This window comes from Cryptomeria japonica, chromosome 6 (assembly GCF_030272615.1).
Source record: "Cryptomeria japonica chromosome 6, Sugi_1.0, whole genome shotgun sequence".
In the NCBI taxonomy this organism is placed as follows: domain Eukaryota; kingdom Viridiplantae; phylum Streptophyta; class Pinopsida; order Cupressales; family Cupressaceae; genus Cryptomeria; species Cryptomeria japonica.
This window is the reverse complement of record NC_081410.1, coordinates 420,744,749-420,888,927: the sequence shown is the minus strand read 5'-3', so window position 1 is coordinate 420,888,927 and position 144,179 is coordinate 420,744,749. Positions and strand designations below refer to the sequence as shown.

Genomic DNA, 144,179 nt, shown 5'->3' with positions numbered 1-144,179 from the left:
ATGGTAGAACTCTTGTTGAATTTTGCAAGCTTCTCATTAGCTTTTGTAAGCTCTTTAGTAAGATCTTCATTTTGCTTCATAAGAGTATCTCTAAGAGACATTTCCATATCAAGATTTGTTTTGACTTCTTCTTTCTCTTCTTTCTCCTCAAGATAGTGTGCATATAGAATGCCATTTTCCTGATTTACCTTATAGATCTCATGATATTTCTATTTGATCTTGTCTTCAACTGCCCTCCTAGCTTCAAGTTCTTGACTCATACGGATTGTAAGGGCTTCAAGCTCTCTCCTCAAGTTTAGTTTCTCACCATTTAGTTTCTCCAATTTCTCAACCAATGCATCTATGTTTGCTCCATTAGAAGAGCTTCTTTCTTTGATCTTCAATAATTATTGGGTCAGTTCTTTCCTTATAGCTAGTGATGTCTTATACTTGCCTCTTAGGGTTTCTAGCTCTTCCTTGGTTTCTACAAGTTCCTTAGCCATCTCTCGGTAACTCATTCCTTCCCCCATATTTACCTTAGGATTAGAGATCCCTTCCAAATGGTTAAGCCTTAAGAAAGTTAGACTCTGATACCAATTGATGAACTTATAAGGCACTGAGAGGGGGGTTGAATCAATGCAAGTAAAAACAATAAAAATCTGATTATCAATTTCACCAACTTAAAACTTAATAGGCATATAAGAAATACCACCAAGTATGCAATCACCACATAAAGCATAAACCACATGACACAAGAGTTTATACGTGGAAAACCCAAATGGGAAAAAACACGGTGGGAGTGGGTACCTACAAAGATCCACTATCCGCAGTATACAGATCTGACCGGTTAAGGTCTACAACACCCGGTTAGGGGCACACCCTGTTAGAAGTGTCTAAGCCCGATTAAGAGCTTTACAAAAAGGCCTGTGAGGAACAACCCTGTTAGGAGCTGCCCAAGTTACCGGGATTTGCAAACACAAGTTAATGTGTCACCTGGTTAGAGGATTTAATGATCGGACCTATTAGGATCCGACTGCACACTATTAGAAGTGACCTTGTAAGAGGATTTTCTTGTTGCAACTATTAGGGAGACAACAAGTACAAATTATCTTAGTATAAAACCTTTAGTGTCTGAGAAGATCCGCTTCAGAACATTACAACATTGCACATACCTCATCTCTCAACTCCTTTGATCACCGCACTATCAGAAATACAAAATTCGCTAATGATCTCTCACACATTCAAGCTCATTCTCATATATCCTTGCATACCTCATCACACATTTAAAATCATCATAGGTCGGCTAGAACCTTGTTACAATTCCCTAGGTTCAATGCATCTAGACAATCTTGCATTGTACACTTTAGTTATGTCGTCCACTGACATAACAAATCCAATTCTATGCAGTTTACTTATCTGAGTGATTTTCATCACTACCGGTTAAGTCTCAATCAGAATAACATAACTTCATCTACCAGTCTTCATTGTTGCTGTGAAATCACATCATCTCATTCTTCATAGATTTCCTGTACCGATTGTCGGAATATAATATTGTATGTCTTTTACCAGTTAAAGTCCAAAATACCGATTTTGATAAAACTCTTTGCTTACCAGTTAAGCCTTGTCGGTTGACCTATGGGACTTAGATGATTGTAAAAATGTAATAAACATAGTTGACATCAATGACAACATACAACATAGTCATCATACAACAATCTAATCAAACATGTACTGGTTCCATCAAGCAAACAAACAATTACTGGTTTAGATCAAATGATCAAATGCCAACATACTCTTGATGAGATTTCAACAAGAAGTCAAAGTAGCCTACACCTTGGTTGGATGCGAGTTCAACATGACTTAAGAAGATTTTTCTTGGATGATTCATGATGACTTTGATATCTTGGAGGAGAATTCTCATTCCCCACTCATGGTATACTTGGAAATTTATCACTTGAGAGGTATTGCCCATTATTTCTTTCAGGTGCATTATGTTTTATGATTTATCAGTCATAGATATGGGTCTTGAGCTATGGATAGATGGTTGGTTCTAGAGGATTCATTTCGAGGGAAAAATTGCATGGTTATCTCCTTATACATATGAGTTGATATTATGATATCATAAGGAGGATTTTAGGAGATGGCGTATTGGGATTATTTTCTTCTTCAAAAATATTTATTTTTTGGTTTTATCATCCTTGTTTTGGATAAGGTTACATCTATAATGGTATTATTTGATATATATGTTTTGTTTGATCTAATGAGATTGAACATTTGGGTGTTGTTGAGGCTTTTCATTGGGGTTGTGAAGGAGATAATACTTAACATAGCTTAGCACTTTGAGGTGTTCGTAGAAGGAAATGATTGTGATATTATTTACAAGTTTTATTTTTGTTCTATGACTACTTCCTAGAGGTCCATGATCACATGGTTCAAAGTGATGGACTTGGGAAAGTTATGGTGACATGTTATTAGAGATTTTGTAGTAGTTTGTGTTTCATGTGTGGATAATTATGATTATTCTTTATTACTAAATGGATTAATTATTTGCAACGTATCATTTTTTATTTTTATTTTTTTTTCCAGGTTGTGCCCCTAGGTGAATAGGGTGCTCTGCAACTTGTACGGATCCAGGGAGGATGCCCTGTCACCTTCCTCGGATTTTGAACTAGTCTGCTAGAGTTTGCTTGTGAGGTCACAGTGGTGTCCTTTCGTGTGATGCGTGTCCTCTTCCCCATGTGGCTTTATTTATTGAAGAGTTTGATTTTCTTTTTTCACCTCGTGTTTGCCTTTGTCGTTCTTTGTTATCTTCTTTATTTTCCTTTCCCTTCGGCATGTTTGTTTTCTTTTGTGTCAATTTGCCTCTAGACTTAGGTTCGTTCATGCCCTTCCATTGAAGACACTCATGTGAGTTTGATGGGTAGTCTGAGTAATGAATATCCCTCTCAAAGGAATGATGAAAATGGCATCATTAATAATGAAGGAGGTTTGAGAAATGAGACTGTCATTCCATAGAAGGAAGAGCATGAAAAACTCTCGTACAAGGCAGTGGTTTCAAAGAATTTGGCCACCATTTGTCCGCCTTTTGCTTTTTTTAATGGATCCTTTTTCAGGCCCGAGTGCATGGACATGGAGACCATCTCAAGAGGAGCTGCAACCGATGGATATAGACGTGAACCTGGGGATGACAAAGCGGCGGACGATCCCGAAGGAGGAGGAAATGGTAAGTCTCATCCTCTCGGGTTGAAAACCCTCTCTCTGTCGCCTACTGAGGATATGGTTAAGGCTATTAGGGCTGAGCAATCTCGGTTAAGAAATATTGCAATTTTCTTTGTATGCATGGATAGAGATTCGTTGCCTTCGAGGAAGTTTTTTGATGATTGGATTGCTAATGTGTGGGGTAAAAAACTAGGAATTCATGTTAATTTTTGTAATGATTCAAAAGGGATTGTTTGTAATTTTTTTTAAATCTCATAATATGCAAGATAGAGTTTTAAAAAAGAACTTTTGGAATGTTAGGCGTTCTCTATTTAGGGCTTTCCCTTGGTCCCCCAAAGGTAATGCAGAGTAGGTTATTGCTCTATCATCCCCTAATTGGGTTAAAATTGAAAACTTGCAGCCCAAATTTTGGCCTTTCATCTCCCAAATTTTGAAGCCCCTGGGCTCCGTTCTGCAAGTCAAGGGTTCAAGAACTACTCTCCCCCATTTGAATGCTTGGGCACTCATTGCTCTTGACCCCAAAATTGTGTTTCCCGACATAATTTCTATGGAATTTGAAGGGGACAATTATGCTTCGGAAGTGTCCTTGTTGGGTAATTTGGGGGCATGTTTTTTCATTAAAAATAATGGACATGTAAGAAAAGATTGCCCTTCTCTGAAGAAATCTCCTAATGCTAACTTTAATATTGATGATAGTAATAAGGCGAGAAGTGAGAATAATAGAATGCCAAAATTTGTTTCCTCCTCGAAAGAGGGGGTCTCTGTACCAGTGGATACTCACAATGACATAGGCCAAGAGAATATCAATTCTGGCTTAGAATGTCATATTGGTGATAGCAATGGGAATAAATTTGTTAGTCTCTCAAATCCTCTATTTGAGGATGAATATGAGGTTGTTCAATCCCCCTGCATTAATGATCCCTCCAAGGTCCTTGGCGGGTGTCAATCAGTACATTTTGATCCTCCTTCCCCTAACCAAGGAAGGGTTGTGAATCCTTCTTTCCAACCCAGGTTAAATGCCCAACAAATTTCTCTTGCAAGTGTTAAGGAGAAGGTTGACTCTTTAATAAAAGCCACCCTAGTCCCATCTGACTTGAGGGTGAGTAATCCCTTACCTGGTATCATGAACCCCATAGTGGACGGTTTAGTTGATAGGCAAATTGTTCCCTTTGTCAGTAATGATGAGCAGTTCATTGAAGTGGTTAGTAAAAAACTGAGGAAGAAAAGAAAAACACCTGATAGACAATCTCTCTCCAATGATAATAGCAAGAAATTTAATGAGGTCCCTGAATGCTTTAATAGGTTGTACAAGAATCAAAAACCCTCTTCCAAATAAGTTCTTATGATGATGCACATACATAGATAGAATGTCAGGGGCCTGGAGATGTCTGATAGAAAATATATTGTCAAAAAATGGTGTAATAGCATTAAGGAAAAATACATTATATGTCTTCAAGAGATCAAGGTGGTGGGGTTTCAGGCGTATACTATGTTGAGATTTCTATGGGAGCAGGCCATAGGGTTTCATTCCAATCATGAGAGGGGAAAAGGTGGCGTTGCCATTATGGTTGGCCCCAAGTGGGCTGACAAGATCATTACTAATGGAGTCTCTCCCTGTCAAAGAGCCTTGTGGGTTACCTTTAAGGAGAAAGATTGTGTTTTTGGTATTTGTAACATCTATGTTGCTAATGACTACAGAGACAAAGCTAGACTTTAGGACTAGCTAACAACTAGATTACCGAATGCACACTGGAATTTTGTGGGAGATTTTAACATGATTGAACATGGTGATGACAAAAGTGGTGGTATTAAACATTGTTGGAAGGTTAATGAATCATTTTTTTGGTCCAAGTTCAAAAGAAGATTTAACCTGATTGACCCCATGGAGAGGAGGAAAGGATCTTCATGTGGTATTTGGTTCACATGGTGCAACAATCAAAGTGGTAAATAGAGGCTGTATTGCAGATTGGATGGATGTTATGCAAATGCTTCCTTCTTCTCCTTCCACCCTTAGAGGGGGAAAGCCCCCATCTGTGTATCCCCTGCTAGCATCTCAGACTATTCTCCTATCTCCTTCATTGTTAATCTAGACCTTGATCCTTCCTCTATGATTAGACCTAAAAGGGAATCTGGCTTCAAATTGAATGTCCCCTTGCTAAATGATGAGGATAATGCAGATGCTATTTTGATGGTCTCTCAGTTGACTAAATATTGTTCACCCCATCTTAGACCAAGGGAGCAGTGGGAGAAACTTACTACATCCTGGAAGAAAATGTTTCAGATTATTGGAAAGAAGAATGTTATGGACAGGTCTAAGGAGAAATCATTTCTTCAAACTAGGCTTAATGAGATTGAACAAGATTTACAGAATAAGGGGAATGATCTTAGGTTTGAAGGAGAGTTGTCCTTGGTGAAGAACCTCTTAAGGAAATTGCAGAATTTCAAGATTAAAGGGTAGAAGGTTAGAGCTCAGATGAACTGGATCAAAGGGGGAGATAAGGGGTCCAGTTATTTCTTCAATCTTATCAAAGCCAAGAGTAAGAGAGAACTTATTGAAGATATCCAAGTCAATAATGTAATCACTAATGATTCGGTAGCCATCAAAGAGACATTCTTCAGTTTTTACAATAGTCTTTTCTCATCTGAGCATGGGGATAGTAATCAGAGGGCCTTAGAGAAATGTTTAGGGTTAATCCCTAAGCAAATCTCTAGCAAAGATGCCAAGGCTTTGAGCCATAAGATCTCTTTGGAAGAAATCAAAAGTTCGATCAATTCACTAGCCAATGGCAAGTCTCCAGGAATAGATGGTCTACCTGTTGAGTTTTACAAAAAGCACATAGAATGGATAAGCTTGGAATTACTGATACTATACGAGAATGTTTTTGCACAGGGGTCCCTTGGAGATAATATAAATAAGGGTGTTATCAAGCTACTACCAAAAGGTGGTGATAAGACTCTGGTTAAAAATTGGAGACCTATCACCTTACTGAATATCTCATATAAAATCATTGCAAAAATACTAGCAAGGAGAATTGTTGGATTACTAAACAAGTTCATTTCTACCACACAAACTGGATTTATAAAAGGTAGATATATCCTGGAATATTTGGTTACTATTTGGGAGGCTATGCACTGGGCAAAAGCTGATAATCAGAATGTTGCAATGGTCTTATTGGACTTTGAGAAAGCATATGACATAATAGAATGGCCATTTGTTATGGGAATGTTACAAGCATTTGGTTTTCCTTCATACTTCTGTAAATGGATAGATATTATTTTTAAGGACTCATCCACGGTTGTTGAGATTAATGGTGATAATTCTGAAGCCATCCCATTAAGGAGATCTATAAGACAGGGGTGCCCTATTGCCCCAGTCCCATTTGTCATTGCTGCAGATGCTCAGAACTACATTCTAAGGTCCTCAGAACTTGGACCCTCTATCAAAGGTCTTACTCTTCCTAATGATGATGATCGGATTAATGCTCAATTTGCTGATGATATTGTCTTATTCCTAGCCCTGTCTGAGGATAATTTTGAGAATTCCATGGAAAGACTTCAGTTCTTTTGCTTGGCTTCTGGTGCTAAGATAGCCCCTCACAAATCTACTATCCTCGGATGGTCTGAGAGTCCCCCAAATTGAATCACAAGTAAAGGGTGGCAATGGGTAGAACCGAATCATACTGTAAGACACCTTGGTATTCCCTTTGCCATTAATCCGGCTACTCAAGATATGTGGCAATGGTTGTATTCAAAAATTGAAAAGAAGCACTTTAAATGTTAAACCCACATGCTTTCTCTGGCTGGCAGAGTGCAGATTGTTCAAAAGGTTCTCTCTTCCCATCATATTTACTATGCCTTTGCATGAGTGTTTTCTAATTACCAAACTAATAAGCTTGAAAAGATTATGAGGGATTTCCTATGGTCTGATGGGATGGGGCACAAGAAGAGACACTGTGTGAAGTGGAATTGGTGTTGCAGACCTAGATGTATGGGGGGTCTCGGTATTAAGGATATCAGGGCTCATGGCATTTCCCTAGCCTCCAAATGGATTGTAAAAGCCCTATATGGCAATGAACCTTGGAAGGTGTTGATAAGAAATAATATTGAAAGGTTGGTTGTTAAGAAAGGTAAAACATGGAGGAATATCCCTCTATGTGATATTGTACTTGGGGACTATAGCATGAAAGTGTTTGGATCCAGTGTTTTTGCATCACTTTGGAAGGCATGGTCACAGGTAAGGAGGTTACTACCCTCCAAGGATGCAATAGGAAGTTCTCCAGCCTATGCTGTTGTGGATAGATCTATTTGGTGGGGGGTGAACCTAAATAAAAAAACCTCTTGCTTTGACCCAAAGTTGTTCTGCTAAGATCTGGAATGAGAAAGGTATATCCCTGATTAGTAATGTATTGATTGATAACCGGTTTGGCTCTTGGATAGAGATCAAATCTAAATATGAGATATCGGCCTCACAAAAGAAAACATACTCTCTCATTGGTAAGGCTACATGGTGCTTTTTTCTTGGTAAGATCTTGGATACTGATTCTTTTTTGAAACAGCTTAAGTGGCTGGATGGTTCTTCGTTCTTGGAAATCTCTACTAAAAATATTTATCTAATGCTAAAAGAAGATTACTCAATCTTCTATAGAGTTAATCAAGATTGGGGTTGTCAATGGCCTAAGTCCAGATGGCAATTTGTTTTTGACTTCTTTTGGCATTTTCTCATTGAACCTAAAAAGTCTTGCTTTAGATGGCTCCTTTTGTTAATAAAACTTGATATTGGCTCCTTTTTATCCGTTGAGGGTCTCATGTCTATTAGGTGTGTTGTGTGTGATATGCAGGAGTCCTTTGAGCATTTATTTTTTGAGTGTGAATATGCTCAGGGTGTGGGTCCATTTTTCTTGGTCCTTCTCTTGCTTGGAATCACAGGCCTGGTCTTTCTTGGAGTGAGGTCCTTGCTGGCTTTGTAGAGTCATTTGACTTTAACATGAACCGGTTCTGGTTTGTCTAGTCTTGTGAGGTGTTATGGTTTTTGTGGAAGGAAAGACATGGAGAGGTTTTTCAAAACAAGAAGAGGAGGCTTACTGAGTTTAATAATAAACTCACACGTTTCTTTATCATGTCACAGGTTTCTGTTGTCATGGACATATCTAAAGACATATTTGTGGCATTGATTTGTGAGGGTACCTTACAGATTTATAAGGAAAATATCCAGTCTGTTCGCTACTTCAGGAAGCATATGGATATGTTGCAGCTGAAGGAGATCAAGGCCTTGACTCAGTACATGAGAAAGCTCAATCTTGAAGATTTGGATGTGCTTCCTCCTAGATACGAGGAGCATGGCACATGATAGCATTTTGTGAACAGGGTGGCTCTTTTTGTTACTTGTTATATGGCCAATGAGGCATTTTTGTATTAACTCCTCTTATATGATGTTTTTACTGTAGTACTCACTCAGTTGACTCAGGGCTACGACCTATTTTGTTATAAATGTAAAAAGGATATTGTATAAAAGAGGGAAACAGAGGATAAGCAATGTAAAATAGATGTAAACAGGACATTTGATATTATATTATATATATTTTAAACTATTTTAATATAAAAAAATTATTTGCAACATATCTGGTATAAGTGTTGATTAGTAGACTTGGTGTGCCATAATTTATTTTTAGATTTGACATTACCCATACAATGGGAGCTCCTAAATGTGTGCATTCTTCATTCACAAGTTTTTAAAGGGAGCTCATGATTGTATTTTATGGTTTGATATGTTATTGAAATTATTTCTATTGATGTTTTAGATACATTTGAGCTATGGATGATTGGATGGATAAGCATATGGGTTTTTTAGTTGTATGTTAAGAATTGGTTGTGGTTGTTGTTCTAACTAATCTTCAAACAATCATATTTGATCTTGTTTTGGGAGAAATACTTTGCACTTTAGAGTTATGTTCAAATAATGGGTTTTAATTTGGATATATTGATGCTCCTATAAGGCTTGTGAGCATATTGGGGTTATGACAATACTTTGTACCCCTTGTTATCGATTGGATTTGATGCTTGTATTCTTTGGATTGGTGCATCTTCACCTTGTTTTGCTCCTTTTCTTCCATTGGTGGTATGTTGGTAGATGAGAGGATTTCTTGCTTGATATGGTGGACATCTTCAATAATTACTATAGATATCTTGTTGGAGCACAAGAAATCTCTTGTTGGAGCATGAGAGCATGTTGGAGATTCATGTGGTTTCATGGATGGCTATTATGTAGTATCTCTTTGTTTGACCCTTTGTAAATTCTATTTATATTGATCATGGTGAGGCGTTTGACAAATGGGACAATGTTGGGAATCAAGGTGTATAAGCCTTAGCCATTCCTAACATTGTATTTATTCATTTAATGTCTAAATTGTAATTCCTTGCTCATCATATTTTGTCATCTAGTATGACATGGCACAATAAATTGTCTTCATGTTAGGAGATGACATGAAAGATGAAAAGGATTTATTTTGTCCCTACAAAGGAAAGTAGATGTCCCACTTTGGTAGAGATGTTTTACCATGTGTCAACATCTTAAAAACTTGTGTAAGTCATTATTGTATAACAAATCATTATGATAGGTTGGACAAGTGTTAGAAAAAATGTTGCATGGAGAAAATGGGCACCTAAGTTTGGGGGCATGTAAGCAAGATTAAAAAATAATGCAAACTCCATGTAAAGGCTTAGAGCTTGCAAGTGTATTGTAAAGTTTGTTGTAGATTAATACATTGGTTAAATGCTTTGAAGTGTGGAGTTTTTTACACAAAAGGGTTTTCCCTATGTATATCAATGATTCTTCTCTTCTATCTATCTTTCTTCAATTCTTCTTTCTGTAGACACCTAAAATGATGCAATATTAACATGCTAATTATTCATCTTTATTAATTAAATAATTATTTAATTAATCTAATTTGTATTCTTTTGAATTATTTCAATCATCACATTTCTTCATTTCTAATTATTCAATTTCTTCTAATTTCCCTCCATTCATTTAATCATGCAACCTTCCTTTTTTTAAAATGAATTAAATGATTTCTATTATTTAATTAATTTTGAATTTACAATGTTAATTAAATAATCTTAATTATTTAATTAAATTCAATTTCTATTTCCCTGTGATTAAATTATTTAATTAGCTGACTATGTCTTCCATATTAAATAAATTTCTTAAATTTATTTAACCTAATATTTCTCTTAGTTCTAAATTTTAAATTCTCAATTTCCTAATTTTGCTTCATGTACATGATTTTGGATATTTTTTAAAATCAATTCTATTTTAAATTCAAATATAGATTAAAAGCAATCTCATGCTAATTCTTATTGCACATGCTAGTTTCTAACTAGCACTCACCCCTAAGTTCCACCTCTTCTAACTAATTGATTAATTCAGTTAACTTCTTCAATCACCTCTCTAACTATTAATCAACATTTTACCTCACTTCAATTCCACCTATCAATCGATTTCTCTCCAATTTCTATAAGTTTGTCATCAATCCCTCTTTTTCATCAACCACTATCTTTGAAATCTTTGTCTCTTAATGCAGGTTTTCAAGCGCGACTTTGAGAGCCATTTAACCAAGAGATTGAGAAGAGCAATGGAAGCCAACGATTAAATCAGCAAGGGAGCTTGAGAAATTGATTGATCTTTATTGTTGTGTTGATTTCAATTCTACTTTTCATTGTTATTGTGGATTAGGCTAATTGGATTAGAGTTTTGGTGGTTAACTCGTTAAGTTTGATTGTTGATGCCAATTTTACCCGTGATACACTTTCATATTATTGAAGTGTTGATTTACATGTTGTTAAGTTGCCAAAATTGTATTAGGTCTGTAAACTACATTCTCTTTCCTCTAAGGGTTAATGGACGAGAATTTAACTATGTTTTTTTTCTACTTTAATGGCTTAGTAGTATGTTCTTGTATTGAGTTATTGAAATTTAATTTAAATAAAAATGTAGGATACTAAAGTTGCATACTAGTTCTCGGAGAGCTTTCTGGGTTCATCATTCCCTTTCATTTCTAACTAGGTATTCATGTGCCACATTTTTGGCTTTTTTAGATCATAGTTTTCTTAATTACTATTTGATGGATTTGTGTATTACTATTTGATGGTTTTATGTATTGCTCTCATATTTATTGGGTGCTTGAAATGGAGTTTTTGAATAGTAAATTTTGTAGAGATTGTTATGCTACTATAATTACTCCAAATCTCTAGTTGGTAATACTCATATAAAGGCTTGCTTTGCAAGTGTATTGAAATCATGTTTAGATTGTTGAAGAATATGTTGGGATACTTTAAAGTGTGGTATTTTTTCTCCTGAAAGGGTTTTTGCCATGTACACCTATATTATGGTATAATTTTGTTTATTTTCACAATGACCTCTTCTAAGATTATTTTAGGAATCATTTCTACATACCTTGTTTCCTTTCAATATATATTCTGCTTGATTGGCTCAAGTATGATATTTGCACAATTTCGTATTTTTATGAAGATATACAATAAGATAATGCAAGAATGTGCAAAGTGATTTCCGTGTCCCTTCCTTATGCCATTAGATTCGATTGATGTGGGATTGGATGAAAACTTAATAGAGATCAAAAAATCTAGAGGAGAATACTTTGTAATGGATGAACTTACAAATCTCTCTAAATAGCTTGAAATATTTTTGGATTTGACTATGTAAATTTTTTCATCAACATCCTAGTTCACACATTTCGTGATCCATAATAATGATGCATAGAAAAAGATAAGAAAATTGCAATGGTGAATGTAGACCAAGATAACACTACGTACTGTAGTTTATAGGGGGTGCTATACCTGATTCCTGCAGTCTAAAAAAAAAGTGTAGACCAAGATAGCCAAATAGAAGAGGGGAGTGAGGCATCTACTCTTGTTTTAGCTTCTTGTTTCTTGTGTCTCACTTCTCTCTTCTATAGCAATCTTAGTCTACTATTCACCATTACAATTATGTTCTCTTTCTATCTACGTCATGATGATGGTTTATGGAATGTGACTTGAAATATTGAAGAAGAGTTTATATAGTCAAATCTAGAAATATTTTAGGCTAGTATTATGGATTATAGAAACCTCTCTCCAAATAGGTAAATAGTCAATACAAATTGATCATGTCTTAGAAAGAAAAGAAGTGCAACAAATTATACAGCTAAAGAACCTTATTCAAAAATAAATAGAATCAACTTTGCAATTTCTCAAGAAAATGCACAATATACTTCTAGACATTGTGATTAAAAAATGCCATCTTAATGTTACTAATGTGTCAACTATCAAACAAAATAATGTTGGAGTCCAAAATTTTGTGACATTTACAAGAAAGTGTGGTACAATTTGAGTGTTGTTCCCATGAAAAATGTATTTGATATTGCAGTAGAAATAACAAAAATTATTTAGCAAAGCTGAGTTTGGTATTTTATTTTTAAGTGTTTGGAGTAATAGCACAATTTTCTATTAAATGAATGTTTGATGAAGTGATTCCAATCCTTAGTTTTAGATATTTTATGATCATTTGTAAGATTTAGACAAATAGAAATAAGAACTAATATGCATATTTGTAGAAGGTTATAAATAATAACCATATTTTAGGTACCAATCAATATATAAGTGACATTTATAAGTAAGCACAAGTGACTTGATTGAGCACTGAATTATCTTTATAGGTCCAATACTCTATAATCAAAATAGATGAAGAAGCAAATTGAGTAATAAGAATGAGTAGTTAAGTAATAGATCATCTCAATGTTTAAGTAGTTTGTGTTATATTTTGTTTATCTTTAAGTATTTATATCTCGAAGCTATTTAAGAAGAGAAGAACACACAAATTACGAATATAGTCTTTACTCTTTTTTTTCTTTTTTTCTTTTTTTCTTTTTTTTAGGTTTCATGAACTATATTATATACAACTTTGCTTAAGACTAATTTATGTTGTTTGATAAGATTTAACATTTTAATACATAAGCTCTTAACAAAGGGACTAAACTATTTTTACGTTTCAATTGAGACTTGTGAATAAAAAACTAACATATAGAAGCTTAAAAAATGTCACCCTTAATAGGCTAATAATGAAGACATATAATATGGTTACAATGAAAATAATAAATCTAAATTTAAGATATTATATTTACATATAAACAAGATAAATCTTTTAAAGAAAAAGTTGGAAAGTAAAATAATTCATTGACATGAAACAAATATGAGCTGTAAGATATAATTTTTTTATTCTTTCATCTATTATCTATGATACATAAAATAATAATATTTATGGTATACTTAAAATAATAAATGAATAGTGGGAATCAAAATAGGAGTTAAAAAATTATCACACATAAAGCATGATTTTGTGTATAAAATAATTTTATACTATTTTAACTATAAAACATACCTCTTTGTGATGTGCTTAAACAACTTATAAGTACACGACACAAAATGAAAGTTTGAAAATGATCAAAGGAATTAGGAAGGAGTTAGGAAATAATCACACCCATAGTATGATTTCATATACAATAACATTTTACTCTATTTTCACTTTGAAATATTCTCTTTGTGACATGAATAACTCATGACTAGAGGGAATTGGGTGGGAGTTAGGAGATGATCACACCAATAGCATGATTTCCTATATAATAATATTCTACCCTATTTTCATTATAAGATCTGTCCTTTCATTCCCTTATGATGCCACTACAATCCTACTTTGTATAGAACATTTTTTCTAACATTTCTTCACTTATTGGTTGGTTGTAGGTTATGGCAAAGATAAATCATGCAAGTCTAAGGAAAATGATGGCACTCATCTGGCTAGTAGCCTTGATTCAAATGGGTGCTTTCATGGGCCACCCAACAATCAAAAGAAGAAGCCATGCACCGTGTAATATTAGTATTTCACACAGCCCACCGCTTAGTGTTTCCTATTCTGCTCCTTTTCCACTTGAATCATATCGGAGTCACAATTCTTCATCAAACATACATAAATCTTCTATGTTTTTGAAAATTGATAATGTAATCAATGATTATGCATACCTAATGCAAATTCAATCTTAGTATTTTTACTTTTAATGAATAAAACATAAACTATTATGTTGACCTTACTATTTTTTGTTTAATTAATAATATATTTTTATCAATTCTTGTTTATGTAATCATTATTCTCTTTCTTAAAAATTTTATAGTCATATTATCAACAATTTTCATAAAATAAAACACATAAAAGTTATTAACAATATAGATATCTTAAATAGAGAAGATCCAAAGATATTGGCATGCTTTTAAGGGTTTAAGTTATTTTGAAAAAAAAAGGAAGAAAAGAAAAAAGGGTTCAAGTTAGTCGCAATGTTCAGGCTTCTCAAGAGCTCTTGAAAAGCCTTTTCATGTCTGGAAAGAAACAAAACCAGTTTAAGGAGTCACGCGGAAGACAAAAGGGGTTAAATAATAAACCAGTGATATTCGGAGGTTTTAAAGAATATATGACCTTCTGTAATGGCAGAGCAATTCTGAGAGAAGCATTTGAAGCAACGCAGACTGTTACTGGAAATCGATTTTTTATTCAAAAATGTCAATTCTCAGGGAAGGCCAAAGGGAATGTTGGAGGAAAAGTGTAACATTATGTCTAGTTGTCCGTGGTTTGGTCGAACTTGGTGAGCAATTGCCCGTTTAGGGCCAAAGAGAAGCGCCTGTATGTGTTGGTGGCTTCGCCGCACCAGAATTCAATGCGGGGAAACGGGAGGGTTTGGATGGATTCCAGTGGCTTCATGCAGGTAAAATTTCAGTTGTGCCCACTTTGCGATGATAAAGTTTTTGACCCATCATCTGCCACAATTGTAGCACTTTAAGGTTATGTAATCAGTACTGTATTTTTTAGGGTAGTATAAATTGCAGGAAATCATTTTTTTCCCCTCTAGAAGTACCCACACAATTCAAGAAATGAAATTTGAATAGGAATATGATATGGTGATGTGGGCTTTATACCCATAAGACATATTTACGGCATTAGTTTTATTGATAATGGGACAGAATAGTAAAAATACAATCTTCGACACAAGCCCTGCAAAGAACATCTTCTGGGCTTCATGGTATATATATTAATAGTGATTGAGGCAAGCCAGTCTGTTGTTATATTGTGACAAAAATAAAGCAGAATATTTTCTTATTGTTAGATTGTGAGAACAATGTGAAGGAAATAAAAAATAATTTTTTTTTTTTTTTTTTTTAAATAATTCATAATTTTCTTAATAGAAAAATCTTGGTTTTTCTAAGTTTGGTGGTTATCTTGTGAAAGATATTATATATATCTTTGTAGTCTTTAAAGCATATCAATTTTGTAATGGCAGTAGCTGTGTGAAAATTTTAATTATTTCTTCTGAACAATAAAAATATCAATACTTTGTGGATGTTTCATTGACATATTATCAAGGTTTTACCATATAAATCTGTGTCTTGTTGAATTATTCTCTTATTCTGTTTTATCTTTTCTACATTTTTTTACAACTAATTTATGTTCAAATATTATTTTATTTGATAGATTCACATTTCCACAACATTTGTTGCCTTGCTCGTAGTTCATCAAATACATTGAAAGTATTTTAAATGAAACAAATTGCAATAGTAGGAGTGTTCAATGCAATGCTTTCAAGAGTATTCCTCCTATAAAAGTGCTAGCCTTTCTACATTTTTTGCTTCAAAGTGAAGGAATAGAGAATATATTGCTGCCTGGGTTTAATTGTCAGTGCTTAAATGGCTATTCAGGGTTTGGATAGCCGCTTCCTATTAAATGATTATGTTTTGGATAACCACTTCCTATTAAATGACTATGGTTTGGATAGTCACTTCCTATTAAATGGCTATCCAACCCTTAACATGCACTGATACATAAATTACTTTTATATAATATCATTTATGCATTGATACAACCTAAAGTTTGGATAACCGCTTCAAATGACTATACAAAATACACCAATTTATAACTTTCCTTTATTTGGGATGTGCGTGCAAAGATAATTGGAATCAATCTCCTTACTCAAATCCCCTTGTTTGAAGTGCATTCCTATATATAGGTTTACCCATCAACAAAGCGATCATTCATTTCCTTTTCCATACCTTGGGACATCAAGAGATTGTTTGCAGATATTGCTTACTTTGCTAAAGAAGTAGTGAAAAAACAGTTTGAAGGTTTGGAAGGCAGGCTCACAACTCTTTTGGCTACTTTTAGGTTTAAAATAGGAAAATAAGCAATTTATAAGCTGAACTGTTGCTTGCTATCCTCCTGGATGCAATTTTTTAAGGATGCGAAGAAATTATATTTCTAAGCACTTTTATAGTTGAGAGTTTCAAGAATTATGGCTACATTTTTATAAATTTATGGAGTTCATTTTGTAAGATGCACTCTAAAATTATGTTTCTTCATTATAAGAAAACTAGGATGATTATGTTTTCTAAATTTATAGGATCCAATATACTCGCACTTCGCAGACCGAACTGCACTTTGCCTCTTCTGTTCTAAATTCCCGAAGAGCCTTTTTTTTTTAATAATATTATCTATGCTAATTAGCCTTTGATTATTCCTGAACAACTTTATTCCTGGCAAGCTCAATAATAATACACTGAATTTTTTCATTTGCATGTTCATTTGGAGTATTTAGAAGTAGGAGCTTGATTTGGAGTATTTACAAGTTGTGATTTTCCTTTCAACATATTTGCAATTCCTGTGAGGTTAGTCTGATTATATAATACACAATGCACATATTTGTGCAATTTTGATAATTTTATTCTCCTTTACTATTTGTTGTTATCTAGCTCTCAACATGTTTACATATATTGTGCCATTTGGCTTTAAACTTGTTGTTTGTGGACTTTTTCTGCATTATCATTCAATAAGTTGAGCATTATCTTTGATGTATTTGACATTTCGTTGGAAGTTACTTTTAAACCATCTGCCATTGTTTTATGCTTTCGCAGTCACATTATCAACTTTGAAACTTTCTACACCATTCTTCTTGTTATTTAAAGCACCACTGTTCTATGTAGTTTGATTGGTTTATCTTAATGTCTACATTTCTTAAAATCCTATGAGGTCCCATCTTTATGTACATAAGCAAACTTGGGAAGGATTTGAAGTCTGTTTTTGTTCTATAGGCCACATTGTTGAATCCTTGTTACAAAAGAGTGAAATTGGCATATATACCACATTATTTGTTGGGGGAAACCTACAAGATGTGCCTAAGAGGAATGTCAACTATTGCAGGGCACTGATTCCTGCATCTATCAAGAGTTATGAGATGCATTTGGCACATGGTAATGAATACTGGTATCCCTTCCTTCTATAACCCATCTTGGGAAAATGTCAAGGCATGGTTGTCCTTTACCATTGTAAATACTTTCTTTTTCTTGGTGCAAATTGAAGTTTTGAGGTATTCACTTCAAATGCATTGGCAAAATATTTTATTTATTTATTTTCTTATCACACAAACTTTTTGTTAAGTAAGGACCATGGATAAAATTGAAGTTTTGATGTACTCATTTTGCACTGGAAAATGTTTTGTATTCATTTATTTTCTTATTACACAAACCATTTGTTTAGTACGGACCATGGATATAAATTCACCTTGGACTTTCTAAAAGATTTCATTGGTGCAGATTGAAGGTTCTTATTATGACGGAATGGGATTTACTGTCTTCTCAAATTATCCTTGTTGGCAATTTGGCATTAAGTTGTCATTCATGTCAACCAGTTTGGCAAGGTCACCGGTAAGTAAGAAGGGGTGACCGATATGATGGCAATACACATGAGAGTGAGCAAACAGAAGGAAGGCTACCGGTACACATGACTTGGGGCATCTACCGGTAAAGAAAGCCTACCGGTAAGGCATAAACACCAGTACACATGACTTGGGTCATCTACCGGTAAAGAAGGCTTATCGATAAGGCATAAACTAGGATGAAGGTTGTTTGTGTGTTATGAAGGCACAACAAACAGTGAACAAAACAGAAAGGATGGTTGATGGTCATACCGGTAAGATAAGCTAAACCGGTAGTCAACCTTGGTCAACAAAGTATGTCAAACCGACATAGGAATCCAAGCAAAGGTGGATGTCAACAAGCATGACAACTAGATGCCAGGTGGGGATATTGCACAGGTCGATGGAGTGTGCATCAAGGTAACAAATTTGCTAGCAGATCGGCTTTTATGAGGAACCTGCAAGTCATGGAGGATGCCAGAAGATTGCGACTCGAGGAAGGTGGAAACGCAATTGCACTGATCTTGCAAGAAGATTTGATCTTTGTACCTATTAGGTGTAGGAAATAGCAAATCCATTAATGGCGAGTGATAGAGAAAAGAAAAAAAGCATGGTGCAGATCTCCAGATTTAGAAAACGCATATTGGAATGTGAAGTTTTGATGGTGATTGAACATTGTCATAAAGATCATATCCCTGAAAAGCAGATCGAATCAAAGGAGATTCGGATTGAGTTGGAAAAGGAAAACCTAACACGACAGTGTTTGAATGCATTCTTGGTGAGAATCCATGATTATAGATATACAAGCTCGAAACAGAAAAGTTTTATGCTTGAGGAGGAAAAGAAGATTGAAGAGAGCTTGAGTGCAGAGAAGAAACATCTCCCTTATAATTTATTCTAAGTAAGTTGCAGAGTGAGTCAACAAGCAAACCGGTGAGAGGGTTTACTCGGCAGTGATTGAGTACCAGTATAACTCTAGTAGGTCCAATAGTTGAGCAAACCGATGAGGTGTGGTTGAGCAAGGCGGCATCCAAGAGTGGCACAGTGAGGTGTGTGTGTGTGTGTGTGTGTGTGTGTGTGTGTGTGTGAGAGAGAGAGAGAGAGAGAGAGACTCTCTCATAACTGACAGTGTGAGATCCAGTAAAGAAGAGAAGACTGTCAACCGACAGTAACATATTTGATCAAGAGTTGCAGAACTCATTTGCAACAAGAAGCCATAACTGTATCAAAATAGTATTTCAATATACATCACCAAGTTGGAGCTTGGTTCAAGGGTTGGTGCTCCTTGGGTTGGTGCTCCTCGGTTTGGTGCCCTAAACCTTTGTAATTCAGTGTTTCACTTGTGAGATTGGATTGGAGCAGTAATCTCCAACAGCATTTCTCACCGAGATTTTTCCCATATTGGGTTTTCCTCATACATCTGGTGTTGTGGGTTGCATTTGTGTGATTATCTTCTTTGGTCTCATCATTTTCTTTACTGATTTAATTGTTTAGTACTTAAGATAACAACTGGTATTCTAAAGTAGCCTCAACAGAAGAAAGAGTTTAGGAATCACTGATTCACCCCCCTTTCAGTGGTACTCTGTGTTAAACAATTGGTATCAGAGCCTAGGTTCTCGGTTATCTCTAAACCTTGGGTAGATTTTGGACTTAGAACACAATGGCAAGAAATGAGTTTGCTTCCTCAAAAGCCCCCATGTTTGATGGATCCAACTATGCCTTTTTGGAGCAGAAGAATGGAGACCTATATTTTTTCCCTTGGTTTTGATGTGTGGATGTCTGTCAAGAGTGGGTATGTTGTTCCTAGTGTTCCTCCCACTGATCTGGATGCCAAGAAGGAGTATGAGAACAATGCAAAGGCCAAACATGCTATTTTGAGTGGGTTGTTTGATAATGAGTTTGTCAAGGTCATGCACTGTGCATCTGCCAAGGAAACCTGGGATAAAATGTAGAGGTTATTTGAAGGAGATGCAAAAGTCAAAGAGGCCAAGCTACAAGCACTAAGGGGCCAACTTGAGGGCATCAAGATGAAGGATGATGAAAATATTGCAGACTACCTTCACAGATTTGATGAAACTGTGAATACCATCAAAGGACTTGGAGAAGATATTGCAGATGAGATCTTTGTCAAGAAGGTACTTAGGTCCCTTACACCTAAGTATGATACAAAGGTGTCTGCCATACAAGAAGTCAAAGATCTGAAGATTTTTTCAATGGATGAACTATTTGGCTCTCTAACGGCCTATGAGATGAGAACGGTCAGTGACGCTTCCTTAAGGAAAGAAGCAGCGTTCAATGTTAGGATTCCCAAAGATACTGAGAGGGGGGATGAATCAATATCTGACCGGTAATAATATTTTCTTAACTTATAACATGAAAAGCATATTAAAACTATGTACCGGTAAACTAGAAATAATGCAGCAAATAAGAATAACAACCACAACATGAAAAGAATGCCATAACACAATATTTTAACAAGGAAACCCGGTGTGGGAAAAACCTCGGTGGGATTTGTGACCCACAATACTCACTTATTGGCCAATAAAAGAATATTACTGCTACAATAGGGGTCTACACATGCAAGAAGGCCAAGTGCCTAGAGCTCACTGCTTAATTACAAAAGAAGTCACACTGACTTACAAAAATGGATTATACTAATCCAATGTCTTGTACTGCTTCAGATTAGCATCTGCTATGCCAAATTCAGTACCGGTTTAAGCTTTGCTACATATATAAACCCTTATCCAATAATTCGCATAATAGGTCTGCTACCTTCAATCTTTCGCATCATATCCTATCATGTATATAAAATGATCTACAATGATCTCATACATATATGAGTCATATTAAAATCTGCCATGTCGGCTTACAAAAGATTTTACAATTAATTACAAAATACATTAATACAAAATTGTTGTCAGCCAGGGTGTCGGTAATCTTCCTTTTCGGTGCCGATGTTCCGTATGTCGGTGTAGAGTCTGTCGATGTCTGCCTGCTGGTATCATATGATTTTAAGGTTGCCATCAATGACAATACCTTCAATCACCTACAATATCTCATTGGAGTGTGCATTTGCCAACAATCTCCCCCTTTGGCATTGATGGCAACACTCGTGAGAAAAATTCAAGAATGTATCCAAAAATTGAAGTCCAAAAAATCTTGCCAAAAACTATACCAAATGTGTGCTCCCCCTAAGCAAATGATCTCTACTTTTTTAATTTTTCTCATCTCTACTACTCCCCCTTTGACATCAATGACAAAGGTTGTCATTCGTTGTCAGTGGAGTCCTGCTTGGATTCTTGTAACCGGTGGGTTACAATCTGAATTATATCTGTCAAAATCAGTTTTAGGCTGTAACTGAATCTTGTGCTTTCCTGTAATGCCTCTTGGGTTCTATGAACTATACCGATGAGTATGTGCACTTGCTCTTCTGGTGTCTTAAGTCCGGGAACCAGAGCCTCAGAAATTTCTTTTCTCAAAGAAATGAGGTAATCTAGCTTGGGACCAAGTCTACATTTCAAGTTCTTTGCCTTATCCTTAATCTTTTCTTTGTCCTTCCCTAACTTCTCAATTTTCTCTTCTAGATCTCCAATTTTCTTTCCTATCTCCAAAAATGAATTAGATGTACCTATCAAATTGTCAGCAACATTGTTTATTTCAGTTTGAGTTTTGCTGATCTCTGAATCTATATCTCGTGCCAAGATGTTTGTTTTGCAAGTATCCCTGTATATTTTTTAAAATCCAAAATTATTTTTCCTAGATCCGGTAACAAGGTGTCCATTTTCTCCTTGTTCTTCTTCACAATTTCCTCAAAGAATTTCTCTTTTTCCTTAATCAATCTCTCTTTAAATGTATCCTCATTTATTTGATCAACTATCAAAATGTTGTCAGTAATGAACTTAGACAATGTGTCTAGTTGACCTAAAGAATCTTTGTTATCCACTATGCATTTAGGTGCTACCAGTTTAAGAATAGGGATTGTATCATCAATAGCCTTATAGGCTTGTGCATTACATTATGTGATCTTCTTTATTGAATCCAATAAGACCTTTGTTACATTTGTAGGTCGGAATTCTGCCATAGAAGTACCAAATGTTTGTCCAATTGTCTTCACAATAGCCATACTACTGGTTGTAGTAATCACCTTGCTTGGTTTGACCTCTGGTAGGTCAGTCTGTGTTTGCATTTCTACAAACAAAGGTTTGGGCTTTTCAGTTTTGGCCGGTGGCACTGTCTCTGAAAAACTTGTGTCTCAACTTGCTTCTATTCCGGTTTTTCCATCTGTATCTCAGAAGGTTTCTCTGAGCTCTGAATAGCTGATTTCTCAATCTGTGTCTCTGTATGCACTTTTGGTTTCTCTGTTTGTACCTCTGCACTATCCATTGTCGGTTCTCCTGACTGTTTTTCAGTTGTATCTACCGGTTTCTCTAATGGTTTACCAGTGGTATCCTCTGTTGGTTGCTTTGTCTGAGTAGGTTTTTCCAATGTTTATTTTTTCAGTTTCATTTACCTCAACCTCAGCATCTGCAATCAGTGACTCAGTAGTCACATATGTCTTCTTGTCCTCAGTGGTTTCTCTGTCAACCACAACATTTACTTCTTGAGTATCTATATTCACAGTGTACAAAACTTCAAACTCAGGATTTGTATCCTCTAATGGAGTCTCCATACTCTCAGTAGCCGGTTGACTATCAGTAGTATCTACCGGTGGAGTATCCGAAGGAGGTGAGGGCACATTGTCAGTTATTTTAAGGCTTGGAGGTCCACCTACCTTCCCTTTCCCCTTATCCTTGTCCTTTTGATATACTTTAATAGTCTTTGGTCTGAGTAATTCTTCCTGTTTTTCTTTTTCCACAAAGACTATATCCCATGCATCTGTTGTTTCCTCAGAGACTTCATTTACTCTACCTGCCATTAGTGCTACATGTCGGTGAGCAGTTGAAAATATTGTCCAGTTTGCTTCACTAATTAATTTGTTTATCTCATCAAGTGAGTTAACTGGATGTACTGCAAGTAATTTCTCAATCTTGATTTTCTTGTCCAGCTCAACGATGGCTAACCTTCTAGCTTCTAATCTCCTATACAGATCATTTGGTATTTCATCAAAAATTTCTTATAAATATCTAAGTGTAAAATTACACTGTTCTTTATGCTTTCCTTGTCATCTGTAGATAGTGTGTTGTATATTTTGCTGATGTTTTTCAATTTTCCATCTTCAGTTATTTCACTTAAGAGTTTATCCAGTGGAGCAATATCTTGTTTTACCTTCCTTTTCTTCTTAGGAGTCAACTTCTTTTTCACTGGAGGCCTCACTACTTATTGCTTTTGCCTTGTTTTCCTGGGTGTAGGTGAGGGTACCAGTGAGGGTTTTCTTTTCCTTTCTACCCTTTTAAATACCACTGGCATATCACTCTCAGAGGAGGTTCCAACCGGTGAAAGATGAGCTTCCGGTTGAAGTCCTTCCAACTCACTTTCCTTTATACCAGTTTGCTTCAAAACATCTTCCTTAATTGCTTTAGCGTGTCGGGTTCCTTTTCTTACTATTTCTTCGACCTTCTTAACCCTTTTTCTAGACTGAAATCCACTCTCCATTGTTTCAACATTTTCAAAAACTTTCTCAGTAGGTTCCTTTGGTGCTTCAAGGAGGGCTTTTGCATAAGTTTCAATAATATTGTCATCTGTTTCATAGCCCATTTCAGTTACCCAGATAGTTCTAGGGACAACTGCCTCCATCTAGATTTCATCTTTCTTGATTATAAAACAAATTTCTTTCTGATATTTGTCCACAATAGCCTATGACAGTCTTACTCTAGTTTTCATTCGAGCTTTCAATGCTTGAAAATATTCATTTAAGTTTTTCTCCCTATTTTCTCCCATGTTGTTCAATACATCCAATAGTTGCTTTCCTACCAGAATGTCAAAGCCAAAATCTCTTGCACCGATACCGGGTACTTGTTTAGTTATGTATAGCATTAGACAAACAAGCAAATTTCCAAATCTGAATGTTCCTTTCTTATCTCCCTTAATCTTCCCCAGATTGTCTATCAATTAATCTTTGAGCCATTCACATACATCTATTCTTGCATTTTCATTAACCATGTCATAAGCACTTTTAATACATAGGTTAGAAACTAAGTTCAACCTATTTGCATGTGTAGCTTTGTAGCCTAAGATCATACTGATAAATCTCACATTTATGTCCTTTACATCATTTACCCTTAGAGACCTTTTGTCGAATGTTGCACCGATTAGGTTTATCACTGTGTCATTTGAGACCTTCTTTGTTCTGTCAGGTCTACTACCGGTGGAAGGTAACCTTGTTACTGCCTTAACGGCTTCCTTTGTGATTTTATGAATTGAATCCAACCAGAAGAATTCACCATGAACTCTTCTTAGCACAATCCTTATAATATCCTTGGGAAAATCTGGGACACTAAGGATTTCAATAAAACCTAGGGTTTCCACTATCTTAAGTTCTGGCTTGATATTTCCAGATTCATCACAAATCACAGTCCTATACATATTTTTGATCTCATCATCACCTAATTCCTCTATATGACAATGTATATACATCCTAGGGTCTTCAGCATATACTACTCCCTTAGGAATTTGAGAGAATGCACCTATGCTATCATCTTTCTTCGCTATTTCAAGAACCAGTTTGAATACGGGTCTAGGGCGCTTAACAACCTCAATCACAGTAGGGTTTGCAATTAATTCAAGAGTGGATGAAGAAGCCATAGTTATAAATACTTCAATCTGCCTTTAGGATGAATGCTTTGATGAACTGCTTCACTTTTTCGCTAAGAATGCCTTCACTCGGAAATTTTCACGCTCTCGAAGGTTTGAATGCTCGATGAATGAAAAAGGAGCCAAAATACTTGCTTTATAATGTTATTTTCTCCAACTACCACATTTAATGCTCGCCTGTTAAGTCACAACTTAACTCATCTGTCGGTATAGAAGTAATTTCAACTTCTCACCATCAACCGAGGGAATAATAGCATGTTTTTCATTTTGTTGCTAAACCCCGAAAGGATTTTCCTTCAGTTAGATGAAGAGTCTCCTGCCGGTGGAGGACTATTCCCATCAACATTTTGATCTGACTTTCTGATCCATTGTTTTGAGAATTCTTGCTTTACCTCTTCAACCTTTTTTTTTACCTTTCAAACTAGGACCTTTGTTATTTGCCGGTGGGGACTTGCTTCTACAAAATTTTGCAATATGTCCAATTTTGTTACAAGAATAACAAGTCACATCATTTTTTCTGAATAGCTTTCCCATATCCTATGCTAGTATGTGTTCTGCATTGATTAGATAAGTGTCCAAATCTTCCACAAACATAACACCTTACATTCATTCTGCAATTTTCTGAATTATGACCAACTTTGTTGCATTTAGAACATTGACCGGTGGGTGTATTAGTGTTCTGATAATTTCTAGATCTACATTGATTTTCTCTATGACCATACTTGTTACAGTTAAAGCATTTCCCATTGAATTTGTATGCATTAGGTTGTCTTACCAGTTTGCTATGATCATGATTGTTTGCAATACCGGAGCTTTCACCAGTTTCAAAGCCAAGGCCATTTGTATCACCATTAGGTTTCTGATTCTTCAGCATGTCAACACGTTCTTCTGAACTTTTCTTGAATTTCTCCTTGTGTTGATTTGCAATAGTTAGTTCATTCTCCAAGATTCCTTTCTGTCTCATGAGTTCACTTCTGTCATTTTGTGTGTGCATCAAATCTGTCTTCAACATATCATTTTCATGACTGAGTCTTGTGTTTTCATTTCCAGCATCATTAAATCTTCTAACCAAGTCTTCTTCATTCTTCTTTCTGTCTTCAATTTCTTTACAAAATCTCAAAGTCATATCTTGCATCTCGTTCTTTGTTGTACTGATTTCTTGTCTTAGCTTGTTTACCAAATCATTAAGAGTTTCCTTTTCATCTTCCTCTTTTTGCATCTTCTCACAAAGTTCTCTTCTTTTATTCCTTGCTATAGTGTAATTTTCTTGAAGTGCTTGAATGATATCCTGAGCAGCCTTCAGATCATCCTCAAGTTTGATATTCTTCACCTTTTCTGCATCATAGTCTGAAAGAGTTGTTTCCAATTGCTTTCTCAAATTTTTCATCTCTACTGGTGACAAGATCTTCCTCAAGTTGTTAGGCTTTTGAAAATAGAGGACCAGGCTCTGATACCAATTGTTAGGATTCTCAAAGATACTGAGAGGGGGGGTGAATCAGTATCTGACCCGTAATAATATTTTCTTAACTTATAACATGAAAAGCATATTAAAACTATGTACCGGTAAACTAGAAATAATGCAGCAAATAAGAATAACAACCACAACATGAAAAGAATGCCATAACACAATATTTTAACAAGGAAACCCGGTGTGGGAAAAACCTCGGTGGGATTTGTGACCCACAATATTCACTTACTGGCCAATAAGAGAATATTATTGCTACAATAGGGGCCTGCACATGCAGGAAGGCCATGTGCCTAGAGCTCACTGCTCAATTACAAAAGAAGTCACACTGACTTGCAAAAATGGATTATACTAATCCAATGTCTTGTACTATTTCAGATTAGCATCTGTTATGCCAGATTCAGTACCGGTTTAAGCTCTGCTACATATATAAACCCTTATCTAATAATTCGCATAATAGGTCTGCTACCTTCAATCTTTCACATCATATCCTATCATGTATCTAAAATGATCTACAATGATCTCATATATTTATGAGTCGTATTACAATCTGCCATGTCGGCTTACAAAAGATTTTACAATTAATTACAAAATACATTAATACAAAATTGTTGTCAGCCAGGGTGTCGTAAATCTTTCTTTTCAGTGCCGGTGTTCTATATGTCGGTGTAGAGTCTGTCGATGCTGGTGTCGGTGTCTATGTCTACCTGCCGGTATCATATGATTGTAAGGTTGCCATCAATGACAATACCTTCAATCACCTACAATATCTCATTGGAGTGTGCATTTACCAACATTCAACACCACCCAAAAGGGCAAAGAAGTAGTTGCTCATAAAGAATCCAGTGAAGACTCTGATGCAGAGGTAGCAAACTTTTGTCAGAAAGCTTAAAAGAGGATCCGACAAATATAAAGGAAAGCTACCACTCAAATGTTTCAACTGTGGTAAGGTTAGACACTTTGCTGCAAAATGTCCTTACAATGAAACTGGTGGAGATGGGTCAAGAGAATTTAGCAAATCTGCTGGCAAAGACAGAGAAAGAAATGTCTACCGGCAAGGAAGAAGAGGCTACTGGAAGTAGAACAACCTCTATACTATTGAGGATGATGACACGGATGAAGGAAGTGCATCAGAAGATGACTACCATGAGAATGACAGAAAAGTTAGTCTCTTTATGGCACTTGATGAACTAGTTAGTGAAGATAAGGAAGAAGAGGATATTGAGGCTGAAGTGGATTTAGAAGGAGAGCTTATAAGTGCTCTTGAGGAACTGAGTAAAACAAGAAGAGAACTCAAGAAGGTCAAGCATGCTGCAGTAGATGAATAAGGTCTCTTGAAGCAATCCCTGGATGAGTCCAGTCAAGTCATATTTGACTTGAAATTACAGTTGGAAGAAACCAAGAGGATATGTTAAGTTACATCCTCTGATCTAATGAAGAAGGAAAAAGAGCTTCAAGATCTGGAAGATGAAATAGTGAAGCTCAGAAAGGAGCTTGAAGAAATAAAAGTGAGGAGCAGATATGAAGGCAACACCAAAGCCTTAGACAAGATGTTGAGCAAACAAAAGAAATCCAAAGATACCAGTGGCTTAGGCTTTGAAGAAGGTCAAAGTTCAAACAACAAAGACACATCTAATAAAGAAATAAAGTTCACCTCTTCAAATGAAGGTGAAGAAAAGAAGACATTCACTATAGCCAAGGATACCGGTAAAAAGATATATGCAGATGTTGTTGGAAATCGCCACACAAACCGGTATACACAAGCAATGAACCGATGGTCACACTCATCGTACCGACATGCAGATCCAAGGAGAAATGCAAGAGTTGACCATGAAGGATTCACCAGAGTCAACAACATGAAGGGAAGACCCTTGATGGGGCAGTCCTTTGCAAGACCAAGGCAACCTAACTAGTATGTTTCAAACTTTCATTGTTATTGTTATCAGTGTAACAAATTTGGGCATAGAATAGCTGACTGTAGATTAACCAATAAGCCCTCTATGAGTTATGAAAGTAGAAATCCATTTAATGCACTCTAGGATATGAATGTTGTCTGCTATCAATGCAATGGATATGGTCATAGGAGTTTTGAATTTAGGAAAAATAAACCGGTGCCCTACAATAATTTTAAAGATTTATCTTTAAATGAAAATGTGAAATGCTATAATTGTCAAGACTTTGGACACATAGCAAGGTTGTGTAAAAACAAGAAGATCAAGCAGAAGAAGACAAATCCTGATCAAGAACCGGTAGCTGAACTTGAGCACAATATAGCAGCTGACAAGAGGAAGGAAGCCAAACCGGTATGGGTTGAGAAAGAAAAGGAAAAGGTAGAATCAAGTCTGATAGTGCAGACTGCCTTACATGTTGAAAGGAAAAATCTATGGGTTGTAGATAGTGGTTGCTCCAACCACATGACTGGTGACAAAAAGAAATTCATCAAGCTTGAAGACTGGAATGGTGGTTCGGTAAGATTTGGAGACAACTCATCCATCAAAATAAAGGGAAAAGGTACTCTAAGCATTGATGGAAAACTGAAGGCACATGATGTATATTATGTGGAAGGCCTAAAGCACAATCTACTGAGTGTGAGTCAGATGTGTGACAAAGGTTATAAATTCACCTTTGAATCAATCGATTGCCAAATAAAGAAAGATAGTATCGGTCAGGTTGTGGCAGAAAAAAAGAGAACATATGGCAATGTTTACATTCTGAAGGAATGCTATGAGTCCCAATGCATGTTAGGACAGGTCGATGAAAGTTGGCTGTGGCACCGAAGATTAGGCCACATAAACTTTGATAACCTAGTTGCAGTAAGCAGAAAGGGGTGTGTAAGGAATATTCCATCCATCATCAAACCGGTAAGCACATTTTGTGATGAATGTGAAAAAGGAAAGCAAACTAAGGTGAGTTTCAGGACAAAAGAGCACAACACCTCCAGACCACTTCAAATTGTGCATACAGATTTGTGTGGTCCAACTAGAACAAGAGCACTTGTAGGTGAAAGATGTTTTATGCTCTTTATTGATGACTACTCAAGAATGACATGGGTCACCTTCCTGCAAAATAAGTCATGAGCATTTGACAGATTCAAGATCTTTAGGAAGATGGTGGAGAAAGAAAGTGGGTGCAAGCTAAAATGTCTAAGATCAAACTGGGGTGGAGAGTTCACATCAAATGAATTTGAAGGTTATTGTGAAAAACATGGAATTAGAAGGCAATACTCAGCCCTTAGGACACCACAACAAAATGGTGTGGTGGAAAGAAAGAACAAGACAGTTAAGGAGATGGCCAGAACCATGTTAAATGAGGCCAGTCTGCCAGACACATATTGGAAGGAAGCTATTCATACTGCTGCATATACTTTGAACCAAGTTTAATTAAAAATAAACAACAAAATGACACCTCATGAGTTGTGGTATGACCAGAAGCCATCAGTCAAATACTTCAAAGTATTTGGAAGTAAGTGTTTTATCAAAAGAGATATGGATGGTCTAGGTAGTTTTGAATCCAGGAGTGATGAAGGAATCTTCCTTGGTTACTCATCTAATAACAAGGCCTACAAATGCTACAACAAAAGACTAAGAAGAGTCATTGAGAGTGTACATGTAAAAGTTGATGAGGACAGGTACAAAGGAAGTCAATCACAGGTTAATCGGTATGATGATTCTGGTGATGAAGGTGAGTAAGCTCAGTCAGACAATGAACCAGAAGAAGCATCCAAGAAGGCTCCCAACCGGTAAGTGCAGCTAAATCACCCAGAAGAGAAAATTCTAGGAAATAAGAGTGATGGTGTGCAGACTAGAAGAAGACTTGCTCGAAATGATGAACAAGTCAACTTTTGCCTCATGACTGAAGTAAAACCTAAAACATTCAATGAGGCTAGCAAAAGACAAGAATGGATGGATGCCATGGAAGAAGAACTGCAACAGATTGAGAAGAACAGGGAATTAGTCCCTAGACTAGAAGATAAGAACATCATTGGCACTAAATGGGTCAAAATAAGATGAATGAAGAAGGTAAAATTGTTAGGCATAAAGCTAGACTAGTGTGCAAAGGATACTCTCAGGTAGAGGGAATTGACTTTGAAGAAACATTTTCACCAATAGCTAGATTAGAAGCAATTAGAATGTTTCTAGCCTTCTCTGCCTACAAGGGTTATAAAGTATATCAAATGGATGTAAAATTTGCCTTCCTAAATGGAAATTTGGAAGAAGTGTACATGGAGCAACTGGAAGGGTTTCTGCTGCATAATGATGAAACATTTGTGTGCCACTTGAAGAAGGCCATGTATGGTCTAAAGCAAGCCTATAGAGCATGGTATTCAAGATTAGATCAGTACCTGAAGGAGCAGGGATTCAAAAAGGGGAGTGCTGACAGCAATTTGTACATAAAGAAAGATGAAAACCACATGATCATTGTGGTTGTGTATGTAGATGACATTATCTTTGGAGGCAATAAGGACACCCTCTACAAAGAATTTGCTGATCAGATGCAGTCAGAATTTGAGATGTCCATGGTTGGTGAATTGACATACTTCCTTGGTTTGTGGATATTACAACAAGATAAGGGAATCTTTATCTCACAAATCAAGTATGCAAAGGAAATGTTGAAGAAATTCCAACTGGAGGATTGTAAATCGGTAAGTACCCCCATGGTGACCAGAAGTAAATTGAGCAAGAATGGAGTCAGAATTTGAGATGTCCATGGTTGGTGAATTGACATACTTGGTTTGTAGATATTACAGCAAGATAAGGGAATCTTTATCTCACAAATCAAGTATGCAAAGGAAATGTTGAAGAAATTCCAACTGGAGGATTGTAAACCAGTAAGTACCCCCATGGTGACCGGAAGTAAATTGAGCAAGAATGATGAATCTTCGGTGGTGGATCAGACTTTGTATAGATCCATGATAGGCAGTCCATTGTATCTTACTGCTTCTAGACCAGATATAGTACAAGCAGTATGCATGGTGGCTAGATTCCATGGTGCACCTAAGCAGTCACATATGAATGTTGTAAGCAGGATCTTTAGGTACCTACAAGGGACACTCAGTTATGGATTGTGGTACCCTAAACAAGGGGAATTCATCCTGGAAGCATACAGTGATGTTGATTGGGCAGGTTGCATTGATGATCAGAAGAGCACAAGTGGTGGTGCATTCTTCCTAGGTGACCGATTGGTCTCATGGCACAGCAAGAAGCAGGACTCAGTCTCTCTATCAACTGTTGAAGGAGAATACATTGTTGCTGCTATATGTTGCTCTCAGGTGCTTTAAATGAAGCAGACCCTCAAAGACATACAGGTGGACATCACTGATCCTATTCTCATTCGGTGTGACAATTCGAGTGCAATCAACATAGCAAAGAATCTGGTGATGCATTCCAGAACAAAACACATTGCTATCAAGTATCATTTTCTCAGAGAGAAGGTTGAAGGACAGGAGGTAAGGATGGATTATGTCCCTACCAGAGAACAAGTAGCAGACATTTTCACCAAACCATTATTGGTAAGCACCTTTGAGTACCTTCGACACAAGTTGGGAGTTGTGACATCTGCCTTACGCACTTAAGCAAGGAAGGGGGGTGTCAAAGGGGGAGTGTACAATACCCTTTGCCATTGTGTCAAAGGGGGAGAAATGTACCGATATGAAGTGTCTTGCGATAAGTTGACATTAATGCCAAAGGGGGAGATTGTTGGCAGTTTGGCATTAAGTTGTCATTGATGTCAACCGGTTTGGTAAGGTCACCGGTAAGTAAGAAGGGGTGACCGATATGATGGCAATACACATGAAAGTGAGCAGACAGAAGGAAGGCTACCGGTACACATGACTTGGGTCATCTACCAATAAAGAAGGCTTATCGGTAAGGCATAAACCAGGATGAAGGTTGTTTGTGTGTTATGAAGGCACAACAACTAGTGAACATAACATAAAGGATAGTTGATGGTCATACCGGTAAGATAAGCTAAACTGGTAGTCAACCTTGGTCGACAAAGTATGTCAAACCGACATAGGAATCCAAGCAAAAGTGGATGTCAACAAGCATGACAGCTGGATGCTAGGTGGAGATATTGCACAGGTCGGTGGAGTGTGCATCGAGGTAACAAATCTGCAAGCAGGCAGGCTTTTAGAGGAACCCGCAAGTTACGGAGGATGCCAGAAGATTGCGGCTCGAGGAAGGCAAGATAGAAAAGCAATCGCACTGATCTTGCAAGAAGATTTGATCTTCGTACCTATTAGGTGTAGGAAACAACAAAGCCATTAATGACGAGTGACAGAGAAAAGCAAAAAAGCATGGTGCAAATCTCCAGATTTAGAAAACGCACATTGGAATGCAAGTTCTGCTGGTGATTGAATGTTTTCATAAAGATCATATCCTTAAAAAGCAAATCAAATCAAAGGAGATTCAGATTGAATTGGAAAAGGAAAACCTAACACGATAGTGTTTGAATGCATTCTTGGCGAGAATCCATGATTATAGATATACAAGCTCGAAACAGAAAAGATTTATGCTTGAGGAGGAAAAGAAGATTGAAGAGAGCTTGAGTACAAAGAAGAAACATCTCCCTTAGAATTTATTTTAAGTAAGTTGTAGAGTGAGTCAACAAGCAAACCAGTGAGAGGGTTTACTCGGTAGTGATTGAGTATCGGTATATTTGTAGTAGGTCCAATAGTTGAGCAAACCGGTGAGGTGTGGTTGAGCAAGGCGGAATCCAATAGTGACACAGTGAGGTGCGAGAGAGAGAGAGAGAGAGAGAGAGAGAGAGAGAGAGAGGCCAAGAATCAGAGAGAGTAATCTCATAATCGGCAGTGTGAAATCCAGTAAAGAAGAAAAGACTATCAACCGATAGTAACATATTTGATCAAGAGTTGCAGAACTCATTTGCAACAAAAAGCCATAACTGTATCAAAATAGTATTTCAATATACATCACCAAGTTGGAGCTTGGTGCAAGGGTTGGTGATCCTTGGGTTGGTGCCCTAAATCAGTAGGGGTTGGTGCTCCTTGAGTTGGTGCCCTAAACCTTTGTAATTCAGTGTTTCACTTGTGAGGCTGGATTGGAGCAGTAGTCTCCAACAACATTTCTCACATTTAGGTTTTTCCCATATTGGATTTTCCTCATACATCTAGTGTTGTGGGTTGCATTTGTGTGATTATCTTCTTTGGTCTCATCATTTGTTTTACTGATTTAATTGTTTAGTACTTAAGATAACAACCGATATTCTGAAGTAGCCTCAACAGAAGAAAGAGTGTAGGAACCACTGATTCACCCCCCTCTCAGTGGTACTCTATGTTCAACAATCCTTAGTAAACTTGAAGCATAGGTCTGTGTTCACTTTTCTTGTCTGTTGCGTGAATTCCTGAGTTAAATTGTGTTGTCATTATGATCCATTCTTAAATCAGGGTATAAAGCTGAGGGTAAAAATAAAAAGGGCAATTTATTCTTGATATGAATGATGGTACATAAGAATGCTTTGCTTAGAAATATTTAAGCATCATTTTCTTTGTTTGCTAGTAGCATGTACCTTGCTTGTACTGGTCTTTGTGTGAGGTTGAGATCATTAGTTCATTCCATTTAGGTTGGAACAATCAAATTTCTAGTGTAACCGTACAATGGTTGTTTTTTAGTCCCTCATTTTGTTATTGGACTATAGTATTCACACAAACTTCTTAGTATCTTCTTTATTTGCAAGCAGCGTGTACCTTGCTTGTAGTGGTCTCCTGTGTGAAATTGAGATCATTAGTTTATTCTATTTAGGTTGGAATAATCAAATCTCTGGTGTACTGGGGTTGTGTTATTAGTTCCTGATTTTGGCAGTGGACTATAGTATCAACATAAACCACCTCTTAGCTAGTCTCAGAAATCTATATTTCAGAAAAATAACACTTTCCTAAGGTTTATGATTAAGAAAACAAAATAATTCAATTTAAAATTGTTTATATGTCTATTAATTTGTCCTGCTACTCTTACAAGCCTATTCTCCTCGATAATCTACCTCCTTTTCATAGTGAAAAATGGAAAAGTGATGGTGTAACACGTATGCTTATTGCACCATCTTTTTACCAGCAATGTTATGTGATCACTTTCCCGCAGTTTTGATTTCATATGCATTTGCGCAAGGAACATTCTTTTCACATTCGTTGGAGAATATAAAAAGAACTAACCTGAACAATACACAGAATCATAAGGGTCAAGCCCTTCTTTGTATTGATTTCATTGGGTGCGCGACTTTTCCAATCAAGCACATCACATAATTTTTTATGGGTTTCAATGCTTTCCCGATAATCCTTGATTTGGAGTCTACCTTCAGTTTATTTATTTGAACTTTAAGGAATGACTTAAATCACACACTAAGCTTATACTTATAGGCTTAAAAGTGTTAAATACTTAGAGTTGACTGACATTTTCTAAACTTAATATGTTGCTTAATGTATGTTGCCATACTAAGAATACACTTTTAGACTTAAAAGTGTTAAACACTCAGAGCTGACTAATATCCTCTAGGCTTAATATGTTGCTTTGTGTGTGTGATTTAAGGTTGGCCGAAGTTCAGCTGCCACGATATATATGCATCTATATATAGTTCCATTTGTCTAATTAATGTGCTATTATAGTTTTGCAAAATTTACTAAAACAATTTAGATTTTTGCTAAAGTTTTTGAGAAGCAAACTAGATTTGTTATCTTCTAGGAAATATCTCATTTTTCCTTTTAAATCTTTGGCTAAGAAAATTCGGTATTTTTTTAAACATGTGATATATTATATGCTGAGGCTTTAAATTGGTTGTGTATATATCTGTTTTATATCAGAACTTATCGGTCTTTGCATGGCATGGGGGTATTCACCTCCAACTCACTGTTGGAAGAGGAACTTGCAAGTTTGACCAGATGAATGGGGGTGAAGCTAGTTGGAAAGCTACTCTTATCAGAAGTATCATTAGCTGGGACTTCCATACCACACACATCATCTGACACCGAGACTTGGAATAGAGGTCTTTCACCTTGAAAGCAGCCATCACCTGGAATGGGTGAATTAGTAACTCCAGTCAAAGTCTTATCTTGAGCCTTCAGAATCTCGTTTCCTTTTCAATGCTTTGACAAACCTAGGAAACCGGAAGCATCATCATCATCTTTATTTATGAAGGACCTATTGTGACCTATTTCACACATCACCCCATCATAGATGGGGACCCCCTGTTTTTTCTTTTTAGGGTTTTGTCCTAGCTCTGCAGTTTCATAAATCCATTTTCTTTGAGAGTTTTGAAGTCATCCCGAGCCAAATAGAGAAATCATGCTCAAAATCATGTTTGAATGTTGTCAAAGTGCTTAGAAGGTCTGAAGGGCGAGGATTGCAATTGCTTTGGGTCATTTCTGACAACTTTCTATTTTTAGGAATTTTTGCTTTTTTTCTAAATTTAGAAAGTTTGATTTTTGGCACTTTGGGCACAATTCGGGAAGCAGCTTTTTTGGCTTGCTTTTTGTTTTTTTTTGCTTTTTTGAAAGTAGAACCTTGGTTTTGTTGCTCAGGTCATTTGGTTAGTGCCTGTGTCTTCAGATTCGAAAATTTTTGCCTCTAGCAATTACAGTTTTATTCCAGAAGATCATTCCTCAAGCCATATGATCAGTACCCATGTCCTCAGAATTGAAAATTTATGGCTTTAAGTGCAAAAAGTGAGGTAAAACCCTAATTAGGGTTTTGTTCCAGCTAGTCCAAGTATAAAAACAACAAGTCAGAAATGGACATGGCAGTTTGGATGAGTGTGAAGAAGTGGCATAAAGGTGAAAATTTGCTCATAACAAGGAAATAAGGTTTGATCAACTTGGAATCATGTCCAAGCATAAGCACATTCAAGAATTGTGTGAAGTAAGCCAAGTTCCCCTTGGCATACATGTCCAACAAGCTTCAAAGTCCACCTTGGTATAAGGTCTTCCAAGTTGGCATGGCAAAGAAAAGATGAACTCCGCTCAAGCATTCATGTCCAAGCATCTTCCAACTCCGCCTAGCCAAGGAAAGAAGTTGGAAAGCAATCTTCAAACTCCTACCTTCAGTTAGCTAACTCATGGCAGAGGTCAAGCTAACTCCTACCTTTGGTTAAGGTCAAGCAAACAAAGATGGCATCAAACTTCTAACTTCGTCCTCCTGAAGCACATGTAAAACAACCTCCAAAGTCCACCCATGATAAAGTGGCAAGAGGTTGGCAAAGTTCGCCAAGGTATAAGCAAAGAATGTCCAAGGCATGAGAAAGTACGCCCAAACACAAGGAAGATCCAATGAAGCATGAAGTTGGCTAGGCACAAGAGGTAGATTGAAAAGAGGTCACAAAGTCCGCCTTGGACAAATGGCTAATGAATATCAAAGTCTGCCTAGAAATTAAGTTGAAGATGACAAGACATGAAAGCAAACAAAATAAAACATGTCCAAAGGAGCCTCCAAGTCCGCCTAACCAAGGTGTGGACACATCCAAACAATTGCACTTAAAGTCCGCCCTCTTCTCCTCATGAAAATAAATTAAGTTGAAGTTGGCAAAAGACCTCCAAAGTCTGACAAGAAATAAAGCAACATGGCATAAAACTCATGAACTTCGCCCTTGTCCAAAGGTTGGCAAACTCTACCTAGACATGTGAAGAAGGTGAGGTAGACATGAACTTCGCCCAAGGGGTGTATAAAGCAAAACAAAAATGGCAAGAAGGCTTCCAACTCCACTCTAGCAAGCCATCCATGAAGCTCGCCATGTAGACAAGGTGGCAAGGGAGAAAAGAAAAACAAAGGAATACTGTCCACATTCCTTCCAAGTCCACCATGAGGAAGTGTGTCCAAGAGAGTTCAAAGTCTGCCCAAGTAAAGTAAGGAAGATGGCAAAGACTAAGCCAAGTCCACCTAGACTTGGCATGGCAAAGACCAAGGAAACTATCAAAGTTCATTGTCCAGACAACTTGGACGACATAGCAAGAAGCAAGACATTGGCTAAGCATACTTCGTAGAGGAAATTAAAATTTGCCAAGATAAAAATGTTAGGCCCAATATAGAAAGCTAATGTACTGAGAGGGGAGGGGTGAATCAGTACTCCAAAACTTTTCCTTTATAATAACCTTATTGTTATGCATAAACAGAATAGTGCAGTAACATAAAATAAAACTATAATCAACAGATAACAATCATACATGATTCACTCCATAACACATATATTTTGGTCACGCAGAAACTCTTGGTTAGAGAGAAAAACTGCGGTGGGGATGGCACCCACAACTTCACTACTGCAATAATAAAGAATGCTCGGTTAGAGCTACATTTAGCTATTTATGATAGCTTACCCTATTAGGAGTATTAAGATCAGTTAGATCTACCTTACTAAAGGATTTTTACAACACTATATAAGTGTAGCACCTCATTAAAGGATTTACAATTTATAGACTTGGTTAGAGTCTTTTACCCTGTTAAAGGTTTCTCTTACAACTTCAAATTATTACAATATAATCATTACAAATATCTACAACTTTACATCTGAAATGTTAAAGCAGATTCTATGTGCTTTGAATAAGATTACTTAGCTTGTAGCATACCTCGGTAACCCATAATGAAACTCGGTAAACCCTTATGTTTACTCTATTCTTCGACTGTTCACTGATAACCTTCTTGGTGACCTCTCTGTGTCTCTGTAACAGTCTTCCTTCATGCATACACACTGCTATCTCATTGCATCTCTTATCACATCATATCATGTCATATCATATCATATATCTAACCCTAGAATCATGTTGTATATATAGATCTCTTACAGCGGTGATCTGATTCATTGCTTCGATCTTACAAAAAGATTCTTCGAATGAATAACTAAACAAAATATCTCATAGGTTAGATTGGCCTTGTAATCATACATAATCTCATAGTGCAATTTCCAATGCAAAAATGGTTAGATGTGCCTTGATCTTGTAACACGTTTTCATGTGCATGTCCAAGTTCAATGTATGTAGTAAAACGTTTCACTCGGTGAGTTAACTTTACCACTCAGTAGCCATGAACCTTTACTCGGTAAACAGCTCGGTGAATACTGTGTTCTGTGACTGCTTTCTTCAGTAACTGACTAGACTGTTCATACCGACTTCTCTGTGTGTACCAACTACATGATTCGGTAATACTAACCGACTAGAATATAGTATGACTTTGGATATGAAACTAATGGCAGTTTGATAAGTAGTAACAAAAAACACATTGGCAAGGGTTAGACATTCCAAATTTACCTAGGCATAAATGGAATATTTGAATTTGACTGAATTCTTCTATTATTTTGTCTTATTTCTCTCAAAATTCATCAATTTCTAGACCAAATTCTTCACTTTCAGTTTGCATTTACGCAGAAATTTAGCTTGTTGACAAGCTGAAAGTGAAATTTTCAAGCAAAAGGGTCTGAAATCAGAATTAAGATCAACAAGTTGTCTTGAAAATAATTTTGATTTTTCATGTGTTATGCAGGTTAATGACCACCAAAGGAGCATCTTCCAGAAAATCACCAATGAAGTTTGTCAATAAAGGAGTGCAACCAAAATCAAAGATCAAATCTAAATGGAAGAATGTCATTGACACTAACCTTGGACATGTGGACTTAGAAGAATTCAAACAGAGGATGTATGAGCATGATGGATACCTGTCGACACCCATTGCTTGCCGAATGATGAGAAATGGCATCGTCCAAGCAGTTGTATTTCCTTCGGCTAAGGAATGTGCTAAGTTGATAGTTGAGTGTGTTATACACTACAATGCACAATCAAGAGAGATCATCTAATGGAAGGGTTTTAGCTAATCTTTCAGAGTTAGCCATTCAAGAGACGTTTGGAATTCCAAACTACAATAAAACCTCCTACAAGACCAAAGAAGATACCAAGAGGATCTATGATAACCAGTCTAAACTATGTGTGGCAAACATTAATAAGTCATGGTTGGAAAAGAAAAGACCCCAAGGAAAAGTGTCGAAGAATCTGTTGCACCCATACTTCAAAGAGGAATATAGTGATATCATCCTACTGCTGAATAGGGTAATGGGCAGGCCTTAGGGAGCACCATTTGAGACATGGATGTACTATTTCATTGATGAAATTACCTTAGGAGTCAAGATGTTCAATTGGTCCTGCATAATCAGCAACAATCTTCATGAACAGTTGATAAATTTGGAGAAGACAAAGTCATTCTACATGAGCTCCTACATTATCTACTCATTGGCCATAAATTTTAAATATTCTAGACTGATCTGCAAAGGCATAGTTGGCAATGGAGAAAATGAATTCAAGTCTTATAACTGTTATCCTCAGCTATAACTTAAGGAGAAGAGACATTTTAAGCGAGTCAATGATGCATTCCTAATGTACATCACAAGGACATTACAAGGAGGAATTCACCAGAGGCTATCTCCTGAAGCCAAAAGTCTAATCAGCAAGTATGGATCCTGGTTTATCCAGTTTTTGAAATTTACATACACAAGAGTTTAAGGTTTTGACGGTCATCCTTACCGACTTTCGATCTATCCAACAAACAGGATGATCCTACTTGAAGTTCTCAGACAACTAGAAACATATCTAAGCCTCATAGAATAAGACATGATGCAGCTATATCTTTTCCATTCTTTATTGGAAATATGCAAGAAAGTTGTTTGACAGCATAGGCAGTTGAAAGTGCGAGGCTAGAAATGCAGTGGTATCCCTTTACATTCTACCAATTCAAAGCTAATTATGATCCTTACAACAATATTGGATCAATGAATGGAGAAAGGTTCAAACATAGAGTGGACATAGAGGATTTTTGGGCAAATGTTGTTGATGAGTTTGACATCGGGAAAAGGTTATGGTCCAGACTACCAGTAAGCTTGATCAGAACGACTGAACCTTTCCTTATGCCGGATCAACTGGAAGATAATGCAAAATATACTCAGCCTAGCTTTGATGAGCATGCACCTCTTTCCCCTATCAAATGGTCAAAACCAAAACATGCAAACTTGATCACCTTGATGCGGCCAGTTATGAAATATTCTAGGTGGTGGGTTGATCAGCAAAGTCATAGATTAAGATGAAGAAATATAACCTTGACTTAAGACCTGATGGGTGAAGCAGAAGAATGTTCTTCAAGTGTAGAGGCATCTCAAAGTGTTAGGCTAGTTGAAAGTGCTAAAAAGAAAGGGAAGGCAGTTGTGAATGAAGGATCTGCTCAGAACAAACAAAGGCTAGAACCATCTCGTTCTGCCGCATCAGCAAACATAAATGACATATGGCCATTGATAAGTCATTGGTAGAGATGGAAATTCCTTCTCCGGTTCATGAAGAAAACGTAGAGTCAATCCATCAAGAAGATGAGCAGCCTTTGTCTCCCACTAGCACAAAAGTATTGGAGTCGAACAATGGCATGGATGTTGAGGAAGGTGAATTTCAAGAAGGAATGATTTCCGCCCTTTAGGGTATCACGTGTGAAGAAGGCAATCAGGAAGTGGAAGGCATTGAGCAGCCCGCTGTTCTTGATTGGTTGAAGGAAAGATTGAAAGTAAAGACACAAGAAATATAAGTTCAAGAAGAGGATGATATGACAGATTTCTTGGCCAGATTAGAACAGGTTGCCACAAAGAAGCCAGCCAGAAGGTTTTCCACCATCCAGAGAGATGAAGTCGGTTGTAGGACAGTGCAAATTGTTGTACCAAAAGTGAATGAGGCAAAGGGAGATGGTCCCCATGAATATGAAATCACTACAATCAATTTAGGACCAACTACCAAGAAGAAGGAAGTTGAAGACTTGGACAATTCAATTGCTTCCATGAAGGCAAGAGTGGATAGGAAAGTAGAAAAGAAGAAGGAATATAAGAAAGAAGTTGAGCGCCTAAGGGAATACATTCAGCACTTCATGACTAAGCCACTTAACCAAGCCAATCCATAAGCTCCTCCACTCTTGAATCCACAAGAAACAGCTAGAAGTTCTCAGGAAGAAGTAGTAACGGCTAGAGAGACCAAGGCATGGATGGAAAGCACAAGTAAAGAGGCAACCACATTTGTGAAAAGGTTAGCACTAACATATGGACAAACCTCCTCTTTACTCTCTAGTATTGCAAGCATGGCAGAAGCATGGGCTGATCTCCAGGATATTCAAAATAGAATTGTCCCATGCCTTAGAGAATTGAAAGGAGTTTCAAAGAAAGAACTAATTGATGGAAATATAATTGAAGTAGGAGCTGCATATGACTTCAACAATTGGCACTAGACATTGGTTGCACATAGTGAAGTCTTGGAGAAAGTGAAGGCAGATGTTGACAAAGCTAAAGAGAAGATAAAAGAAATTCAAGACAAGGTTTACCTTGTAGCTACAGAGGTACTTGAAAAGGAAACTATCTGAGAGAAGGATATGAATTTGGAAAATCTAAAGACCAAGACACAGGAAATCTTCTCCACTAGACCAGTCCTAAAGCAGAATCTGGCTAAGGCATCACACCTCCTATCCATCAGAGATGCTTTCCAAAAACAGGAAATAGATTGGGAAATCACTTTTGTTGTATGTACAGATGATTTGGAAGGATTAGAATTTAGAGTTAGCATGCTGCCACATGTCACGATGGAAGAGGTTGATCAAATTGTGACCAAATTCATTAAATTTTCTGTTTTTCAACATGGGGAGGGGTGCAATCCTAAAAAATAGCACCTTGTGCCATTTGTCTTACATGCACTGGATATTAATTTTATTTTGGGAAACTCTAATTAGGGTTAGGTTGTCTTAATCTTGATCGCTGATTGTAGATTGATCTCGGCCTTTCATTTGTTTTTAGAAACTCTATATAAACCCATTCTCTCATTTCATTTCAATGTGGAGAGAGTTATGAAATCATTGTGTAGAGCTACTTGGATAATAAAAAGTTCATTATCAGTATTGTTTTGAAGTCTTATTGTTATCAAGTGGTTGCATGGTGCATATTTTCTTCAACACTTAGAATAGATTTGCTTTAAGTAATTTGCTTTGAAGTTGTTAGATGAATGAAAGATTTATAGTTTAGATTGGTAAAATTTTGCTCATACTTTTTTTGGATGGATGATTTTCATTCAATGTGTAAAGTTAGCCTGAGCTTTTGATGTGGATGCTTAACTTATACTTTGATTAATATTGTTCAATTGTTGGTATTATTCATAAGTGTGAAAATCTCGAGCACAACCTTAGAAGATTGCACATGCTTTTCATAGTTGTCCTAAGTGTGGCGAAGCAAAGTGTTGTTTATTGGTTTTACCCAGTCTACATCATCTCTTGAGTTCTTAGCAATAGTTAGAACTCCTAAACCCTTATCCTTTTTATCTTTTTTTTAAAATCCCAAATCAGAAAATCCAAAAACAAAGAGCATTTATCGATAAATTTGCCTAAGTCCAGCTTGTGAATGATACTAGTTGTCAAGCGTAAGTCCCCCTTGTATATTAGCAGACACTACCCAAGAAGCTATCAACATAAAGTCACATGTTCGCACATATAGACCTTGGAGTCACCTTGTGGTCTTTCTCGCAATCTTGGCACAAGTAGTGATTTTTTTCAAGATAGGATAGAGTATCCTTGGATGTTTTATTCTAATCTTTGATATATGATAAAATGTACACCAACAGAATCCAACAAGAGATTTTGTGCAACATTATTTGTTATGGGCGATCCATCACAATCATATTCCACAATATCTGTTTCATCAACCTGACCCTAAACTTGCTCTTAAACATTGTCAAACCCATGATGATCTCTAGTTGAAGGATGGAGGGAGCCAGATCGCAGGTGGGAGTTAAAGCCTTTCTATAATGGGTTTAACTTCTTCATGGCTCTTTTTAACCCGACTAGAGAACTGCAAAGAAACCATGCGGGTGGTGATTTATCTTCAAAAGCTTGGAAGAATTCATTTAACGTTTTCAAAAATATCTTGTTCCTTGCAATCCAAAAGAATCACAAAATTTAAGTAGATAGTCAACCATAATCTTGCTTAAAGGAATCATAAAACTTAAGTGGATCGAGTCAACCATAATCCTGCTTAAAATTTGGACAATTTCACACATAACCAAAGAGAATATCAAACTAGTCAATCTTATCTTTTTCTTAGGAAAGACTAACTCAAACTAGAAGGAAACATTCTGAAACACATTCTTGATGTTCATTATCATTAGGAAACATAGCAAGCTTTTGGAATAGAAACGACCATCTAAAGAACTTTTTAGGCTCCAAACACGAGGACCAGACAAACTTAAATATTTGAACCCAATAATCAACAGAATCTGATAAACCCTATTTCTAAATCCTTCCACTAAATTTTGTTTTTGGAAAACTGGAACATATAATGATTTTTAGGAGAACCTTCCATGTTTCATCACTTGTCATGGAATTGATGATCCATTTAACAGCCAAAAAACACCACGTAAGAAGAAACTCTTAAGCACCATCGCCAATTTTTATAGGCTTATTGCAATTTTCCCAAGATACAGCATGGCTCTTTTTGGAACCTTTCCCATCAAACCATTAAAAATATTTGAATAACTTGACCAGAACAGACCAACCAACTAGAAGAGTAGTACACAATATATGATGAGGTGGTCTTGCAGAATTGAAACCTCCTGGCAAGAGGAATGAACTGACATTGCCACTTAGAAATTTATTCAAAATCTTGTGCATTACCTCATCTCACATTTCTTTGAGAGCAAAAGGAATGCCCAAGTACCTAATCGATTATCAGGGCCACCTTATGACCACCCTTCACCAATTAATCACTTTGGGGGAGAATCAGACAAGCAAACGATGTTGGATTATTGAACAGAAGTATAGTACAAGGCAAGTCTCTTATCCAATTTGTCAAAGTTCTCTTCTATAAAGATAGGGAGCAAGGAAGTATTATCAGGAAATTGTAATTCAATGAGTTAGGGAAAGTGGACACACTTGCCAAATAGATCTTTCTAATGGTAAGGGGTTGACAAATCCCTATTAATACAAACTTGTATAGAAGCATTCACAAACAATACTTGAACATATCTAAAAATATATATTTCTTCAAATTCAAGGGCCTTCATCATTATCCAATTCCCACTCGATCCTATCACGTGCCTTTTGAAAATCAATGAGGGTCATACCAATATCTTGGTTTGATTCCTTAGCCCACTGCATACCTTCACATACCTTCCCAGCCTTCAATTCAAGTTTTCCAATATAAACCTCCCCTTTACAAAACTAAATTATGGTGGCACAGTTATAGGTAATGTTTGTTCAATATTTTTGGCTAAATCTTATAAGTGGCATGCCTTATCTTTATGCAATTCATGTTGGAAAATAAAGTTCGCATTTTGTAATAAGTCACTAAGGTGACTTAATGATTTTAGCAACTAATAATGAGTGATGGGTAGTTATGTTTTGAAAAGGCTTTATTAAAGCTAACTCAATGTTATTATATTATTAGATGTTATTGGTTATACTATTATGGCTTAGTATCTCTCAACATTATGTTTTTCTTTGTATTTTTGAACATGACAAACCAATATGAAGAGAAGTGCTTGACAAAAGCACAAAGTGGCAGCAGCACAAGGAAACAAAGAGGAGATCTAAAGTGCATCTCAAAGGAGTTAGTGGAAGCTGTGTTAGAAACAATTCAATCATTTATGAGGATTGACATTGAGAACTGCCTAAAGAGGCCCATATTTCTTGTTAGTTCTTTTGCATGAATAGAGTGCATGGACTACATGCTACTTGGAATACATTTGCACCTTCCATTGCTTGTTGGCCACACCTACTTGTTTGTGTTTCAAACTGCCTCCTATTTGTCATGTTTTGTTGCTAATCACAACGTTGACAATTTGTATGGTTGCATTGGAGAATGTGAAATGTTGAGACATTTATATACTGCATATTTGTATTAACATCTTGCCTTTTGTGGTGTAAGCAAGTATTTGAGGAGTTAAATTCTTGTGTGGGAGAGGAGAAAGTAAATGTTGCCAAAGTGACTATAAAATAGCAAGCATTATTGAAAGGGATGAAGTTTTGACAATTTGTTGCTTTATAGAGCATATAAATGGCGTATTCTTGTTAATGCTTATTTGTAAAGTTTTATTCAATTGCAATAAAAGAACAAATTATATATGTGAGAATTTTATATGATTATATTGTCTAATAATCTGATTGTTTTGTTGTGGGCTGAAGGAGAGAGATCATTAATATTTTTATATGTCTTCTCCAAATGATTCATGTTGGGCTTTATATGTTTTAGAAGACCGGTCAATAGATGTCTTGACTAGTCATGTCTTTTAGACATGATCGATCAAGGCACCTATTGACCGGTGTCTTTCCATATTGTACATCCTGATTTCGGTTATGTTTGGTAACTAACATTTAATACTTAAACACTCGGTTGAAACGGTGTTAGTTATGATGCTTTGTTAATGGCCCAATTATAAATGTTTATCAGTATGAACTAAACCCGATAACAAATAGCATTACATATGTTATCGGGTTAATACCTCGATAGCATATTAATGCCGATTCATAAATGAATCGACATTAATATGCTATCGGATTATTAGCCCAATAGCATTTAGATCGACGCTTAACTATGTTAAGCAAGTCATCAATCTAATCCATCTTTATCCAATGCCAATATCATAATCATGATCAATGTTACAATCTGATAAACATATTCAGTTTGGAAAGCATAAATCAGATAATCTAATAGCATAGATGAATAAACCATAACATAATAAAGGAGATTAATGGGTTAGAGAAGTCTTATCTTGCAGAAGCTACTAATGCATTAACACTCCCTCTTAGCTTTGGAAGATAGATAAAGTAACCTGCATCACATTTCTCTTTCATAACTAGAATAATGTCAATCTCCAAGAATATATATCATCTATACATATGATATGAAGTACCATCAGGACACAAGATACAAATATAAAACATCACTCTAAGTATGTGACATAGAGTATCACCTAACCATGTGATATAGAAGATTCATCATTTCATTATGACAAGATATCACTTGAACACGTGATATCAGTATTGCCTAAACATGCAATACTACGGATAAACATATGAGGATGGTTAAATTCTCATCTTATCCAGGTTGTGATATGTGCACAAATATTTTATACAAATGTTTTACCACAACACCATCATGGCACATCCATGACATACCAGAGATCCAACATGATAACTGGTTTAGAGAATCATAAGATCGTCACCTTATGATGTCTGCATACAAGTGTTCATAATCTGAGAGATCGTCACCTCTTAGATATGAACACAGGGGGTGAAACCCAAAATGTCCCAACATGACAAAAGAAGTTTACACATTAAACATCTTGTTTACAAAGCAGATTACCTTTCTATCATACCTAAACCTTTTCTGAAGTGATCAATCTTCACTCTGGAAAGAGGTTTGGTCAGAATGTCTGCAGTTTGATCTCTTGTACAAACATATTCTAATTGAATTGCATTCCTGTCAACCATATCTCGTACATAGTGGTATGGGATCTCAATATGTTTGGACCTGTCATGGAATACTAGATTTACTGAAAGTTTTATGCAGCTCTGATTGTCACAATGAATAATAGTAGGTTTCATAGGTTCTCCAAACAATCCCACAAGCAAATTCCTAAGCCATACTGCCTCTCGGGCAGCCATAGAAGCTGCAATATATTCAGCGTCGGTGGAACTTTGAGCTACAGAAGACTGCTTTCTGCTGATCCAAGATATCATGGTTGAACCTACATTGAAACAACACCCTGAAGTGCTTTTTCTATCAGTCACGCTACCAGCCCAATCTGAATCTGTAAATCCGTGTAGATCTATATCAACTTTCTCATATTTAAGACCAAGGTTTAGGGTACCTTGTAAGTATCTCATAATATGTTTTACTGCCACCAAGTGTATCTCCTTAGGTTCACACATAAACTGACTTAGAACATTAACAACATAATAGATATCTAGCCTTGTATTTAATAGATACATTAGGGACCCAATCATCTGCATGTACTGAGTAGGATCAGTGGACTGTGATTCTGTTGCTGCTTCTTTAAGTTTATGTAAGTTGGTTTCCATAGGAGAGGTCATGGGCCTATTGTTTAGCATTCTGAATCTCGTCAAAATGCCCAAGGTGTACCTTCCTTGGTTTAGTACAATATTATTGGAATTCTACCATACTTCTAGCCCTAGGGAGTAATGAAGTAGTCCCAAGTCCTTCATATCAAATACTATGGATAGATATTTCTTGCATTGATCTATAAGGTGATCGTCTCCTGTGATTAATAGGTCATCAACATATAAAATCAATATTAGCATATCACCTTTATTTCTTTTGTAGTAGAGATTAAGATCTGCATCATTTTTAGTGAAACCTAGTTTTGAGATATAGGTGTCAATTCTTTCATACCAGGCCTTGGGAGCCTGTTTGAGCCCATAGAGAGCTTTCTTAACTCTACATACATGAGACTCTCCATTATGAATTTCAAACCCTTCAGGTTGCTCTAGGTAGACTTCTTCTGAGATCTCACCATTTAAAAATGATGTCTTAACATCCATCTGGTGTACCTTCCATCCCTTTGTTGTTGCAATGGCTAGTACAGCTCTTACCGATGTATATCTGGCAACAAGTGCAAATGTTTCTTCATAATCTATTCCTTTCCTTTGTGAGAACCCTCTAGCTACAAATCTGGCCTTGTGTTTTTCAATACTGCCATCTGCAGCATGTTTGATCTTGAAAAGCCATTTAGATGAAACAACAGATTTCTTACTTGGCCTAGGAACAATCTCTCAGACATCATTCTTCATAATGGATTGATACTCTTTAAATATGGCATCCTTCCATACTTGATGTTCAAGTGCATCTGATACATTGTTTGGTTCAACTTTAGAGAGATCATTCATAAGGGCAACATAGCTAGTGAATTTATTAGGCCTTTTACTTTCCTTGAAGGTTCCTGAAGGAGCAGCAAAGTTCTAAGCTTCTGTTATAGTCTTGGTGGCCCATAGTGGTCTTTTCTTGAGTTTTTCTCTAGGTGGGTTTTGAGTTTCACCTATAGTCTCCTCAAGATTCTTCCTCTGAAGCTCAGGAGTAGGATCTTCTTCTATGTTAGGAGTAGGGATATAGATTTCAGGTTCTATTGTACTTTGGGCTCTTTTGAAGGCTAAGTCTTCTTCAAAGATTACATCCCTACTAAGTTTAATATTTCTTTAACCTTGTATATAAATTCTATAGGCCTTGGATGTTTCACTATATCCGACAAGTATTCCCCTTTTTCCAGAAGGTTCTAGTTTTAGTCTTTTCTCTTTAAGTACATGTATATAGACAGGACACCCAAATATCCTAAGGTGGCTGATATCTGGCTTTATTTTGGTGAAGACTTCCTTAGCAGTTTTATCTTCAAGGTGGGAGTGAGGACATTTGTTTTGTATATATATCATAGTGCTAGTTGCTTCTGCCCAAAGTTTGATATTTAGATTTTGATCAAGGATCATGGCTTTGGCAGCTTCTACAATAGTCCTATTTTTCCTCTCAGCTACCCCATTTTGTTGAGGATTATAAGGCATTGTTAACTCCCTCTTAATCCCTGAATTTTTATAAAAATCTTTAAATAATTCTGAAGTATATTCCCCCCCATTGTCAGTTCTTAGGGTTTTAATTTTATTTCCTGATTAGTTCTCTGTTAGTGATTTGAATTTTTTAAACCTATTGAGGATCTCTTCTGATTCTTTACATTTTAGAAAGTGGATCCAAGTTTTCCTAGAGTAGTCATCAACAAATATTACATAATACAAAAATCCCCCTAGAGAGGGTTCAGACATAGGTCCACATACATCAGAATGAACTAATTCTAATATTTTGCTTGTCTTCCTAGTACTATTTTGGAAGGCACCCTTGGTATTTTTACCTAGGGCACATCCCTTGCATGCCTTTGAATGATATTGCTTCAACTTAGTTAGACTTGTGACAAGATTTCCCATAGATGATAAAGCCCTATAATTCAGGTGGCCTAGTCTTCTATGCCACACCTCATTTGCATTTGTGGCTTCATGAATTAAGGCTAAGTTGGGCTCTGTGCATAGCTCATACAAATAGCCTTGTCTTTGTCCAATGACTTTAGCTTTCTTGATGGTAGAATTTCTTGGCCAAGCCAACACCTTATTTTCCATGAAGGTCACTCTATATCCATTATCCTCTAGTTCTGATATGGAGACTAGATTTCTTTTGATGTCGGGGACATATAGTACTCCTTCAAGTTGCAATGACATGCTTGTCTTTAATTTGATGATGCAGGTTCCAATTCCTCTGACTGGATGTGAGGAATCATCTCCGATGGTCACTTCCTCATCATTCTCCTCTATCATGGAGTCTAACACTTCTCTAAAACTGGTAATGTGTCTGGATGAACCACTGTCGATCACCCATGAGTTAGACTTGTTTGTTGTATGGCTTGTGAGTGCTGAGTAGAGGACATAGTTCTCGAAGTCATCTTCCCTTCTGGATTTTCCTACTTTGACAAATGTGGCTTGTTTGGCTCTCTCCAGATATTTCGCAACATAGTGTCTCAATTTATCGCACCTATAACATTGAATATGTGATAGGTCTTTCTTTGGAGTGTTCTTGCCTTGACGACTTTTTCTTTTCCTAAATCGCTTCTTCTTACTTTTCTTATTTGCGTTAATATTTAGGACTTGAAGGTCTTCGTCTATGTTCTTTTGTTTTATTCCAATTTTGTTCAATCTCGACTCTTCCTGGAGACAATCATCTCTTAACCTTTCAAACTCAGGATATTTGGACCTTGCACTAATGCCTTGGACAAATGTATTCCATCCACTGGGCAACCCATCTAGAGCAATGACTGTTAATTCTTTACTCTGGATCTCATAATCAAGGGTTGCAAGTTCATCTCTTAGGGTTGATATTCGCATGAAGTAGGAGTTGATTGTCTCCCCTTTGTTCATCGTGATATGATTTATCTCTCGTTTCAATGCCAGAGTACGACTTGCATTTGATATCTCAAATGTCCTTTCAAGTGCTTTGAACATTTTGTAAGCCATCTCTTGTTTCTTTATGATGGGCATTATGTTGTTTCTTACCCCATCAACTATTATTTTAATAGCCTTTTCATTTCCCTCAATCCATGTTGTTTTGTCGGGTTCATTCTCAGATGCTGCACTTTCAGTTTGAACATATGAATCAACTTTGTTTTCTCTCAAAATCATTTTGATTCTAAACTTCCAAGCTGAGAAATCATCGCTACCTCCGAGTCTATCTTCGAATCTAATAGCGCTGGCCATTTTGGAAATGTGATGTAATATATAATTTTGTTCTTGAATTATTCAGAAATTGAATAGCCTCATATTCGATTAACCTGGCTCTGATACCATGTAAAGTTTTATTCAATTGCAATAAAAGAACAAATTATATATGTGAGAATTTTATATGATTATATTGTCTAATAATCTAATTGTTTTGTTGCAAGCTAAAGGAGAGAGATCATTAATATTTTTATTTGTCTTCTCCAAATGATTCATGTCGGGCTTTATATGTTTTAGAAGACCGGTCAATAGATGTCTTGACCGGTCATGTCTTTTAGACATGATCGATCAAGGCACCTATTGATCGGTGTCTTTCCATATTGCACATCCCGATTTCGGTTATGTTTGGTAACTAACATTTAATACTTAAACACTCGGTTGAAACGGTGTTAGTTGTGATGCTTTGTTAATGGCCCGATTATAAATGTTTATCGGTATGAACTAAACCCGATAACAAATAGCATTTAGATCGACGCTTAACTATGTTAAGCAAGTCGTCGATCTAATCCATCTTTATCCAATGCCAATATCATAATCATGATCAATGTTACAATCTGATAAATATATTCAGTTTGGAAAGCATAAATCAGATAATCTAATAGCATAGATGAATAAACCATAACAGAATAAAGGAGATTAACGGGTTAGAGAAGTCTTATCTTGCAAAAGCTACTAATGCATTAACATTATTATCATGCTTACCATTGCCAAACTAATTGCTATTATTACACCCATGTAAGAATGGTAAAATAGTTGCACCAATATCTTGCATAAAGTTGAAGCGTTACTCAAACTATTGGTTCCCCTCCTTATAGGTTAATTTTGGTGAATATAAGGTACACATTTTAATGTTTTTTTATCTCTCATTTGTGTGAAAGAGTTTACTTAGACATTAAAGGGAGTGTATAAATCTTTTATTTTGGTTTTTAGGAGAAAGTGAAGTTTGTTTGTTTCATAACAAATATCAATTGGAAGATTTTTGTTGCACCATGAAGGTGGTTGTGCTCAAAAGGTTAGCAATTTAGGAAAATGAGTAAAAATGGACAAACAGTTTAAAAAAATATTGCAATTTATTTAATTAATGAAAAATGAATAGATAATAGATGATGTTAGGGCATGTGTATTTTTTAGGTCTCTACATTTCCCCTTCTATTGAAATGATGTTGCAATTAGGTGAATCAATGTCATTTAAAAGAAGAATAAATCAAATAGTGGATTTGGGAGACATGAGACTAGTGTCAGGGTGTTTTGGTTGTTGGAAGGATGAGAGTGACGATGAGGGAGGTAGGATGCCCCCTCAAGAGGATAGGTGGGTTTGAAGAACAAAAGTGTTCTTGAAATGGATGAGGGGGTTAGAGAATAAAGATAAAAGGATACACAAGGATGGATGGAGAAGGATAAGCAAACAAATTAAGAGATGGATGAAAGATGATATGATAGCCATGTTAATTGGTGTGGCCAACTTGATTTTTGATGTAGCACTTAATGCTATACACCAAGGTAGATGGACCAAACTAATGATGCATACATGCACAAAGGATTGGCATAAAAGAAAATGTTTCATGCAAACATATGTCATATAACACCATGATATGGAAGACCATTATATCATTGTGGAAAGAAGCTCCAAGGAGCATTATAGATGCAAACAAACGATAACACACACAAGCAAACATGAAAACATGCACAAATGATGCAAAGACAAACAAAGAGGTTGAAAGATAGTTGGATGAAAGGATGGGATGATGGCAATATGAGGAAAGCTTGTGGGACCAAGGGGAACAAATATCAATGGTTGCACACATCATGTTGGAGGGTGAAGCTTTGGGTTAGGATGTCATTGTGAACATTGGTGTTTAAATGGAGTAATAAGGATTGCAGATTTTGGGATGTAGGGGGTCAAACTGGATTTAGGATGTTTAGGATGGGGAGTTGGGATTGTGGATTTGGGGAGGTAGGGACCTAAAATAGATGTAGGATGTTTAGGATAGGGATGCTTGGATTTAGATGGAGAAATTTATAATCAAGATGTAGAGTTAGAAGTTCCTTTTGGATGCATTATTTTGTGTTTGGGGATCCACATTGTTTTTATGCTTGGTTTCTTATTAGTGGACCATAGTCACCTTTTTTATCTATTTTGATTTTGGATTGGATTTCACTTATTTGGGGATTTAGGGAAGTATCCTTTGAAAGAATAGATATTGATTTGGAGTAGGATTCTTTTTGTGAGTGCATCACTTTTTGTTAAGGGATCCACATTGTTTTGGCTTACTTTTTTAATTGGCAGGCATTTGTGACCATTTGGATCTATTATAATTTTAGATTAGACTTTACTTTCTTTGTTTATGTCAACACATTGTGACATGGTGATACATCATTTTTTATGGAGTTGTTGCTTTATATGTTTGTACATCCAAATTACTTTCAAAGGTGAATATATGGTTCCATGATGATAAAGTACCTTGACATCTCATGAAGTGGGTGATGGTTTCATCATGTAGTAATAGTCTAATGTTGTGTCTATTTGTTGATCTTGATTGGGAATTTTAGGAGATAGGTGGCTAAGAGAGATGAATGGATTAGTGATGGACATGATGGGATTAATGAAAGGATTGGTGGTTACAATCTTGTGAGAGGATTAATGAGATGCACTTGTTTTGATTTTGGAAGAAGTTTCTTTAGCCTTTACAAAGGTGCGACCAATGTTTATGTCACGAGATATATAGCCAAGGCCTTGAAATCTTAGATTTTCTTTCACTTGAATGGGTTTTAAGATGTCTTTCTCATAAAGGTTGAACTCTTTTCCTTGATAATGCATATTTTGAAAAATTTGATTGCCAATAGGATACTTGATATTTCAGAAACAAGATGTGAACCCATTCCTAGGTTGGTAAGGAGTGGTTGTGGTGGTAGTTTCCTCAGTGCTGAGAAAATTAAATTAGATAAAGATGGAAGAATAAAAATGGTAGAATTATGATTCATAGATGGGTTTAATAGGGATATTTGGATCTTGAGGTGGTAAGACATCATGAAAGGATTAGTTGGGATTCATGGATCTTGAACATGTGGGCATGCTTTCGAACAAGCTTGACATGGTCAAAATTGTTTAGATGATGAAAAGGGTTAGTGTTGTTTTATGTTGTTAACAATTAGTGCATGGAGGGACTCTTTGAGTTGTGAAAATGGATAGGAGAGGGACTTTTTTATGTTTATGGATGGTGGATTTAATGGATTTAGGATTGCCGATCACATGATCAATGAGGCATTTGGATGGCTTGGGAGTAGTAATGTTGTGGGATAGCATATTTTTTTCCTTTGTGGCCTATGATCCTTTCTGAGTAGTCCTTGGAGGAAAGCCATAAAGGTGACATTATTTGATTAGTGTTTGGGTTGGGATGGCTTTGAATGTGAAGGTTTTGAGGATGAAGGATTAACATGTGAGGTGGATGCCATAAGACACATGTAAGGTGTGAATTTGGGATATCGATTGACGATGCATGCCTTGGATTAGAGATGAGTTTCCCATGGTAGTGGAAAGATGACCCATGGATAACCATTAGGATTAGGTTGGAATATGTATTGGTGATGTAGACCTTGGGTTAGGGATGGCTTTTCATTGTCAAAGGTAGCATAAAAATGACTAATGGATATGCATTTATATTTAATGAAATAACTTGTACTAGCGAATTATTGGTCTTGATAATTGATGGCTGAGCAATTGGAGCTTATGTCAAGCTTATATAAGGCAATATCATCTAAGGATCTATGCGGTAATTTTTTGATGCTTGAGGGATTAAAGCTTATGACAATCTTGCTTAAGGTTATATCATTTAAGAATTCATGATGGAATTCCTCTTGGTCTGTGAGACATTATCATCATGGGTATCATAATTGTCTTCATTGACAAATCTATCATCATCATCATCAAAGAAAGGGGTTTTAAAATGAGGGGATTCATCAAAGAAAAATGGAATCATGATTTTGGATTTGGATATTGAGACCGAATTGGATGGGAGTTAGATTAGAGGTGGATATGGATGGTCAAGGTTGATTTTGATTTTGATTGATTGGATTAGAGAATGATTGGTTTGATATTGGATTTGGATCAGAAAATGAATGGATGGTGTATACACCTAAAAATGGTTTGAAGATAATTAATTAAATGCGTAGTTATTTAATTAATAACCATTCCTAATTAATTGAATTCACAAATAATTTGATTAATTTCCCCATTCAGTCTACTTATAAATAAATCTAAGGATTTATTCATTAAGTTCATTTCAATAATTCCCTTTTGATTAATTAATCCTCCCCCCATTTTAATTCACTCTTCTAATCTCATAATTAGTTAAAACAAATCAAATCATGATTTGTTGAAATTAATTATCTTTTCCTAATATTTGAATTTCTAAATTCAAATATGAGCACATGGCTCCTACCTTCTAACCACCTAACCTAAGCACCCTCTAACCTAACCCATTCTATCTAATCTTGGGTTTAACTAACCATTTCCTCTCTGGCACATCCTAGCCTCTTTTATCCTAACCTCTTATGGGTTGGATATTCTCCCCTTGAGACACATGACACTTTTGCCACATGTCTCCTCCCTTGGACACTTGCCCTCTCATGAGCAAGGTTCCTTGACACTTGTCACTGCAGAGATAACAAGTGTCCCTTCCTCCAACCTCTTCTCCAACTTCCCCAATCTTAGCCCTTGGTATCTTCAGATCAAATCTGGACTGTCGATTCCTGCCACCTCAGCATTGGCCTTGGAATTCCTATAAATACCCCTCATTTTGGAGCAATAAAGACCCCTTGCATCCTATATTTTAGCATCATTACTATAGTCATTTTTTATCTCAATCATCTAACATAATTAGCATCTTAGATTAATCATGCATACAATCATGTATCTCATATCATTTAGATTAATCTAGCTTAATTTGTTAATCTTGCATCCATCTAGTTTGCATTCATATAGATTAAATCCTTCGTCTTGTTGTAGTCAAGTCACCGGTATTGCTTAGACAAATCTAAGATAAAATCTATACTCGCATCTTTTAGGAGGCAATAGGTCGATTTGTTATGGTTTTACATTTATTGATTTTGATCAACTAACCATGCATGTAATGATCTATTGAGTGTTTGTGTTGCAGAAGTAGATTCCAGATTTCACGCAAGCAACACTCGAGTCATCTTGGTTCAATTATACCTCGATGCTTGTGCTAACTTGCAATATCAAAACCCAAGAAAGTAGTGCTCAGGTCATCATGGTTCAATTATACCATTGATGTTTGCACTCACTTCCCACATTTTAAAAGCTCAATGATGATAAAAAGCAATGACCAAGTGACTGATCTGATCGCAACGTTGCATCTCATTTGCATTATTTAAAGTAGATTGCATTTCATTTTGCATGTGATCACAAAAGCTCATCTTTTTCCAAGGCCAAACGCTTCAACAAGTGTTATCTCTCTTATTACGTGATTGAGTACATTGGACATTAACAAAAATAATTAGTTCATTCATTCGGCATGATAAGTTAGTTCATTTCATCACATGTCAGCATTGCATAATAAGACATCATTCATATAGATCCATCATCCATATAGATCATTCAATCTTTCACTCATTCATAAATATCAATCATCTCAAAAGACATCATCATTGCATTGTGTTGCATCCATCTCATATCAACATGCATGGGAAAAGTTAGAAAAGCATCATACAAATAGGAAACATTTCATTGCACATGAGTCACATAGTACATATAGCATCATATCGCATCATCATATAAGAGGCATGCATCCATCATCTAGGATCCATAATCATATAGCAAGTAGAATGCATCCATAATCTCATAAACCATATAAGGCAAATAGGATCGATTTCATATCATATCATTAGAAATAATCAAGGTCCAATGTACAATGATATCACAAAAAATGTTAGAATATATCGCAGGAATCATCAATGTCTCATCAATGGTGTATACAAAATCAGATCAACGATCAATCTCTCATATCAATGTCCACTAGAACGATGACCAAAACTTTCTCCAGATGTTGTCGGCCTAAACGAATCTCATGCTACTCCCCCGAATGCACCAACATCAGCACATCTAAATCTTCCTACAATGGGATATCAACAAAATGTCAGTTCTTTATCCAGTCAATCTCCTGCTATCCTATCCGCTCACTAGAGATTTCCATCAATCTCTTTGAGCACCCATCAGTGGTTCTCATTCATCATGAGATCACGCATCTAGTATTTTCAATCTTGAGTTTACATCATTGACACTCATCAATCATGAAGTCAATCAAACTCATCCTCTCAGATCATCAAATCTTGAGTTTATATCATTGACCCTCATCGATCATGAGATCAATCAAACTCTATCAATCATCAATTCAAGTAAAACATCAACGTAATCAAAGAACTGACACTTTCATCAACCAAAGTTGCAAGAATCAAGTAAATTTTATCAAGAAATCAATTTCGCACAAATCCAAACAATTCAATCATCAATTCTCTCAATTGATCTCTCGAGGGGGCATCCTCATATTGTCATCTATCAATCAACGTCTGGCGCATCCTCACATCATAATCTATCAATTAGCATCTGGAGCATCTTATCGAAATCATATCCGCCTCAAATAGAGATTTTTCTTTGAACTAACGCGTCGTCACACATTGCTTCAAAGAGGGGCAAAATGTATACACTTAAAAATGGTCTAAAGATAATTAAATACGTAGTTATTTAATTAATAACCATTCCCAATTAATTGAAATCGCAAATAATTTGATTAATTTCCCCATTCAGTTACTTATAAATAAATCTAAGGATTTATTCATTAAGTTCATTTCAATAATTCCCTTTTGATTAATTAATCCTCCCCCCAGTTTAATTCACTCTTCTAATCTCATAATTAGTTAAAATAAATCAAATCATGATTTGTTGAAATTAATTATTTTTTCCTAACATTTGAATTTCTAATTCCAAATATGAGCACATGGCTCCTAACTTCTAACCACCTAACCTAACCACCCTCTAACCTAACTCATTCTATCTAATCCCAGGTTTAACTAACCCTATCCTATCTTGCACATCCTAACCTCTTATGGGTTGGATATTCTCCCCTTGAGACACATGGCACTTTTGCCACATGTCTCCTACCTTGGACACTTGTCCTCTCATGAGCAAGGTTCCTTGACCCTTGTCACCATAGAGATGACAAGTGTCCCTTCCTCCAACCTCTTCTCCAACTTCCCCAATCTTAGCCCTTGGTATCTTCAGATCAAATCTGGACCATCGATTCCTGCCACCTCATCTTTGGCCTTGAAATTCCTATAAATACCTCTCATTTTGGAGCAATAAAGACCCCTTGCATCCTAGATTTTAGCATCATTACTATAGTCATTTTTTATCTCAATAATCTAGCATAATTAGCATCTTAGATTAATAATGTATGTAATCATGTATCTCATATCATTTAGATTAATCTAACTTAATTTATTAATCTTGCATTCATATAGGTTAAATCCTTCGTCTTTGTGTAGTCAAGTCATTGGTATTGCTTAGACAAATATGAGAGCAAATCTATACTCGCATCTTTTAGGAGGCAATAGGTCGATTTGTTATGGTTTTACATTTATTGATTTTGATCAACTAACCATGCATTTAATGATCTATTGAGTGTTTGTGTTGCAGATGCAGATTCCAGATTTCACGCAAGCAACACTCGGGTCATCTTGGTTCAATTATACCTCGATGCTTGTGCTAACTTGCAATATCAAAACCCAAGAAAGTAGAGCTTAGGTCATCATGGTTAAATTATACCATCAATGTTTGCGCTCACTTCCCACATTTTCAAAGCTCAATGATGACAAAAACCAATGACCAAGTGGCTGATCCGATCTCAGCGTTCCATCTCATTTGCATTTGCATTGTTTAAAGTAGATTGCATTTCATTTTGCATGGGATCACAAAATCTCATCTTTTTCGAATGCCAAACTCTTCAACAAGTATTATCTCTCTTATCACATGATTGAGTACATTGGACATTGACAAAAATAATTAGTTCACTCATTCGGCATGATAAGTTAGTTTATTTCATCACATGTCAGCATTGCATAATAAGACATCATTCATATAGATCCATCATCCATATAGATCATTCAATCTTTCATTCATTCATAAATATCAATCATCTCAAAAGACATCATCATTGCATTGTGTTGCATCCATCTCATATCAACATGCATGGGAAAAGTTAGAAAAGCATCATACAAATAGGAAACATTTCATTGCACATGAGTCACATAGTACATATAGCATCATATCGCATCATCATATAAGAGGCATGCATCCATCATCTAGGATCCATAATCATATAGCAAGTAGAATGCATCCATAATCTCATAAACCATATAAGGCAAATAGGATCGATTTCATATCATATCATTAGAAATAATCAAGGTCCAATGTATAATGGTATCACAAAAATGTTAGAATATATCGCAGGAATCATCAATGTCTCATCAATGGTGTATACAAAATCAGATCAACGATCAATATCTCATATCAATGTCCACTAGGATGATGACCAAAACTTTCTCCAGATGTTGTCAACCTAAACGAATCTCATGCTACTCCCCCGAATGCACCAACATCAGCACATCTAAATCTTCCTGCAACGAGATATCAACAAAATTTCAGTTCTTTATCCAATTAATCTCTTTAATCATTTGATTTGCTATCATATCTGCTCACTGGAGATTTCCATCAATCTCTTTGAGCACCCATCAGTGGTTCTCATTCATCATGAGGTCACACATCTAGTATTTTCAATCTTGAGTTTACATCATTGACGCTCATCAATCATGAAGTCATTCAAACTCATCCTATCAGATCATCAAATCTTGATTTTATATCATTGACCCTCGCCGATCATGAGGTCAATCAAACTCTATCAATCATCAATTCAAGCAAAACATCAATGTAATCAGAGAACTAACACTTTCATCAACCAAAGTTGCAGGAATCAAGTAAATTTTATCGAGAAATCAATTTCACACAAATCCAAACAATTCAATCGTCAATTCTCTCAATTGATCTCCTGAGGTAGCATCCTCATATCGTCATCTATCAATCAAAGTCTAGGGCATCCTCACATCATAATCTATCAATCAACATTTGAGGCATCATATCGAAATCATATCCCCATCAAATCGATATTTTTCTTTGAACCAACGTGTCGTCACACATCACTTCAAAGAGGGGCAAAATGTATACACCTAAAAATGGTATGAAGGTAATTAATTAAATACGTAGTTATTTAATTAATAACCATTCCCAATTAATTGAATTCACAAATAATTTGATTAATTTCCCCATTTAGACTACTTATAAATAAATCTAAAGATTTATTCATTAAGTTCATTTCAATATTTCCCCTTTGATTGATTAATCCTCCCCCCATTTTAATTCACTCTTCTAATCTCATAATTAGTTAAAATAAATCAAATCATGATTTGTTGAAATTTATTATCTTTTCCTAATATTTGAATTTCTAATTTTAAATATGAGTACATGGCTCCTAACTTCTAACCACCTAACCTAACCACTCTCTAACCTAACTTATTCCATCTAATCCTGGGTTTAACTAACCCTATCCTATCTTGCACATCCTAACCTCTTTTATCCTAACCTCTTATGGGTTGGATATTCTCCCCTTGAGACACATGGCACTTTTGCCACATGTCTCCTCCCTTGGAGACTTGCCCTCTCATGAGCAAGGTTCCTTGACACTTGTCACCACAAAGATGACAAGTGTCCCTTCCTCCAACCTCTTCTCCAACTTCCCCAATCTTAGCCCTTGGTATCTTCAGATCAAATCTAGACTGTCGATTCCTACCACCTTAGCTTTGTTGGCATTGAGTTGTTATTAATGTCAACCAGTATTGTAGGCTACCAGTAAAGTATGTCAACTTGGTATGAAGAAGATTGAACCGACATAAGAAAGATTAACATGAAGGCTTGTCAACCGGCATGATGGAAGACAAGTAGGTATTGAGACTATTAGTGACATCATCGGTAAGAGGTGATATGAAGTTGTGTGTTGGCATGACAAGTTGTAACCGGTATAAAGATTGGTTGTGTTTCTTGTGATAATGTTTGTGATAAAGAGGCAAAGTGACAAAGAGATCACAAACCACCAAAGGTAAAGTTGTGCTACCGATGTAGCGAACACTACCGGTTAACAGCAGGAGAAGGTCTCACGGGTAAGGGCTTGTGTCGGTATGAGTTTGTTGAATGTTCAAGTTTAAACCAGTCTTTTGGCGATGAGTTGAGTGTATGTCGATGTGATACCGCATGGAGCTGAGGTGGCGAGCATGAAGAGGTCAGTGAAGTTTCCATCGACATGGTTGTTGGAGGAGTTAGTCGATATTAAATGAAACAGCCACAAATCATGGGTCTATAACAAATTGATGCGGCTCGAGGAAGAATGAACGACAAAGAAAGATCAGGGAGTTGTTGGCACCTGGATTGAAGCAAGGAAATCAGATTGCAAAAGGACCTCGAGAAGGAAATAGTTGGGTCATAAATGAGTCGACAGATTTCAAGGCCGGAAATCATGGTCGGGTTTGCTATTTTTGGTAAACATATTTTGGACAAATGGAAAATGTGTGATGGATTATTCCTCCAATGCAGGTGTGCGATCCAAGGCAGATCTAATCAAATTGGATGTGGATTTGGTTGAAAGAAGGAAACCCTAGCCACCCTCTGTTTGAATTGGTTTTTGGCGGGAAAGCTTCAGTTTAAATATGGTGACCTAAGACAGATAGGTGTGCTGTTGAAAAAGGGTAAAAGAAGAGAGTAAAATTGATGTTTGAGAGAAAAAGAGAAAAACACTTGAAGTTTTTGTAGTGAATATTGAACCGGTAAGGAGAAGCAAGGTAAATCGGTGTAAGGAACAAACTGGCAGAGTGAGCATAGAATCCAGAGGTGACAAATTGAAAGAAGTAGTACCTGATAGAGAGTGACCAAGTGTGATTTGAATTATGAAGAACAAAGGGAGAGAAGATTAAGGAGAGTTAGAACCAACAGGAAGGCTAAGTTGCAGTGTGTGTTGAGTTGATACAAACCGGTAAGATAGAAACCGACAATGCAAAGCTTTGAAAGGTTGCAAAACTTCATTTGCAGCAAGGATCTCATTTGTATATCTGAGTTTTTCATATTGTTTACACCGAGTAGGTGCTTAGTGCAGGAGTTGTAGCTCCTTTAGGTTGTAGCCTATAAATTGTGTAGGGGTTGGTGCTCCTTTGAGTTGGTGCTCATAAATTAGGGGTTGGTGCTCCTTGTGTTGGTGCCCTAAAATTTGTAATCAGATATTTTCATTGTGAGGCTAGATTGGAGCAGAAAATCTCCAGCAACTATTCTCACCGAGGTTTTTCCCACATTGGGTTTTCCTCGTACATCTGGTGTTATGTGTTGCATCTTCATGTGTGTGAAGTATTAATCCTTTAGTTATTTATCCTACACACATTGTTTGCATTGCTTTGGTAACCGGTCTGCATCTTGTGTATTTCATATTGAACCGATATAGCTCTGATTGAAGAAAAAATGTTTAAATCACTGATTCACCCCGCTCTCAGTGATTCATTGTGTCCAATAAGCTTTGGCCTTGGAATTCCTATAAATACCCTTCATTTTGGAGCAAAAAAGACCCCTTGCATCCTAGATTTTAGCATCATTGTATAGTCATTTTTTTATCTCAATCATCTAGCATAATTAGCATATTAGATTAATCATGCATACAATCATGTATCTCATATCATTTAGATTAATCTAGCTTAATTTGTTAATCTTGCATTCATCTAGTTTGCATTCATATAGATTAAATCCTTCGTCTTGCTGTAGTCAAGTCGCTGGTATTGCTTAGACAAATCTGAGAGCAAATCTATACTCGCATCTTTTAGGAGGCAATAGGTCGATTTGTTATGGTTTTACATTTTTTGATTTTGATCAACTAACCATGCATGTAATGATCTATTGAGTGTTTGTGTTGCAGATGTAGATTCCAGATTTCACGCGAACAAATGGGATTATCGAATTTTATAGGAGTTGATTGAAATATTTTAGGATTGCATTTTTTTTCTTGACGAGGGTTTGATTACCTTGATTTTGGATTGGGATGAGGATTCTATTATGGATGAGAATTGAACTTGGATGAGGGTATTGATTAGGATTAAGATGCAAGTTTGATTTTATGACTTGGATTATGGATAAGGATGAGGGGGTTTAACATGAAAATTACAATGGATGAAGGTTGTGATTTTGATTAGGAGTATTTTGGATGAGTTTGATTTTGATTACTCCACAAGTTGATTTTGATTTTGATAGGAAGTTTGGAATTTTGGATGGATAGATTAGAATGGGTTAGATTTGGAATGGGTCAGATTTGGAATGGGTTAGATTTAGGTTGGGTTGGATTTGGAATGTGTTGGATTGGAATGGGTTTGACTAGAATGAGTCGGATTAAAATAAGTTATATTTAGATTGGGTTAGATTAGAATAGTTTGGATTTGGATTAGGATGGGGACTTGGGTGATGGGAAGAATTAGGATTAGGAGAATATTTTTGTGATTACTAAGCTTATAGATTTTGATCCAAAAGTTGAATTATGGATTGGAATTTGGATTTGATGATGTGGATAAGGGAGAATGTTCATAAATCTAAGGTAAAGAGGCAATAATCTTACAAGCAAGGATAAGATAGTTGAAAAAGGGATATATTGCAACAAGTGTAAAGGAAATCCTTGGAGGAGAAGAGATCTTTGCTCAAAGACATCTAACTCCAAGAGGATTTTTTGAACAAAAATAGCATCATTGGCCAAAAGAGAGGAAGGAAAACAAGACTGGATACCTTCTCCCTATTGCTAAGTTAAAGGGATTCTTGATAAAAGATGACACACTTTTGTTCCAAAGTGAAGGGTTTGTTTATAATAGACATACATTCCCAAGTGTAAAAGAGGTTGTAGTCAAGGATACACATCTCTTGCATAAGAGAGAATACTTGAGCAAACAATCAACTTCATACAAGGAATGACATCGCATCATGAGCAAACACCACTCAACAAAGGAAAAGTTGATCCTTAGAAAGGATAGGAAAGATCAATGCCCCCCAAGTGTAGGGATAATTAGAAGAATTACACAACCTCTAAGGAGAGATAATACATAAGAAAATGTACTACTTCAAGAAAAGAAAAAAGGTCCTAAACAAGGAACACACATGAAGGAATATTCAATGCAAGAAAAGACATTACGATATACAAAATGCGACTCTAAAGAAGAGGTAATATTCAAAGAGAAAGAGAGAAGGAATATATAGCGTCCTTGCCCCCCAAGCAAGGAAAAAAGGAAAAGATATTTTGTTGCCCCAAGATGATTGTTATTGAAATAGCATCACCACTCATGACAAAAATCCCCCAATGAAGTTAACTACTAGTGTCACAGGGTGAGGAGCAACATGATAGGGTGAATAGAGTGCTAAGGCACTACCTCTTCACCAAGAAAAAGTGCAAGATTGGTTGTAAGAGCTATGCGAGCTCTATCATATTGGTCTTGAACAAATGTTTTAAATTTTATTTCCTTTTAAGAATCAGGACTATTATTGACATGATGATCATGATAATTTGAGGAAGAAGGATTATTTGAAGAAGAAGCACCTTTAGATGGACAATAAGTTCTATGTCTTGCAAGATAGTTCTTAAATTTTTGAATTTTAAGTTAAGATCAATCACAGGTGAATGATGAGGATTTCCTAGTCCTTCGGTACTAGCTTGGGAAGGAGGGTTTATAGGGACTTTTATTCCTTGTTCAATTTTTCCAAGTCCTTGTCTTTTATAACCTTGTTTTGAGATTATGTTATAACCACTCCTATAAGAACTTTGTAATTGTGCAAAAGAAGGAGCACTATCATGAATTTCTTTAAAATTTGTAGTATAAGGACACATGGAAGGACCAAAGGGAGAATTATATGAAGAAGGAATATCCTTTGTAGGAAGTTTTACCTTTCCATCATCAGCATTCATATCATCTTTGATAGGTTGAAGGAGAAGATCATTATCATCAAGGCTTCATCTTTTCTTAATGTTATATGAGATAGGTCATGAGTAAAATGCATAACATCATCTTCCCTACAAATATTTTGATGACTAAAATAAGCTCTAGGAGAATAAGGAGGATCTAGAGGGATTGGTAAAGCAATATTTTGATCTTGTCCCCCTTGCACTATAGTATGCCTATGAGAAGAGGATGGTGTAATGTTGCTCTTCAATGCATGCTCTCCATTAGAGAGATCATTGATAGGAGTATCGACTTTTTCCTGGTTCATATTAGATACCCTAGGAGAGGTACAAGTATTAGCTTTGTTGATGTCATCTTTAGGGTTATCATTGTCTACAAAAGCCTTTATGTGATCTACACATGTAATGAATGTTCTTAAAAATGTCATCATAAAACAACATATAACATGGATAAAAGCTTTGAGATATGATTTGCAAGTAGGAAACATTTTAGAATCCCTAAAAATGCAATATGCAATAGTACTATGAATGAAAAGAAGTAATGTGGAATGAAAGAACCCATTATCCAACACATGATTATGATAAATATAACTAAAAAACATGTTAAATATTCGGGCAACTGAGAGGGGGGGTGAATCAGTTGACAATAAACTTTTTCTTCAATACTTTCACAGATTCAAAATAACCAACATAAATAATTAAAACAAATATAACATGAAAGTCAATATAACATGAAAGCACATACACAAAACAGATCACACAATGAACACCAGATATGACGTGGAAAACCCAAGAAGGGAAAAACCATGGAGAATGTTAGTTCTCAATACATAAAACCAATTAAGGTGACACTGGTTAAGGTGATTTTTACAAAAGGTGGCTCACTACCAAAATGCTCATTGCAAAAGGGGTCACTACCAAAGGAAGAAGAATGAGAAAAAGGAATCCACCACTGTGACACAATCTGCAATATCGAAACTGATTTTAGTGCCTCTCGGCAACAACACACTTCACATATCAACAACAATTGGATTTTTCTTTTTTAGTCTCACATATCTTCCATCTCTTCATACATTCAGATCATTCTCTTATTTATACTCTCCAGGAAACATAATCTTCTAAGTCAACCAAGATAGAGATTTGAAATAGGTCAGCACTAAACATTTGGGTGGTGGAAAGGAATGATAAATGGACCAAACCACAACACACTTCATTGCACAGATCAACACGTTACATCCATCACAAATATCGTATCCAAATCATGACTCATATGTTACACATATGTCGTTACACATTCTCCAATTTTAGATCGAACCGGACCCAAAATAGCACTACCCAACTTAGCAAAAATAATAATGGAACCAAGTTCCTCATGAATACGATCGATCAATACCATATCCGATAAATAGAGAAATCTAGATCACCATCAACTGTAATACATCTTCCGGAGCACAAAACATTTTGAGAACACATCTTCCAGATCACCAACTTAAGAACCAATCCCAAAATAATATGTTGACATCAATGACAACCATTAATGATAACCATCAACATCATACCTGCAACAATCACAACCATCGACATCATACTTGCAACAATCTCCCCCTTTGTCATTGATGATAGCATCCATCAACAACAAACACATAACTTACTCAACATCATCATATCAACATCTTATCCCATCACATCTCTCCCCCTTTGACATCAAGGACAAAGCCAAACGTAACTCCCCCTATGAGACTCACTTCTGCTCCCCCTAAGAGGAAGCACCCACGCATTAGTCCAAATAAGAATATTCAAGCAATTCACTGGACCAATGCACATCCAAATGTACATCAGGTCAAATTAGGAAGGAGTAATGCCCCTAACTTTTGCCTGAGATACTCAAGAGTATCTTTACACAATGCCTTTGTGAAGATATCTGCAATCTACTCTTTTGTAGGTATGTACTCAAGCTTTACTTCATTATCCAACACCTTTTCACTCAAGAAGTGATACCAAATAGATATATGCTTTGTTCTGGAATATTGTACTAGATTCTTAGAACTGTTTAATGCGCTGGTGTTATCACACATAATTGAGATGGGTTCATTTAACATCACACCAATATCCTTCAAGGTTTGCTTCATCCACAATATATGTGTGCAACATGAAGATGCTACAATATTTTCTGCTTTAGTTGTAGATAAAGACACAGAATAATGCTTCTTACTTGACCAAGCAACCAACCGGGAGCCAAGAAAGAATGCTCTACCACTTGTACTTTTTATGTCATCAACACTTCTAACCCAGTCTGCATTTGTATAATTTGTCAGAGTGAAATCTAAATTTTTGGGACACCACAAGCTAAACTCTTATGTTTCTTTTAAATATTTAAAAATTCTTTTTATCGCCACAACATGTGATTCTTTTGGTTCTTGCTAAAATTAGGTGTCAGACAAATTGCATGTATGATATCTAGTCTGATAGAAGTCAAATATAACAATCCTCCAATCATTGATTTGTACTAACTTGCATTGGCTTTAGAGGATTTATCCTCTTTGGTTAACTTGCATCTGATGGTCATAAGTGTACACATCGATTTAGAATTCTCCAACCCAAACTTCTTCAAGAATTCCTTAATGTATTTAGATTGAGAAATGAAAATTCCTTTGCTATTCTAACTTACTTGCAAACCAAGAAAGAAATTTAACTCACTGATCATGGACATCTCAAATTCCTTATGCATCTCATTAACATTTTTTTTGCACGTGTCTTCGTTTCCTCCAAATACTATGTCATCAACATAAACTACAATAATTAAGGTTTTACCTGAGTCAGTTTTGAAACATAAATTCATATCAACAAATCCCTTTTGAAAACCTTGATCAATCAAATACTTATCTAGCCTTCCATACCAAGCTCTAGGAGCTTGTTTCGATCCATACAGAGACTTCTTCAATCTGCAAACAATGTTCAGATCATCTTTCAACTTAAATCTTTTTGGTTGTTCAATGTAAACTTCTTCTTTCGGTTCTCCATTCAAAAATGTTGATTTTACATCCATCTGATAAACCTTGAAATCCTTAAACATTGTAAAAGACAAAAATATCCTAATAGCCTCCATTCAGGCAACAATTTCATATGCCTCTGCAAAGTCAATGCCTTCAACCTGTGTGTAACCTTTGCAAACCAACCTTGCTTTATTTCTCACAACTTTTCCATCCTCATCCAACTTGTTCCGGGATACCCATTTTGTTCCAATTAAATTCTAGTTTGTCAGTCTATGAACTAGTTCCCATGTTTGATTTTTTTCAATCTAATCCAACTCTTCTCTCGTTGCCTTTATCCAATTTTGATCATTGCAAGCTTCTTCTATTGATTTTGGTTCAATCATGGACGATAAACATAACAAAACTTTTTCTTGAGCTACTTTGCTTCTTATAATAATTCCTTTGTTCTTATCTCCAATAATTTGATCCACTAAATGATTCTTCTATACATACCTTGGGGTTTTAGATGTATATATTAGAGCATCCCGAGTTTCTTTTTTTTCTTCTCTGGTTTTCTCTTCCCTTTTTTTGTTAGCGGATTCATCAGATTCATATCTTACCAATTTGTCAATCTTTAGAAATGTCTTCATCAACCTTCACATTTGCACTTTCAACAATCTTGTTCAGTCTTTTGTTGTAACACATGTATGTCTTGCTCCTTGTAGAATATCCAAGGAATATGTCTTCATCTGCTCTACTGTCAAATTTTCCAAGATTATCTTCATCTCTTTGGATATAACACTTGCTTCCAAATACCTTGAAATATTTCACTGTCGGAGTTCTACCATGTCATAGTTCATATGATATCTTTCCATGTTTTTTCTATTCAATTTTAAATGCTCGTTTAACCACAAGCAATGATTTGACCTCCCAACCATAGACAATTCACAATTGTCTCCCCCAAGCATCCTAGTATGTCAATCTGCAATTATATTCCATTGTTATTATTTCTTATTGAATGAGATCACATATCTCATTATATATGCGAGAGGTGACTTTTCACCAAAGGTCACCACACTTCATATGTGACCCTATAATTATTGAAGAGGTGGAAAATCTAAAGCCTAATGGTTAGTGTATAAGCCAAATAAAACACAAAATAATGCATTCAAATACACAAATAAACCATTATACCTTCTACTCTTCCTTCGATTGAGTCTTTGATGAAGTGGAATGCACCCAAATGTTCCACTTGATTAGATTGGATCCAAGATGGGATGTGGATTGCTCTCCACACATAACAAGATTAGTGAATTTGGATTGGATTTGGATTTGAATGATGATGGCTATGGATTAGATGAGAGAATAGTTGGGCATTATGATGGCATGATGAAGGGTTTTAATTCTCAAATGGACAACATAAGATTGGATAAAAAGTGGATATAGGGATGAACTAGACATCATAAGAATATGATAGAAGTGGATATAGGGATGACATGGACAACATAAGAATATGATAGAAGTGGATATAGAGATGAGGGGAAACGACCCCAATTTATAGATTGGAGAAACCAAAATGAAGGGCCAAGATTGATTTTGAGATGAAGGGTAGAGATCGATTTGAGAGGGAGCACATGGATTGAGAGGATAGGGTGTGAAATTCAATAGATATGTCATAAAGACATTTCTTGTCTCCACACCTCTCAAGTTTCATGAAGAAAAGCTCCCAAGTACATTGAGAAGAGAAAAAAGAATTAAAAATTCCTTGGAGAAAGGGGAGAGGAATTAAAAATTCCAAAATAAGAGAATGTGTGGGAAGACTAAATGGATAAAGGATTTAAAAATTTCTTGGGAAGAGGATGCATGAGGAGATTCAAAAAAATCATTATTTTTTTAAAGGATCAAGATGATTAGGTGGATTAATGAGTGATTAGGGTGCAAGTAGGAAAGTTAGGAGGATGTGACATGACGAGAGATAATGAGTGGAAGAATATGAAATTGGCGAACAATGATAATCATGCTTCTAGAAGAATTAATTAGGCTAAGTGAGGGTTAGAGAAAGTGATTTGTAGGAATCATTTTAGTTAGGTTAATTAATTAAGTAAGTAGGTTTTATAAGAAACAATGGTTGAGGTGACTTTAGGAGACTGGAGAAATAATTAATTTATTGATAAATTAATTATTGGACCATAGTGATAAGATTGATTAAATTTGATTTAATTAACCTTAAGAAGAAGGGAATTAACACAATTAAACTGGTCAATTATGTTGACAGGCTTGAATTAATTTAATTAATTTTAGGTGTCTACATTTGCCCCTCTTTGATATAGTGTCATGAAATGATGTTATGTCAAAGAAGAATAAAACATAGTGGATGGAAAGAATAAGGACTAGTAACATGATTACCCAATCATAGGTGAGATGAGGAAGGATGACGAGATAGGTAGTTGTATGCCCCCTCGAGAGGACATGCGGGTTCTAAGAACACGATTGTGCTCTCGAAATGGATAGGAGGACTAGATAATGAAAAGATGAAGATGGTGAAGGGGGAGGGAAATAAATTGGAGTCTCCAAGATAAATGGGTGAAACGGGATGAATGAATGAAATGGAGTGGATGCGATTTATTGTTGTGTAGATGTGGAGAGAAAACCTAGTTTTGATATTGCCACAGATTATCCACACCACTGATTATAGGAATCAGGATGTTGTGAATATCTAAGGCGTGGACTAAACTCTCAAACAATAGTTATCTCTATGTACACAGGTTCGCAAACATCAATGATGATATAAGTGCAAGACTCTAGGATCGTACAAGAGAAACCATCAAACACTCCATACCACAAAAATAATGCCCCATTATACACCAACCAAGACATGTCGAGATATAGGATGATCAAGGCAGCCCTGAACAAGTACATTCCTAGGACAGAAGATGAAAAAAATCAGAGTGGAAAGCTCAATCATGCAAAGAACTTGCACATGGCCAACTGACATCTCTTGACGAGAGTGGGACATGGATTTGGTTAGGTTGCTAGACATGAGAAGCATACATCTTGATGGGCAGGAAGATGGATTTGGATAAACTGCCAGACATGGGAAGGATGCATCACGATGGGCAGGGTACGGGTAGATTGATAGATGCAAGAGACAAGATGGTGTGTAGGATCTCTAGGTGAGAGGATTGTTTCTTGGATTTGATTAACACAATATGGATGGGTGTTTGGATTACATGTGAGTCAGTATAAGCTCAGATAGATGGGAAAAGCTCAGTGTGATGGGGGGCATAAATGGATTGGATAAAATGAGAGGGGGATAAATGATTGAATAGGATTGGATGGGATGAGGAATATGATATGATATGATGGGATTGGTTTGTGGATATAGGATAAATGGAGGGGGACCAATGACGAGGGAGAACCAAGGCTTGGTAAGAGGATGGATGGATGGGGAGATTGCTTGGATAGGGGGTAAAGGGATTAAGTAGATGGATGGTGATAGGATATGGGGGACTAAAGGATAGAGGATAGGTGGAATGGGGATCCAAGAACCATGTGGCAAAGGAGGTAAATGCCCCAATTAAGGCTAGAAGGATGGTGAATACAAATGTGTGAGATTGAAGGATAATGTGTGGTGGATATGAATGGGGGAGGAATTTGGGCTTGCATTTTCCCAAAGCATGTGCACCTATTATTTTTTCTCTAGAATGATCAAGACCAAATGTAGGAATGAGGGATGAATTTGGATAAGATGAGGGATATGGATAGGATAGTCAAGGCCAGAGATAGGAAGGAGGATTGACTTAGATAGGATGTGGGTAGAGGATAATGGATATGGATAATTCAGATGGTAGGGTAGCATGGATGAAGCTTGCCCCCAAGTGTACAGTGCAAGAAGATGGGGGACTACACATGATGCTTGTTTCGGGGATCTAGTTTTGTGGATAGTACATATGCTATAATAGACCGAGAAGGATAAGAGATGCGAGATGAACTGGGATTGACTTGGTAAATGGGCTAGGATGGGAGACACGGATAGGTGGAAGTTGGATAATTTTGAGGCATGTATGAGGTAGATGTGGATGGTTGATAGGCTGATCCATGAACTTCCATGAGCATTTTCTCATACCAAGCTTTGAAGTTTGGATGTGGATTTTGGGTAGCCATGTAACCTCAAAATGTTGAGAATGGGAGGATAAGTTGGGATTGGATAGACTTGATCAAAAAAAAGTAATGAAATGATGTTAGATGAAGATGAGGACTAGGACTTAGAAACTTTAGATTGGATTGATGGATTAATTTGATTTGATTTGATTTGCTTGGATCGGTTTGAATTTGATTAGATTGGATTGGTCCTTGGGTTAGGACAAGATTGATTTGGATTAAAATGAAACCTTAGCCCTTTGATTAGGACTTAAGTGAAGCGTGAAAGGATCCAAATGATTAAACCTTTTTCTACTTAGGGTGGACTTGTGTGCCTAAGAAAAATAGGGCAAAAGGATCCAAATGATTAAGCCTTCTTCTACTTAGGGTGGAATTGTGTGCCTAAGCAAAATAGGGCAAAATGATCAAATGACTAAGCCTTCTTCTACTTAGGGTGGACTTGCGTGCCTAAGAAAAATAGGGAAGAAGATCCAAATGATTAAGCCTTCTTCTACTTAGGGTGGACTTGCATGCCTAAGCAAAATAGGGCAAAGGATCCAAATGGTTAAGCCTTCTTCTACTTAGGGTGGACTTGATTGCCTAAGCAAAATAGGGAAAAGGATCCAAATGATTAAGCCTTCTTCTACTTAGGGTGGACTTGTGTGCCTAAGCAAAATAGGGCAAATGATCCAAATGATTAAGCCTTCTTCTACTTAGGGTGGACTTGCGTGCCTAGGAAAAATAGGGCAACAGATCCAAATGATTAAGCCTTCTTCTACTTAGGGCGGACTTCCGTGCCTAAGCAAAATAGGGCAAAGGATTTAGGGTTTTGATCAACCCAAATGATTAAGAAAAGGTACTTGGGGGAGATTATTTCCCAAGCACAAAAATCCAATTGATGATTGATTAAAGATAAAGGTCTAAAGCAAACTTTCACAAAGTGTTGACTTTGGATTAGGATTGATGATTGATGATTGGATTAAAGGAATATTGGTTGATTGGTTGGGATTGATGATTGTTTGGATGGATGAAATGAATTGGGAGGTTTAGCTCAAATGGAGATGAAATAGAGGTTTGACAATGACAAAGTGGAGATTAAAGGGTTTGGTTAAATGTTTGGTCAAATTTGGGAATGTTTGGATGTTATCTACTCTTGGAAAGAGAAATCAAACAATAACAAACACATTGGCCAAAGAAATTCTTTATGACAAGTGTGAAAGTGAAGGGGGGCTAGATTAGCCCAAACAAAATTTCACTGGTTTTGTACAAGATGAAGACACACATTAGACATACAACTTAGGCCGGAAGATGGAAACCATTCAATAGGCCTCTCGCACAAACGATACCTCAAACAAGTGGTCAGATAGAGATTATGGCAGCATTGGCTCCCCCTTACAACACACTCACTTCTCGGGAAGACCAGATTCTCTTACCCCAAAGATCTAAGGATCTATTATATAGGGAATTCATGTCTCATCTTGAGTGGGTACAAGAGAGGTAACTTTGGGGTACGATCTACATCCCCTGCACTATGAATGTGGGATTTTGGGCCACTAAAACAAGGTTCTTAGTGTAATTCTAAGGGATCACCAATCCAACGATGGATTCTCGAAGCAAGCCACTTAAGGATCTAACTGAGCTTATTGGTGCAGGGAAGGCCCCCACATGCGTCGAATTCACTCAGCACCTCAGCTGCCTGACCAACTTATTTGTATAGCGGCTCGAAAAACTCACTCGACATCGTGTCGGGAGAGTCAATATTCTTGACGTGTCCCAACTCGAGATACCCTTGTGAGGTGATCAAAACCCCATCAAAAATACCCCTCACTACAAAAAAAAACAAGACAGGTGTTGTTGATCACCTTTCTCTTACATCCAAGATCCACGAAGGCGAGGGGAGAGGATACTTGGTGCAATGGTGGGTCCACCCTACACGCATGCAAGTGCACAAGATACAAAAAATACTTGTTCTTTTTAACCCCAAAAATATGTTTGCTAAATTAAGTCATGAAAAATAAATCTACTTTAGTGGAAAAACATGAATTTCTTTGACAAAGCGTCTTGCAACAATGATTAGTAGTTTATGATAATTGATCTTGGGTATTCGGGAAAAAAAAAAGCTACAAACATAATATGATTAGCCCAAAAAGGATAGCAAAATCAGTTTCCTTATGATTTTCTAGGTAATTTCAAACAAAAGTTTGATAAAAAACGATTTCATATGCTAAAATTATGTGTATTTAAAGTTAAAAAATAAGGGTTGACCTTGAACGTAGTAAACTAATTTTTAAAAAATGATATGAAAAATCTAATGACAACCCATTTTAGATCTATGAGTCATCTTTCCAACGCATTTTTAATTTTTAAAATCCGACACCCGAGTGAAAAGTTATGCTCATTTTGCAAAAACTATTTTTTTCACTAAGCGCATGCGTTGATTCTCAGGTGCACGCGCTGATTCACATTTTTTAATGAAAATTTTTTTAAAAAAAGCTAGGCGGGAGGATTTTTTATTGACCGCACATGTTTTGATGCCTGCGTAGGCGCAGATTCGCTTGCGCATGCGCTAATTTACAATTTTTTAATAATTTTTTTTTTTAAAGAGGCGGGAAGATTTTATCATTAAGCACACACGTTTTGGCGCATGTGCAGGCACTGATTCGCTTGCACAAACGCTGATTGACCAAAAACCTACAAAATGACGGTCATAAAATTTAAATTTTAAATCTCTTGCGTTGTTTGATGGTGGACGCGCTGATGTGCAGACCGACGCGCTGAAGCAGAAAACTGCGAGCTAAAAAACACTAAAAACTCACATAAATATTACAAATTGGGACGTGGGTCCCACCAGGCGTGCCAAAATGAAGAGGTGGAAAATCTAAAGTCTAATGGTTAGTGTATAAACCAAATAAAACACAAAATAATGCATTCAAATACACAAATAAACCATTATACCTTAGCTTCTACTCTTCCTCCAATTGAGCCTTTAATGAAGTGGAATGCACCCAAATGCTCCACTTGATTAGATTGGCTCCAAGATGGGATGTGGATTGCTCTCCACACACGATAAGATTAGTTGATTTGGATTGGATTTGGATTTGAATGATGATGGATATGGATTAGATGAGAGAATATTTGGGCATTATGATGGCATGATGAAGGATTTTGATTCTCAAATAGATGGCCTAAAATTGGATGAAAAGTGGATATAAGGATGAAATTGACAGCATAAGGATATGATAGAAGTGGATAGGGATGAAATGGATAACATAAGAATATGATAAAAGTGGATATAGAGATGAGGGGAAGAGACCTCAATTTATAGATTGAAGAAGACCAAAATGAAGGGCCAAGATTGATTTTGGGATGAAGGGTTGAGATCAATTAGAGAGGGAGCACATGGATTGAGAGGACAAGGTTGTGGGATTCAAGAGATATGCCATAAAGATATTTCTTGTCTCCGCACCTCTCAAGGTTCATGGAGAAGAGCTCTCAAGTATATTGAGAAGAAAAAAATGAATTAAAAATTTATTGGAGAAAGGGGAGAGGAATTAAAAATTCCAAAATAAGAGGATGTGTGTGAAAACTAAATGAATAAATGAATTAAAAATTTATTGGCAAGAGGATGCATGGGGAGATTCAAAGAATTTGAATTTCTTTGAAAGGATCAAGGTGATTAGGGATGTGCAAATGATTAAGGAGATTGATTAGGTGGCTTAATGAGTGATTAGAGTGCAAGTGGGAAAGTTAGGAGGATGTGACATGATGAGAGATAATGAGTAGAGGAATATGAAATTGGAGAATAATGATAATCATGCTTCTAGAAGAATTAATTAGGCTAAGTGAGGATTAGAGAAAGTGATTTGTAGGAATCACTTTAGTTAGGTTAATTAATTAACTAAGTGGGTTTTAGAAGAAATAATGGTTGAGACCATAGTGATAAGATTGATTAAATTTGATTGAATTAACCTTGAGAATAAGGGAATTAACACAATTAAACTAGTTAATTATGTTGACAGCCTTAAATTAATTAAATATTAATTTAATTAATTTTAGGTATCTACAATTATATTATTACATAATGTCATCTCACAATAATAATATAATTTTATTATCTTACAATAATTGTATCATCAATATAATTATTATAATATCAATAATTATATTATCACAATATTATAATATACTATCACACTAATTATAATATAATTATATTATCTCAACCTTTATGTTATCTATGTCGGCCTAAAGGAATCCGACCATAGCTATAATAACATTAACACTCCCTCTTAGCTAGGAAGGAATCCTTCTTGATATCTGAGTCACATAGTGACATCCACCATGGCTACTCCCAGAGGGTGGACCCATTATGGCTACACCCATGAGTGAAAATACAAATGAACACAACCACCATGGCTACTCCCATGAATGGTGAAAGAATAGATATCACCTCACCGTGAAATCAACCATTATTGTGATGATTTACCACAATGGCTACATCCATATGTGGAAAGGAAAGATATCACCTCTTTGTAATATCAACCATCATGGCTTATCCATATATATCACCTCATGTGATATCCACCATTATGGCTTATATATAGATATCTCCTCACGTAATATCCACCAATATGGCTTATTCATAGATATCACCTCACGTGATATCCACCATTATGGCTTATCCATGAATATCACCTCACGAGATATCAACCACTATTGTGAGATCATCACCTCACAATGATATTCACCATGGCTCATCCAGAGGGTAAACACACAAGTACAAGAAAATCACCACGGACTCTCTCACGTGGTGTTGTCATGGCATCACACACATCATATCTACCATGAACCATATCAGAGGGTGGAGATAAGGGCTTACACCTCAAGTCTCTCTCAAGGAGAAATGCATTAACAAGAGTTTACACTTTAAACATCTTTTGAAGAGAAGAATATATTAGTATATATATAAACAAATATAAACAAATCAATGAAGTAGAGACTCAATCTCAGCTAGGGCTTCATTCTCCACCATACCAAGCTTACCTCGAAAGTACACAAGCTTTATTTTATAGAGAGGCTTGGTGAGAATGTTTGTCGTTTGCTCATCAGTACTAATGTATCTCAACTGAACAGCATTCCTTCAAACCATGTATCTAACACAGTGATACTTGATCTCCACATGCTTTGACCTATCATGAAATAAAAGGTTGGAGACTGCATCACTCTTGGTGAATCCTAAGCTCACTAAGTATCTATCTGGAATATCACAACCTAGGTGTCAGTATAAAGGCCTTCCAATCTACACACATAGGACTCCATCCCATGAATCTCCTCTAATTTCTAGAATTTACCAAAGAGGAAATCAATCATCACACCTCATTGATGCAACTTCCACCCCATGACAGAAACTGGAGAAGTCATAGTCCAAATGGAAGTATATCTGATCACTAGAAAAACCATCTCGACATGGTCCACTCCCTTTGAACCAATATGACAAAGATCCTCAGAATTTAACTAAAGTAGATCCTCTAATTGCTCCCTCTGACTGTTAATTCCTCCTCTTTGAAGAAACATCTCCAGCCACCAACTCAGTCTCATAGCAACAATTATCAAGGTCTTACTTCCTTGAATGCAATCTCTTGTGCTTCTTGATTCGTCCTGAAAGCATTTCAGAGAGAGATTACAACTAGTTCATAGAAATAACCTATGTGAAGGGAAATATCAATGCTAGAAGCATACAAAGTTCACTATCCCAATGTTATGAATTAACAATTGCATAAGAATTTATGAACATTATTCCAGAATATAAGGATCTTTTTATTTACAATTTCTCAGGACCTATGTCCACATCCACTCTAGGAGGGACACCACCTCATGAAGTATGGATGGTGGAATGCCACATGGGGGCAAGAGGGATGGTATATCTGATCTTAACGTTTATGAACCACTGCAGATTGTGAAATAATTTAACTAGTTTTCCAAATGACTCTTTGGACATAATTTTGCTCATTCAGGTCTCAACAAGCAAATCTGAAAAATAATTTTTATGCGTTCCATAGGTACAACTGCAGTCTTTGCAAATCCACCAACAGAGCCTCCTACAATAAGCTCCTTAACATAAACATTCATTATATCACGGTTCGCAAGACTTCCATGTGCGGTGTGCTCATTGCTTGCCATGGGAGAACTTACCTTTGTCATAGGAGGTCCTTGAGGTGAACCCATTCACAACCCCTCCTTCGACTCAAATATTGATCTCTAGGACATGAGTCAACCGAAGTTGGAAGAATGAATCAAAATCCTATCATCTTGCACATTCAATAAAATTATTGAATAGGATGAATTTTCAATCAACGCCATGAATTTGTCGTATCTTTAGCAATGCCCAATCTACAAACCATACAAAATCCCCAGCTCCTAAATCTTTCTATGAATACCCAATCTCTAATTTGGCAAATCTTTTTGAGTTTCACATTACCCGCTTTAGAATTTGGTGAAAGCATATGACTAACACCCACTTTCAATTCGATAAATAAGTGTAAGGAATTGAATACCGAGAGAAATTTCTACGAGCGGTATCAGCAACCTTATCCCTCCCCAATCTCTAATGGAGACGACATCTAGCTGCAAACAAGAGACCCAAATAAAATAAAAACAACATTTAGAATGCGGTTTGATTCTACATTTGCTACCGTTTATGTTCATATGCCAAACATCACGATTTTGACCTCGACATGTATGGCTAGCTTGCTGTCGCCAAGGCCCTCCACCAACTTCGATTCGTCCACCACAACAACAAATTTGGAGGAGGCAGCTTCGACCATCTTTTCACGGAGAATAGTGCCACTGCAACCCTTGACCGAGTTCAGCTCCGGATAGACCTCGTCAACACCATCATTGGCTAGGTCAATCTTCGGATGGTTGTCTAGTACTAATAGGGGAATTCCTAGCAAGGTCACCTGCTCTGTCGTCCACTTCGATGTGGGAATGCTAACTATGTCCTTGATTTCATTAACTCGCCTATTTTAGCCACCATGAAGGTGACAATGGATCCCGTGTCAAGACCCAACACCATTCCACTTTCCACGTATTCCATAGCCTTGTCAGCTGCCAATTTTATTTTTTTTAGGTCATCCTGTGTGACGACCTTGCTTGCTGCCATGGCTTTAACAATAAGCCTCGACCAACTTGTTGAAAAATAACACTTAGATTTGATTGCCTGAAACCCAGTCTGATTATTGGAGATGCATTTGTCGGAGAAGGCAGACACAATGAAAGGAGTGTTAAATGTTGTTGTTGCCATGGAAAATGGGAGAAAGCAAGTGAAGAAAGGAATGTAATATTGCACCTATGAATATAGAGCTGAGTTGGATAACAATGCCCTTCGATAGCATATCGACTTGAACCGCTCAGCTTCAGAAGGATCCATAAGACCGACCTGCTCTAATACCATGTTGAATTTTAAATGCTCGCTTAACCACGAGCAATGATTTGCCCTCCCAACCATAGACATTTCACAATTGTCTCCCCCTAGCATCCGAGTATGTCAATCTGCAATTGTATTCCATTGTTATTATTTCTTATTGAATGAGATCACATATCTCATTATATATGCGAGAGGTGACTTTTCACCAAGGGTCACCACACTTCATATGTAACCCTATAATTATATATGCGAGAGGTGGTAAGACCATTTGCCGGTTGTACATATTTAGTTTCCACTACTTTCCAATGGTTGCATCCCAAGGAGATTAGGTAACCTCTCATCTTCACTTTGTTGAAGCTATAGCCGGATCCTTCAAAGTTAGGAATAGTTAGTTTATGTGCCATCAGATCAAGATCTACCTCAAGTGGTTACACTCTTTTCGAAGGAACCAAGGCTCTAATACCAATTGTTAAATATCTGGGCAACTGAGAGAGGCGGTGAATTAGTTGACAATAATTTTTTTCTTCAATACTTTCACAAATCCGAAATAACCAACAAAAATAATTAAAATAGATATAACATGAAAGCACATACACAAAACATATCACATAATGAACACCGGATATGACGTGGAAAACCCAAAAAGGGAAAAACCACGGAGAATGTTAGTTCTCAATATATAACACTAGTTAAGGCGATTTTTACAAACACTGGCTCACTGCCTGAATGCTCACTACAGGAGGGCTCACTACCTAGAAAAGGCTCACTCTCCTTATTTCCCTCACCCTCTTCCTATACCTCGATATCTATATCTCTTCACTCCTCTATCTCCATCTCTCCATACTTCTTCATTAATATCTTCGTCTATCAAAAATCACATTATCTCTCCACCTCTCTCTACCCCTATATATACTTGTCTTTGCCTCTCTATATATATCACTTCTTATCTCTATCCTTACTTTCTGTCTCTCCCTCACTTCCTTTATCTATATATTTGTCTCTTTCATATCTATATATGTCCCTCTCTCTTATCTCTCTTTATCCCCTACCATTATCTCCATCTCCATCCTTCGCTTTATTTGTATCCCCGATCTCTATCTCCTTACCCCCCATATCTCTCCACCCCTCCTAGTGTGCAAAAATAACACCAATTTTTTTCATGATTGACCTTCCACAGTTTTCCAACATACCCATTGCACACTAAGGTGTGATTGCTAGTTAAATATAAACATATCTTCTTGGTGAAAAAATTACATTTATGCAATAGTTAAAATTATTTTAAAATCTAACTTTCCTTCATTTCTTTTTGGCTAATATCTATGCCATGATTATTTTCTTTTATGCAGCAAATTTATTTTAACTCTCTTTGTTTCAAAACTTCACCAATTTAATTTGGCGCCTTGATTGACATTTCAGATTGTTTTTTTTTTTATGGTAAATTTCATAGACAAATTAAAGTTGCTAATTTCCCTTTATGGTTCCTTTTAAATTATATAGCCTTTCTAGTCTATTTGCAAATCTATAAGAAAAGTTGTCCGTCTTTGACCATTAAAGGACAATATAAGGGAGATTTACTTGGAAGGCTTGGATGTGGGAGTGACACTTGTCACTTCTCATTCTCTTCCTCCATGAGGTCTTTTCCTCATTTAATAGGGGACAACAATTAGGACACTTGTTCCCCAGTCTTTCATCATAAATGATGTATGGGGGCTGAAGCGGGTACCCTCAACTCATCTATCCTCTAAAATCATCACTCATCTTAATAAGGACATTTGGAGGGTCAAATAAAGTCGTAGGGTCTTTATTGTATGCCCATTAGGCCCCCACCTCAAGGGTATAGACCTTGGGGGTCTATTTTGTAATTAAAACATGGAATTTGACTTAAAAATACTCATTAAGGACCCGCAATAATAAACCTCATAAAAACATCTATATCTAATAATAAATCCCCATTTCCATCTAAGTAAACAATAGTTGAACTTATAATGGCGTTTGTGTCTCGGCTGTGGCACTCCCCTTGGGTATCTAGACTAACCACATTGTCAAAGTCATAGGAGCCTATCAGGCCCTCTTGATTGCCAAATAGATGAATTGCACTAAGGTATGGATTGAAGGGGATTCTAAAAATATTATTCAATGTCTTAAAAAAGAAGTTAATCCCTCTCGGAATATTGCTAATTGGATAAATTTATTTCATTCAATTATCAATACTTTCGAAAAATGTCAAATTTCTCATACTTTAGAGAAAATAATAAGGTGGTGGACTATTTTGCTAACCTAGGAGTTAAAGCCCATGAAAAGCTAATTTGGCGAAAAGGGGACAAGTTGACTGATGAAGTGAGGGGGTTAATTTGGTTGGATAACCTCGTCGGTCGGGAAGCTATGCTGCAATGATTATTGTAATATTTCTAAATCGCCCTTGCGATTTTTTGAAAATAGAATTAAGTGTGTGTGGCGTGCGAAGGATATTGCTATTCTAGAGCCTTCTTTCCGCATGCTTTCTGGGTAAGTTTGGGATTAAGACGCATTCACAGACAAATTGGTATCAATTTTTGGTTGAAGAATTGCAATGGTTTGGCTATTCGTAGAGTGACTTTTGGGCACAGTGGTTGTGATGAAATGGGGGGAGATTTGAAGTGTGTGGAGCCCATGGATTGTACAACACTAAAAACAATCAAACTATATGGTGAATTTTGGAGAAGGGTGACTTTACTATTTGCATCGAGAAGTTACATGGGGTGAAAGCTAAGGTTACTAAAGATTTTGTCAAAAACTATAAAAAGGGCTCTGTCAACCTCTTTGGTAGAGAAATTGTCATCAATGAGGACCTAATCACAGAGGTCACTGGTCTCTCTACTGATGGTGCCAAATTCTATAAAGATGGGAAATTCTATGAGAATGCAGTAAAACTCTTCCTTAAACAAAAGAAGGAAATGAAAAATTTGGTGAGAGATGGGACTACTAGCTACAATACTACGAAGATAAAGTCCATATGGGGTATTGTTCAGAAGGTGATTATGGAGTATGTCACTCTTGATGGGAGGTACACCAGAGCCTTTGCCTACCATTTTTCTCTCCTAAACCACTTTCGACATAAGGTGAGAATTTCATTTCCCTTTTTTCTAGTGAGATCTTTGAATACCAAAATGGCTAATCATAAGAAGGATCCTGTTAAAAACCCTATTTTGCATGAAGGTCTCATCCTTCTTATCTTTGAGCATGTGAAATCTTTGCCGCCTATAACTTCCCCTCCCCGTGAGGTTAATTTTGATACAAAGGACTCTCATTCTTTGGAGGATGAGTACCATACTGAGACTGAGGATGAGGAATTCATTCCCTCTTTGGTCACTCATAAAAATAAGGGGAAAGCTAGTGCTGTTAAGAGCCCTAACTCTAAAAACCCTCATAAATCTGGCTCCCCCCCTGTTCACCAGATTGGTCCTAACCTTGTTGGTGCTTCAGTTGACAATCTTCACAATTAGGATAAGAGTCCTTCTCCCTTTGCTTCTAGTGAGTCCCTTCCTGATCAGAACCCTGAGAAATGGCAACCCTTTTTGAGCTCTCTTGATCATTCCTTGCTTTTGCTTCGATCTGATAAGGAGTCTGTTAATGATGTTCTTGCTCTTGACATAAATGGGGTTGTGGATACTTTTAAGATTTTTAAATGGATTTTTCATGAGATTGAGGATATCTAGCTTAAACAAATAGCTGGTAGCAGTAGTCTGGTAATTGTCAAAGATAAAGTCAAACAGATAGAGAAAGTGCAGGGGATAGATGAGATGACTCCCAGGTCTGAGAAGGATATGGATTTTGTTATTGAACGTCTTAAAACTACTATGGAGGCTTTTGACAACTTCAAGAAGGGTTATGAAGCTAGGGTGGAAACTCTGGAAACTGAAAAATGCTAAAATCAAGGAGTCCATCAAGATGGTTGTTAAAACTAGTCACGGAGTGATTGGCTCCATTGTGGAAAGCTTTAAGAATACGATTAGAAGCTTTGAAGAGCAGTTCCAGCTGAAGAAAGTGGTGGATGTGGATGCCAATACTGAATAGGATACTTCTTCAAGACCCAACAAAAGGACCAAAGGTACATTGAAGAGAAAGGCAGTTGGACCTCCTCCTGACTTTCAGAAGCTCAAGAAGATCACTGAAACAATGATCATGATTGAAAAAGAGATGGAATAGTCCACGGAGTTGTTGGACTAGGGATGTTGTTCTAGTGCTGGTTCTCTGCTGGCTTTTATGTGTTTTGTGCTCTTTGCTTTCTCCTATGTTAGTTTTTTGCTTTGTATGGTCTTTGCCCCTTTGATGTAATGTTTTTTTTTTCTATTATGGGGTTGTTCAGTTTTTGTGCTCATTGTTGGCTTAATTTCTTGTGAAGACTTCATTGAGCTTTGATACTGTTAAAGGGTTTCGGGTCCCTTCAAAATCTGTTTTTGCCTTAATAAAAAACAATAGTTGAACTTATAATTTTTTATAGAGGAAATTGATTTGAAATATGTATTTCTCCCTTAGTCCATGTTACTTTCCTGCACATAGTAGACAAATTCAAAAGCATAGTTAGACCACAATAATAATTCATATTATTTGAGCTATCAATTTTCATCTTGTTTACTAGGGAATATCAAGAGTATTGACATGGAATTATAGCATTCATAATATCATGATCTATCTAACTATCTATTGAAGAAAAACATGTAATAATTGGAGTTGCATTATCTATATGCGAGGCAGGGTGTTACACTTTCTCTATCATTATCTCTACCTCCACTTCTCTCTATTTCTATCCCCCTTCCTCTTTTCCTATATCTTCCTCTCTCACCCTCTATCTCTAGACACGTCTCCCTCTCTATCTCCCTCTTCCTTTATGTAAACCTTTATACCTATATATTTTTGCCTCTCTATCTCCATTGCTCCATATCTCTTCTTCTATCTATCCCTTAATATCTATCTCATTATATTTCCATCTCTTTCTACCCCTATGTTTGTAAACATAAAATGAGCCAATTGGTAACAAATCATGATTATCCTCTTGATTTAAAGGTTTTATTTTACTCGTGATGTATGCAAATAATAGATCATTTTTTTCCTAATTGACCTTCCAAACCTCTTTTGTGTACCTATTGCACTACCTAAGTACAATTGCTAGTTTATAGCATTACTATGATCAGTTCCAAAAATTACATAGAAAAATAGAAGAGAGGAGAGCCAAAAATTACTCAGAGGAGAGGAGAGTCGTTGTCCAACTGTAAACCCTCCTTGATCAACTTATTGGTGTTATTTGGAAGATAGTGTCAGTGCCATAGTTTTTGAGAGGCTCGAAAGCCCACAAAGAGAAAGGTAATAAAAAGAGGTGCTAAAACAATCTCACCTTAGTGTGCAATGGGTACGTCGGAGAGGTAGAGAAGGTCAATTAAAAAAATTGGTATGTTTTTAACATACATTTGTGTTGTACACGAGATCAATCAGTAGACCATTTAGCAGTTGATGTTTTTTGTGCAATAAGTGGCTCAATGGTGAAGTTATACTTTCAAATCAACTGAAGTAAAACCTACAAATCAAGAAGACAATCAAGCTCCATTATCAATAGGGTCATGTTATGTTTGCAATAGGGATAGTGGGAGAGAGATGTATGAATAGAAAGAGGGAGAGAAAGAGGGGGGAAGAGTGAGTGAGTGAAAGAGAGAGAGAGAGGGGTAAAGAGATAAAGATAGTGGATATAGATGGAGAAGAAGGAGAGGGAGAGGTAGAAAGCAAAAAAAGAGGGAGAAATAAATAGAGAGATAGAGACCAAGATATAGAGTAAGCATCATAAGACAATGTGGTTGGATTTGAAAATGGTGTCATTCCTAGCTTTGCTAACTCCCACAAAAAGATAAATGAAATTGCACAAATAAATTATTAAAATTAAATCTAATACAAATAAAAATACATTAATATCAAGTGTTTAAATTTTCAAACTATAAAACATAAAAATGGATTTATCCTTTCGAATTACTTTTGTTTTTAGAATTTCTTAAATTTTCTTCATATTTATTAGATTTTTTTCATAAATTTTGATTATAAATGTAAAGGTTATTTTATCGTCTTTTAGATATATGTTTACGAAGTTTAGATCATTTATTTCACCATTAACATAAAAAAAATGTAGCTTTTACAATATTATGAACTCGAACACTTACCTTTTCCTTTCATACTATTTTCCTATCATAATTAAATTAAGAAAAATCTCATGACCAATTTATTAAATGTAATAAAAAATATTAAACTTCAAAAATATAATTAATACTTTTTTCTTCGTATTGAGTTAACTTGAATTGCACTCGTTAGTGACATTAAACAGGATCACTTCTGTACATTTCGAATAAAGCAACGCTTTCTGCATACAAAGAGGCGCTGAAACAATCAGTCGAGCACAGCGTGGAACCATCTAGGTCTACGATTGCACTCTTTTATTTTCCTTCTAACTGTTGCACATAAACCTCTCCAAACAATTCGTCTGATACATTTTTGCAAGCACATAAAATGGCGCTTTCGATGCAAAATTTGGACATAATGGGCGAACGACACTCCGGGCAGGACGTCCGCACTCAAAATGGTTTGTCTGACAATTACGCACTTAAATCTTCAATAAATTGCTTTTGGATGGAAATCTAACAGTGGTAGGTGTATCACAGTAATGGCATGCCAGGCGGTTGCAAACATTGTCAAGACGTCTCTGGGGCCAGTTGGTTTGGACAAGGTGAGTAGATTAGGTTTTGTCTCCTAAAACCCTAAACCATCAGTAAAATAAGGTTTTATCTTTTAAAACCCCGAAAAATGTTGTGATCATGGATAAATGCATTTTGAGCCAAGCTTTTGACAAAGCTGCGCTTTTGCTTGAGTGTTTGAAAAGATTTGGTAGATTTTGATCATATATATGAGTTCAGCGGTCTTCAATGTTAAACCTCACTCAAAATATCTCTTGCTGCATTCACTCACCCGATGCTCGCTTGTTGTTGTCGCCGCTAGTTTTCATATTTTGGCTTTCTTTGGCGACCCCTAGCTGGACAAGAAACAGTGATGCCAAAAGAAGAATGATTAAATAATCAATATCATGAAATAGTTTTAAAACTTAAGCCATAGCAGCTAGGTCTTGATGATGACTTTTTTGGGTAAGAGCTTGTCCTAGCTTGTTCAATAACATAAGGATCCAAGTTGGCCTTCGTTAGGATCTTAAAATCCTCAAGCTCAAGAAAAGCATCATCACCAACAATCCACTTAGGCTCTGGATCAATCTCGTCAAGGTCAATTGGCTTGTCATTCTCAATAGATCCTATTTTTGTCCATGTAGAAATTAGTCTTTGCCTACAATTGAAAAACATTATGAATATAATTTCAACTGACTGCAGGTATATTAAAAGACTAACTTCGATTTTTCTTTAGCTTAAAGCAGAGGTTGTGGTGAAAAAACACCAAGTCATTCATCAGTTGTCCATGTGGAACTTAGTCTTTATATTTCTGCAAAATTATTTTAAGTTCTTTATATTTCTGTGAGGCTGGATTTGGGCTGTAGATCCAAGCAGCCTTTTTCACTATGTTTTCTCCCTTTTGGGTTTCCACATAATCTGGTGCTCTCTTGCGTTGATGTGTGATTGTGCTTATTACTTGCATAGTTGCTTTAATGATAATGTGAGATGCGGTAATCGTTTTAATGTTGCATTGTTTTTGAAGTTAAATTTGGCATATATTGATTCACTCACCCTCTCAACCCCCGAGTATATTTATGTTCTTAATGTTCCATACAAAAACATATAAAAATAACAAATAACAAATATATACATGTTTGTAGCCTAAAAGTAACAGTTAAGTCCAGAATTTCTAAAAAATTTAAAAATATTTTATTAAATTAAAAGATTAAACTTCAAATATAATTGTATTCCCATTTTTTTTATAATATAGAACATATTAGATAAAATAAAAAATGTTTTATGTTACATTGAATCCAAAATATATTAAAATGTTTAAATAATATTAAAATTTAATATAATTTATTAAATTTAAAATATTCAACTAAATAAATTAATTGAATTGCCTTAAGTGGCACAAATTACCTGTCAAACATATTGTTGACGTGTATTTTGTACACAATCATACACAGAATAAAATACCCAAGGGTACCTTATCCTCTCTTGAATAAAGCCTCTGATTGCTGAAGATGTCGCAAAAAGGATCAATCAGGGTGACTCCAATGTTCTTTTATGTAGGGTCTCTACGTGTGGATAAGCACCAGTGGTCGTTGTGAATGCTGTTTCATCAAGGGGCCTTACGTCCTCCGAGCTTTAGGAACAAGATTTCTCTAAACTAACAAGTCCTCAAAAAGATCAAAAGGTAGGGTTTGCAAGGGATAAATTCTAATCTAATCCTAAGAATGACCTAATGTAGGCTAGACTTGGCAAGATTCTACCAATTTCAATATTGCCATAAACTAACAGCCTAACTAAAATTGATGCGATCTTCTAAGGTAACAAATGATTTTCAATTCATCAAGGATCATAGACACTACCACAAAGGCACATATCCAATGCTCAATGACGATTGAAGGTTTAAGCAATTCAAGTCTCTCCAGTTGACCACACAAGGCGTTCCTACAATCAGTAAGAAGCTAGTGGTTTGGAACGTGAATCTCACCAAAGATCAAGCCCAACACTAAGTCCTTCAAACTTAAATACTACTTTGATTGAGAATGATTCAAGAAAGTAAACAACCATGAAGATAGCCACGAGAATTGCAATAAAACACCACGACTTCAATATTTTATTGATCTCAAAGCCAAAATAGACAACAATTGCTTGAAATTCTTTCTTCAAAACTCAATCTTGCTACAAAATAACTTTCTTCTCTCCAAAAGCTCTAAACTTCTAACTATTTCTTATTGCTCCTATTCTAATTACAAAATAAAAATGAATGAGGGTATATATAGCATCCTCAATTACAATGAACGACCCAAATCAAAAGAAGATCAACCGCTGAGATTCTGACACCTAAACCCTAATTAGGGTTTTATTACAAAAGTTCCCTTTTTATTGAACAATATTAAATGCATAGCCAAATATTTAATTTGGCACAAAAATCTAGGAAACATAGACCAATGATAATTAAGGTGCCATGTCATCTATAACAACCTCTCTTCTAGAACCTTATTCCCTTTTCAATGCTCCTTTTTAGCATATGCAATGAATCTGGACACGATTCCCTCAATCTCAGCAATAGGAATCTCGGGAAGATTCCTCATTCGTTCCTCCAAGTGAATAATCTGATCAAAGGCCTTGAGAAGAGCTGCGTCCCATTCAGGTTCGAGTTCCTTGATTTTCTCAATCAGGAGCATAGTAGCAAACATTTGATCTCTTTGTTCATCTGTAATAACATTCTCATCTTTGCAAAAGATGACCTTGACCCTTTCTTCCAACTCTTGAAGATCCACATCTGTCTCAACTTCGATCCTTCTGCCAAGAATAGTACATAAAACCCCAAACACCTTGTCCTGGATTGGATGGATGACCTCCTCCACTTGATTGCATTTGGCGCTGGTGTCCTCGAAAAGAACTTCCTTCATCTGGAGTAAAGTAGACCACTGGAGTAAATTATGAGCTCCTCCATCCATTATCTTTTCTTGTGCTAAGGTCTTCCTTGGTGTTTGCCTAATTACTTGAAGAACAGGAATGATAACATCTTTAGTATGAGCAAAGGCGGCTACTGTAATCAGTAGGTTGTGGATGATCTCAAGGACCTGGATAGCCCGATGAATGGTCGACATCATTCTTATTGCAAACTCAACGGCAACTGTATGGGATTTGTCAATCCAAGAGCTCATAAGCTGGACCAAGCTCTTAACTCTCTCTGCCTCACCAACTGATTCAAGGGGAAGTGCTTGCATAGGAGATACTGCTGGATCCTGACGTCCCAAAGGCTGACTGAGGTGGCTAAAGTAGTCTCTCCAAGCACCTCTCTCTCTCTCAAGTTTTCTATTCTTTTCCATTTCTTCCTTAAGTTTATCTTTAAGCGCCTCAAATGAATCAGTTGCCTCATCCATTGCCTGCTCGGTGGTGAGTGGACCAAGCTCAACGGTTTCTACATCATATTCTTCTGCAAGGATTTCACCCTCGTACTTGTCCACTGCCGGTGTAGCTATCTGCAACTTCCTGGACCCTGTCTCATCTCTGATCATCTTGGACATTTTGGTGGCCTTCTTCTTTTCTGTTATTCCCTGAGAATTTCCAACAAGGCTATCTAAATCAATCACATTATCTTCGTCTTCGATCACAATCACCCTTGTTAGTCTCTCCTTCAACCAATCTGGAATGGCGGACCTTGTCTCTCTAACTTGTATTTCGTTAGGTAGTGGCTCTTCTTTCCGGAGAGGAGATGTCGCTTCATCATCATTCTTGTCTTCATGTAGCTCATTGACCTGGGGAGATTGACTTGATGAACGTTGAGATGCCTGTCCTTCTTCATGTTTATCATTCTGAACCATTGATTCCATATATTCGTCCACTTCAAGTGTCCTCTTCTCTTGTCGAGAAGATGTGCCGGATGAGCGATCTCGATTGGCTTCTTGCTTCTTCTTGGAAGATTCTCTTTTCTCAGGTCTTTCCTTCCTCTTCGCACCTCTAGGATGAGGATTGCCTTCACTTACGCTTTTGGGGTGAGGATTGCCTTCGCTTGTGCTTCTAGGATGAGGATGGCCTTCACTTGCGCTTGCTCCTCCTTCTGCCGATCTTTCCTCCAAAGTAAAAGTCATAGATATGTTCTGCTCTCTCAACTTTTGATGTTGCACATCAACCCATCTGCGAGTACAGGACAAAACTGGGGCCATCAAAGCTTTTAAGTCCACAACCTCAGGTTCATTCCAATCTATCTTTACTGCCTTGTCCTCTCTATCATAGGATGACTGGAGGTGCCTGCCACTGTCCTGAGCTTGATCGACCACTCTGTAAACTTTGCATTTCCTGATGAAATCCAAAGGCAATCTGGAATGCATCTTTCTTTTTACTTCTAAATCATCTGAGAGATTCATCCAAAAGTCCTCTACCTGACATTCATGCTTGTATTTTCTACCAACTGTCTCTTCTATATACCCATAAGGATCAAAATTCTCCCTCAATGAAAAGAATGAAAATGAATATAAGGCCAACTCTCTTTCTGCATCATCTAAAGCTGGAGCATTAGGACATACCTCTACTGAATTTCCTAGTATGATAGGTACAGGAATTCCATTTCCATGCCTATGTCTGAATGCCTTTGCATAAGCTGCCAACTGCCTAGTCACCTCAAGTAGTACTATCCGGTCTGTCGGATATCTTGGCAACATATATGGAGGTGAAGGACACCCATGAACTCTAATAAATGTAAACTTCTGAAATTGGATAAACCAGGCACCATACCTCTTTACAAGTTCCTGTGCCTCTTGAGATAGCCGATTGTGAATCCCGCCTTGCAGTGTCCTGGTGATGTTCATTGTGTAGGTATCATTGACTAACTTGTAGTTACTTCCTGGTGGATGATGCAAATGAACATAAGAGTCACAAACTCTGACTTCTCCAGGTCCTCTTCCAATCGCTCCTTTGTGAGGTAGTCCTGCATATTCAAAACTCCTGATCAAGGCATATATGATGTATGAGCTCATGTGGAATGACTTGGTAGCCTTTAGTCTTCTCAACTGCACGTCCAAGCAATGGCTAATGATTCTAGCCCAATGAATTGTTCCTTTTCCTTGAACTATCACTTGGATGAAGAAGAACATCCACTTCTCAAAATAGAAGGCTTGAGGAGCCCCTGTAACTCGATTGAGTAAGGTTATCAAATCTCTGTACTCCTCCTGGAAGTCGATCCTATGTGGTGTGTTGGGAATCTTGCTCAGGCGAGGACGACTTTTGAGTAACCAATTCTTTTTGATGATGCTCAAGCAAGTGTCTGGATCATCTTCATACATGGATCTAGCTCCTTCCAAGCTTTTGTAAATCATATCTTTATGTTCTGGTAGATGGAGAGCTTCACTGATAGCCTCCTCTGAAAGATAAGCCAAAGTGTTTCCTTCCTTGGACACGATCGATCTTGACTGTGGGTCATAATGGCGGGCACACTCGATCATCAGCTCATGGCACTGGATTGCTGGAGGGAAGCTGGCCGCCTTGATAATGCCACTTTCAATTATTCTCCTTGCGATAGGTGATGGCTTTCCAATATAAGGGACCTCTTGAAACTTCTTCACACTGAAGTTTCCCAAGTTGGTATCTCCAATGTTGCTCCATTTTGACACGATCTTGGTCTCCATTTCTTCATTCCTTTGATCTTCCTTCATGAGGGCTGGACGACTGGTGGATGCTCCTGCCTTTGGGGTCGCCATCTTGACACCTACACAACATTTCATAATGAGCAATATACCTTGGAACGTAGAAATATAGACTGGATTTAAGTTTTAAATTTAGGAAACTTCATGATAAGTCTTTGAATTATCATTTCCTAAATATGACTATGCAATTGGAAATTCAAAATTTCAAAATTTGAACAAGGAAGATCTTGCCATACCTCTCTTTGAGAACTAGCTCTAAAAAATGATGCAAAAATTAAGAAATTCGCTAGGCAAAATGAAGATCGAAGTCTTCTAGCAAATGCGCCTCCTTCATCAACTTCACCACCCTTTGGGTCTTCAACGCCTTGAGGAAAACTCGCTCCACCTCTAACCTCCAACAAAGTTCGCACTCCTTCTTGGATTGAAATTCGCACTTCTTCTTGGATCAAAATTCGCACCTCTATTGCTTCTCCAAATCGCATTTAAATAAATGATTGAATGATGGATTAAAATGCATCAAAATACCTCCCTTATATAAGCGCTTACTATTGCAATTGCCCATAGGCCGACTTGGAAAATAGGCAAAAAAATAAATAAAAATTAAATAAAAGAGGAGGCCGACCTTTATAAAAATATTAAAATAATATCCCAAGCACTCTCTTTTTATTTAATTTAATAATAATTAATTTAAATGCCTTTGCAATTAAAATTTCAATTTTTTTAAAAGGCCTAAATTAATTATTAAATGCCCATGCGAACTTATTAAATGCCAACTTAATTAAATATTTCACGTTTTTAGCGAATTTGGCATTTTAATGTAATTTGGAAAATATTGGCGCCTAAGCATGGGAAGAATAAGGGACATCTATCAACATCGCTCTGGTCTCTGGGAGAGGGACAGGAGCGCCCATGCATTTTGGCCTTGTATTTCTCGCTTTTCACATTCAAAGTCTTATCTTGGACGTCCAAAATGGCCTTTTCGCTTGGAATCTTGAGTTTGATTTACTCCATCTTTGGAAGGAGTGTATCTTAAAACATTTTCGCCCTAGTCCCTTGGTGAGGGACAGGAGCGATCCCACCTTTTGCCCTTTGTCCTTGTCTTTTCCAATCTCCAATTCATGTTGCAGGGCAATCAATGATCTTCCTTGTTTGTTCTATGCATGCCTAACTCGCTTCTCCAAGACAAAATGAGCTCTTCCAAGGATATTCGCCCTGGTCCTTAGGTGAAGGATAGGAGCAATTTTTTGCGTTTGAGCTTAAAATTGTTGATTTTGAGGTTAATTCCTTGTTCATTATCTTCCTAAAGACATTTCTCACTTTGCATAATCTTGCCTTGACGTGGTTTTGGAAAGGAATGATTGATTCTATAGAAATCGCCCTGGTCCTCCAGTGAAGGACAGGAGCGATCTTTAGTCCATGGCACAAATCCTTAATCATATCAATATCTAATTATCTTCAAGGCGTAAAACATTGTTCCTTAATCCATCTTGAGTCTTGCAAACGAAAGTAGCACTCCAAAATGTTAGGCAATCAGGCAAATTTGAAGATTTCGCTCTGGTCCCTTGGTGAGGGACAGGAGCGCCTTAGCCAATTTCATCAAGTTTTGTGGTTTTTTGCAACTTCGTTCTTCTTTGAAGCATTCCAAATATCATCGCCATCATGTGCCTTGGCCTGGATTCGACCAAATTTGGAAGGGAAGACTTGATAATTTATTTTTCGCCCTGGTCCCTGGGTGAGGGACAGGAGCGCCTTGGCCATTATAGGCTCCACTTGTGTTTTGCAAACTTTCAAAATTATCTTCAATGGATCGATTATGCCTTCCTTTACTCCTCTCAAACGAAAAACTTGCTTTTCCTTTGCCAAAAACTTGTCTTGAGGGAAAATCGCTCTGGTCCCTTGGAGAGGGACAGGAGCTTCCTTTAAAAATCGCCTTGGTCCCTGAGAGAGGGACAGGAGCGCCTTAGCCAATTTGGATCGATTTTCTCCATTGTGGTCCATTCAAGTTATATTCAATGAGCAAAACATACTTTCCTTGTCCTTCTCAAATCGCGAAATCATTTAAATCTTGCAAGGATGAGGCAAACTTGGAATTCAAGCTCCGGTCCTTCAGTGAGGGACAGGAGCGATTTTGTCATCTTAGCATATTTCCTTGCTTTTCGATTACTCAAATTATATTCAATGGACAAGACATGCCCTCCTTGATCTCTTCCAATCATAAAATTGTCTTGATCCTGCAAGAACAGTGCAACTTTGAAAAACAAGCTCCGGTCCTTCAGTGAGGGACAGGAGCGACTTTGGTCCTCAAGGTCAAATCTTTATAATTTTCATCTCAAATTTCCTTTGCTGGGGAAAATACCATCATTTTGCAAGCTATGAACAAAAGTCCAAATCCAAAAATGTCCAAGAAGGTGTGCTTTGAAGAAAATTGCTCTGGTCCCTGGGTGGGGGACAGGAGCAATTTGTCCTTTAGACAACGATTTCAACCTTTCACTACTTTTTGACTAAGTCTGGATATTCAATTACGTTCACTTCATCTTTCCTTGCATCCTTGATGCTTCAGTTTGATCAAATGAGGCCCAAAACGAGCTAAGTAAGCCATTTCGCCCTGGTCCTTCAGTGAAGGACAGGAGCGATTTGGTCTTAAACTTTAAAAACTTGTCATTTTTGAGTCTTCAAAATCTTCAAAATCTTCAATTTACGTCCAATTGTATCCCCTGGCGACCCTGCATAAAACAATTAAAACAAGTCAATAACCAAGATGCACCAAATATCACTTTTGCCCTAGTTGCTGAGAGAGGGACAGGAGCGATTTTGCCCTTATAAGCCAAAATATCAAAAAATTAGGTCTTCAAATCACTTCATCATGCAGGGCTAAGTCATCTTCAAGTCCAGGAATCGGTTACCTTGCTTCCAAAATTTGGTTAGAGTTTGCCCAGACAAAATGTATAATTCCATCATTAAAATGCTAACCCTTAGACCTAACTTGAATTTACCCTCAAAATCTTAACTGGACCCATCCTGAGACATACTTGACTTCCTGGCAGGCTCATCCTATTTCAAAATTGCAATCTCCGTGAGGATGCTTAATAATCTTTCAAAATTAGACTGGACTCGGCTTGAAAATATCAAAAGGCAACTCCTAAGGCTTAACCCTAGTCCAGACGACTCACTCACTTACTCAAAATCCTAAAAGCAGAGAGAAGAACAGGCAAAACAAAAGCAAAAAGAGGGGGTCCCCATTTTAATGGGGCGATGTGTGAAATGGTCACAACACATATATAATGGTGCAGTACACATTCACCCCGAGCTGTCTGGAATGAATCTGCACTTCAGGGAACACTGCATTAGAATTATTACCAAACTTTCTTTTTATTTATTTTGCTCTGTTTGTACTTTCTAGTAAGAGATCAACCCACCACCCTACCCCCCCCCACCTTAAAAAAAAATCGGCAACCCACTTGCTCTGACTAAGGGTTTACAAGGACAGTTGCAACCACACAATGCCAAAATCATATCTGGTGTTCATGATGAAAGAAAAGAAAGTATGAGTTAGGTAACATCTGTTAGTGTTGCATCAAAGGACAGTTATGGTTGCAGAATGGATCATCACTTTGGACAGAAAAAGAATAAAACAGAAAGAACTAAAAATAAAAAATGTAAGAAAAAAAGAAATAGAAGTTTTTTCTGGGCTGGGTTATGCTGGATTTGTTGCGGGTTTGTCCTGGACACACTCACAGGCATCTGGCTGTATCCTGGCCAAATCCCCCAATGCACTGGACCTTGAACTGTTTATGTACTGAATTTGGTTTATGCAATGCCCGGGAGCATATTACTAACCTTACAATAAGGCTGGAAAGCTTTATTTCTCAAGAGAAAGATGTAAGATTCCTCCTGTGAATATTGGATGCAGACTCCCATCTTACCAAGGTAGTCATTTATATGGTGTATCTGAAAGGTGTATAAAACACTTAACGAATTAAGGAATGAATTTGTGTAGATTTTACAATAATACAATTGTTTTAAGCATAAGTAGGCCATTAGCCGGACAGTATTATTTAAATTTGATTTCTGCAAGATGATAAGAGACATCTCTGACAATAATGTTGGTGTTATGCTTCAACACGGCTGACATATGACAGATGTTGGTTGATGATATTGGAGATGTTACAATCACCAATGATGGAGCAACCATTTTGAAGATGCTGGAGGTGGAGCATCCAGCTGCAAAGGTTGGGTTATTTGTTCTCTTGTTTTTTCTTATCATCACTTTGTTGTTCTTATCATCTATATGCTACGCAGTGTCAGTGGTATTGGATGAAAAAAATTACATTATTTTGTCTAGTTCTTCAAAATTCCACCATGTTTATCAATTTCATTCTAGAAAAATTTTCAGTGCACTCAAAATGTATTCTTGACAAGGTTGGTGTGTTGTCCATCTATCTATAGGTTTTGGTGGAACTTGCAGAATTGCAGGATCGAGAAGTTGGGGATGGCACAACATCTGTTGTTATTATTGCTGCAGAGTTGCTGAAGGTATGTTGTACAGATTATATCTCCTTTTAGGGAGATTGTCTTTTGTTTGACCTTATATGCTTTTCTAAGAACTTCAGATCTTAACCATTCTTTTTAGGTTCTTATTTCAAATTTTTTTAAGGAATCTTTCTTACAGTCTGCTGCATGTGCCATTTGATTTTTGTACTTACAGCGGGCAAATGACCTGGTTCGGAATAAAATCCATCCAACTTCTATCATCAGTGGATATAGGGTAATTTTAGCTATTTACCTTAATAATAAGAAATGCATACATACAGAATTGTATTTATGGATTAAATAAGCATAGTTTGTGAGAATGAGAATCAGCTGTTTTGCTGTAATTTAGATGATTGTTTTATAATTTGAGTGTTTTCAGTTGCAAATCATATTGTGATTTTTATTTTGAACAGCTCGCAATGAGGGAAGCCTGCAAATACATTAATGACAAATTGGCTGTCAAGGTGAGTTATGCATCGATAGTGTTAAGGATGCTTCTAAAAGTAATTCTTGCTTGATGTACATTCTCATATGTTGTGTGTTGAGGTTTAATTGTTAACACCATATTCAGCTTTTTGGGGGGAGTCACATTTTCAGCTTCTTATATTTGTATTAACTTGATTATTGGAGGTGACCTTTTTTGTGAAGGAATAAATGTTAAAGATTTTGAAATTTGATCTATCATCTAGAATATTTTGATGGGATTCCTTTTGCCTTGATGTTTAATGCTTAGCATGACAATGAAGCCAACTTTTGAGGAATTGAATGTCTCATAACAGGTTGAGAAGCTTGGCAAGGATTCTCTTATCAACTGTGCAAAGACTAGCATGTCCTCAAAAATTGTAGCTACTGACAATGACCTGTTTTCAAAAATGGTATGTCTTACTACATCAATCCAGCTTATAAATTAAATGGTGTGAGTTTAGTCACTTTAAATCATCATTGTGCTATAAATGATGAAACTGTGGATGCAAGCAGAAATATGGTGTTATTTTCAGCTTTGTATATGTTCTTGCCATTAAAATGTGATTTTATTCATGAATTGTCCATAAATACTATTTGATGATGGCTGAACAATGTGAACATGTATATTAACTCTGTGCTTTCAGCCTTTCACAAATAAACACTTTTCTTGGGCCTTAAAAATTACAAATATGGGAAGAGCTTCAGATACATGGTATTGCATTGTGTTGCCTGGTTAACATTGTTAAGAAGCAAATTTTTTACATTTTAGGTTCTCCTAAACCAGTGTAGACAGATTACATAGAAGTGAAAAACAAAAGATGAGTGGTGAAGCCCTGCAAGCACTATATTGAATTTAATTAACATAAGATGAGGCTGATCAATCAGTCACATAAGCATATAAATGTTTATGTGAAGATCAAGCTCGAAGACAATGTTTGAGTGGATTGGACTTCCATAATCCAATTCAGTTTGCAGTGTTGGTATGTCATAAAAACTGTCTTTATACATCATTATTGAATTCCTCCCATTTAGAGTCTATGAACCTCAGATATTTAGAATCCTGCAAAGAAAAGCTTAAAGCTAATATCGGGACCTATTATGAATCAAACCATCTTCTAAAGAGTAAAGCCAAATGTAGACTTAGGAAATATGTTTCTTTTCTTTCATAATTTATGGAGGGATTCTATTGGAGCCCTCACTTATAGACAAAGCAAACGAAATACGCCATAGACTATCAATCAAGGGGGCTTAGGACATCAACCAAAAAATTGCCGAAATAGGGACCTAAGTCCAACAAAAACCAATAATGCCATAAAATGGACAATATGGATATGGGACCAGCCAAAAGAAAAAGAGTATTATGACAAGGAATAAACTTCCCAACCATCGACACCACCACTGCATTCAGAAAATGAATCTGCCAACTAAGGAGAATTGATACCATGAGTAACCTCCTTGCACTATACAGAATCAATGAGGGCTTCATCTACCAACTATGGGATACTGTAAGTGTTGGTAACCTGAAGGGGCCCTAGGAGTAGGTTACGAGAGATTTTGCAGAATTGAAACAAAATCTAAATAAGACTGCAATCCGTGAGCTACTGTTAACCTGCCAGCACTTCATTGTTCATTACTGAAAGGCCACTCTTAGAAGCTAACTTCTGCAAGGTAGCACTTGTTGAAGAGGAATACATATTTAGTTGTAAACGCAGAAAGAGATTTATTGGAGAGGAGTGGAAGCATTGCAGCCAACTCCGTAATGTCCCCTTTTCCTATGCTCTAGTTTTTGCCCTAAATTTACAATTCCAAAACAAGTGATGGAATAGAGTTAGCAATATCATTTACCAATTGTGGAACAAGATAGATCCTGGTTGAGACCCTGCAATTATGTTAGGTAATCATTGAAGCATAATCCATAAAATACATCTTTACCAGTAGAAACATTATCTCAAAAAGCGTAGGTCTTTCCTACTAGGGTTAGGATCATTAACTCAATCATATGATATAACTAATTTCACCAAGGGAGTTCCTTTTGAAAATCATGTAAGGCGCCTTGAGCTTATTCCTTTCCATCAAGCCTAAGAGCACACAATGACATCCACCATTCAACCTCCAGGCCACACTCAAGGTGGCTCTACTTGAATAGAACTCAGGTGCTACTTGCATCCCATATTATGTATTCCAACAATACGTTTACCTAGCAACCTATCCTCATTATGGAGTTCCTTGGGAGATCAAACAAAGCACCTCGAGCCATTCCATCAAGCCCAGGAGCACGGATGACACCTGCCATTTGGACTTCCAGCCCCACTTGGGGTGTCCCTTGGGAGGTCGTACAACCTATCCTCATTATGGAGTCCTTAGGTGCTACTTTCATCCCATATTATGTATTCCAACAATACGTTTACCTAACAACCTATCCTCATTATGGAGTCCCTTGGGAGATCATACAATATTACAAGGTGCCTCAAGCCATTCCATCAAGCCCAGGAGCACAGATGACACCTGCCATTTGGCCTTCCAGCCCCACTTGGGGTGTCTCTACGTGAATGGATCCCTAGCTACTAGCATCCCTCATATGTACATTCTCCCCTCCATAATGGGATGGTTCGTTGGTTAAAGTGTTTAAGAGTCTTTGATATCTATTATGCATTAGCAAACAGTATGTTACCTTTTTATCATTCCTACCACTTATCAAGTGGAAGACAAGATAACAAATCAGCGAGAACAGAATTTCTTGCATTATGCATCTTATCAAGCACCTTTCTTAGTCTGCTGGCTTTCACTTAGTAATTCTGAAATCAATTTGTCAGTTAAGACACTCAGATCAGATAGTCAGTTAAGATCCATTGACTTGCTGTCTATTTCTCCCCTCTTGTCTTATATATATATCCTCAAGAAAGGACAAATAGTCATGACCTTGCCAAGTCTACTTCTTCCTCAAAGGAGGCATCTCTTGTAAACCACCCTTTGCCTTTTCGTTAATAAATCGCTTTTTGTTTATGTGTTTAAGATAACAACTGATACCTTTTGACTTGCCATTTACTTGGTTCGTTTGCAATAATCAGTGATATTCTTTTTTTCTTTTTTTTCGGTAAAAAGGCCTTAGCCGTATTTTATTGATAGAAAATGTTACAATCTTCGCTCAATGCGGGCGCCGGTAGGAAAGAGCGGAGAGGAGAAAACCTCCGGCCTTGCCTGGGACCATTGGTCCAGTTAAACTAATAACCTATAGATTACAAATGAACTTTTATAAGTTTTACAATCAGGCTTGTACAAAAAAGCTCTTCACATGTAGAAACTGTGCTTGGTATGGAATGTTGTCTTTCTGTCCACTTCTCTCAGTTCCCTTTTATCATCCTAGTCCCCTTTGCTTATCCTGCAAAACAAAAGAAACCTGCTCTTGCAAAACAGATTTCAATACTTTCCTCTGCATATCCACTATATTAACTGTTAGATTCAAAAGATGAATAAAGCCAATATTATTTTAGTACCCTCTTCCCTGCTAATATTCTAGACTAGGTTTCTTTCGAACTAGGTCAACATCAGAGCTTGTTGTTCCTACTTTGAAAGATTACCTAGTCTACAATACTTCTCAGAAATGAAAACACTGGACAACAAAGGATTGATGCTACCGCAACCTTTCTAGTCTGAACTTTAGTAACTTATCATAGTAATCACAATATTCGTCTGTGTAAGTATAGATAAAATAACATTTGATATTGTCATACAGTAAATACCTTACCCTTCGCTATGCTTATACCGGAATAAACAGTGCACTATGTGTTTTGAACTTTTGATATAACTATCGCTTCTATCGGTCTATGCTGAAGATTCATTATAATAATAATATAAAAAAAAAGATAATGTAACAGAAACTTAATCCTCTTCCCTGTCATCCGAAATTTTCATACCAGAGGCTTGTGCTTCAGTGGGATTCTCTGCTTGGAATGGTGTCCATCCTTCTTCGACCATGTAACTCACCCACCATTCTCCTTTCGGTTCTTTGACCACTCCCAGCCATTGCTTGAAAAATTCAATGCTTCTGGCAATCTCTGTTTGTCTTTGGTTGCAGAGACTCTGATCCTTATTACTGAGGATGGGCCTTTTGAATTCTACATTGAGCACCTCCCCCTTATCAATGGCTTCCGCCGCTTTGGAGTAATCCTCCGGATATGGTGTTTGTAGATTCTCATCCATGCATTTTATCGCCAATTCCAGTTTATCCAAATATTCCTCTTTGAAAATCAACCTGCATAATGTAACTGTTGTTGCTTTCCTTTCACCCATTGTAAGTAATATCGCTGCAAACCCTGCTGGGATGCTACTGTTGACTCTCTGTCTATGCTCTGCAAGGATTATCTCGTCATCCAGAATCCTCTTGGTCGCATGTATAACCAAATCATCCTCCGTTTTCAGGATGACCGACCATCTCTTATTTGAAATTTCTCCTTTGAAGGACATTTCCCTTTTCTCAGAGCAGAGACAAATACCAGAATCCATTTTTGGCAGAGTTTAATGTCGAGTACTAATTTGGATATATACTAGTTATGGCAAGCGGTGGAGCCGGTGCTACAATTAGTGACCCCAGTTGAGTCACATGAAGATAACTTCTCTATCATTCGCTCTGTTGTATGATTGCTTTTCGATATATCTGACATATTCCTTTCCCCAAATGACTGCGGGTTGATGATTATTGGTTCATTTTACGCCTGGCCTTACTAGTGTGTGATTGCTCTGACACTCGAGTAGTATATTATGATGCCTTTTGGATATTTTCATCATTTTTATATGCTACATCGAGACACAGATATATGTCCACATACTTCAATCTATCTATATATATATGTATACGTGTGTGTGTGTATTATGTGTATTGGCAAGTATATCTATAATCCTATGTATGCGTATATGTGTTTGTTCCCAATTTGTTCATGCTCGAGTATGCATGCTGTAAATGTCTTAATGTATTTTTATTTATGTGGCTGTGTAAATGTATATGCATTTATATGCACATATCTGCATATATATATATATGCCTGTACGCCTCTATTTTAAATACATACTTGATTATCTGTCTATTTGTGCATATGTATGTATGTAGGTATGTAATTGTCTTGCTGTATGTGTTCAGGTTATTATAATTGTGTCCGTCTAATCTGTGATGGTGTAACCTCTGCCCAGTTGTGTCATAACGTTTATGGATCTTGGTGTTATGTCCTAGTGGCATCATTTTGCTAAGGATTCAGGCCGCATATTGCCTATTTATTCTGAGTAGACTGCGTGAATCATTTTGGATTAGTGCCTAACCATCACGGCTATAGAAATGAATATTTTTACTGATTGATTAGGACTGGAGATTGTCGACCAGTGGAAAGAATATTGCGAATGCTCAAGTTCTTATCTGCCACCTTCAAGCCTTATAAAATTGTGCAGTCATATTGATAAGACGATTTTCTGGATGTATGTATCTCAATACATCCAAATGACCACATGAAAGATGTTTTTAAGGCGGGACATGACACATATGTTTCTGCCCTAAACCTGCTCCCCATCTGCTATTAATCTGCCTTTTTATGTCTGCCCTCACTAGAACTATATTTCTATCTGTTCTCCCCTCATTTTGCCATATTTTATCTCCCTTTATACCACATCAAATGGTGCGGTTCTCTATTTAGTCCTCAAATACCACAATTGCCTGCAGCCACCCATTTAGTCCAAACTGAGTTGGTTAAAGTCAAGATGATAGGAGAAGCTTATTGCTATGCAACAATTGTTGAGGAGATCAAGAAAAAGAGCAAGCAGGAAGCAACCTCTGCACTGGGGTAAACACCTCCTTTGGACAAGAACAAATTGTCCAAGTTATGTACATGGTAGGACAAAAACAAGTCTAGCAGCTACTCCAATGCAGACTGTCATGCTCAAAATAATTTACTTACATGAAAAGAAATAGAGGATTATGGAGTAAAGCCCTTAGATGTAATCATTGACATCGATCCCAATGTTTTAGTCAACACTGGACAGGAAATCCTCATAGTGCTAGAAGTTGAAGTAGAGCAACTTGTTCACAAATGTGGTTGCAAGGTCAGCCTCTAAATTTCTTGATTGATGGTGGTAGCACGAAGAACCTGATTCTTTCAGCAACCATTGTGCACTTGGATTCGCTAACCATGCCTCATTTATAATCTTACAAATTTGGATGCTTCAATTCTTGCAACAGCCAAGGTATACATGTTACTCTCTGGTGCCACTTTTCATATGTTATTCATCCTTTTAAGGTGTTAGTTTGTGATGTGATGCCGATGGAAGTCTTTAATGTACTCCTTGGACATCAATATATGCATAGTCACAAGTGGATATACAACACAAATTATTGCAGCATAGTTGTATCAGTGAGCAATAAGAGATATCTGATTCTTTAAGCGAATTCAAGCTCAACACATGATCTACCAATAGTGGTTCCTGCGGTGACATCAAAACCATGTGGTACCCTATGGTAACACTAATCTGATTCGTAGCACACCAGAGCACCTCCCAGATGCTTGTGTTAACACAAGGGTGATTCATTCTTCTTTTGTTGACACTGCACACACTCCAGCAGTGGCACATTGTGCTAACCACACTTCTGCCAAACCTTTCTAGAGTTTCTAGCACATCTTCAACAAATTCCAACACACCTTTAGGCCAAACTCCAAAGTCTAATTTATGGTCAACCTTGTTGTTTCAAGTATCACACTACAAACATTAGGTGTTGTAGTCATTGTGCTAATCTAGGTGACATCTCTGATGCTTGTGCTATGCTAAGTCTTTGACCAACACTTTCCATTCACACAATATAACCTTTGGGAGATGTTGGGTCACATGGAAATGATTCAGCTTCCTTAATGGCTCTTGGCTTATCTGTAACATTAACTTAGTTGGCAGGTAGGTAGATAGATACAAAATAGCAACTATACATCTTTATCAAGAGCGTGCCTTGTGTTATATTTCAAACTAAACATAAAAAATTGGCTTCCTGGTATTGTGTTTATAAACAGGTATTTGCTGTTGACTAGGATTCTTATATTTGTGGCAAAATGGCTGATTTCTTTGATTGTTTTTGTCTTGATTTGTAGGTTGTTGAAGCTGTTCAAGCTGTAAAAACTCCTGGCAACAAGGGTGAAATGAAATATCCAATCAAGGTAGATGGTGGTCTCTATAAAGCATGTAGTCCTGTGGTATCTCTAGTTTTATAGCTTTTGTTTTATACATTGCCATTTTGTGCTTGCACTTTGTTTTGTTATGCCCATTTTCAGGCTGTGATGGATTGTCTTGTTGAAGAGAAAAATACCAATAAATCTATATGCAGGAGAAGCAATGCCAATAAAATTTTAAAACTTAATAAAAAGAAATAATTGCACACTCATAGCATAACTAGAGATTTTCCTTTGGGGAACCCTTCTGGAAAAAAACCCTATTATTTCAACCATTCATAATATGCTAAATTTCTTTGCACTTGCTTCAGATAAGCCTTGTGCAAGTATTCATCAGCCATCTACAGAGGAAACCTCTAAGTGGCATCGTAATATCCTTGTGCTTTTTAATATTCTTTATTGCCAATTTTTAACTTCACCAAAATAACAGTAGATTTGAAGAGTATCAGAGAATGAAACAAAGAACAGACTAATATGACCTTTTTGTTAAGTTCCTGTAGTTAATCATTAATTTAACATAGGATTTTGTTTAAAGTTAACCTTTTGCCTGACTAGACAGCTAGGTAGATTATAAGCAGCATAAAACAAACCTAAAAATGGACCAACTTTGTACTTCCTTGTAGTCTATAAAAGGAAGTATACTCATACCCTGGCGTGTTAGTTGTGCTGTGTAATTGCCAACCAGTTTTCCTTGAGTGTTATAGAGGAGAAGTATAATTGTATCTATCTATCTATACAGGAGAAGGAAATGATTCAGCTTCCTTAATGACTCTTGGCTATTACTTATTTGACTGGATTTCCCTGGGAACTGGTGGGCTGTATAAATACTCATGGGGAGATAATTTATTTTCTCTTCATAGACTGTAGATTAGGATAATTGAATCAATTTTTTGGATGCTTGCTTATGAATGACCATGCTTTGCTTTTTTCTCTAGGGTATCAATATTTTGAAGGCACATGGACAAGGGTCTAAAGATAGTTATCTATTAAATGGTTATGCTCTGAATACTGGTCGGGCAGCTCAAGGCATGCCGACAAGAGTGGCACCAGCACGAATTGCATGTTTGGATTTCAATCTTCAGAAGACAAAAATGCAGATGGGAGTGCAGGTTCTTGTCACTGATCCAAGGCAGCTTGATAGGATCCGTGAAAGGTAGACAAATTATGCAGTTTATTTATTGATAAGATGTAGAGTGTTTGTTGAGTTTTGGATAAGTTATATCCAATTTGTTGGTTTTTATATTTCCACTGTGATGACCTTTTCAAAACACCCAGAGGTTCCTGTAAAATTATTTGCAAAGATGTGCTAAGCATTGCCCAGGGCAAATATAATGTGCATAAGTGATAGGACTACTGGAAAGGCAAGAGTTGCCTTGATTTTTAATCTTGAATTGCTGTTGCTAGTTTGTTTATGTTGTGAGAAATTGTGGTTTTCTGATTGAAGATGAGCATGGTATTTGTCGTTTCCAATGCAGCAATGTGGAGTTGGATAGATGGTTGAGTATGTGTATTTTTAACTTGCAATTGCATATTATTGATCACTATCGTGTTTTTTTCATTTGTTTGTGCAGAGAAGCAGATATAACTAAAGAGCGTATTGAGAAGCTTTTGAAAGCTGGTGCAAATGTCATTTTAACAACAAAAGGAATAGATGACATGGCTCTTAAGGTCTATTGCATACTATCTCACATAATGCTGCAGTTTAGTGAACTGAAAATTTTGGCAATGTTACTGCTGTTTGGATAAGCTGGTTAATATCTGTCGATTTCTACATGGTGCAGTACTTTGTAGAAGCTGGCGCAATTGCTGTTCGTCGTGTACGTAAGGAAGACTTGCGTCATGTCGCCAAGGCAACTGGTGCTACACAGGTAGTGAATTTATTTTGTCAGCTTTCTAACAAGTGGTGATGAATTATTTTCGAGAGGACTAAAAGTTCACAAAATAGTATGTCTATTAAGGACAGTTTCATATCATACCAAACTGGAAACAACAAATTTGAATTTAGTGATTACAGAAGTATGTTGAAAATAAGACCCACTATCAAATTTCTTTAAAAGCTTCAACACATCACATTTTTTCCTCACAAAATCAAATCAATGATGGGGAGTGAGCAGGAGCTCCAGCAGTAGCTTTTGGTGCATCTACAACATCATTGTGGTTAGGTTTTCTTGGCTAAGTATCAAATCCCTTTAAAAGCTTCAACACCACATTTTTGCCTCACAAAATCAAATCAATGCTGGGGAGCGGGCAGAAGCTCGAGCAGTAGCTTTTGGTGCATCTGCAACATCACTGTGGTTAGGTTCTCTTGGCTAACATCAAGTGCTACTTTAGTAATACCCTCGTCATCCTTGGCTTTTGCATTATCAATCTTATGTATGGATTCCATCATCTGATTAATAGTACCACACAACTATTGCTCTTATAATCTCCAATTCAAGCTAGTATGACACCACCATACCTTCAATCTGGGAATGAATGGTCAGCAAGGGATGAATCTGAACAATAGTGCAATATGACTCTTTAGCCTTGGCTTTAACATCACTAGAGCTTGATGATAAGTCAAAATTTGGTTTGTTCATTGCCTTTGATCTGAAAATCAGATAGAAGAAACTGGATGATTGGGCTCATTGTGTTTCCTTCTTCACAGTCAAGGTGTTGTCTTAGTGCCTGAGAATTGTGAATTTGTCGAGTTCTTTGTGGTGCAGAGCAGTAGGAACTATATTCTTGTCAAGGAATGTCTTAAATGATCCGGAGCATCTCCGGGCGTCCTTGGAATTTGATATGTTTTTTGACGTTTGATCTTCCATTTTTTGTATGGGAGTTATAGGAGAGGCAAAAGATCATTGTAAAGTGCTTAGAAAAGTTGTCTCCCATTGTATCCTTGTTCTAGTGGAAGTGATAGAGCAAGGGTTTTTAAGTTGCAGAGGCACATTGCAGGGGTGAGGAGGGACTTGTAGACATTGTTACGACACTTGAAAGCCTTAGTAGCATTGTAACACCTTTGTAATTGCACTGTGATAGTGGAATGAGGAACACTAGTTCACTCTTGCTAGAGTTTTTACCCATTGAAGGGTTTCTCCTGGGTAACTTGCTTGTTGCAGTCATTGTGTATGTGTTCTCTTGTATGTTATCTCACTGTTATATGTTCTTTCATGTGTTACAAACAAGATGAACATATTTTGACTGTAAATGGCATCCATTTGAATTTGTCTTACAGTGTCTGGAAAGTGTTTTTTAGAATTATTGACAATGACATCTGTAGTTGATGAAAGCTAATGACATCATGTATAGGGACTATTCTAAGAAAGTTGTGTGCTTTTACCAATAAGTATTCTGGGTAGACTTTTAGCACACAATTATTGAATAGATTTCACAATCAGTTCCAGGTATTCTCAGGCAGAAGACAATCTATGAAGTGTGATTTCATTGATGAGATCAATAAGCAGCCTCTTTTGTTGAAAGACATCTTTGTTTCTTTCCTTAGAAATGTAAGCACCTTGCAAAGGTCAACCAGAGTTTTTTAGAGAAAAACAGAGATTTTTTCTCACAGCTGATGCCACACATGATACTAAAAATATTTCTTGGGAGTAGCCTGACAAACCAAAAGAAAATGAGTATTTCAATTAAAACTGGGAAAAACATAGGAAAAAGATCAGCAAATAAAAAAATGCAGAGAAATTTAAAAAAATTTAGAAATATTTTTTTTATTTCGTTCAAAATAAAGGTGTAAGACAGAAAAATAGAACAAACTAAGAGTGAACACCATGAATTATGGATTTTTTAAATTAATTGAGGTTGTTGCTTTGCTATTTTGCACACCATAGTACATGGCTCTATAGTTTGACTTCAAAGTTTAATCCTAAAAGTAAATTAATTACAAAATACTTAATAGTCCTACAAGTATAAACTAACAAAATAAGGAGGGAGCCTTATAGACCTACAAGTATAAACTAACACAATAGGGAGGGAGCCTATGAGGTGCTTCTACGATCTAGGAGTTTAGATTGTGATGTTGATACTCCAGGGTTCATGCGTCAAATACCAAGGTAGCAAGGTCCTCATCATTTAAAGTGGCTCATCAATATCCATTTTGGGATTTGGGTCAATCTTGTCAAGGTTAATTAGCTGATTGTTATGAATGCTCCTTGATATAATTAGTTTAAATGCATAAGTTCATAATGCATATGGAATAAGCATTAGAAATCAGAGTTGCAAATCACAACAAAACATTAATTAGAATTAGTAAATTTAACATTGAATTTTCTTGAGTTGAAGATGTAGGTTTTGGTTAACAGATACTAGATCGTTCATTCACTGTTGAGTCAAATGGTTGCATTTTATGCATGTATGTGTGTTGCACTAGTTTTGGTCCTCCACTTTCAAAGAATCCATTTGACCCATCATATTTCAAAGTCGTTCATTCACTGTTGAGTCAAATGGTTGCATTTTATGCATGTATGTGTGTTGCACTAGTTTTGGTCCTCCACTTTCAAAGGATCCATTTGACCCATCATATTTCAAAGTCTAATTTGTAGGGGTGTTTTGAACCTTAACATGTTTCTATAAAGTCTCCTTAAGCCTTTTAACACTTCATTTTGCCTATTGTTGGCCTTTGAAGATGGTTTTGAAACCATTGTTGGGCCTTGATGGAGTTTTGACATCATGTTTTGGCTCCAACAAAGCTTTAGCTTAAGCGTTCTTGATGTCCAACAAAAAGACTCCAAGATGGTCGTGTTTCTAAAGTATCGGTCCTGATCAAGTTACTCACTATTTTGTTCCCTTCTAAAGAGCTTTTTTTCAAAAAGATTGTTCTCTTTAAAAAGTTCAAGTTTCCTTCAAAAGGTGGCTTCTTCATTTGTTTTTGGAACCATTGTTAGGAGCCAACAAGTGTCTCATAACCTTGTTGGGCTCCGACACCAAACTTAGAACTTCAAAAGCTCCTGTCGAAGAAGCAAGAGAGAATATAGTCAGAACTTTGGAAAGTTGACAAATGAGTTTTGAAGCTCGACACACAACTCAAAACTTCCCTTTCATCTCAAGTTCTCTAAGGCTCAAGGTGAAAAGAAAGAATTAAACAAAGAAGAAGCAAAGAAAAGATAATAAAGCAGAAATCAAATGAGATTTTGAAACCTTTGTCGGACTTCGACAAGGTTTTGAGAACCTAGCAAAGGCCCGACCCCTTTGTTTTAAAAAGATGGCGGCAATGGGAACCACCTACGTAGCATTGAATATTGTTATGGCCGAGTGGGTGAATTAATACCGTGGGATGTTAAAAGAGAAAAATAACCCAAACTGAATTGTTTTAAGCATTTGCAAGAGAGAGATCTGAAGGTTTTGGAGCATGTAGAGGCAGATTTGCAATTTAAGGTTCGACAACAGCAAAGCCAGCATTCGACCTGGAGACTTTCTTAGAAGCTATAAACTAGTAAGCCTACTATTCTAGCACTCTAGTAACCCATATTTTCTGCTCATTTTGAGCATTTTTCGAGCAATTCCCAAAGCGAAAGCCGTGTAACCTAGTCGTTACTTTGCTGAAATTTTATTGAAATCAAAGAATAGAAGTCTGAGCTAGAATTAAATAAGAATGAAGTACAAATATCTAGAATACGAGCACCTGTCTAGTTTAACTAGTACATTACTAGAAATTGGCGACACAAGGTTAGGTCACATAAATCTAGGTGAATTTTGGGAAAGAATAAACAAGCCAAATAGAGCTCCAATTACTCAGAGGCTTGTTGAAAGTGGCTTACTACAAGCAACTGCATTCTGTGTGGTTGTGTAATGCACAAACCTTGTTCTTGAATGTATAAATCGCTATAATCTTGACACCAGGGAGATAAGAACCAATAACAACCTACTCATCACTCTGGATAGAGCAACCATTAGTGGTTGTTTTAGACTACTAGAAAGGGAGGTTTTTATAGACTTTGAGTTCACCTCTTCTCAAGCACAGTTTAATGAAAAGAAAGGGTATTGCAAGAACTTTATTGCAAGGGAGTGGTTTGCAGTGTCCAAGAGGGGCGAATCGCAACTGCCAAAGAATTTGCACAAGTCATTTTAGAGATGAAATCTCGGAAATGGTGGTGCTGCTCCACAAACTAAGAGGTAATGTGACTGCTTATGACTTCGAGGAATGGTTGTTCTTTGTGCAGATTATTGTTGCAGGACAACAATATATATATTGGGCAACCGTCATCAGTGATAGGTTGCACTACATGATTTCACACTTTGCCTTCAACATTTCCTATATGTCTTCCTATCTTTTCTATGCTTTGGCATGCATAAGGCATTGGCTGTGGCATGTAGAAGTTTTTAATGATCAGATTTAGATATATAACTACTACCTTGATCTTTAACTAGAAAGGAGCGATCACAAATTTAGGAGGGTGAATGATGCATTCAACTTGAAGCTGGCCAGTGAGTTGTAGGGAGATTTGGGCCAAAGTATTTCTCCCTACTCCAAGGCTATTCAATTGGTGAACAAGTATGGAAGCGAGTTTATCCAGTTTCAGAGATTCACTTACATCAAAGTTGGAGGATATGATGGACTTCCTCATAAGCTGCCTAAGTATGTAGAAGATAAGTTCATTCTCATTGAGATTTGTAGGCAAGTTACAAAGGTCAACAAGAGATGTTCTGAAAGGAAAAAGGCATGTATCCAATTCCCCATTGGGCTTGGATATTATTAATGTTAGTCAGTATGATGCTCTCAACTTCAACATATGCGTTGAGATTCAAATTTGACAGTAAAGATTTTGTGAAGAACAATTTGCAACTAGACCTGGGTTTCATCATATTCCTCACATGGAGGATTATTGGGCTGAAGTTCTGATGATTATGAGGTCAGAAAAAGAAATTGGATGAGGATGACCCTGCAGCAATTGTTAACTTTCAGATTGGACTGTGATATTAGTGGTGTTAAGGATGATGAATTTAATTTGGTTGACCCAATCTACACCACCCACTTTCAGATGCAACTTATTGTTTAAATAGATTGGAATCTCAAGGAACCCAAGGACCTTGAAACAAGAACTGCCATAGTCCTAAAAAGGATTCAAATTTGACTAGCAAAGAAGAAGGCAAAAGCCTCAAAATTGTATAACAATGAAAAGCAAGAGGTAGGAGGACAAGGTAATCCAAGCCATAAAAGAGTCTCTTCATCAAGTACAGTGCCAACCCAAACCCAACAAACAGTTGCACAAGGAGGAGGTGGAGATGGAGAAGAGAAAAAGCCCATAGGAGACTTGTAGAGATGGTCCACCCAAGGACAGAAGGATGGAAAAACAAACAGTGAAAGACAAAGCAGCGTTCCAGGACTCGCCAAGACTCCCTGGCGAGTCCCGAGCCGAGTGACCCTAGCCGAGTCTCAGGGACTCGTGGCTCTCCAAGACTTGCTCTAGGCAAAAAACACTAGAAATTGATTGTTTTGCCGAGTTCTGCCGAGTTTTTGCAGTCTCCTGTCGATTTTTTGCTGAGTCCCAAGTCGGGTCAACCTTGCCAAGTCGGAGTCTTGTTTCTATGAGACAAAGAGACCAAGAAAGGGACTGAACAAGAACAAGAAATAGAGGAGGTGAATCTTGATTCATTTGACTAATAGCCAGACCCCTCTCAAAATGTGGTTGACAAAGCTGCCTTGATAGGTAAATCTCCTCCTTCCTTTCCCTTCAATTTACAAAATGTTATCAAGACTCCACCATTGAGGAGAACACTACATTTTTCATCTCGCGATTCTCAATTATTGTTGCGGATGGCACAACATCAGTTGTCAAATTCCTCCTTCCCCACATGGTTGGAAAATAAATTGTCAAAAAAAGAGAAACAATACCAGTTAGTTTGCAAGAGGATAATATTGTAGAGCACCTGTTGCAAAGATCTCCTAAGCCCAAAAAGTTGAAGACCACCTCAAGGTTTATAAAGGACAGTAATTCTATGAACTTGTATGCAGAAATTGCACATTCCTCTATCTAGAAGGAGCTTGGTCTGGCTGCAGTAGCTGACTGCAATATTGCAAAAGTTGATTTGGGTCCCCCAAGCAGAGATGGGGTTGTTCATAATTTCTAGGTTATTGCTACAAGATAGGTTGAGACTCCTGAAAGAGATGAGCAAGATAAAGATGAATTGGAGAAAGCTGTGGATTTGCTCACAAGCTGCCTGAAGTCATTAGTAGATCCTTCACCCCAATCTATCTGTTAGGCAAGTTCTTCCTTTGACCCCAACTCTGCAACTGGAAAGAAAATGGTCAACGAGTTTCAGAAGGATAGTTCCTATGGCAGTATTTCCCATGAATGGTTGAATCTTTTGAAAGCTAAAGGGTCCCCTTTTATCGAACGGCTAAGAAAAGTTTATGATAATTTGATTTTGGTGAGGAATGCTATCAACACTGATAGATATAGCAAATACTAAACAAGAAGTGTAGAATCCAGCTAATTCTCCTTCTAATCCAGGATTCTTGATCAATAAAGAATTTGATGTCTATTTCCAGACAATGAACCAGAATGTTCAGGGAATCATTTTCCATAAAGGAACCAACAAGAAATATCAGGATTGTGCACTCTATGCAGCAGATACACTATCACATTTAGGGTGTAACAGAACAACTATTAAATTTCTTTACTTACGTTGGACCAGATCAAGTAAATCCTGAATACTCACTTAACAAGGAGATTGTCACAAGAATTATTGTCATATAGTAATTGTGGGGAAAGAAAGATTCCCATTTTAATCCATCTGTCTCTATTGCTGCAAGTTGACCAAGAACTTAAGGAAGTCCTAGATATGGGTTTAGATAAGGCAACAACTGATCAAATTGTCAAAGGTACAAATGATACCACATGCATGATGTGGATAAAGAGCATTGAGTGGAAGGTCTCCTTTCTAAAGCAAAACATCAAAGAGCAGAGTAAGCTACTAAGGGAGTACAACCTTGTCTAGGCAGACCTTCACAAATAATTTTGAAATATAGGATGCCAACTGAAGGACAATGCTGGCAATGCAACATCAGATGAGTTGAAAAAAGAGTTCCAGTAGGTCATTGATGCATTGTCAGTTGAGTAGGCCTTAAATAAAGAAAATTTGAAGAAGTTGGCAAGAATTAATCCAGCTCTGGCATGGTATGAGAGTCACCCAGCCAGTTTCATTGCTAAGATTGATAGCATCTGTCCCAACAAGGCTCTCTAGAAACTGAGGACCAAGAACATGAGCATTCCTCAGCATACAGAGATCTGAGTTGTCACTCAAGCATTGAAGAACTATAAAGCATGCATGGCAGCCACCCAGCAGGTACCAATGGATCGAGCAAACGAGGGTACAGGACCAACCACCTTAGCAATAGCTATATGTTTATTTTTAATCTATTAAAGCTTGTAATGTTTTAAATGTTTATGGTTCTTTTAGAGAATTGGTTTCAAGGCTCTCATCACTGCTACATTTGAAAAACTTTAACTATGTAATTGACGGTGTAATGTCCCCAACTAGGAGGCTGCCAATCTCCCAATAGTCAATACCCATTACTTCATATTATCATGCCTTAAATCAATTTATTAAACTAGATAACCATATTGTTGATAGTATAATTGATAGTGGCCATATTCAACCCCCAATTCTTACTTCCTTTCTAATTCCCAACCCTAGATAGGGATTTGCTTGCCTAGGGCATGATGACACCACCTCCATAATTTGGCCCAGGTTTCAGGAACATACATCCAGACCATCTTTGGGGCTCACCTAATTTGGGATGGATTTACTCCGCCTCTCCCTAACAACATCATGCCTCTCCTTGGGGGGTTGGGTGGTGGGGGCAATAGAAATGATTAAATTATTGGGCTATGAATATGCTAGTATCTTCTGCATGATGAATATATGCATATATCAATATCATTAGCATAATATAAACACCAATCATATTGTAATCAATATTCCTAGTGCATGTATGTAATCGATATTCTTAAATACTTGGGAAACAATATATATAATTATATAAACAGATTGATATTATAAGATATTAGCTTCATACCAATCTGCTATCACAGAACTGTAATGCCTGATCTTCTCCTCAATGAGTATGGACCCTTTTATATCCTTTTTTTGATCTGATTCTCTGATCTTTCTGATGGTTGCCAGATAATATATAGTCAATTCTGATTCCTTCGATGCCTCAGATATTTTTATTCTATTTCCTTCATCCTTTTTTCTCCCTTCCCTGTTGTTGTTACTCCCTCTTTATATTCTTAGAAGAAGACAAAGAGTCACCTTTCCTATTAAGGGAATCATCCTTTAGAAAAGACATACCTTATCTTATTTAATCCCTGTGGTTGAGGGCCTTCATAATCCTTGTTAATAAGGTTTGCTTTATCTAATGATTTTCCCCACTAGGATTGTTATTTCCTCAGGTGTTTACATATATTAATTATTTAACACACTAACCACTGCATTATACTATGTGAATCAATGTCTACTAGTGTTCTTGACTAAAGCGCTGCCTCCTTTAATCATTAATTGTTGCTAATCCCTGCTATTAGCATAGGAGTTAATCAAGTCTTATAGAAGTTAATCACTGCTCTTAACATAGAATTTGATCGTTGTTATCAAAGTTAAGTTAATCACTACTCTTGACATTTTAATTGCCGTCTTGCCTAGGATCACTTCATAATGATCTTTATTGCTATTTACTAATGAGATTAAGACTGCTGTTAATCTTGGTCTGATCAGCAAATTGTGAAGTCTTACGGAGTAAGACAATTTTCTGAATTTATTAATGATGATGAATATGTTATAGATGTAATCCTAATGGGTTATGACAGACAGACATTTAAAGGTGTTAAGTTCTTTCAAAATTTTGTGATCAAAATAGAAGAGATGGAGATATGATCTGAAAGTTGTATTTTATCTGCTATAGCGTTTTGTAAAGATGCACCACACTTATCAATTTCGGTATGTGCATCCTCCTCAATGTAAGCATGCTATATAAGTGGATGAGGGGTTACGTAGTGAAGAGATATTTCCCATGTGGGAAGACACATCTCTTCCCTACGTACCTCTCACCACAGTATATAAACTAGTCACAGTTTACTTACCCGATCGGAAGGAGTGTGACTTGTTTGAGAATCGCTTTACCACCTAATACCATGAATGGTGTAACCGTTGGTCAAACACGATAAGTTAACTTTGGTTTTATTTATCATTAGTTAACGTTAACATATTAGTATATGTTATTAAATTAATATATATATATTAGAAGCATGAAATAGTACAACCGACGTTACAAAATTAACACTCCCTCTTAACTAGGGAGGACACATTTCATGTTAGAGAAAACATCACAATTCATCCATTGATTGTGAAGAGAGGAGATATCACACCATAGTGATATTCAGAGATATGGTTCAACAATGAATATCAAGTCTCATGATACTCACCATAACTCATGTTATCAAGTAAGGTATGTGCACTGGCATCAAGTCACATGATGCCTACCATATTGATAATGATTTCATGGCATGTCCATGAATATTATGTTCATAATATTCACCATGAAGATCTCTATCATAATTATGGTTTATTTAATGATATCAACCAACAGATATCTACCATAATATCTTAGAGATATATATACTATCATGACATGTCCACGGATATCAAGTCACATCATGATATCCATCAAGATAGTTAAATTGATAATTGTAAAATTGTCACCTTACAATATCAATTTGAAACAAGTGTTCATTATTGAAAAGTCGTCACACTTCAATAATGTTCACAGAAGGCCTGTGCAGTCATGGAGTCACACACATGACAAATAAAAGAGTTTACACACTAAACATCTTTAAATATATTAGTATATCAGACTAAATGAGACTCTATCTCAAAATTAAATAACATTTTCAACCATAACAAGTTTATCTCTAAAGTGTTTAATCTTGATCCTGGAAAGAGGCTTGGTAAAAATGTTTGCAATCTGATCACCTGTACTAATATAATTCAGTCGGATCACATTCTTTTCCACCATATCTCGAACATAGTGATAAGGAATCTCAATGTGTTTAGACTTGTCATGAAATACTAGATTCATTGAAAGCTTGATGCATCTCTAATTGTCACAGTAGATGACAGTAGGATTTAAGGGCTGACCAAACAGTCCTACAAGCAATTTTCGGAGCCATACAACTTCTCTTGCTCCCATGGAGGCTGCAATGTATTCAGCTTCTGTAGAACTCTGAGCAACTGAAGACTGTTTTCTACATATCCATGAGATCATTCCTAATCCTAAACTGAAGCAACATCCTGATGTGCTTTTCCTGTCAACTATGCTTCCAGCCCAATCAAAATCAGTGAATCCATGTAGGTAAAGTTCTACATGTTTATATTTCAAACCAAAACCAATAGTTCCTCGAAGATATCTCAGAATATGCTTTGCAGCAACAAGATGTATTTCCCTGGGTTCACACATGAACTGACTTAGTGCATTTACAGCATAACATATATCAGGTCTTGTGTTTACCAAATACATCAGAGATACAATAATCTGTCTGTAGAGTGTAGGATCTGCAAACTCAAATTCTGCAGTTGTTTCCTTTAGCTTGTGCAGATTTATCTTCATAGGTGTGGTCATGGATCTACAATCCAACATTCTAAATCTCTTGAGTATATCAATGGTGTATTTTCCTTGATTAAGGATTATACCATCTGCCTGCTGCCAAACTTCCAATCCAAGGAAGTAGTGAAGAATTCCTAAATCTTTCATATCAAACTTAGAGGATAATTCTTTCTTACATCGAGAAATACAATTATCCTCTCATGTGATTAGTAGTTCATCAACATAAAGAATAAGAATTAATAATTCACCATTGATTACCTTGTAGTAGAGATTTGGATCTGCTTCATTCTTGAAAAAACCTAATTCCAAGAGATAGTGATCAATTCTTTCATACCATCCTCTAGGGGCCTGTTTCAGTCCATAAAGAGCTTTCTTTAATCTGCAGACATGTGATTCAGCCTTATGAATCACAAAACCTTCAGGTTTCTCCAAATAAACTTCTTCTTCAATCTTACCATTCAGAAAAGCAGTCTTGACATCCATTTGATGGACTTTCCATCCTTTAGATGCTGCAATAGCCAAAACTGCTCGGACAGAAGTGTATCTGGCAACAGGAGCAAATGTCTCTTCATAGTCAATACCTTCTTTCTGTGAGAAACCTCTGGCAACAAACCTTTCTTTGTGCTTCTCAATGCTGCCATCTGCTGCATGTTTGATTTTGAAGAGCCATTTAGAAGATACCACATATTTTCTTTTAGGCCTAGGCACAATATCCTAGACATCATTTTTCAGAATCGACTGATACTCTTCTGACATAGCGTCTTTCCAAACTTGATGCTTGAGCGCATCTCCAACACAGGAAGGTTCTGCATCAATGATCTCACTCACCAAGGTAGTATAACTGGAAAATAGGTTAGGTCTCTTACTTTCTCTGAAGGTCCCCTTTGGAGCAGCATAATTTTCAGCTTCTTGAAGCATCTTTTTAGCCCAAAGTTGTCTCTTCCTAGTTTCGGGATAATTTTCTTCTAAAGGTAATCCTTGAACTTCATGCTCAACATCTTCAGGGTCTCCCTCTGAATCTCAGGGGTGGAATCCTCATCCAAGCTTGTAGGAGGATCTTGGTGTTCTAATTCATTAGAGCTTTTGGACCTTCTGAATGCTATGTCTTCCTCAAAGATGACGTCTCTACTTAGTTCATTTTGTCTTTGACCAGGTATGTAGAATTTGTAGGCTTTAGAGGTTTCACTGTACCCAACAAATACTCCTTTCTTTCCAGAAGGTTCTAACTTTGACCTCTTTTCTCTGGGGACATGAATATAGACTGGACACCCAAAGATCCAGAAATGACTTATGTCAGGTTTGTTGCCAGTAAAGGCTTCTTCAGGGGTTTTATTGTCAAGAAGAGAATGAGGACATCTATTTAGAATGTACACAGTTGTCCTAGATGCTTCAGCCCAAAATGAGGTTTCTATATTTTGGTCAAACAACATAGCCCTAGCAGCTTCTACTATAGTCCTATTCTTTCTTTCAGCTACCCCATTTTGTTGTGGGTTATAAGGTACAGTTAACTCCCTCTTAATCCTAGCATTTATACAATAATCTTTAAACATATCAGAAGTGTATTCCCCCCCATTGTCTGTTCTTAAGGTTATGATTTTCTTACCGGTCATATTTTCTACAAGAGCTTTGAATTCCTTAAATTTAGAAATGATTTCTTCAGACTCTTTGTACCTCAGAAAATATATCCAAGTCTTCCTAGAATAATCATCTACAAATATTACTTAATATAAAAATCCCCCTAATGAGGGTATAGACATGGGTCCACATAAATCAGAATGAACTAATTCTAATACATTTTTGGATTTACTGTTGCTAGAATTAAAAGACCCTTTAGTATTCTTTCCCAAGGCACACCCTTTGCAGGCTCCTTAAGATTTTTGAATTAGCTTGGGTAAGCTGATCACCATCTTCTCTATCTTAGGTAGGGCATGGAAATGAAGGTGCCCTAATCTTCTGTGCCAAAGTTCATTCGAATCTGGAGTCTCATGAATCAAGGCTAGAGGTGGAGTGGTGCAAAGTCTGTAGAGGCTCCCTTGTCTTACTCCAAAAGTGTGGGCTTTCTTGATGGTGGAGTTCTTTGGCCAAGCATGTACCTTTCCTTCCATAAAGGTTAATCTGTAACCCTTATCTTCAAGTGCAGAAATTGAGACAAGGTTTCTCTTTATACCAGGTACAAATAGAACTCCAGTCAGCTGTAGGGATATGCTTGACTTTAGGTTGATATTGCAGGTTCCTATTCCGATAACTGTATAATTTGAGTCATCACCAATTGTCACTTCTTCATTTGAACTTTCCACAAGTGTATCTAGGTGCTCATGAAATCCAGTGATGTGTCGAGATGCTCCGCTGTCAATCACCCATGTGTTGAAACTGGAGGTGACTTGACTAGAGAGGGCCGAGTAGAAGACTAGCTTCTCGGAATTACTGCCTTTCTTAATTTCTGCCATTGAAGCTTATTGTTTGATCCTATCTGGACACTTCATTGCGTAGTGCCCATATTGGTCACATCTGAAACATTGTACTTAAAAAATGTCTCTCTTCTTCTTTGAAGATCTCTTCCCATTTGAGCTGTTGTCCCTCTTTCTCTTAAAGTTCTTCTTCTTTCCATTCTTGTGGGAATTAGAGTTTAGAACTTGAATGTCTTCATTACCATTGTTTTGTTTTATTCCTCTTGTGACAAGCTGAGATTCCTCTTGAATGCAATCGGTTTTCAATCTATCAAACTTAGGAAATTTAGAACGAGCATTGATTCCTTGAATGAACGATTCCCATGAGGTAGGAAGTCCATTTAGGGCCATCATAGCAAGTTCTTTGTTGTCTACTAGATGTCCAATAGTGGATAGTTGATCCCTAAGCTCAGTGATCCTCAAGAAATAGGATGTAACTGTTTCTCCTTTATTCATCTTCATATGGTGTAGTTGATTCTTCAGGGTGAGAAACCTGCTAGTGTTGTTGATTTCATAAATGTCAACTAGTACTTTGAACATCTGAAAGGCCGTCTCATGTTTAGAAATGACTAGTACAATGTGGTCTCTTACCGAATCCACAATTATCTTAAGGGCCTTCTCACTGTCCTTGCTCCACTGAATTGTCTCTGTATCATCAGAGGGTTCAGGAATTTCACTTTTGACATGGGAGTTAATTTTATTTTCTTTCAAAACAAGCATGATCCTAAATTTCCAAGATACAAAATTTGATGCTCTGTCTAATCTATCTTCAAACCTAACTCCGGTTGCCATTAGGATTATGGGAATGTGATCTTAGCAAGAGCCTGGTGAAAGTTTATGAGATCGTTACATAATTTTAATATGATCTTCCTTAACTTCGCTCTGATGCCATGTTAAGTTCTTTCAAAATTTTGTGATCAAAATAGAAGAGATGGAGATATGATTTGAAAGTTGTATTTTATCTACTATAGTGTTTTGTAAAGATGCACCACACTTATCAATTTCAGTGTGTGCATCCTCCTCAATGTAAGCATGCTATATAAGTGGATGAGGGGTTACGTAGTGAAGAGATATGTCTTCCCATGTGGGAAGACACATCTCTTCCCTACGTACCTCTCACCACAGTATATAAACTAGTCACAATTTACTTACCCGATCGGAAGGAGTGCGACTTGTTTGAGAATCGCTTTACCACCTGATACCATGAACGGTGTAACCGTTGTTCAAACGCGATAAGTTAACTTTGGTTTTATTTATCATTAGTTAACGTTAACATATTAGTATATGTAATCAAATATATATATATATATCAGAAGCATGAAATAGTACAACCGACGTTACAAAATTAACAAAAGGGTCTGAAATTTTGATTGCCAATACATTGTGGTGTATCTGTGCGCATATGAACTTGAGTGTAATACTTTGATATGTATTCATAAGTCTGTGTTCTTCAGTAATTATGTGGTTATCTTTTTTTCTGTGTAAATGTGGTATCTATCTGTTGATCATTCATTTCCTTTCATATTGTGATGAAAATTCAATTTGAAGTTATATACCGTTCACTTGTATTTCAATCTTTGTGTTTAGATACTTTGTGAAATTCTTTTTATTCACAATCTTTTTGATTTCCAAACCTGTGCATTGAGTAGTTGTTTTGAAATCTTTTAATTGTATCAATTCTAACAGTTGCATTTGTGTCATGGCTATGCACAAATGTTGGTTTTCCTTTTCTACTTTATGTTTAAAAGTTAACCCCCCTTAAAATCTAAAAATCCAAAAACTAAATCACAATTGGGAGCTGCACCTTATTTAAAATTTAGAGGGAAGTTAATTAATATCTTAACCAACTGTTTGTTAATAATTTGTTTTCATTGTTGGGCAAAATAAAGTAATAAAAATCAATATTTTAAGAAGACAAGTCTGTTAACCAACTATGTGTTAAAAGTTAAAACATTTCAAGTGTAATGTTTCTTTTATTTTGATATTCCTGATTTTTGCCTATGAGCAACAATATTTACTCAAAATGAAATAGCTCTATCAAAGCTAAGAATTTATGATAATATTCAGATCGATAAATCATAGCACAATACTCAAAATCAATCATATCCTGAATTCTTTGGAAATACTTACAAATCTGCTGAATTAGATGATTCATTCTTAACTCAATGGTGACAATACCAAGGGTTTTCATCCTTATCTTGCGAAAGAGCATGAAAGGGTTCTCATCCTTCCAACTCTTAGCCATCGTAGACCTTGGAGAGATTTTGTCCTCCTCAACCAAGATTTGGGTTTTTGTCCAAACTTAATAAGAGCATGAAAGGATTTTCGTACTTCCAATTCTTGTGAGCTTGGAAGGGATTTCGTCCTTCCTATTTGCAAGACACTTTCTCTTTATTGATATTTCTTGATGGATTGATGGGTAAATGCTTGAAATGATGCTTCAATAATTTGATGCTTTTAATGAATTGACACTCGAATGAATTTCTGATTTGATGATTGTTTGCTAGATTCCCTTATTCCCAATTGATAATTGAATGATTTGCTGATTCTATGCTTGAATGTTTGATGCTTGGATGATTGATGTTTGAATGATTGATATTAGCTGCTTGCTGGTTTGTTTGCTTGAATGAATTGATGCCTGAATTCATATCCTCTTCTTGAGGGAGTTACCACCTTTCACCATTACTGCCTTTTGAAAGAGTCACAACTATTTAGTCTTAATTGCAATCCAAAACTGGGCAAAGGCATGATTGTCCACCCTCACCAAAGATTGCTTGTTCTCGAGTAAGGTCGGTTTTAATCTGTCAAGTCAAATCATTTGCCAATACTAGGATCCCAAATCAGCTTTGGAGGTTTGTAATCCCTAGATCCTCTTTGTGATGTAATTAGCTTCTGCTACGTGTTGATGTGTTTTTTATGCACATGTGAACACAGAATAAAATACCAAGGTATCTTATCCTCTCTTGAACAAAGTTTCCCCGACTGCTGAAGATCTCGCCGAAGGATCAATCGAAGCAACTCCAAGGTTTTGATATGTAGGGTCTCTACATGTGGATAAGCTCTTGCGGTATGATGTGATTTTGCTGGAATCATAAGGGGACTTACATTTGATGACCTGAGCGTCTGATTTACTTTGGATATCACTGGAACGTGGGTCTTTACTGATCCTTGATTTTTAAAAAAGGATAAGGGTTGGAGAAGGATCTAATTCTAAGACTAAGAATGTAGGAGCAATGGATGACCTTTGATGAAACTTTAACTAAGTATTGCTTTGACATGCTAGGATCATCTCCACAAGGTTAGTGCAATCTTCTAAGGATAGCTTTATGATGTTCAAATCACCGCTACAAGCATGGGCACCGTCAGGTTGATGCATATCAATGAAGAAGCGATAATTGAAGTTAAGCTTAAGCTGAATGATTCCAACTGACTACACAAGACAAGTTTGCAATCAACAAACCGCTAGTAGTATGGATATACAAATTTCACCATCGATCATACACATTTCTTCCACTCATCTAATAACATGAAATCAAATTTGAGAAGTATAGAGACCATGCAAATTGTTGAATCGACACATAGAATTCACCATTTCTTCAATGAAGTTTATAAGTCTTTTGCAACAATGTCTTGGCAACAATCTTTGCCTTCTCTTTCTACTCTACTCTAACTATTTCCTACTCTCTGACTATTCACTATTAACTCACTATTAACCCTTACAAATGAGGAGCCAGGGCTTTATATAGAGAACCCCTTTACAAACAGACGGCTCTGATTGACTTAGAATTGATGGCAAGGATTACAGGATAGAAACCCTAATTAGGGTTTGTTACAACAAACTTCCTTAGCCAATTAGAAAATTACATTCTCGGAGCGAGGACCAATAGGAAGCAGGGGTAGGTACACCGAAGTTTGTGCCGCCTCCGATAAATTAGGTACATTGAATCTGGTCCTGCTGAGGTGGACCAATCCGACTGGAGGAAAAATGACTGGGATGCCACCTTATCTGACGTTTGTGTCTTGGTTGATCCTCCTCTGTCTTTGACGTGATGAATGATGTATCTCCTTTACTCCCATGTGCTTGATGAGGCCTCCTCGCTGTCAAGTTTTCTTTCTCTAGTAGCAAACCTCGCGTTGAAGTACTGGCAAAGCCTTTCTTTGTCATCTTGTGGTTCCTTAGTGTGGCGAAGTGAAGGTTTTGGAGGTAGCTGGCAACTCCTAGAACACATGTAGTCCACCTTTATGCCTTTGGAATGTCCTTGATGACGATGGACTAGAACAGGTCGTCCTTGTCTTGATCTTCTTCCATCTGCAAAACAAACCAAAAGGTGATTAAGGACACATAATAAATTCATTCAACATCAAAATGAAGCTTGCTCAAAATCCTTCCCAAGGACAGGCCCTAAAAAAATTTCGCTCTGGACCTTTGGAAGGGTCAGGAGTGAAATTCTTGATTAAGCTCAAATTCCATCATTTCTCCACTCCAAAATGTCTTCCAAGGCAAGCATACACTAGTCTTCTCTCCACCAAGGCCTGGGAATCCACAACTTGACCTTCATCATGAGCAAATTAGGTGAATTTGAGAATTTCGCTCTAGACCCTTTGGAAGGGTCAGGAGCGAAATTCTTGACTTGCTTGTTTTCCTTCACCTAAGTCTACTCTTTTCACTTTTCATACTTGGACTTTCATTTTTGAATCCCTCTCTCAACATGACAAAACTTGCTTGACCCTCAAAATGGCTAGAAAGGGGAATTTCGCTAAGAATCATGGCCAAGGACAGGACCTATTTAGGATTTCGCCCTAGACCCTTTGGAAGGGTCAGGAGCGAAATCCTTGTCCTAGCTCAAAAACTTCATTTTTGGTGGCCAAAATCCATCCAAGGGCAATCCTAGGGGTCCTTCCAAGCCCAATCTACCTTGATCCACACTTAGCTTGACACAAAAATGAAAGGAAAAGGTGGATTTTAGGAAATCGCTCTGGACCCTCTTTGGAAGGGTCAGGAGTGAAATTCACCTTCTTGAGCTTATTTCATCATTTTTCCACTTCAATTCACCTCAAAGGTCAAGGAAACGTTACTCCATTCCTCTCTAGGCCAAAAAAAAAAAGCTTGACTTGATTTGCAAGGGAAATATGTGATCTTAGGAATTTCGCTCTGGACCCTTTGGAAGGGTCAGGAGCGAAATTCTAGTTTTTGCTCAATTCCTTCACATTTATTGATCACTAGCAACTCAAAGTCATTCCTAAGGACAAATCCAATCCTATCTCACCCTAAGCCACACTTGACTTGGCACAAAATTGGGAAAATAAAGTGGTTTTGTGGAATTTTGCTCTGGACCCTTTGGAAGGGTTAGGAGCAAAATCCACATTCGAGGCTTGATATTTCATCTTTTCAACTCCAATCTTCTTTGCAAGGCAAATATACACCACTCCACTTGCATCCACGCCATAGGACCCAAGGTCTTGACCTCATCTAAGGAGAAAATGGGTGTTTTCAAGAATTTCGCTCTGGACCCTTTGGAAGGGTCAAGAGCGAATTTCAAGTTTTAGGCTAAAATTCTTCATCTCCTCCACCTTTAGTCACTCCCTAAGGTGAAAAACATGTCAAACACTTCCCAACATGCCTTAGAAACTAAGAACTTGATCTGAACAAGGAAGAAATTGAGGTCTATGGGGATTTTCGCTCTGGACCCTTTGGAAGGGTTAGGAGCGAAATCCATGTTCTTGGTTGGTTTCCCACTTCCTTCATCCAATTCTCCTTCAAAATTGATCGAATTCAAGCTCCTCTCTTCTCACTTAAGTGAATTTACCATCAAATTAGCTCAAGACAAGGTCATTTTCATCATTTTAGGCAAGATAGGGGGTCAAACTAAGGATTTTGCTCTGGACCCTTTGGAAGGGTCAGGAGCGAAATTCTCCTTCTAGGTTGATTTCCATCATTTCATCGCCTCAAACCTCCTCTCCAAGGCAAATATGCATCCAAGTCCTCCAAACCATGCCTTACAAGTTCCAAACTTGGTCAAGTTAAAGAGCAAAATAGAGGAAATATGAATTTTGCTCTGGACCCTTTGGAAGGGTCAGGAGCGAAATCCATGTCGTAGGTCAAAATCTTCATTCCTCAATGCTTTCAATCACTTACTGAGGCAAGAACATATCAATCTACCCCCACCATGTCCAAGGAACAAGGATGTTAGCCCAAACAAGGGAGAAAATAGTGTCTAGGGAGAATTTCGCTCTGGACCCTTTGGAAGGGTCAGGAGCGAAATTCACATTTAGGCTCAAATCTTGACTTCATTTCTCACATTTCTTCATCCAAACAAGTGTTTTGCCCTCAATAATCCCTGGGATTGAGTTAGTTCTAAGTTTGGGTCAAAGTAGAATGTCTTATGGAGAATTTCGCTCTGGACCCTTTGGAAGGGTCAGGAGCGAAATTTGACATTTTGGTCTCTCCGTCAGGATTCATATATGGAATATAACATTTAAGTATAAGTTTCTTATACTTTAAGTTATATTCCATATATACTGTCAGGATGTTTGAGAGTGGTTTCGGACTTCCAGGAGTTATAATGCAAAATCTAATTTTTGGAGGATTCTTCAATTTTCCAGACTTAGTCAAAATTCAGGATCAGGATGACATTCCAGACTTTATCACTCACCAATTTGACCTAACTCAGACCTTCAAAGATGATATTCACTCACCAAGCTTCATTGACCTCCTCAAACTCAAACAAGACACAATTAGCAACAAGAGCAAAACCTTGTCTTAAGGAAGACTTCCAAAAATGACCCTAACCCGGAGCATCCACTGACCCACCTTTAGCTAAAACAGAGCCTGCTCTCTTAGTGATCCCTCTGGCAACACTCAGCATGCAAAGGCTAATAGACAAAACCCTAAAAGACCTAGAAACAAACCCCAGAAAGCAAAAAAGTAGGGGTCCCCATTTGCAATGGGGCGATGTGTGAATACGTCACAACACTACGTTATTCTGATATTAGAGTATGAGGACAATTTACTGTCTAGTATTCTTCTGGCTTGCGTACTTGTATTTCCCAATGACTCTAAATAGTGAAACCAAGAGTTGGAACTGGCAAGGTCCATATTTTAAGATGAGTTTTCTTTCATCCTCAAAGAGGAAAGTTATCTTTCAATTGCATGATATCAATCTGAAAACCGATTTCCCTTTTGACATCAATTGTATATGCAAGAAACTGCTTTGGTTGGCACGACATTTCCACAATGTCAGGGATATCTCTTCAAGTCAAGGCAAAAGGGTGAGCTTTACACACATTAAGTGAGAACTACAAGCGTTGCACACATGTATGACCTTGAATGTAATGTTCCTTTCTGAAATTTTCAACTCTCCTTTCATATGCATGGTATTACATTTTGGTCTCGAAAAAGAAGAAGAAAGATTGGGTTGATGATGTTAAATGGTATCATACACTGTCACGATTTGGAGGAATACCCAACTGTTTTTGTTAAATATATTTTCATTTGCCTATCTCAATTTGTGAACTGTGATTCCTTCTAATATATTCTAATATGAAGGTAGTGATCAAAATAGCATCAACGGTCAATTTGTGAACAACATAGCAATGCAGACATGGGTCTTCTACACATATCGAATATTTGTGTGGGCTCAGTCCCTTAACAAATTGGTAATGATTAGGGGTGTTTGTGGACTTGTGATGATTGGCTCTTGGATATGAACTACTTATGACCTGAAGTCCAGAAAAAAAAATGGACAGCAGCTTAAACATTGAAGTGGATAAATTAGTCATAATATCTAACAGCTTTTGCAGTTGCAACATTGTTTTCTTTCTTCAGTAGTTCATTGCTTAATATTGGTATATTCTTCTAACATTAATGAACACAATTTTGAATTTCAAACATTTTGACTTGCACTAAATAATCATTAAAATTGCTACAATGATGGGAATGATGGAAGTTATCCATTTTTGGGGAATTATTTTATAGTAGTTAACCTCAGATTTTGTACTCCAATTTCAAGATTCCATTTTAGTATATTGGCAAATTTAACCATGGAAGTAATTAGAGAAGATTTTCTTGTCAATGTATGTTGTTGCTTATTGGTGAAATGTTGGTTATCTAGGTCCTGACATTTGCTGATATGGAAGGTGGGGAAACATTCGATCCATCATTCCTTGGTTCTGCGGATGAGGTTGTAGAAGAGCGAATTGCTGATGATGATGCCATTTTGATTAAGGGACCAAAGAGTTCGAGGGCGGTGTGTAAAATTATTTATGATGCTAAATGCTGAAGTTGTTTCTCTGAATGATAGGATGTTTCTGTTCCTTGATGTATTCTTAGGAGTGTGAAACAGTGTGATAGAATGACTAATTCTGATGAGCTATTTCATATACTCGTTTGATGAATCAGGTTTCCATAATTTTAAGAGGCGCTAATGATTATATGCTGGACGAAATGGAACGATCAATACATGATGCCCTCTCTATTGTGAAGAGGACACTGGAGTCCAACACTGTATGATTCCTGCATTTATAGTATCTATTGGTTCTTGCTGGTGTTTTCTATCTTCTTAATTTATGTGTTATGATATATCTTTTTCTCCCATTCCTTGTTTTCGTAAGCCCTTATATTATTTGGCTGGAATTTTTTGTTCTCAACAGGTAGTTGCTGGCGGTGGTGCTGTTGAAGCAGCTTTATCTGTTTACTTAGAGAATTTGGCAACCACGTTGGGTTCTCGAGAACAACTTGCAATAGCAGAGTTTGCAGAAGCTCTTCTAATCATACCAAAGGTTACTGCATAACTGTTTTCTCTGAAAGGTGCTTTTATACACAATTTTCTTTTTGATGTAAGCCATTTTATTTGAATACAATTTTATTTTGTATTGCAGGTTCTTGCAGTCAATGCTGCAAAAGATGCGACAGAGCTTGTTGCAAAACTTCGTGCATACCACCATAGTGCCCAAACAAAGGCTGACAAACAAAACCTTTCAAAGTATGAGGGATAGCATTGGTTGTTTTTTATAATTATTATCTTCGTCTCTATGAGCAGTAGGCATTATTCAAGTATAGCTGTTAGATGCCATTCAACATTGAAAATTTAAGAATTTGTTTGCTTGGATTCCTGTTTAGAACTTTCAATCCTAGTTTTTACTAATATATGTGCAGTTATATGGTTATAAATACATAACTGGTATATCTCAAGGGAATCATTATTATTACAAGAATATTTTTGCTAACAAATGCCCTCATTGTAAAAATTTAAGATTCACTAATTTAAACGCAATTGTTTATAAATGTAATTGTTTATAAATGTTTTCTAGTCAACTGTGTAGATTTGGGGTTTTCTCAAACAAAATTTGGGTAAAGATTTGAGGTGAACGCAGTTAAATTAATATGATTTTTGAAATTTTGTGTAAAACTAGTTTTGTAAGTGTTCCTAAATGCTTGAACTTTTGATGCCTGCAAACTTTTACTGAGAAAAATCCCAGGATTCTTTAATGCTGTCCTTATCTTAAATATTTTGTGGAGTTTCTTCCTCATGTTTTTTTTGCTGATTGATTTGTAGCATGGGACTTGATCTTATAAAAGGACAAGTGAGAAACAATCTTGAAGCAGGTGTTCTTGAGCCAGCTATGAGCAAAGTTAAAATCATACAGGTTTGTGAATTTGTAAGGGATATATATGATGTTTTAAGGAAAGTTCAATTGTTTGAAATTTGTCACCCATGGATTTAACTAATTTTATTTGCTTGCAGTTTGCAACCGAGGCTGCTATAACAATTATGCGAATAGATGACATGATCAAGCTTTACAAAGAGGAAAATCAAAACGAAGGGGACTAAACACTGCATTTTCTATTGAACAATTTTTGTCGTTGTGTGATTTTTTTTGTTGTTGCACACGACACTAGAATGGTTTCTGAAGTCTATTTTTAAAATTTTAATCATTCTTTTATATATATGTGCCTTTTGCAATTTTGCCAGAATCCAGTTTCTGTTTTCAAAACCACTTTGGCATTTACAAGATTTCTTAGGTGTGTATAGTGGGTATTTGTAAGACTTCAATAGTAAATCAACAAATGAAATTTAGGCAGTTGCAGCTAGCTATTTCCCTAGAGTTCTTAGTTGCATATCAGCTGGTGCAACGTAGAATGTATACTTCAAACATATTACCGTATTAGCTGGTGCAACGCACAATGTATACTTTGAACAAATTAATAATAATATTTTGCAATTAATAGTGCAGAAATAGAACAGTGATTACCAGAAGACTTGTAACTTGACCCCTGGAACTTGTATCTCGTATCAGAAACACATTGCTGTCCTGAAGACCTACATGGACTTGTCTGCAGACTTTAGGAGACTTGAAGTTTCTTTGTGCCACCTTTACGACTCCTATAAGCATCCCTTAAAAATGAGAAAACTTCTAATGGATTTTATGGATTTTTTTTTTAGTGCTGATATGTGGTTGACAAAAATGAAAAGAATTTCATTTTGATCGTTTTTAAATATTGTGTACTGGTACTTGTCCTTATCTTGTGGTAACTATGGAAATACAATGCGAACATGACATGTTGAAAGGATTGGAGAGGTCAAACAACCAACCAATGTTTATAGCATGGCTAGATTATAGTGACATCTCAATATTAATTATGATCAATTCTCATTCTAATCATATCCAATGATATCAAAATAAAAAAAAATACTAAATCACAAGTGCCTGGCTCTCCCAAAAGGATAAAGTTGGGTCTAATTGGTTATTTTCTAATGAATGTTGATGTGAATGAGTTTGATCTCTAGTTTGCATGTTTAGACCAGTGAACACCCATTTTTAATAAATCTCTCAAACAAAATTTAGTGGAGGGACATCTAGAACAAATTAAAGAAGGTTTAAATTCTTAAGGAAGGTACCTAATTTGTTCCATTGCAAGAACTACCACTTTAATGTGACCTTCCATTGCAAGAACTACCAATTGCACTTTTCAAGATGGTGTGATTGGTGGTAGTTGATACCCATAAAATGCAACAAATGTAAGAATCGTGGAAGTATGGAAATGTAATACCATTATTTTGCTTATGACCACCATTTAATTCATTGGGATTGATTATCAATTCAAAGCAGCAAAGGTAACCATCAAAGAATTTGATAACAATCTTAGTTTTCTTGTGAATTTGATAACATAAAGCATAATCATATGTCTATTTTGTGGGCCTATCTACAACACCTATTAATATTTTACCTTCAAATTTTGACAACATGATGAAGAAATTCACCAATATCTACCCTCATTAGCTAGGAATGGATAAATGTTGCAAAAGACTCGACATCTTGACAATCTATTTTTGTTTTGTTAATACAAAATAATTTGACAATTTTTTTTCTACATTGTCTTCTTCAAGCCTTTCCAAAAAGAATCTTGCTTGAGCTTGTGATATTCTTCAAGAAGCTTGAGTGTTGACAAATATGAGATGCATGTGTAGACACCTATATAATGTCATCTTCACCTTCATCTTTTTGTCCTTGCCAATCAAGTACACAATATCTTTTAATCATTCATTTTATCATGTCAGCATCTAAGCACCTATTCATCACCTAGGACTTTATCATCTAATCATCCATTTCATCAAGTCATTACCTAATCATCTATTAATCAACTAGAATCTTATCACCTATTCATCACCTAGGACACACTATTACTTAATTAAATTCGGCTACCATTATTCATAAATTTAAATAAATTATTACTCTTTTTTTTGCAAGCATTGATTCATCTATTCACATACTATTCATTAATTTAATATTAATTTAAGACTTCATGTGGACCAATAATTTAATTAATTAATTTTTGAATTATCAAATTTGATCTCACCTAGTTGGCTACTTAGTGTAATTAGTTCACTCAAACTTACTTCCAATCACAGTCACCAATCTAATCCACTTCACTCATTCATGTAATCAATTAACAATTCCATGCAAATAATCAACTCCCCTTGATTCTTTTATGCACTCATTTTACTCCTCCATGCAAGCAATTAACTCATCAATCACATTTATCATCTCCCTAGTTAATTTGAGTTGAGGATTAATAATTATTTTAACTAACAACTAACAAAACTATCAACTCTCCCATGCTCCCCACATCTCCTCACGAGTCTCCCAAATCATGGACCAGATTTGATAATCTAGATTGAATCCTAACAATACATCTATTTCTCTTGCAAATCTACAAATCAAACCCATTTCTCATCATTTCACAAGCATTCATTTTTACAATAAAATTTTATCAGTTTGATGTATTGAGAGTGCTAAGGTTATGCTCGTGAATTTTGCATGTGAAATTTTCAGTGTTTGATTTATTTAACTTCAATGCTATTTCTTTTATTTGTTTTTGTATGCATTCATTTTGGTGAACTCGATGTGAAATTACACATATATCATTTGTACTTGTAAGTTTGATCTCATAGGTTTGCGTTTCTTTGAAATGGTCTTAGGGATTAGATTTTTATAAGAGTTTTGTATCATGAAATTAATGTCACGATTGTGTCCAAGGAGGTTACTTTTTTGACATATAACTTCAATATGAAACTAATGAATTTTTTAAGGTCTCTAATTTTTTAGTATGAAAATATGTACTAATGTACGGGGAGACACAAGGACAGGTTTCAAGGACGGGGGGACCAAGGGCCTAAATCTAGGGACGACAAGGGGACGATGGAGGGACGACAACGAAGTGATGGTGGGAGGGTGGTGTTGATATAGAAAGTTGATATTATTTTGTGACTCTGCAAAATAATATCTTTGTGAGTGTCCCCTGAAAGGCAAACTAGTTTTCATGAAGTTAAAAGTTGCAATCAATATGTAACATGTAACATATAGCAAGTGTCCCATAGGTGTCCCCGCCAGAGGTGGCGGAAGTGATGGTGCTATGTGGGGACATTTCCCCCAAGTCCTTTACTCTTGAAAATGTCCCCCTACAAGAGACACGAGCTTTTTTTTTTTGGGGGGGGGGGGGACACATCTTTGTAGAACACTGCTAATGTGTATGATCTTACCACATTTTAAAGGGTTTGACATATGACTGTAGCAAGTGACGCTCTATCAACATTATCAAAGCCACAAACACATAGAGAATTAAGTTGAATAAGAGAATAAGCCCAACTTATCATGTTTAATAAGTCAATGCAACAAATATTAATGCTTACTCATTATCAATTAAGGTATGTCTTACCTTGTGTTCATTAATACAAATGGGTGATCATGAGGGGATCATTTCTATTTCAAACCACTAAAGGAAGCAATTCATCTTATGAGAACATTATTGTAGACGACTAAAATTAATTAATTAAATATTTAATTAATTTAACCTTTCTACATAATTAATCTATTTAATTATGCTTATTCTTATTCTTCTCAAAATTAATTAAATCATTATAGTCCAATAATTTATTTGCCAACAAATTAATTATTTTCCCATTCTCCTAAAGTCATCCAAATTATTAATTCTTCTAAAATTCTTTTTAATTAATTAATTATAATTAATTAACCCAATCACGTGATTCTTACAAATCACTTCTTCCTAATCTCCACTTAGTCTAATTAACTCTTCTAGAAGCATGATTAACAATATCCCCCAATTTTATATTCCTCCACTCATTCTCTCTCCCCATGTCACATACTCCTAACTTGTCCACTTGCACTCTAATCTCTCATTAATCCATCTAATCACCTCTCTTAATCATTTGTGCAATCCTAATCTTCAAGATTACAAGTCAACCACTTGCCATAAATGGTTTGTCCCCTCCACCTTCCAAACCTTAAATGCAACCACTTTGGTCATGTCAAAGGACTTCAAATCCTTTGCACAATTCCATGCCCTCTTTTCCCGAGGAATTTTTAATTCCTTTCATCCTTTATTCTTTCTATGTAATCTTCTATTTGAGAATTTTTAATTCCCTTGTCCCTTCCTAGGGAATTTTTAATTCCCTTTATTCTTCCAATGAGCCTAGAGATCTCTTCCCCAAGCACCTTGAGGAGTGTGGAGACAAGAAATGCCTTTATGGAAAATCTCTTGATCTCCACACCTTGTCCTCTCAATCCTTCCCATCATTTTCCTTCAATCTCCACCCTCCATTTCAAATCAATCATGACCCTCCATTTTGGCCTCGTCCCCTCATTTCCATATCGCATCCTTGTCTACTTTGTTGTTGTTGTGTAGTGGAGAGCATTCCACATCATAATCTAGGAACCCATCCAAACAAGCAAAGGAGGGGTGCACTCTTTGCTTCATCAAAGGTTCAAACCGAGAAAGGAGGCAAGGTATAGCTATTTCATTTGCATATTTATGTTATTTAGTAGATTTTATGTTTGTTTATGCATTTGGATGAACTAACCCCTTTCCTCATCTCCAATAATATCCTTTGGTTTAGCAGGAGGAGAAACTACCTTTTGTAAGGCTTCTTGAATCAATCCATGCTATGAAGGTGAAGTTTGAATCAAGTCCCAAAGGGTAATCTTAGCAAATGGTGCATGAAGTTGTTCGCAAGATTATGTTTTCTACCAACATATTGCTTAAGATGAGTGGGGGCGAAGGGGGGAGTAAGGGAAGTAAGAACATTGGAATTTTGCTTTTTGATTTGAGTGTTATATGCATGAGCTATGTCAATAACATACTTTTGTGCTAGTTGTCTTCTCATGTTTGTTTGTATGATTAGAAACATGGATTATATTGACATGAGGTGAATTGGGCCCTTTTTTTCCCCATGGATTCATCTTTAGAATTGAGAGCATCAAGGAACGTGCTAATGATGTCATCCTCTTGCTTCAAAGTATCTTTATTAGTAGGATAAACTTTGGGAGAAGGATTAGCAATATCCATCAATGCTTCATCTCTAAGAGAGATACCATTTATGTAAGGTAAAGTGACATTAAGGAAGGTGTTTATGATAACATCCTCTTGCTTTAAGATATTCTCATGGGATGGGAACATTTTTAGAAGAAAGGTCAACATCGTGCTCCAAAAATCCATCCTTAGGAGGGGGAGTTTTAAAAGAAGTGTTAATAATCTCGTCTTGCACCAAAGTGTCCTCATGGGTAGGAGGATCCTTAGGAGAGGGATAGAGAGACATAAGGGAGGCTAAGCCACTATCACATGTATGAAATACATGCATCATGTAACTAACTAAATAGAAACACGATGGAAACAATTTGCTTTTTTAATTGATGAATGATTAAAGAGATAACAATGTTCAATTTTTATGTTTATTTTAGCAGTGAAAGTACATAAAGAATGAATGCATGCATCTAAATCTAACAATTACATAGAACAATCAAATCTTAAATTAAAAATAAGAACCTATACAAATGTAAGAAGAGTTGGGTTCACTAAAATGTATTGTAGGGAAAGAAAGACTTACTAGTCTAAGCATACAAAGTAGTCTCACTAATGATGTAAAGAACTAGGGCTAGAAGGTGAAAGTTTGACAATGAACTACATAAACAAGCAAAAATAGAATTGATAAGCACAGAACAAACCTAGATTTGGAAAGCGGATGCAAAGAGAAACCTATCATAGAAATCTGAGTTGAAACTGGGTGGACATTGTTGCAAGGCATTTTTGTCAAAATTGATAAATTATTGAGCACAAAGATTAGATTTGATATCCTGAGACTCTGCACTCTCAACCTAGCAAATTTTAGTCTGAATAGGGAGGACTATGGTGCTAAGCATGCCAATTGACATAGTCTAGGTGTTTTTTGCTAAAAAAAATTCAGAACATTTGTCTCTATGTCGTGAGTGCTCTTGTGCCTTCAATCTAAGTCTGAAACCTATTTTTGAGCTTAGATCTGCACACAAGAGGAGAAAAATGGTGTTTGGGGGTTGTATAGGGGTTTGCCTTAGTCAAACCTGTTGTCCTCATTTTTGTTTTCAAAAATGAAGGACCATTACATGAAATTTTTGTGAAAAAAATGAAAAAATTTACTCTATGGCACGCTTCCCGAGGTAGAATTTTGACTAATCCTTGGACTGGCTTAATCCTCAGTCCATCCTCGAACTACGTTTCGAATTTCGTCAAATTCTGGGTTCGTTTGCTATGTCTTTCCTTCAGTCGGGTTTTAAAACCCCAACTGCAGGTGGAGAATTTTCTTCAAACTGCAAGTTTTAATGATATTCATTGTTTTGGTCTTTGTAGGGGAATTTTTGACCAATTACATGTGCACTTTTATTTCAAAAATGTTACCTGTAATTTATTTTAAATTTTCCCTTTGTTGTTTTTATCTTTTTATTGTTTTTTGGTCATTTTTAGTTAAAATAGGGATTTTTTGGCTCAACTGCAAGTAAACTTGCAGTTTGGTCAAAAAACCCCTACTTTAATGGTTTTCACATGTAATAGGGATTTTAAATCCCCATTACATATGTGCAAGTAAACTTGCAGTTTGGTGAAAAAACCCCTACTTTAATGGTTTTTGCATGTAATAGGGATTTTAAATCCCCATTACATATGTGCAAGCAAGTATAACTTCTTGTAGGGATTTTATTTCCCATTTACAAATATTTAAAACTTGCAGTTTGCTCCAAAAAACCCGATTTTGCCTTGTAAGTGAAGAAGTGACAATTTAAAACTTGCACTTTGGTCCAAAAAACCCGATTTTGCTCATAAAGTGCATTTTTGACATTTTAAACTTGCTATTTGGCCAAAAAATCCCGATTTTGCCTAACATGTTGAAAAAGTGAAATTTTAAACTTGTCATATCCTCCAAAAAACCCGATTTTCATTGTTTCATACATTTTAAACTTGCTATTTGTTCCAAAAAACCCGAATTGCAAGGAAAAACATGTTTTTTGAAGATTTTTAGCAAATTTTTGTGGAGATTTTTTGGGAGATAGAAGGCGTTTTGGATTCCTTCCTATTTCCATGCATTTTTAGACACCTTTCACGCCACATGGAGGTTAAGTTTGCTGGTTTTTAGGTTTATAACAGCAAACACGTTTTTGCTAAAAAACCACGTTTTTCTTCATTAAAAATGCCACGAATCAGCAATGTTATGAATCGTTTTGGCTTGGTATGCTAAGGTATTGAAGTTAGAAAGAGTCTTGGCCATTTTCCATGCCATTTCTCATGCATTTGCTGCCACGTTTTTCAGTTTTTGCCATTTTTTCAAAAACGTGGCTAGGGTTTTGGAATACGGTTAATTTCTTTTTAAGAGATATTCTTCTTTATTTCAAAGATTGATTATCTTTTGGAGAGGCATTTTCACATTGGAGCAAGGTAAGATTTATTTTCTTCTTGTTTCTTTTTTCTTGTTTTCTTGTTTTTTCCTTTCTAGTTGTAAATTTGTAAATGGTTGGTTCTTCCCCAAAAATCAGATTTTGTGAGAGAGATTTTCCCTTTTGTAAAGCAATTTTACAATTGCATTGTTCTTCCCCATTTTCCCTCTTTACTTGTATTCGGGATTTTAAATTCCGATTACAAGTTGGATGAAAATCATTGTTCTTCCCTTACGGATAAAAGATTTAACCATCTTTTTTTTGAAATCCGGGTTGCAAGTTGAAAGGTCTTCCCATTTTTGCATTGGCAAAGTTCCAAGTGATCTTCTTGAAATTCATTTTTACCTATCCGCTTCCAATTCCCTCATCCGTACATACCAATTCATCCACTCATTTCACACCTTCATTCATTTTCCCCATTTAAAGTCTACTTGCAGTCAGCCATCCAGAACCCGAAATTGGTCCAAAATGCACTCAAAAAACACTTGAAAATGAGTTTTAAAGGACCAATTACAAGTGCAAACTTGTAGTTACCCATTACACATATGAAGTTGCATGTTTGTTCCCACATTTGCAAGTTAATGCTCTTGTTTTTCCCACACATGTAATGCAGCTTCCAAAACCCGAAATTCACTTGTGAGCCCATTTTCGCATCAATTTATCCCTTCCCTTGTCAGTCCGGTTTGCACACACGATCTACCAAATCAATGGATTAAGGCATGGGTCTTATTTTGCAAGAAGATTTCAAGAATGAAGGATGATACAAAGAAGAGATACAACAACAATTCATGGTTGAGAGCATAGAATGCTTTCAAGACAAAGATGGTCATGACATGAAAAGAGGAAGGCAGCCCGTTCCCTCTTGAAAAGCTAGTATTACCCCAAGCAAGAAGACAAGGATGCAAGTTCCCGTTCCGGTTCAAGATGTCTTTACCAATCTAGAATACTTCAAGTTCTAGCATCCTGAAGCGACATGAAGATCATCAAAGACAAAGGATGATGCAGTTAGAGTCGTGTCTTTAGACACATGGAATAGTTTTAGTTATGCATTTGTAATTTCGTTTTGACAAGTTACATGTAAAAATATTTTTTGTAAAATGCAAGTTACACATTACTTGCACTTTTGTAATTACATGTAAGACAACTACAAGTTGTGTCCGATTAGGACTGTAGTTAGTTAGAGTAACTCTTAGTTAGTTAATGAAGTCTCAGTTATTTATTGAATAAGTCTTGGTGGTTGAGAGAATCTCTCAAGTTAGTTAGGATCCTCCCACCTTTTTCTCAAGGCTCCTATTCTATAAATACTTGAGAGGTCCATTGTAATTTTTATCTTTTTGGAAAGCAAGCAAAAACTCTGCCAAATTTACAGCAAGAAGTCTTTGAGCTTATGAATGTGAATTGAAGGTTTTGGAAGAATAATAAAGAAGGATTACTCAAGTTTTGAGTCTTTGAGCTACATGTTTGAGTTTGAATCTTTTTATTTCTTCTATGCAAAGTGTTTCTAAAGAAGCTTAGTCCAATCTGATTTGAAGTCTTTGAGCTGCAAGTAGAGAAGATTAATTAGAATAGGAAACTCTCTTGAAGGAACAGCAAGTCTTTGAGCTTGCGTCCATTCTTGAGGAAAATTATTGTTTGATAAGAAATAGCAGCAAGTCTTTGAGCTCGCATTATTTCTTGTCTTTATGTTGAAAGAATAGATTATTCCAGTCTTTGAGCTGTTATCTTTTATTCATTGTAAATTTTAGTATAGCAAAGGGTAGATAGGACTTCCAATAGTCAAGTCTTTGAGCTTGATATTGCTGTCCCGTCCCGAAGGAAGTGACGGAAGTCTTTGCGCTTTCAGGAAACTTCATTTCCTTTCTCTCATTTCACTTGAAAGTAATTACTGTTGTTCATATTCAATCGCTATCCTTTTCTGTGAAGAGAAAAGGATATTGTCTTTCTTGAAGAAAGAAGGAAGACTGCTGTCCCATCCTATTTTTATTTCAGTTTTAGTTAGATAGGGGGAGCCTTCCCTTAATTAGGAGAGTTTTTACTTGTGTGCTGTGGTTGAAACCACAATTTTTTATATTTCCCCTAAGTGTACAAAATTTTCAACCAACAAAACCCTTGGTTACAAAAATGATGAATAGGAAATAGAAATCTAAATTGAAATGCTTAATTGAAATGATTATACCTTCAATTGATGATGCAGTGTTCTTAGGATAAGTCATCTATGTGTTGATGCAATAACATGACAAATCATTATAAAATCCATCATAAAGTCATCATGAGAATATAATTGAAGATGGCTTGCTATAGCTTGTTTCTCTTTGAAATCATTATGCTCGTGGAGAAGGATAATTGCCCTTGAATTGGAATGGTAGCATAATAATGAGATGAGATGATGAAATGAATTATAGGTGAGGTCTTATATAGAGATCTCAAAGTAAAATCTATTTTGGCCAACTTATAATAATCATTTTTTTTTGCATTGGGGATAGTTTTGGAAATGGAAAGACCGACATAATATCCTCCCAAAATTTTGGCCAAAAAGCATTAGACACTGTTCACATATTGCCTATGTTCCAACAAAATATGCCTAAATTTTTGAGATCGCAAGATAATAGGGCCCTGATACCATAAATATAATTTATATGAAAAGTTATAATATTTAAGTGCAGGAAAAGGTGCATTAGTCTTTAAAATGACATAGGACCCATATAAGCTTGAAATATAATGAGATAAATGGCACACTTAGAATAAGGGCCCTTGATGCATTAAAGTGAAATAGAACTCATAACATCAAATTAAATATTAATTCAATATAATAAAAGGTCCTCTAATGGATAGAGGAATGAAAAATACTAAAATGAGTGCTAGGAGTGTAAAATTGGACTTCATAATCAAAGGAGTTCAATTTATAATGTGACATTTTTTTATTATGTGTAATGATAGATTAGTATATGAAATTTGGATTTTGATCTATTTGGATCCTGTTACAAGTAATTATGGTGAATTAAAACCTTTTTCCTATGTTGTGAAAAATAGTCTAAATTAAGAGTTTTTCATTATGTTTTGAATTTGATTTTGAGTTTGTTTCTATGCTAGTGGAGAGCACAATGATCCTAAGTTGCAACTATTAGGGTAGGTTAAGGAAGTGGATCCCAATGAGACCCAAACATGTGGCCGTCTGGATAACTCATTGGAAGTTGTGCATGAAATAAGGGGAAATGTAAGAAAATATGAGAAATTGGTTAAAAATGTCCTTGTCATGCCTAGAGTGCTTGTATACAACTATGATGAGTTGGAAAGATGTGACCATCCATAGGACGTAGATAAAGTATGAGCGAGTATCCTCATATCCTTTAGAGGATCACTCAATTTAACATGAGCTATGTAATTGTGCTATGTGATGACACTCCCCTTTTGTGATCCCTGATATCTAACCCCTTTTTAGCTTGAGTAGCACTTTAGAGATGTAACATTCCTTTCCATTTTGATGTTTACTCCTTAACTATTACATGGTGTGTACACTTCATGATTGGCATCTATGGAAGCCTTTCTACCCAAATGTTTTATGTATTTGGGTCATGCGATCATCTCTGTAACATGTTGGGGTGGACTTACGAGTTCCATATGGTTGGGTGATGTGGTAACCACCATTGAGTACTAGAGGCTTTGACACCAAACTCTTTCTCTTCTCACATTTCCTTTCATGCTTTCAAGTTATTTAAATTATTGCAAATGTAAAATTCAAGGACCTTGGGTCATATGCTATGTAATCATGTAACATGAATATTGGACCCTTATTTTAAAGATATTGTAATCAATATTAATTGAAATGTTCAGTGTAGTTTATGTGTCTCGATGTTGTCATCAAGCACAAAGATCTTGCATATTTTCCTTCATATTTGAATGATGCTCAATTTTCAAAATAGATGTAGGAATCTTTCTTTGGGCCTTAACATGAATCTAGATGTGTTTTAATTGTTTTGAAATGCGTTATAGACCCCTTGTGTTGCCGACCTAGCTTCTAGTGTCATTTAGATTCATTTCAAGTTAAGTGTTGTAACATTTTCAAGTCTATTTGTTGTTGTTTGCTTGTTCATTTGTTGTAGCATCGTTAGGATGATTTTGTGATTTTCCTTTCTTGGGGAAGGATTGTGGGTGAGGGTATTACACATCTCCCCATCCTCTTTGTTTGTGTGTTGGTGGCATCTAGCGTTTGCCATCTTCTTTCTCCTTCATTGAGTTTGTTTAACACTTTAATGTTCTTAGGACTTATTGGACACATTTAGCATAGTCTAGCACATTTGTGAGATCCTAGTGACAAATCCCTTTTTTGGATTGCTCACTGTTTAGGATAGATGTGCATTTGAATGACAATGTGGGTACCAACCTGCTAGGGACACTAGTGCCTAGATTGGACACTAGTGTGAACAACGAACCAAGGTGAACTCAAAGGACTCTAGCATAGTGTGATAGTGTCTAGTTGGAGTGCAAGTGTCCCAGTTAGGTTCCCAAGTCCACTTGGGATTCAAGTTTCCTCAATTGTTTGTCGATAGGCTTTTTGGGGCCCCAAATGTGGGTGTCTTATTCTTAAAATTTATGTATTTGGTCTTAGAGAATATAGGGAACCTTTTAAGTAGGTCCTTTTGTATTATTAGTGAGATTTTTTAGTGTTGTGTACTTTAATTTGCATACCTCTATCTACATAAGGTTGATTGTCACACTTAGAACCAAGGAGATGGCCAAGTTAGTTGACTGGAATCTTTTAAAGTCTTGTGGAGTCTTATTGTTAGGCCCAATATGGAAAGTTGATGTACTGAGAGGGGAGGGGTGAATCAGTACTCCAAAACTTTTCTTCAATAATAACTTTACTGTTATGCATAAACCGAATAGTGCAATAACATAATATAAAGCTAAAACAAAAAGATAACAATCATACATGATTCACTCCATAACACATATATTTTGGTTACGCAGAAACTCTTGGTTAGAGAGAAAAACTGCGCTGGGGATGGCACCCACAACTTCACTACTGCAATAATAAAGAGTGCTCGGTTAGAGCTACATGTTTAACTATTTCTAATAGCTTACCCTGTTAGGAGTAACAAGATCTATTAGATCTACCTTGCTAAAGGATTTCACAACACTTCATCTAAATGTTGCACTTGGTTAGAGGATTTACAATTTATAGACTTGATTATAGTCTTTTACCCTGTTAAAGGTTTCTCTTACAACTTCAAAATATAACAATAAAATTATTACAAATATCCGCAACTTTACATCTAGAATGTTATAGCAGATTCTATGTGCTCAGAATAAGATTACCTTGCTTATAGCATACCTTGGTAACCCGTATAGTAACTCGGTAAACCCTTCTGTTTACTCTATTCTTCGACTGTTCTCTGAAAACCTTCTTGATGACCTTTGTGTCTTTGTAACAATCTTCTTACACTCATGCACACACCTCTTTAACTCTTAACTCATGTTGTATAAATAGATCTCTTATGACGGTGATCCTTTCATTGCTTTGATCTTACAAACACGATTTATTGAATGAATAACTATGCAAATTATTTCATTGGTTAAATGACCTCAAAATCATACACAATCTTTAAGTGCAATTTCCAATGTGATAACGGTTAGATGTGCCTCGATCTTGTAACATGTTTTCATATGCATGTCCAGGTTCAATGAATCTGGTAACACATTTCACTCGGTGTATATCAACTCGGTGTGTCATCTTTGTTGCTCGGTAGACATGTAAAGATACTCGGTAGACAGCTCAGTGTATACTGCATTCTGTGACTACTTTCTTCTGTAACCGACTAGACTGTGCATACCGACTGAATATCTCGGTAATAGATAACCGACTAGTGTATATAGTATATCTTTGACATAAAACTAATGGCAATCTGATAAGTAGTAACAATCTCCCCTTTTGACATTAGTTGAGATGTTTGACAAAAACTACTTTCAAAGTTATAACTCAAAAATCTATATACTTGCAAAATTTGGCTATACTGACAGTATATACAATAGTCAATAATATAATATATCAGATATACACCCCTTATCAATATACTATACAAAACTTTGATTTTGCATGCTCGGTGATCTGTTCTGTGTGTTTTGCTTAGTGTTCTGTTTACTGCTCGGTGTACTCCCCCTGTATACTATACTCTGAATACTATACCATTCTCTCAATATTGTATCACTCTGTATTACTCCCCCTTTTTGACAAACATCAAAACTTAATTACCATTCAGGGGTCGTAACTGATCAAAAATGGATTTGTACTTGGTCCGGGCATTGGTGAGAGCAACAAAGAGTGCATCCTTTACACTGTCCATTAAAGAATTCTGCGCTTGAATATCAACCAATGATGATATTAAGCCATCTAGAGTGCTTCCCTCTTGAATAGTAGATAAGTATGTGGCTCGGTTGATTTGTTCTTGGACCGATGAAAGATGTGGAAGGAATAATGTCTGAAGGGTCATTATGTCCATCCTGATCTTGTGTTCTTCATTTCTTAAGTCCAGTTGTTGAGCCATGAGTTGTTGTAACCTTGTATAAAAATTCTAAACTGAATTTGGCTCTGTGGTCAACTTGCTTGAGAGATCGGTGATCTCTTTCTCAATTGCCTCTGTTTTATTCTTAATGTCTTTAATGAATAAAGAAAATGTGCATAGTTTCTGAAATAAATAATGAATGTGCTTGAGTTGAGGAATCAACTCAGCAATAAATTTGACAAGTTTAACTTTGCCAATAGCTATAGCTTTTTGTACCTCTTCTATCATTTTTGCAGTGAGCTCTTTGTCTTTCAGCTTGCTCAAATACTCCGATGCATCTACTCCAGATGTCTCTATCTTTGTTAGGAGTTCATCCAGTTGAATGTGGATGGCTGCATCAGTTGATATTGTAGCTTCAGGTAGCATATCTATTAGGAGTGCTTTTACCTTTTGAAGTACTTTATTTTTCTTTTGAATGGCCATTTGCTTTTCTTGTTCGGCCTTTGCTTTGCACAGTTCACCGGAATCAATGAGTGCTTGCCCTTTCAATTTTGATATGTCTACATTGGGCAACACTATTGGTTTTGACAAATCAACTTTAAAACTATGCTTTTTCATTTTCTTTTCTTTACCTTTCACCGATGGAACTAAGACAAGGGCTTGTGAGGCTTGATGACCCTCGATAGGTTGCTTGGTAGAGGCAACACTTTGATCAGTTCCTTTAGCCTCTGTAGAGTCCTTTGGTGTCTCGGTACTTGGTGTCTCAGTTGCAACAGTCTTAGTGTTAGGAGGTGCTTGAGATGTTTTTTCTTGAGTAGTACCTTCTCCTGTTGTAGACTTGTGACCTTCAGTGCCTTGATCTATATCCTGAGGGGTTTTGGTTGAGACAGGTTGCTTGACCGGTGGATAAGGATGAACTTGTTCCAAGACTGATTCACTAGATACAAGTTTTGCATATGCAGTGCCTTCTATCATTTCCTATTCCGGTGCCTCTGAATCCTTGACATCTTCATCTATTTGAATGGTGTCAGCGGGGTCTTGTTCGGTAGCATCAGGACCTTGCTCGGTGACATCAGGATTGTGCTCGGTGACATCAACGATTTCAACTGTAGCTTGCTCATCGACATCCTTGATTTTGAAGATTTCCTACCACTTTGCTTTTGTCTCATTTTCCACTTCAATATATAGCCCATTCATCAGTTTTAAGGCTCTCTATTTGACAAGAAACTTTGAGTTGTAGGTTGTCAGATGTTCCTTTATTTCAGCTACTGACATGTCAGGAAAGAGATGAACCAAACTTCTCTCTTGGATTTGTTTCTCTGAGTCCATTGCATACTTCCACCTATTATCAATATGCAAATACAATTCATTTGGAAGTGACTTAGCTAGTTCCAATGGAGCTAATTGAAACTTTAGAAGTGTGCAGATGATAGCTTCTTTAATTTGTCTCTTTTCATCATTGTTTCTGGTTTCATACTTGACATATCTAAATCCTCCAAATCCACCATATTCTTTCAGATTGGCACAGAAGTTTTCAACACTATGTATATTTACCTTCTTGCTCTTGACAATCTAGAATTTGCTTGCATCTTCTGATTCGGTATCACTCGACTCTTTTGCCAAAATGAGTCTCCGAGTAGATTTCTTGTATGTCTTTGTTACCTTGGGAGCAGTAACACTTTTTGTTTTCTTACTCGGTGAGGCTGCAGATGCTCTTGTGTTAGGTCACTTTACTGGAGGTGGAG

General features: G+C 36.6%; 1 protein-coding gene and 1 pseudogene across 2 annotated transcripts; one reads left to right on the top strand and one right to left on the bottom strand.

The window, feature by feature from the left end:
• Window positions 1–78,398: 78,398 nt before the first annotated feature.
• LOC131876631 (probable ribose-5-phosphate isomerase 1) lies at window positions 78,399–79,000 on the bottom strand (annotated as a pseudogene).
• A 6,448-nt stretch (window positions 79,001–85,448) lies between these two features.
• Window positions 85,449–128,906, top strand: LOC131038883 (T-complex protein 1 subunit alpha). Of its 2 annotated transcripts, XM_057971445.2 has the most exons (17): window positions 85,449–85,721; window positions 85,801–85,865; window positions 95,594–95,683; window positions 95,901–95,987; window positions 96,160–96,219; window positions 96,398–96,448; window positions 96,764–96,859; window positions 103,565–103,630; window positions 104,578–104,795; window positions 105,214–105,310; window positions 105,424–105,510; window positions 126,793–126,927; window positions 127,080–127,184; window positions 127,331–127,459; window positions 127,559–127,662; window positions 128,236–128,326; window positions 128,425–128,906. In XM_057971445.2, the coding sequence occupies exons 1-17, from the start codon at window positions 85,649–85,651 to the stop codon at window positions 128,509–128,511; spliced, it is 1,641 nt and encodes a 546-aa protein (XP_057827428.2). In that variant the 5' UTR covers window positions 85,449–85,648; the 3' UTR covers window positions 128,512–128,906. The 2 variants fall into 2 exon arrangements, with proteins under 2 accessions (XP_057827428.2, XP_057827437.2); XM_057971454.2 differs by lacking the exon at window positions 103,565–103,630.
• The last annotated feature ends 15,273 nt before the right edge of the window (window positions 128,907–144,179 follow it).

Bases quoted from the DNA above. Each gene is read 5' to 3' on its own strand.
- LOC131038883 (XM_057971445.2), top strand. From the start codon at position 85,649: ATGGCGCTTTCGATGCAAAATTTGGACATAATGGGCGAACGACACTCC. The intron at 104,796-105,213 runs GTAGACAAATTA...TTGTTTGTGCAG, and splicing joins CTTGATAGGATCCGTGAAAG to AGAAGCAGATATAACTAAAG. The intron at 128,327-128,424 runs GTTTGTGAATTT...ATTTGCTTGCAG, and splicing joins GCAAAGTTAAAATCATACAG to TTTGCAACCGAGGCTGCTAT.